Source organism: Jaculus jaculus, chromosome 5 (genome assembly GCF_020740685.1).
Source record: "Jaculus jaculus isolate mJacJac1 chromosome 5, mJacJac1.mat.Y.cur, whole genome shotgun sequence".
NCBI lineage: Eukaryota > Metazoa > Chordata > Mammalia > Rodentia > Dipodidae > Jaculus > Jaculus jaculus.
Window position 1 is genome coordinate 82,565,285 of NC_059106.1, and position 140,824 is coordinate 82,706,108.

Here is a 140,824-nt window from a genome sequence, read left to right on the forward strand (position 1 = left end):
CTAATAAAACACTGAATATATTGGGGGCCATATATTCAAGCTACCACATGTTTTGTTTTTTTTTTTTTTTCTCAATGCTAGGAAGCAAACCCAGAGCCTCACACATGCTAAGTGGTTTTACCTCTGAACTATGTACGTCATCCTCTTTTTCACTTATTTTGAGACTAGAAGGGTCTCACTAATTTTTTCAGGCTGGCCTTGAACTCATTCTGTAGCTCAGTAGGGCTATGAACTCCTGCCTTAGCCTTCCACTTAGCTGGGATTATAGGTCTGTGCCAGACCTAACCATGCATGCATTATTAAGAGAAAATAGACATTAGTGAATTCTTGTTGGTATGAAGGCTTAGACCAAACCACTAGACTCCTTGCACATATTTATTCTTTTGGGGGACATTAAATTTTCTTGTAAAGATTTTAAAAATAGCTCACATTTTCTGCATAGGCAAGAAAGATTCTTTGATCTAGCCCCCTGATTTCTACATTGTCTTGACACCCACTTAATTCCAGAGCGATGCAAACAAACTCTTCAGTTTCTTTAGTGCAATAAATACTCTGAAGCCTTCATCAGTCCTCTACTCTTTCTTTATTTTACTCTTCTGTCTGACAGTCATCTCTCTCCCTCTCTCTCTCTCTCTCTCTCTCTCTCTTATCTGTCTATCTTTTTTATTTATTTATTTATTTATTTTTTTTTTTTTATGAGGTAGGGTCTCACTCTAGCTCAGGCTGACCTGGAATTCACTATGTAGTTTTGGGTGGCCTTGAGCTCATGGCAATCCTCCTACCTCTGCCTCCCAAGTGCTGGGATTAAAGGAGTGCACCACCACACCTAGCTATTTATTTTATTTATTTACTTATGACAGAGAGAGAGAGAGAGAGAGATAGAGAATGGGAACATCAGGGCCTCTAGCCACTACAAAGGTACTCCAGATGCATGTGCAACCACATCTGGTTTATGTGGGTATTGGGGAATCAAACCTGGATCCTTAGGCTTTGTAGGCAAGTGTCCTTAATGGCTAAGCCATTTCTTCAGCCCACTTTCCCTCTCCTCCCTCCCCCTTCCCTCTCCCTTTCTCTTTGTTTTTTCTTCCCTTCTTCCTTCCCTCCCTCCCTTCTCTCTGTCTGTGAGAAGGGGTTGAGGCAGGGTCTAATTCTTAGCCCAGCCCAGACTAGCTTGGAACTCTCTCTGTAGCCCACCCAGGCTGATTTGGAACTCATGATGATTCCTCTGCCATGGCCTCCTGAGTACTGGAGTATATACCTGGCTTCCAATCATCTTGTAAACTTCAGCTCTCTACCACCCCTCTGTGAGGCCTTCCAATACAGTAGCCTGTCCACAATTCAGTGTTGCTTCCACCAAAAAAGTCAGTTCTCTTCTCTTTCAGGCCTCACACCTTACCTTATACAAATGCCTTTTAGCTCCCGCTGCACCTTACTGTCCTTCAGGTTCAGGCATCTTGAATTGTCAGAGTGTCTGGTACACTATATATAGCATCTGACCCATCATAAACAGACCTAACAACAGTGCTATGGGGATTTCTATTATGGTTTGATTTTGGAAAGGTAGTATAAAATAATATTTTGTGCACAGCATGGTGACACATGCCAGTAATCACAGCACACGGGAGGTAAAGGCAGAAGTATTCATGTAAATTCAAGTTCAAGACCAGCCTGGTCTACTTAGTGAGTTCTAGTCCAGCCAGGGATGCCCAGTGAGGCCTTTCTCAAAAAATAAATAAAATAAACAGCAATAACAAGGCTAGAGAGATGGCTTGGTGGTTAAGGAGCTTGCTTACAAAGCCAAAGGACTCAGGATCAATTCCTTAGGACACACATACGCACACAAGGTGGCACATGCATCTGTAGTTCATTTGCAGTGGCTAGAGGCCCTGGCATGCCCATTCTCTATCTGTCTCTTTCTGTCTCAAATAAATAATAATAATAGTAAGAAAAAGTTAAAAAAAAAAAACTAACAGCAACAATAGTAATGATAAGGTTTTGGTTCAATGACTTCCCATGCTAACCCAGTCAGTTGTTTACTAGCTGTGTTGCCCTGGGATGTTAATTTACCTCTCTGAATCCTTATTTCCTTATTCCTGTGGATGGTAATAGTTAGATATCTGAGAGGGTTGCTGTGACATATAAGTGGGTTAATACATATAAAGTGCTGAGAGTAGCGTTTGGCGGTAGGCAAAACTCAATACACATTAGCTAACTCTAGCTAGAATTATGCTCCCTGTAGTTGTTTGAATAAATGATTGACCAAGGCCTCTAAAAGGCCATAAATTCCTTCCTTCTGCAGCTCCTCTGTGTTGGTGTCTCATGCTGCCCCCAGGAGACACCATTCTGTGGATTTCATTCTGTGGTATCTCCCTAGCAACTAGTGTAGAGCTGGCAGTGGAACACTTTTATGCTGGATTGTCTGATATGGTAAATTTGTATCTGACTTCTCCCATTCGCTGTTGCATATGTTCCTCTTACAAGCCCTAGTTTGGTCTGAAGTTATATCATTTTGATTTGAGCCCAAGTGACAAGCTCCCTTACCTGAGATATTCTTTTTTTTGTTGTTTCTAAATGGTGTTTCCTCTCTGTTGAGACCAAACATTCAGGTTTCCTATATTCTGTTCTTTTTAAAAAAAAAAAAAATTAATTAATTAATTAATTTTCTCAAGGTAGGGTTTCACTCTAGTCCAGGCTGACCTGGAATTCACTATGTAGTCACAGGGTGGCCTCGAACTCACAGTGATCTCCTACCTCTGCCTCCCAAGTGCTGGGATTAAAGGTGTGTGCCACCACACCTGGAATTTTTTTAAGAGAGAGAGAGATGGAGACAGAGAATTGGGCCACTGCAATTGAACTCCAGATGCTTGCACCACCTAGTGGGCATGTGCAACCTTGTGCTTGCCTCACCTTTGTGTGTCTGCCTTACACGGGATCTGGAGAGTCAAACATGGGTCTTTAGGCTTTGCAGGCAAGCACCTTAACTGCTAAGCCATCTCTCTACATTCTGTTCATAAAGGGACTTTCACTCAGATTTCTTTCTGCACAGTTACAGAGACTCCCTGCTTTGCTAGTCTGTGCTTGCTAGGCTGGGCTCAGAGCTTTGTAGTGACGCTGTATAATTCATTGGGTATCAGAACCAGAGCTATTTATTCCGCTCTTGTCTCCTCCTTATACTAGCCACTGGTCCTCCAGTCCTTGGTTCATGGCATCCTCCACCACTCTTGCCACTTACCTATAAGTGTTCTCAGGCATTGCATTAAGGACACTGAGGATGTGGGGGGCAGGAGTTGCCTTAGCTTTCCATGGCTTAACCTGCTCTACCCACTCAGGGAAAGAATGTCTTCTTTCCTGCTCCCACCCCCTTGTTCACCAGGTAGACAATTCATCCTTTCAGTTCAAATGTCAGCTACTCCTGTAGAAGTATTAATACCACCTGCCTATATACCTAACCATTTTTGTTTTTACTTCTTTTTGAAATTTTATTTTTTATGAGAGAGAGAATTGGTGTGCCAGGGCCTCTAGTCACTGCAGTCGAAATCCAGACACATGTGCCACCTGTGTGCATGCGTGACCTTGTATGTCTGGTTTATGTGGGTTCTGGGGAGACAAACCTAGGTCCTTAGGTTTCACATGCAAGTGCCTTAACTTCTAAGCCATTTCTCTAGCTTTCCCCTCCCCCCGGCCATTCTTAAACACTTCTCCTACACCATCTACACACTTCTAGTAGAGCATTCATTATTCTGAAGTTCAAATCAATCCTTGGTCTGGATACTTACCATTGTATGACTTTATGCAAGTTACTTCACTTTCAAGAACCTCAGTTGCCACCTCTATAAAATGGAATCTGAGGGCTGGAGAGATGGCTTAGCAGTTAAGGCCTTTGTTTGCAAAGCCAAGGACCCCGGTTCAATACCCCAAGACCCATGTAAGCCAGGTATGAACAAGGTGGCAAATGCATCTGAAGTTCATTTGCAGTGGCTGGAGGCCCTGGCACACCCATTCTCTGTCTCTTTCTCTCTCAAATAAATAAATTAATTAAAATTAAAGTCTTTTAAAATAGAACCTGAGCCAAATGAGGCATGTGCCTTTAATCCCAGCACTCAGGGGCAGAGGTAGGAGGATCACTGTGAGTTCAAGGCCACCCTGAGACCACATAGTGAATTCCAGGTCAGTCTGCGCCAGAGCGAGACCCTACCTCAAAAAATGAAAAAAAAAAATATATATATATATAAAATATAATGAAAACTGCCAGGCATGGTGGCACAAGCCTTCAATCCCAGTACTTGGGAGGCAGAGGTAGGAGGATCGCCATGAATTCAAGGTTACTGTGAGACTACATACTGAATTCCAGGTCAGCCTGGGCTACTGAGACCCTACCTTGAAAAACAAAACAAACAGAAAAGTGGAACCAATCTCAAAGGGTATCTTCTACCAGGTATATTTAAATTTAAATAAGTATCTATTAATATTCTACAGGATAAAGTTCAAGCTTCTTAAAAGAGCATACCAGGTCCTTCAGGCAAAACTCAGCATGCAAGTGATATTATTCTCTTATTCTCTCCTGAGAAATTATTTTTACCCAATGGTATATTAGACTGCTTTGATTGTAAGTTAATTAACTACAAAAAAAAAAAAAAAAGAACAAAAGGAGACCCAACTATACTTGCACTATGTGTGGGTTTTGGACTTGGGAGACTAAAGTCTGCCCTTTCTGTCTCTTCATTTCTCCATTGTACATCATTAGAACGCTTTGGGTTTGCTGGATTAAATACCATTATGTGCTTGGATTGAGGGAAATATGGAGAGGATACCAGGATTAGTAAAACACTGGAGTCAGGGAGGAATGAAAAAGGGGGTGGTAGAAAAATGTTTGAAGACAATCTCAAGTGCCACCAGAGTGAGCATTGTATGGGTTCTCCTCCTTACATAGAACTCTCAGAATGTTCTCCCTCAAGCTCTTGTCTTTTCTCCTGAATTTACAGTGGTAGGGGTTTTTTGTTTGTTTGTGTGCTTGTTTTTTGAGGTTGGGTCTTGCTCTAGTCCAGGCTGAGCTGGAATTCACTATGTAGTCTCAGAGTGGCCTCAAACTCATAGTGATCCTCCTACCTCTGTCTCCCCAGTGCTGGGATTAAAGGCGTGTGCCACCACGCCCAGCAATACTAGGTTTTGGATGACCTGAGGAACGTTCCATCTCACCTCAAACATAAGATGTCCTGGATGGCACTCATGTTCTCCACTTACTCCATCTGAGTTATCTAGCATGCCAACTTTGCATCAGTTTCAGGTTCTTGCTGCTCTACTTGCCTCTTCCTTCTATCCACCATTGCGTGGGTCCAGCCCATGTTATATCTGTGCCTTTGAGTGGGCCTCCAGCAATTCTGCTTTCCTCTTGATAATACAGCTACTGTAGCAAGCTTGTCAACCTTCTACTCAAAAATCTTTAGTGATAAACCTAGGCAAACAGTTCTTCAGTTTTTATTTATGTATTTATTTATTTATTTATGAGAAAGAGGCAGAGAGAGAGAGAATATGGACATACCAGGACCTTCAGCCTCTGCAAATAAACTCCAGGTGCATGTGCTACCTTGTGCATCTAGTTTATGTGGGTACTGGGGAACTGAACCTCAGTCCTTTGGCTTTGCAGGCAAACACCTTAACCACTAAGCCATCTCTCCAGCACCCCAGTTCTTCATTTTAATTAATTAATTAATTTATTTGAGAGCGACAGACAGAGAGAGAAAGAGGCAGATAGATAGAGAGAGAATGGGCATGACAGGGCCTCCAGCCACTGCAAATGAACTCTAGATGCATGCGCCACCTTGCACATCTGGCTTACGTGGGTCCTGGGGAATCAAGCCTTGAACTGAGGTCCTTATGCTTCACAGGCAAGTGCTTAACCACTAAGCCATCTCTCCAGCCCCAGTTCTTCATTTTTTAAAATCCAAAACACACTTCATGGTTTCAGTCCAATCTACATTAAAAAAAAAAAAATACCTTTAGAGCCAGGCATGGTGGTACATACCTTTAATCCCAGCACTCAGAAGGCAGAGGTAGGAGGATCGCCATGAGTTCGAGGCCACCCTGAGACTACATAGTGAATTACAGGTCAGCCTGGGCCGGAGTAAGACCCTACTTTGAAAAACCAAAACAAAACAAAAAAAACCCCCCAAAACCTTTTATTTATTTGAGAGGGAGAATAGGCATGCTAATGCCTCCTTCAACTGCTAACAAACTTCAGAAGCATGCACTACTTTGTGCTTCTGGCTTTATGTGGATACTGGGGAACTGAACCCTGACTGGCAAGATTTGCAAAGCAAGCACCTTTAACCACTGAGCCATCTCTCCAGCCCCCAATATACTTTTTTTTGTTAAATTTTTTTGGTTTTGCATTTATTTATTTATTTATTAGAGACACAAAGAGAGAGAGACAGAGAGACAGAGAGTATGGGCATGCCAGAGCCTTTAGCCACTGCAAACAAACTCCAGACGCATGTGCCACCATGTGCATCTGGCTTACATGGGACCTAGAGAATCGAACTGGGGTTCTTAGGCTTTGCAGGCATGTGCCTTAACTTCTAAGCCATCTCTCCAGCCCCCTTCTTTTTTTCTCATTTTTTTTTTTTATTTGAGAGCGACAGACACAGAGAGAGAAAGACAGATAGAGGGAGAGAGAGAGAATGGGCGCGCCAGGGCTTCCAGCCTCTGCAAACAAACTCCAGACACGTGCACCCCCTTGTGCATCTGGCTAACGTGGGACCTGGGGAACCGAGCCTCGAACCGGGGTCCTTAGGCTTCACAGGCAAGCGCTTAACCGCTAAGCCATCTCTCCAGCCCTCATTTTTGATTTTTCAAGGTAGGGTGTCACTCTAGTCTCAGGGTGGCCTCTAACTCACGGCAGTCCACCTACGTCTGCCCCCCAAGTGCTGGGATTTAAGGTGTGTGCCACCACGCCCGGCTGCTTTTTTTTTAACTTTATTTTTATATTTTTATTTATTTATTTGAGAGAGAGAAACAGGCAGAGAGAAAATGGGCATGCCAGAGTCTCCAGCCACTGCAAATGAACTCCAGACGCATGTGCCCCCTTGTGCATCTGGTTTACATGGGTTCTGGGGAATCAAACCAAGGTCCTTTTACTTTGCTTGCTATATTACCTTAAGCTAACTCTTCAACCTCTCTGATTCTACTTTTCTGTCTATTGAAAGGTGATAACAGTACTGACCTTACAGGATTCAAACACAAGAGCACAGAAAAAGCATCTGGCCTCAAGCTTGCCAGAGGAAATACAGAATAAACAGTAAACTGCTCTAGCCCCCTTTTGGCTCTTCTCACCTATAAGTCTTTCCTCTGTTCTGGTATTCCACTCTGTTCCTTGACAAAATTTCTCCCCCTTTCCCTCTGTAGAGCTCTCCTCCTCATTCCTGAGTTTCTGTAGTTCACTGAGAACTAGTTGGTAGCCACAGTGTATGGCACTGGCCACCCACTGATGGAGCAGATCATGTCTCTGACCTTTCAGGAGTCCAAGCACACCTTCAAATTCTAGGTGATGGATATATGTGTATGTATGCAGTCTCTCCCTTCTGCTAACCCCTTCAGCCATGGTTTAACCTCCTTCGGAAGTACATCAACCAGCTGGGCTAAAGTCCAGGGATGTGCAGAACAATTAACTGGCAAACCCTTCACCCTCATTTTTGCTTCCCTGTCCTCACAGGTGCAACCCTCCTCTCAGCTCTTCTGTGTGGGTGCTGTGTAGGAAGTGCCCTTTGCCTTTTACAGGAGGGGCCAGGAAGACGCTTGACACAGCTCCCAGGAGGCTGTTTCTGTCTCTACATCCAGGACCCTCAGTTTCTGTTGCTGAGTTGGGTGCCCTGTGCGTCCCCTACACTATTCCCTCCACTGTCCCATTTCTTTTTCCCTCCCATTTAAGCCTCTGTGATATCCCTCCCATTTTATTTTTGTGCTAAGACACAAAGCTTCAGTCGGGTAGTAGAGTTGGGAAACTTCATACAGGTGTGGTTTTCAAGTTGAATCCTAGGAAAACCAACATGACTGTGTCTTCTAGGGAAAGAAGATAGAGAAGGGCTCCTTCTAAAGCAGTGAGTGAGGAGTGAGTCAGGCAGGGTGGGACTCAGGGGAAGTTGTCTCCTCACTTCCAGTGAGTCAGGAGGGCTCCATGAAGGAGGAGGAATTTTAGCTGTTGGACTGGGTGTTTTTCCCCACTCAACCGGGCCTTCATACTTATCAAGCTTGTGGGTTCAGTTTCTCCAGTTTGTCAGCCTGGTTTGGTTTTCCTTCTGACCAGCCTTTCCCAAGTCCTTTTACCCCTAAAGCCTCCCACATGGCTTCTCTGCAGATCCCAGCCCATTCCATTTGGGATGGTCTCCCTCCTGCTTCCTAAGCTCTGCTGGGAGCCAGGGGTGGTGGCACACATCTATGCTCTGGAGGCTGAAGCAGGAGGATAGAGAATTCCAGACTAGCCTGGGTTATAAAGCAAGACCCTTTCTTGAAGGAAAAGATACTCCTTTCCTTAAAAAACTAAATACAGACCTCTAAGTTCTGAAGAATAGCATTCTGCATGATCCCCTCATGGTGAAGCCATTATCTCTGCCCACCACCAACCCTGCCCAATGCCCATCATTGGTTGTACCAGACTGTTACCACTCCTCATCCAATCACCATCCTGCTCAGTAAATGCCTTACCTTCTGACTGAAGGAAAATAGACTCGTTTATGAAAAATCCCTTAGTTTCTCCTAACTCCCAGCAGACTTACTATTTTCACATAATGCATTCTACAAGGTGTTCTCTTTATCAAAAAGCCTTCCCCTTCTCCTCCCCCTACTTCTCTCTGTATCTGGTAGATCCCCACTGTCTACTTCCAAACAGCATATAAACAAGCTCCAGTCTCTTCCTGTTAAAAACAACCATTAGAAGCAATTTAGAAGTGAGAGCTAGGAACCAATATTTTAAAAGCTCCCAGGTGACTCCTGTGTGCAGCCAAGGTTGAAAATTATAAACAAGAGTCTGGATGTGGTGGCACATGCTTGTAATCTCAGTACTCAGAAGGCTGAAGCAGGAAGATCTGGAGTTTCAGACCAGCCTAGGATATATAGTGAGACACACACAACAGAGAGAGGGGGGGGGAGGGAGGGAGGGAGAGAGAGAGGGAAAGAAAGAGAGAGAGAGAGGAAGAGTAGGGGGAGGAGGAAGAAGAGAAAGAACAGAGGGACGAGGAAGGAAGAGAGGGAGAAAAAAGGAGAGGGAAAAGAGAGGAGAAGAGAGAGGAGAATAGAATTCAAATTTCGGGGGCTGAGGAAATGGTTCCATGGGTAGGAATGCTTGTTATACCTGAGAGGGCCTGAGTTTGATCCCCGGTACCCATGTTAAAAGCTGGACAAGGCCACACATGCCTACAATCCCAGTCCTGTGGGGAGTGAAAATAGGAGACTTGCTGGGGCTCACTGGTTAGCCTGTCTGACCAAAAATGATGCCATGGTTTCAGTGAAAGGCTCATTTCAAGGAAACAAACAGAAGTGCAAGTGAAAGAGAAGGACACCCTATACATCTGCACACACATGTGCATACACCACACACAGACACAGCATACCACATATACTGCACACATACAAACCAAATTCCAAATTTCTAGCTGGGTGTGGTGTCTCACGCCTTTAATCCCAGCACTTGGGAGGCAGAGGTAGGAGGATCCTCTTGAGTTTGAGGCCACCCTGAGGACTACATAGTGAATTCTAGGTCAGCTTGGACTACAGTGAGACCCTACCTCAAAAAATCAAAACAAAACATCCAAATTTCTTACTGTGGCTACAAGGCTCTTTATCAACTGACTCCTGCCTATCCTTCCCCCTTTCCTGTTTTCACCCATATGCTCTCTGAGCTTCACGCATATGCCCTTCACTTAAGGATTCCCCAAACACATTTCTTGTTTCTGTGTATATACATATATATACTTCTCTGTCTGGAAGGCCTTTCTGTGCCTTTTAAAAACTGTCCTTTAATGCTCAACTGAGGTAGAGTTTCTGAGATACCTTTAAGAGCCAAACCCTGGGCAGGAGAGATGGTTTAGTGGTTAAGATGTTTGCCTGCAAAGCATAATGACCTGGGTTCAATTACCAAGTACCCACATAAAGCTAGATACATAAAGTGGTGCATGCATCTGGAGTTTGTTTGCATTGGCTTGAGGCCCTGGTGTACCCATTCTCTCCCTACCGCACCCTGTCTCTGCTTGGAAATAAATAAAATATATATTAAAAAGAAATAAGCCACTGGGCAGGGTGGCACATGCCTTTAATCTCAGCAGAGGTAGGAGGATATGTTCGAGGCCACCCTGAGCCTACAGAGTGAATTCCAGGTCAGCCTGGACTAGAGTGAGACTCTACCTCAAAAAAACAAAAACAAAAAAGAACTAAGCCTGGCATGCCCAGCACTTGAGAGGCAGAGGTAGGAGGATCACAATGAGTTTGAAACCAGCCTGAGACTACATAGTGAATTCCAGGCCAGCTTGGGCTAGAGCAAGACCCTAACTCAAAAAAAAAAAAAAAAAATCTGGGCTAGAGAGATGGCTTAGTGGTTAAGGGTGTTTGTCTGTGAAGCCTAAGGACCCAGGTTCGATTCCTTAGATCCCACATAAGCCAGATGCACATGGTGGTGCATGTATCTGGAGTTTGTTTGCAGTGGCTAGAGGCCCTGGTGCACCCATCACCTCCCTCCCTCCCTCTCTCAAAGAAATAAAAATAAAAAATATTGGGCTGGAGAGATGGCTTAGCAGTTAAGCACTTGCCTGTGAAGCCTAAGGACCCAGGTTCGAGGCAAGATTCCCCAGGAACCGTTTAGCCAGATGCACAAGGGGGCACATGCGTCTGTAGTTCATTTGCAGTGGCTGGAGGCCCTGGCATGCCCATTCTCTCTCTCTCTCTCTCTCTCTCTCTGCCTTTGTCTCTCAAATAAATAAGTAAAAATAGAAACAAATATTTTAAGAATATGTTAAAAAAAAAAAAAAAGAAAAGAAAAGCTGGTCATGGTGGCACACACCTTTAATCCTAGACACTAGGGAGGCAGAGGTAGGTGGATTGCTGTAAGTTCAAGGCTACCCTGAGACTACATAGTGAATTCCAGGTCAGCCTGGGCTAGAGAGTGAGACACTACCTTGAAAAAACAGAAAAACCAGAACAACAAAAAGAACTAAACCCCACCCTGGGTTAGGCTCCCTGCTCCCAGTACTTTTGTAACTTTCTGGGTTTATCTCTGGGAATCTTTACCACAATCTGCTAGAATTGTTCATTTATTTCTATATCAGCTTCCCTGACTGTTTTGCAAGAACACCACAGTCAATGGAGATGCCACTTGTTAAACTCAGGTTTATGTCAGATATTAGAAGATGCTTTCTGTCAGGACCAGGATCAAAACTGAAAAAGAATTGATAGTTGAGTTTGTTCATTCATACAGTCAGCTTGCCATGGTCATTTATCAATGTAATCCTGGTGTATAAGTGTATAGTTGAAGTTTCATGTTAATATGTTTGGACTTCAGAGAGTTTCATCTTCTATAATAACCTTTGCATTGGGCTATCATGTTCAACACTTATCCAAAACCTCTCACTAAAGTGAGGCATGGTGGCACTTGGAAGGCAGAGGTAGGATCGCCATGAGTTCGAGGCCATTCTGAGACTATATAGTGAATTTCAGGTTATCCTGGGATAGAGCAAGACTGTACTCCAAAAAACTAAAAAAGAAAAGAAAAAATGGGAACAATAGCTGGGCATGGTGGTACACACCTTTAATCCCAGCACTTGGGAGGCAGAGGTATGAGGATTGCTGTGAGTTTGAGGCCAATCTGAAACTACATAGTGAATTCTAGGTCAGCTTGGGCTAGAGCAAGACCCTACCTCAAAAAAAGGGGGGGGGACTTTTAAAATACTACCTACTTTATAGAATCATCATGAGAATTAAAGGAAAATCCCCTGACCCTATGTAAAATACTTATCATTCTCTGTCTCAACTTTCATTGGGAAAGTGGGGAAGCAGCTCACTCTATCAGCAAAGAACATGCTTGTATGAAGATTATTTATGAGCATTCACTTAACAGATCTTTCCTAAACTCCATGTGCAAAGATTTTTTTGTTTTTTTGTTTTTTTTTTGCAAGGTAGAAATTCATTCTAGCTCAGGCTGACCTGGAATTCACTATGTAGTCTCAGGGTGGCCTCGAACTCACGGTGATCCTCCAACCTCTGCCTCCTGAGTGCTAGGATTAAAGGTGTGTGCCACCATGCCCAGCTTGTTCCCATTTTTAAGAGGTTCCAACATATATATAGCAACACACAGGTACTAATAGGAACATTAAAACTCTAGACTTTGGAGTCAGGTGTGACCTCAAAGTCATTAGAGTATACCTGGAAGACATTAGAACTTCAATAAATTGATTGACTCAATGAATACTGCTCCCAGGGAAGTGGAAAGATGAATTCCTACTGTCTTCCCCACTTGACTCTGAGTTCCTTGAGCTCTCTTTTCTTCCTCATATTGTCCCATCCATTCTGACATCCTCCCAACAAACATTATATATAGGGTTAACTGAATGACAGACAATCGGCCAATGACAGAGATACATAGATGACTAAAATATGAGCTCATTTGTTGAAAGACGCTTATAGTGGTGGTGGCAGGGTTGGGGGAGTGCAGGCAATTACATTGCAGTAAGCAAGGAGTGACTTACTGCCTAGAGATCTGACTATACCTTTTGCTGAGCCTAGGGGGCAAGGCTTGAGAGTTGGAGGTGTGGTATGAAAGATGCTGACATTATTGGGGGATGATTAAAGTCATAAGATGTGGCTCAGGAGAGTGACACAGGTAGAATGAAAAGATCAAGTAGGGAGTAGATGCGGGGGTTAGTGTACAATGCTGAAGAGATTGAGCTTTTGGAGTAATTGGATTATTTTTGCTTTGTTTTTTTGCGGGCTTACTCTAGCCTAGGCTGACCTGGAGTTCACTATGTAGTCCCAGGATGGCCAGAAACTCACAGTGCTCCTCCTACCTCTGTCTGGAGTGCTGGGCCTAAAGGTGTGTGCCTTTACCATTTCCTGTCCAGGGAAAGCTCAGAGCTATACTTAGGCTTCCTACGTCCCACTGGCTATGAATATATTACTCCCTTGCAACCAGCCCTTCTGAATTCCCTAATTGTCTCCACATTTATACTATTTGTCCACGTGGTAATTGGATCATTATATGCAAAGGAGATAGACGTTTCATTTCATTGAAGTCTCCCTTCCCTACCTATTCACCAACTAGACTGAAGGGAGGTTGGTCAGGTAATGTAGAAGTGACAACTAAATAGACATCCTCACGTATCTGTCTTCTCCATTCCTATCAGTTTTCTTCCTTAGGTCTGGCTGTTGTCTCATCCCATCTCTCTGTATATAGTACCCTTGGACCTGGCCTGTAAATAAATTCTATGAGTGCAGGCATCAGAGCTTAGCATAGTCTTGCGCATTGTAGGTGGCCAATAAATATTTGATGAATGAATAAGTCTGACTATAGCCTCCTCAAAAATACTCTTTATTTTTTTTTTTTTATCTTGCTTCTAGAATAAAAATCAGAGTACTCCATTTAGTTTCCAAGGTCTACATTTAACCACTGCCAATTTCTCTGGCCTTTTTTTCCCCTTTCACTACCTTGAAGGCCAGCATAGGCAGTGATTCAATGTTCTTGCCTGGGGCCACTTGTATTCTCCCACCTCCGTTCCAGGAAATCCTCTCCGCGGCTCCTAATGCTAGGGCTCATCCAAGTTTATAGGATCCAAGAAAGACGCAGAGTGACCAGTTGCTCCCTGCCGCTAAGCCTTCCCGCCGTCCCAATCAGCCCTTAGCGCGCACAGCTGGCCCCACTCAGTCCCTCTGGGATCGCCCTGCGAGCTGAACCCTGGAACTTTCCCTGGAGTCCTAAGCTGGGCATGTGACAGACAGCAGATGTATGGGTCTTGTTGCTGGACTGGTCCAGAGAGTCGAGAATGGGACCACGATGGGGAGGAGGGGATGACTGGACGTCTAGAAGCCGGGCGCGGGCCAGGCCCCAGCCATCAGCGAGGAAGGCTGAGAGATGCGAGGAAGGGGTGGGGAACCCGGGCTGGGTGTGCTTCCTGCCCCGGGATCTCGCGGCCCGCCCCTGCCCCCGCCCTTGCCGGCCGAGCGGGCACTGGACGGCCCCTCCTGCCTCGGCCTGCCGCCCAATCAGCAGGCGCCCCCCGACCGGCCCGCCCCCTCCCCCTCTGGTGACAGAAAGTCGGCCCAGCAGATGAGGAAGTGGCCGGCAGGCTGGCCGTGGGGACTTCTCTCTGGCCCTGTTCCCTCCGAGCCCTCCACTGCTGTCCATCTGGCCTCCACTGGTGAGTGTGGATCTTCCACAGCTCCCCACGTGCCAGCGCCCCCTACCTGGCTGGCCCAGCTAGCCCTGTCCTCCCTGCCCTGCCCAGGCTGTGGGCGAGGCTGTTCCTGGGGCGAGTGGGTGGGAGGTCCCAGCTTCTGGGGCTGGGCCTGACCAGCACCCTCCCTCTCCTGGCACCTTGGCCCCTGACCCCCATTTGCTCACACCTAGGCCTTTCTCCACCACTTCTTGGTCTTTCCCCTCTCCCTCCCATCTCTATCCCTACCCTTTGCCGCTGCGTTTTCTCTTTCATCCATCTTAAAGGAAGGAAGCAACTGGCTGAGTTTCCCCGTGGGAGGCATACCAGGGTTTCCCTCAAGTTTGGGGAGAGGTCCTTCCCAGAAGTCTGAGGCCCTCCTGTCCTTCAGAGTTCCTGTGGGGGGGGGGGCGGTGTGAACAAGGAAGGTGGTTGAGGGAGATAAGGAGCTGGCAAGTGCACATGTGTCAGAGAGGAACTGTGTGACAACACATGCCAAAATGCTAGGTCCTACTCTATAGCACAGGCCACCAACAAAAGTGTGACCATGGGTGAGGAAATGAGAAGTGTCACTCAAGAGATCCTTGTGGAGGCGGGTAGGGTACATGTCTGCATGTGGTGTGAGTGATGGGATGTTCCCTCACCACTCCAAGTGGCCTGTTCTGTGGTCCCTGTGCCTGGTGATTGTGTGAGTGCCACTGTGAATGTAGTCCCTGGCAGGTGTGATGCTTGAGACCCAGGCATGTCATAGTCCAATGGAGGCCTGTGGGAATGGTCTGTCAGGCAGGGCAGTGCTAGCCCTTGTTTTGTTGTGTGTCTTGGGGGTGATGGAGAGCTGTGTGAGAGTGTAGATGTGGATAGCCTGACCATGACGGGTCTCTGGATATAGAGCACCTGGAGCACGTCCATTGTTAGGCAATTGCCTGGTTCCTCTGGCATCCTCTCCTGGGTCTAGGCTGAGGCATTTGTCAGTGTGAGCCCTCCTCTGACATTCCAGCCATCTTTGAGGAGGAGGGGGCCTAGCCCATGAGGATCCCTCCCAGAGGGAGGGAAGGATTCCTGAGATCTCCCCTACTTCCCCACCTCCTCACATACCACTGGCTTCCCTGCTCCTCCCTAGAAGGGAAGGGTGATTATGCCCATTCTGAAGTAGGACAAACTGAGAATTCATGGTTGGTTTGGGAGAACATATTGGGTGTGGATTTTTAGTATTTTTTCCAGCCAAACCCAGGGCTGGGGTCAGGAAAGGTTTCTGGAAAACCTAGAATCTTAACTCCTCTGGCTGGTCCAGGGTGGTGGTAGATGGTGAGTCTGGGGCTTTATTTAGTTTTCCCAATCCTGGTGGGTCCTGCTCCCCTAGGCACTGACCTGTGGCCTAGACCCACCCTCCACCCCATGCCCAATGCCGCGGGGGCGGGCAGAGGGCGGGGCTGCTGCCAGATCTAGTCAGACAGGTGGAGCCGCCAGGGCAGGAGTCTCAAAGAGCCTGGCTCCTGGAGGGGAGAGCACGCCTGCAAGAAGAGGGGAGGAGAGGAGAGAGGAGAAGCTGGAGGTGAGAGCCCTGGAAGGCAGATGGGCAGATGTGTCTAACCGGGGAGGAAGAACCTCTTGTAGGCCTGCTCAGGTTCTGGAAGGGGCAGAAAGGACCGTGGGGGTGAAAGCTCTGGCAAGGGACAGGAGAAGAGATGGGAGTCCTGGGAAGGACTGAGGGACTTTACCTGGGGCAGGAGGGAGCAGGAAAGAGAGATTGAATGGGAGAATCCCCAGAGACAATGATGACCTGCCAGAACTGGAGTGATGAGAATCTTTGTTGAGGAAGGATAAGAATGTTCACTGTGGAGATGAGCTTTGTCAGTGAGGATAAAGACTCTGGAAGGAGACCTGGAATTGAGAGTTCTCTACCAGAGGGGAGTCCAAGAAGTAAAACTTTCTGGAGAGGAGCAGAGAGGAGAGTAAGGTGTGGAGAGGAAGGGTGGAACAGTGCTCCATAGGCCAGACAGGATGCTTGGGGGAACACATGCCCCCAGACTTCTTTTCTTCTACTCACCCAGCAATTCCTTCCTTTAAATGTGCTGCTGCTGCTTCTCCTACTCTTTCTTTCTTTCTTTTGCCATGCTGAGGATTAAACTGAGCTATATCTACATCCTTGTCCTTTCTTAGTAAGGCATGTGTTCTGGCTGTGTCTTGCCTCTGTGGGCCATGACTGACATCTGTTCTCCATCCCTTCTCAGAATCCTTAATCAGGATGGAGGCTGTTGTGAATTTGTACCATGAGTTGATGAAGCATGCAGGTAAGATTCTATTCACCAGCTTTCCCCTCCCTTCCCCCTGGGATCCCAGGATGTAGGGTTGTGTTCCAGTAGAGTCCTTATGAATCACTTGGCTTTTTGTGACCAGACCTCCTGTCTAGGATTTGGTGATGCCCTTTTGAACTCTGTGACCCTTTCTGACTCCTTTGACCCCTATTCACAGATCCCCGGATCCAGAACTATCCTCTGATGGGGTCCCCCTTGCTAGTGACCTCCATCCTCCTGACCTACGTGTACTTTGTCCTCTCACTTGGGCCTCGTATCATGGCCAATCGGAAGCCCTTCCAACTCCGTGGCTTCATGATTGTCTACAACTTCTCACTGGTGGCACTCTCCCTCTACATTGTCTATGAGGTGCGCTGGGATGCATAGACTTCAGTTCCTGCCAGCAGGATAAGGCGGGTGGGCCTTAGGGCCAGAGCATGGCATCTCTCTTTTCTGAGGCTCTGATCTATTTCTTCAGCTAGTGAAAGGGAGGGATTGCAGGGAGGGAGGGAACTTTGGTGTCTAACCCACACCTGTTCCTTAGTTCCTTATGTCTGGCTGGCTGAGTACCTATACCTGGCGCTGTGACCCCGTGGATTTTTCCAATAGCCCAGAGGCACTTAGGGTAAGTAGGGCCTTAGGATAATCATAATCAACTTTGGGGAAGGGTAAGACCTCTGCTCGTGGCCTAGTTTGCAGAGGCTGAGTATTGTGTAGTGTATTAAGAGATGGCCCTGACTTCTTACAGATGGTTCGAGTGGCCTGGCTCTTTCTATTCTCCAAATTCATTGAGCTGATGGACACAGTGAGTAGTTATAGATATTAGAATGTGGAGGGAAAGAGGAGGGGGGAAGATCTTGGCACTGAATCCTTTCCTCGCTCTTCTCTCAGGTGATCTTTATTCTCCGAAAGAAGGATGGACAGGTGACCTTCCTACATGTCTTCCATCACTCAGTGCTTCCCTGGAGCTGGTGGTGGGGGATAAAGATTGCTCCAGGTATCTGGCAAAGGCCACTGGGGAAGAGAAGTGGCCACTGGGAACACAGGCTCAACTCTGACCTTGTTTTCTTTCCCCTTAGGAGGAATGGGCTCTTTCCATGCCATGATAAACTCTTCTGTACATGTTGTAATGTACCTGTACTATGGACTGTCTGCCCTTGGCCCTGTGGCTCAGCCCTACCTTTGGTGGAAAAAACACATGACAGCCATTCAACTGGTAAGGGGCCCATAACCAAACCCCCAGCATTCTGTCTGTATCCTTTATCCAACCTAACTCACCTTTGACCCCTTCCCTCCCACTCAGCCTTTATCTTTCCTACTCCCGGTCCTCAGTTCCTGACTCTTGTCTTTCTCCATCCTAGATCCAGTTTGTCCTGGTCTCCCTGCACATTACCCAGTACTACTTCATGCCCAACTGCAACTACCAGTACCCAGTCATCATCCACCTCATCTGGATGTATGGCACCATCTTCTTTGTGCTGTTCTCCAATTTCTGGTATCACTCTTATACCAAGGGCAAGCGGCTTCCTCGTGCACCTCAGCAAAATGGAGCTCCAGGTATTGCCAAGGTCAAGGCCAACTGAGAAGCATGGCCTAGATAGGCGCCCACCTAAGTGCCTCAGGACTGCACCTTGGGCAGCATCCATGTGTTCTCTCCACCTACACCGGTGACCAGGGCTCATGTGGTCAGGACTGAGTAGGGAGGGGGACTGGCCCTGCCTTCCCCACATCTGGTCTAGAGAGACCATCTCTTCCGTTCCTCACCCACTTCTCCCAGCCAGCTCCAGGGATGTGGCCTCACTGCCCTCTGCCACCTGAGCTGGGGGCTGAAAGGGCTGGACACTTGCTTCTCCCTCCCTGCCTTAAACTTGGGAGAGGAACACTCAGGGCTGGCCCCTACCAGGGTCTTGTGGCCTTTTTCCTCACACAGGAGAGGTCAGCAATAATCTGTCACTATGGACTCAGGCTCCCTCCTCCATCCCACACTGAAGCAGGAGCTTCTGGGCCAAAGGTCAGGGTGGGCAGTGGGCCTGGCAATACAGCCTGTGGACACTGTGTATTCACTGTCTTATTAAAGTGACAGAAGAAAACAGGCTGTGTGTACATGTGTAAAATGGAAGTGGGGTACATAGCTACCTTTCCCCTTGGGCTATCTACAAATGATAAAGGCTGCTGGGCAGGCCTGTAAGCTCCTAGAGGCTGAGATAGAGGGTTCAAGTCCTGCCTAGGCTAGAATGAAGAACTCAAGGCCAACTTCATGAGACCCTATCTCAAAAGATATCTCAGTGATAAAGCACTTGCCTACAAAACATTTCTCTAAATGAGACAGCCCACAGGAAGACTACTGTTATATATATATAACACATATATAGATCACACATAGAGAAGGGAAACATAACTTTATTAGAAAAATAAAAAAAAAACAAAAAAAAAACAACTGAGCTAAGTCTGTTCAACGGATGCCTTGGTGGATGAGGCTACTTTTAGCTGTACTGGCTTTCTCCCGCTCTCGTCGCCGAGCAGGGTCCAACTCAAAGCAGCGCCATAACCGCAGGGTCTCATCCGCTGCTGCTGATGCTACTGTAGCCCCATCTGGGCTCATGGTCAAACTCAGGACCCGGGCTGTGTGACCTAGAACAAGATCAGTGTATGTGAATATATACATCCTCCAATTGTGCTAGTCATCTTTATTTGAAACAGACAAGGAGAGACAATGAGAATGGGTGCATCAGTCTAATGTGGGACCTGGAGAATTGAACCAAGGTCCTTAGGCTTCACAGGCATGCACCTTAACCACTAAGCCATCTCTCCAGCCCACACATACCTTTAGTATGACAACATAACATTTTCAAGCTTTAACCTTTAACTGCTGAGCCACCTTCCCAGCCCTAAAATGGTATTTTCATTATTCTCTCTAAAGCCCTTAGCAACCATTCATCTGTTTTGTCTCTACATTTACCACTTTGGACATTCCATACAAATGGAATAATATGTGGCCTTTCTGTCTGGTAGAATCCTTTCACTTAGCTACTTACCTTTGAGCTCAGCCACCTTGGCCATAGTTGGATATTTCCAAATAACCAGTTGGTTCTGGGCAAAGCCATGGCCTGAGATAAGCTCTTTGTAGTGGGGAGACCAGAGGATGGAACACACCTGTGGAGAAAGGTTGGTTTGGGTAAGACACATACCCAGGGCTACTCCAATTAGGACTGAGTCCATTCTAGTGTTAAGCAGCCTGACAGGTGCTATGGATTGAATAATCACAGGCCTTGAGAATTGTCTATTTTACAGATGATGAATGAGAAGGACTATTACACATGCAAACTAGACCACTTAGACGTCAGTGCAGAGTATAGAATGGAAGAGATAAAGAATGCTTGAGAGGCTGGGTATTTGGGTATGGTCAGTGCACATCTGTAATGCCATTCTCAAGCAGCAGAATCACTTCAAGTTGAGGTCTGCCTCATCTATATGGTGAGTTTCAGACTAGCCATCACTATTAGTGAGATACTGTCTTAAAAGAAGAAAATGTGCTTGGAGACCAGGTGATGAAGTGGGTGGGTGTGTGTGTGGGGGAGCAGAATGACAGTAAGGAAAAGCTAAAACATCCTAGAGAGAAGATGAAGGACTCTAGGAGGCTTCAGATGTCTGAGCTGGCCTTGCCATTCTGAAGCAGCACCAAGGAAGAACAATACATTTCAGGGAGACAAAAGAAGTGACAAGTTTGACTTGGGATGTATGGAGGTGATAGCATCTAGAGGACCTAGGACTGGAGATTATATATATATGTATATATTATATATATGTACATGTGGTAAAGAATACCTGGGAATGGGCATCCACAGCATTCAGACAGGCTCCAGAGCAGACATTCCAGATGCGAATGTGTCGGTCACTGGTGCCTCCTCCAGTTGCTAGGATACTGGACTGCCAGGGACACCATGCAACAGCCTACATGGGATAAAGGTAGGGTAAGCAGATAGAGCTCTAGTCAAGGAAACACAAATATACCCAGACCAATCCCACCATCCTCTTTCCCCTTAATAGTTTCTAGCTTATAGCTGAGGGTGTGAAACCCCTTTTCTAACCTTGACAGCGCCTTGATGCTGAGTGAATGTTTGCAGGGGAACCCAACCACCTTCTCCAGGAGCACTAGGCCACACATTGACCAAGTTATCGTTCCCACCGCTGGCCAGATGTCGTCCATCTGGGGCCCAGCGCAGTCCACATACTTCTTGGCTATGGCCACTTAGAGTGGCCACATGGTGTTCTGCTACCCGAACATCATGGTGGTGGATATGGCCAGAACGTGAGCCACTGAACAAGAGAGGAAAAAAAAAAAATATTTAGGTTCTTAAGCAGTCCAAAGCACAAACCAGAGTTTCAGCTTGGAGGTATGCACAGAGGATAGAGGTAGGCAAAATCTGACTGATATGGTACAGACTAGTAAAAGCCACTGACCTGGACAGGATATAGCTGTTCCAACTTAGGGAGCTCACTCTGGCAGAGTGACTGGTCATATTTCGAAGCCGTTTTTGCTGTTGCACATCCCATAGCTGCAAAGACAAGGACACTAGTCAGATTGGGCTTGGCATTAACATCTTTCTGTGTAGATGGGCAAGCTAGCTCCTCCCTAGGTCTGGTGACAAGAGTTACAAGATAGGAGTCAGTCTCACCTGCACCTCAGCATTGCTGGTACCCACAGCCAGGTAGTTGCCCTCTTTGATCCAGGCCACAGATGACACATAATCACCAGGCTGCTCCATTTGTAACAGCTGCAGGATGTCACCAGAGCTTGCATTCCACAAGTACACACTGTTGTCCAGTGCCACAGCCAGTACATTACCAGAGCTCCAATCCACAAGGTTGAGGTCTGTCAGAGGCAGAACGGAAAGAGCTGAGCACATGCTTGCCTGTTCCATGCCCAACCATCTCTCCATTGGCCAGCAGGGATAAGGCTGCACTTACAGTAGTCATTTCGGATTTCAGGGGCATCCAGTATCCTATCAGGCAGAGATGGAATGTAACGGCAAGTCTTGCGGCTGGAACCAGGTGTGGCCTTCTGGCTGTAGAGTACTTTCAGTCTGTTCTGGTAGCCTGTGGTAAAAGGGTCTAGACTCTGAGAACGCGGACATCACCTCCCTCGACCTTAGGTGGAGGTGGGAAAGTATCTCCCCCCTCAGCCCCTGGGGGTGGATTGACCTCCAAAAACTTACCTTCTGGGGCATTCTGTGGTTTTCCACTGAGCCGGAGGATCTTGGCTTCCTCCACATCAAAACCGTTCAGGTTCAAAGCCCAGGCTTTCTGATGCTCCTGACATAAAACAGCGCTGGTGAGGCAGGGAGAATGCGGGAGCGCAACGGGCACTATTGCCTGTGCGCCTTGGGGAAGTCATTACCTTCTTTGTGGGCGTCTCGCCGCTTTCAGGCTGATTCTCTTTGCTCAGGAGGAAGCTGGCCACCTCCATCTGGGAAGCGCTGCGATGGGGGATGTAACGGTCTCCGCCAGGTTTGCTAGGGGTCGTCTGAGCCTTGGAACTAGATTTGCCTGGCGGGGGGAGGGGCGGAGAGAAATCAGACAGGCAGACGAGACCCGCGGACCAGGAAGCTCGGAAGGCTCTCAGTCGCGGTGACCCGCCAAGTCCCACTCACCAGGAGTTCGGCCCGGTGTCCTACCCGCGCTGTGGGATCGATTGGCGGCCCGCATGGGCGAGGGGGCCGGCCCCGTCCCTTCCTTGCCTTTACGCTGCCAGCGTGCGAGGGGTGCATTGGGGATGGGCGCGTCCAGCTGAAGAAGGGAGTGCAGGTCGTTCTCGAACACGAACTGAGCCATGGGGAACGTCTGCAGGGGCGAAGGGGTGTTTGGAGTCGGTGCCCGCCGGGCTCTGGAGGAAGAGACGAGTGCTTGAGTCGGGGACCTCGCGGGGCTGTTCAGTTCCCGGCCGGCCTCACGACCGGGGACCCTCGGCGACAGCCCCTATCCCACAAGGGCGTAGCTGTCCTCTGCTCCGCTCCGCGGCTTCTCAGCGTGCGCACTCCGAGAGCAACCAGCTTCTGACTGGATTCCGGCACGTCTGGCCGAGCGTCTTAAATTCACCGCTCCGAGCACTGATTGGCTCCTTCAAAACCCAACCGTCGCAACCGTCGCCCTCTCTCATTGGTCCCGACAGCGCGGGCAGGCGGGTCTTCCGGGGGGAAGTCCCAGATATCACGAGAGTACCGCTGTGGAGCGTGCTTGGAAAGGTGGAAACCGGTCGCCCGGAGACGGAGTCTTGACAGCGTTAGGGGCGTGTCCAGCGCGTCTGGGGCGGGGCCTGCGTCCACTACTCGCTTCCATTCATTCTTAGGAGTCGCTTCACGAGTCTCAAGCTAGCAATGTTAGGCGCGGAGGTGGGGATGTCTACAGCCTGAAGTTCATACTCAAAGCCTAGCTGTACTATAGGCGTACGTAGGTGGGGTGACCCAAGGAACTTGAGCCCTTAGTGACGGTGGGCAACCGGCCAGCCAGGGGTGGAGAGAGGGCCCCGAGTGCATTTAAGAAAAGAAGGGTTAGGGTGCACCAGGAACCCAGCTAGGAAGGAAGTAACACTTGGGTGTTTTGTTTTAATGAGAAAGTGAAGCTGAAAGAGGGGAAGTGAGTTCCTTAATGTCAAAAAAAAAAAAAAAAAAAAAGTGGGGTCGGAAGGGGGAGAGGAGGGAGTAGGAAGAAGGTTAATCAAAATATAAGACGTAGGGCTAGAGAGATGGCTTAGCGGTTAAGCGCTTTCCTGTGAAGTCTAAGGACCCCGTTTCGAGGCTTGATTCCCCAGGAGTCACAAGCCAGATACACAAGGTGATTACACATCTGGAGTTCATTTGCAGCGGCTGGAGACCCTGACGCGCGCTCTCTCTCTCTCTCTCTCTCTCTCTCTCTCTCTCTCTGTCTCTCTCTGTCGTTCTCAAATAAGTAAATAAAAATAAACAAAAAAACTAAAAAAATATGTAAAATGTACACCGTGGGCGTGGTGGCACACGCCTTTAATCCCCGCACTCAGGAGGCAGAGGTTAGGATCACTTTGAGTTTCAGGCCAGCCTGGGACTGCAGAGTGAGTTCACAGTAAGACCTTACCTCAAAAAAAAAAAAAAAAAAAATGTTTGGAGTATCCCATAATAATAATGTACCTAAAAGCTATAGATTGTTAATAGGGGCAGGGTTACTCCCAGGCTATTGCTCTTGGTTGCCCACCAGAACTTTTGAGGTAGGGTTTCAATCTAGTCCAAGCTCTGACCCACCAAGAATCAGCGTCCAGGCTTTGGAAAAGAATCCCCTGGTGTAAAAATAAACTGATTCTTCACTCAGTCTCTGGTTCTGTGAGCCTTAGTTTCCTATATCACTTTTATCACAGCCTTCCAAGTGATAAGATTGAAAGTGTGCACCATCACCACTGACAAGAATTGAACATCTACTTAATTTTAAATTTTTGTTTGTTTTTTCAATGTAGCACAGGCTGACCTGGAATTCCCTCTGTGCTGAGATTAAAGGCTTGTGCCACCACACCCAGCAATTTAAAATATTTTTGTATTTTTTTCTTTGTTTCTTTCTTTCTTTCTTTTTTTTTTTTTGAGGTAGGGCCTCACTCTAGGCTGACCTGACCTGGAATAATTCCCTATGTAGTCTCAGGGTAGCCTAGAACTCACAGCGATCCTCCTACCTCTGCCTCCCAAGTGCTGGGATTAAAGGTGTGCATCACCACACCCAGCTTATTTTTTGTTTTGGTTTTTTTTTTTTGAGGTAGGGTCTCACTTTAGCCCAGACTGACCTGGAATTCACTGTGTATTCTCAGGGTGTCCTTGAACTCACAGAAATCCTCCTGCCTCTGCCTCCCAAGTGCTGGGATTAAAGGTGTGTGCCACCACACCCGGCATGCATTTATTTTTTAGTAGAGGAGAAAGATTGAGAATGAATATAAACGTTGTGCATCACATCTGGCTTTACATGGGTACTGGGAAGTTCTTCCTGGCCCAACGGGCTTTGCAAGCAAGTGCCTTTAACCACTGACCAATCTCCACAGTTCCAAGAATTGAGCTTTTTTTTGGTTTATCAATTTTTTGAAATAGGGGCTGACTCTTGAAAATTCACTATGCAGTCTCAGGTTGGCCTCAAAGTCACAGCAATCCTCCTACCTGAGCCTCCCAAGTGCTGGGATTAAAGGTGTGAACAACCAGGCCCTGCTAGAAATGGAACTTTTGAGTAGTATGTCTGGTGGGTTTGGAATGTAGGTTAGTTGGTACAGGGCTTGCCTAGCATGCATAAAGCCCTAGGTTTGATCCCCAGCACTGCATAAAACCAGGTATCATGGCACCGGCCTGTAATCCCAGTACTTAGGGGGTGGAGGCAGAATGATCAGAAAGTCATCCTTGGCAGCATGAAGTTCAAAGTTAGCCTGGGTCACATAGGAGCCTGTTTCCTAAAAACAAAAACAAGCAAAAAGTCTATAAACTGTTTTGCACAGTAATTAACGGATGGTCAATAAATGGTACCCATTATTATTATTTTACTGCTGTCTCGCCCCTGAGCATATTCCCATAACTCATTCAAGTCACTATTAGAGCTTTGGATTTAATGGGAGTCATATCTGAATTCTTCTCAACCTCCTTGCATGATCTGGGGCAAATTCTTTCCTTAGGCCTTGGTTTCTCCATCTATAAAATATGGATCTAGCCGGGAGCGGTGGCACACGCCTTTAATCCCAGCACTTGGGAGGCAGAGATAGGAGGGTTGCCGTGAGTCTGAGGCCACCTTGAGATTACATAGTCAATTACAGGTCAGTCTGGGCTAGAGTGAGACCCTATCTTGAAAAACCAAATTTTAAAAAAAAGGACCTAGAGCCAGATGTGGTGGCACATGCCTTCAATCCCGGCACTCAAGAGGCAGCGTTAGGAGTAGTGCTGTGAGTTCAAGACTGCCTGAGAGTATATAATAAACTCCAGGTCAGCCTGGGCTAGAGGAAGACCCTATTTTGGAAAGAAGGCTGGCTGTGCAAGACAACATCTCTAAAATTTTTAAGAATCTAAAGGCCCCATGAGAGTAAACCATAGTGTCTCTCATTGGTCAGTATAACCTTCCTTGTCTCCCAGATAGACAGAGTTGAATCCTGGCTTCTCTTTTGTTTACTTATTTTTTTAGGTTTTTTGAGGTAGAGCCTCATACAAGCCCAGACTGACCTAGAACTCACCCTGTAGTCCCAGGCTGGAGTCAAACTCACAGCAATTCTCCTACTTCTGCTTCTGGAATGCTGGGACTGAAGGCATGTATCACAATGCCTGATGTTTTTTTACACTTAAAAAAAATCTTATTTTATTTTTTCTCAATTTTTAAAAACATTTTCCATGATTATAAAAAATATCTCATGGTAATACCCTCCCTCCCCCCTTCCCCCCTTGAAATTCCATTCTCCCTCATATCCCCTCCCCATCTCAATAAGTCTCTCTTTTATTTTGATGTCGTGATCTTTCCCTCCTCTTATGATGGTCTTGTATAGGTAGAGGTAGGGTGACCTGGAATTCACTCAGTAGTCTCAGAGTAGCCCTAAACTCACAGGGATCCTCATACCTCTGCCTTCCAAGTGTTGGGATTAAAGGCATGTGCCACCATGCCCAGCTCGTTTTTACACTTTTATTGACAACTTCTACACCTATAGACATGATCATAATCCCCTCCCATCACCCTTTCTTTTTGTCCCTCCCAAATCCCTTCTCCTATTTTGATGTCATAATTTTTTCCTCCTATTATGCAGGCCTTGTGTAGATAGCATCAGCCATTATGAGTCATAAATACTATCTATGACTGCTTTGTGTCTGGAGGACAGTATTGTAAGCACTCCTCTTCCTTTAGCTCTTATATTCTTTTTGCCAGCTCTTAGCAATGGTCTTGGGCTTTGAAGGGTGTGCTAGAGATGTCTCAGGGCTGAATACTCTACTGTCACTTCTCAGCACTTTTGTGAGTTTTGAATCACTCCAATGGTCATTGCCATCTACAAAGAGAATCTTCTCTAACCAAAAGTGAGAGCAGTATTGATATATGGGCATAAGCATAAGCATTTAGAGGGCAGGTTAGTGGGCATAATATATCTATTTAGGCAGACAACAGTAGTAGTTTCTCCTCCCCCTTATGACCTCCCTAGCCATAGGCTTTTGATTAGGTTGTCAGTGCCAGGTAGATGCAGGGTTTCCCTCAAATCAAAGAGCAGTTGGTTTTCCCATACCAGACATGCCACCATTGTACCAGTTGGTACATTTGGCCTGGCTGCCCAGGATAGAATGTTCAGGGTCCACTGCTGGTTAGGTGGTGTTGGTGACTTTTCTCCCCCTCCAGGTTGCATAGCTTTTTCCAGCGTCTTGGCAGCTAGTCAACTGGGAAGAGGTGCCAGGTATGGTGATATACACCTTTAACCCAAGCTCTCTGGAAGCTGAAGTAGGAGGACTGCTATAAATTTGAGGCCTGAGACTAGATAGTGACTTCCAGGCCAACCTGGGATAGAGCAAGACTTTACTTCAAACAACAAAACAACAGAAAAAGCCGGGCGTGGTGGCATATGCCTTTAATCCCAGCACTTGGGTGGATCACCATGAGTTCAAGGTCACCCTGAAACTACATAGTGAATTCCAGGTCAACCTGGTAAGGGAGCCTGGTATGGTGGTGCATGCCTTTATTTGTAGCACTTGGGAGGCAGAGGGAGGAGGATTGTTGTGAGTTTGAGACCAGCCTGAAACTACATAGTGAATTCCTGGTCAGCCTGGGCTCCCAATCTCCAAAAACCAAAATAAGGGGCTGGAGAGATGGGTTAGTGATAAGGCACTTGCCTGCAAAGCCAATGGACCTGGGTTCGATTCCCCAAGACCCATATAAGCCATCGCACAAAGTGATGCATGCATCAGGAATTCATTTGCAGTGGCTGGAGGCCCTGGTATACCCATTCTCTCTCTCTCTCTCCGCTCCTCCTCCTCCTTTCTCTCTCTCTCTCAAATGAATAAATAAAAAATTACAAATATTTAAAAATCAAAAAAATTAAATAAACTGGGTGTGGTAGTGCACGCCTTTAATCCCAGCACTTGGAAGGCAGAGATCACCATGAGTTGAAGGCCACCCTGAAACTACATAGTGAAATCCAGGACAGCCTGGGCTAGAGCAAGACCCTACTTCAAAATATAAATAAATAAATAAATAATAGCCAAAGGAAAGGTAGGACTCCTTACAATGTGCTTCCCCAGACACAAAATGGCCTGGATATCCATGACCTCACAATGCCTGACACTACTACATAAGACCATTATAATAGGAGGAAAACATGATGACATCAAAATGAAAGAGAGATTGATTGAGAGGGGGAGGGGATATAATAGAGAGTGGAGTTTCAGAGGGGAAAGTGGAGGGAGAGAGGGAATTACCATGGGATATTGTTTACAATCATGGAATATGTCAATAAAGAATAAATTTTTTAAAAAGCAGCTGGATCAACTCAGAAGTTGTGGGGAGGGTCATTAGACACCCATCTTAGATTCACGTGCCCCCTGCACCAGCTATATACAATAGCAAACAAGATCTTGTAACCTCTGGGGGAGATAGAGTATGTAGAGAATAAAAGATCTAGGAACAGGGACCTTCATTGAGGTGGTGTTTCTGGAGTCTCCATGTAAGTAAGCCCACACACTGGGACTGAGCGAGGATCATCCATGGGGAAAGCCCACACACAGTGAGGCCCACTACAGGGCTGCTCTGTGGTCTCATACTCCTGGACAGGGACAAGGAGCTTCTAGAAGTGGCCGCAGGGAAGTTGTCATTCAGAGTGGTCCCCATGCTCTGTAAGTAAGCCCTCATCCTGAGGCAGAGGGAGGAACATCCAAGGAATTTTTTTTTTTTTTTTTTGAGGTAGGGTGTCACTATAGCCTAGCCTGACCAGGAATTCACTGTGTAGTCTCAGGGTGGCCTTGAACTCAAGTGATCCTCCTACCTCTGCCTCCAAGTGATGAAATTAAAGGTATATCCTACCACACCTGACCAAGGAGTAATTTTGACAGGAATCTCCTTCAAGCTGCTGTTTTGGGGGCCCTATGTTCCTATATGCTCTGTAAGTGACACCCCCAATAAACTTATTGATTCATCAAAAAAAAAATTTATTTGAGAGAGAGAGAAAGATGGAGAGAGAGAGAATGGGTGGGTGCACAAGGGCCTCTAGCCACTGCAAGCAAACTCCAGAAGAATGCACCGCCTTGTGCATTTGGCTTATGTGGGTCCTGGGGAATTGAACCTGGGTCCTTAATTTTCACAGGCAAGTGCCTTAACTGGTAAACCATTTTCCAGCCCTAATTTCATGTTTAATATCTGCTTGACAACTTGACAGGATTTAGAGCCACCATAAAAAGAAATTTCTGGTCAGGGGAAGAGATTGAGTAAAGGAAAGGCAGAAGGAGGGCTAATCAAAAAAAGAGGAAGAGCTGGGCGTGGTGGCACACGCCTTTAATCCCAGCACTTGGGAGGCAGAGGTAGGAGGATTGCTGTGAGTTCAAGGCCACACTGAGACTACATGTGAATCCCAGGTCAGCCTGGGCCAGAGAAAGACCCTACCTCGAAAAACAAAAGCAAAACAAAATCTAAGAGGATATATGTAAGTCGTATGGAAATCTATCTATCTATCTATCTATCTATCTATCTATCTATCTATCTATCTATCTATCTATCTTTTGTTTTTCGAGGTAGAGTCTCACTCTAGCCCAGGCTGACCTGAATTCACTATGGAGTCTCAGGGTGGCCTTGAACTCATGGCAGTCCTCCTACCTCTACCTCCCGAGTGCTGGGATTAAAGACAATGGAACACTCAGGAGCCATAGATTGTTATTAGAAAATTTTCAATGCCAGGGATGGGATACCTTCCAGTGAGTTGTTGGCCAGGGAGGTTCCTGATTCCCCCAAAACATTACAGGCCATTGTAGAGGCCCTTGGTTTCCCACCAGGAATAGATGATAAGACCCTATTGCTGAAGACTCCACATACTTGGGCTGCAAGGTCACTGAGAAATCCTGCTGGAAAACCTCCTCCATGTAGACCAGCTGACAGAAAGTTGGAAGAAGCCACACTGCATGCAGTTCAATGGGAAGAGAGAGAAATCACCAGTGAAGATACTTAACAGTGAACACTGCAAGCCTTATATTTGGTCAGCCAGGCCAAATGAGCCAACAGGTGCAATAGTGGCATGTCTATCACAGAGGAAACCAACTGCCCTCTAATTTGACTGGAGGACTGCTCCATGGGAGGGAATACTGAAAACTTACAACAGGGGTGGTCATGAGCCCTAGGGTTGTACTGTCTACTGCTGTTTGGCTAAATGTATATACTATGCTCACCAAACTGCCCAGTAAGCATTTTTTTTTTTTTTTTTTTTGGTTTTTCAAGGTAGGGTCTCATTCTGGCTTAGGCTGACCTGGAATTCACTATGTAGTCTCAGGGTGGCCTCGAACTCACGGCAATCCTCCTACCTCTGCCTCCCGCGTGCTGGGATTAAAGGCATGCACCACCACACCCGGCACATTTTTCTTTTTTAAAAATATTTTTATTTATATATTTGCAAGCAGACAGAAGACACAGAGAAAGAATGGGTGCACCAGGGCCTCCAGCCACTGAAAATGAACTCCTGACACATGTACCATCTTGTGCATCTGGCTTTACATGGGTGCTTGGGAATCAAACAAGGTTGTTAGGTTTTGCAAGCAAGTGCCTTAACCACTGAACCATCTCTCCAGCTCCTCCAGACTTTTTTGAAACAATAAATTTACTGATATGGTTTTAAAAAATTATGTACTTTCAAGGAGAAATAGAAGGAGAGAGAGAGAATGGGTGCGCCAGGGCCTCTTGCCACCACCCACAAACTCCAGACGCATGCGCCACCTTGTGCATCTGGCTTTACACGGGTACTGAGGAATCAAACCTGGGTCCTTTGGCTTTGCTGGCAAATGCCTTAACTGGTCAGCACTTTTCTTAACCTTCATATCCATATATTAATGTTACTCTCACTTTTGGTTAGAGAACCTTCTCTTTTCAGATGGCAGTGACCTTGGGATGACTTCAGAAGGCACCATGGTGCTGAGAAGTGACAGAGGAGTGCTCAGCACTCAAACATCTCTATCACACCTTCCAAGCCTCAGGGTCTATTGTGGAAGAGGTGGAGGAAAGGATGAACAAGCCAAAGGAAGAGTAGGACTCCTTACAACGTGCTCCTCCAGACACAAAATGGCCTGGATATCCATGACCTCACAGTGCCTGACACTACCTACACATTATAATAGGAGGAAAACATGATGACATCAAAATAAAAGAGACTGATTGAGAAGGGGAGGGGATATAATGGAGAATGGAATTTCAAAGGGGAAAATGGGAGGGAGAGAGGGAATTACCATAGGATATTGTTTACAGTCATGGAAGTTGTCAATTAAATAAAGAAAAGAAATTTCTGCAAATGTCTGTGAGGGATTTTTTTTCAAATGTATTTGTTTAAAATTTTATTTATTTATTTATTTGAGAGCAACAGACACAGAAAGACAGATAGAGGGGGAGAGAGAGAATGGGGCGCCAGGGTTTCCAGCCTCTGCAAATGAACTCCAGACGCATGTGCCCCCTTGTGCATCTGGCTTACGTGGGACCTGGGGAACCGAGCCTCGAACTGGGGTCCTTAGGCTTCACAGGCAAGTGCTTAACCGCTAAGCCATCTCTCCAGCCCCTGTGAGGGATTTTTTAGAATCGAATTAATTGATGTGGGAAGACCCACCCTAACTGTGGGCAGCACCACTCTATGGGCATGAAAAGGAGAAAAATGGCTGAGCAGCAAGCAGTCACTTCCTGCTTCCTCACTGTGGTCTGAACGTGAGCAGCTGCCTGGAACTCTACTGCCATGTCTTCCCTGCCATCATGGGCTGTAACCAGGAACTATGAGCTGAATAAACCCTTCCTTGCTTAAACTGCTTTCTGTCAAGTATTTTGTCCTAGAAAAGAATCTAATACAGTCAGGTTTGATAACTTGAGAAGCAAATTATTGGTGGCTGGAGAGAGGAGGACGAGGAAAGCGGATGCTTGGGATTCATTTCAAAGAGCTTACAAGGAGCCTGGGCTGGCATGGTGGTGCAAACCTTTAAGCACTCAGGAGGCAGAGGTAGAAGGACTGCTGTGAGTTCGAGGCCAGCCTGAGACTACATAGTAAATTCCAGACCAGAATGAGTTAGAGTGAGACCCTACCTCAAAAATACAACAAAAAAATAAGTTTTTTTTTTTTTTTTCAAGGTAAGGTCTCACTCTAGCCCAGGCTGACCTGGAATTCACTATGGAGTCTCAGGGTGGCTTTGAACTCACGGTGATTCTCCTACCTCTGCCTCCCGAGTGCTGGGATTAAAGGCGTGTACCACCATGCCCGGCTAATAAAAAAATAATTAAAAAATAAAATAAAGAGTTTACAGGAGCCCAGGAGGGTGTGGTGGTACATATATTTAATTGCAGCTGAGGTAGGAGAATCACTGTGAGTACAAGGCCAACTTGGAGCTACAGACTGAGGTGCAGATTACAGTGAGACCTTACCTCAAAAATAAATAAATAAATAGATAAGTAGGTAAATTAAAAGTGCTTACAGAAAGAATGGGCCAGGGAGACTGTGAAGCCTATGAGCTCAGCTGTGTAGCTGGCTATGAAACTCCTTTATTAGTTTGCTAGGGCTGCCACAATGAAGTACCAAAAACCAGGTGGTTTAAATGACAAAAACTTACTGTCTCACACTTCTAGAGGTTAGATGAAAATGCCAGCAGGGTTGTTTCCTTGGCAAGCTCTGAGAAAGGATCTGTTCCAGGCTTCTCCCCTTGCTTTTGATGGTTTGAGGTCATCTCTGGTGTTCCTTGGGTTGCAGTGGTATCGCTCCAGCCTCTGCCTTCCTCTTCACTTGGCTTTCTCCTTCTGCAGTCTCTGTCCAAAATTCCCTCTTTATAAGGGAACTAGTCATATTGGATCAGGAGCCATAACCTCATTTTAATTAATTATATATGTAATAACCTTATTTCCAAATTAAGGTTTCATTGAGGGTACTGGGGCTTGAGACTTCAAACTCTGAATTTTGCGGACAACAGACACAATTCAATATACAGTATCCTGCCATTCATGGAATCCACACAGAAACCAGAACCCAAGGAATCCACTGAGGCAGTCCATGTACATCAGACGTGCAGGCCACAGAGTGAGGAAGAGGTGAAGGGAGTGGGGCCACTTGCGGCAAATAGAATAGAGGGTACACACTATCCCATAATTAGTCCCCAAGTCATGTTTATATTAGAAAATTCTATTCCTAGGGTCGCAGGGCTAGCACAGGAGGAGCATGAGCTTGGGCTATTTATTCCCCTGCTCCCTCTAACCAAAGGCCACAAAACTCCTGCCAGGCAGTCGCCCTTCATGTCTCTAGCTGGTGCCAGCTCCTTGCTGTTAGTCCTGTGGCCTTGCATTTTCCCTTGATAGTTTCCCCAAATCTCACCATCACCTTTGCAAATATGTCCTATATTAAGCCTGTCAGATTACCCAATTTGAGTGTACCATCTTTCTCTGCCAAGATCCTGACTAATACAGTGAGTATTTTTGAAGCTAGCAAAACCTCAACCTGAGTTGTTTCTACTTACATTTGCCATTATGTATGATGGTTTAGAGGACGAGACAAGGGAAGTTAGTGTGGGGTTAAGTCAAGACCAACCAGAAAGATTTTGCACACTTAGAAAACATTTATTGAAGGTCCACAACCTATTATGCACAAGATAGTATTCAAGGTTCTGGGGGGAAGGACAAACCATAGCTCTGGCCCTCAGGAAACTCACAGCCTAATAGCCAGAGACAGACACTCAAACAGCTGCTTGCATTACTTGCACAAAGCCTCACAGGCGCTATAGTAGAAGTCTGAGCTGGAGCCAAGAACTTGCTAATGGCTCACATATGGTAAAGGGAGTGAGACCAGGTGGGATTAGAGAAACTGTTCAGGATGAAGTTTTAGCCAGGCATAGTGGTGCATGCCTTTATTCCCAGACAGAGGTAGGAGAATCACTGAGAGTTTGAGACCACCCTGAGACTACATAGAGAATCCCAAGTCAGCCTGAGCTAGAGTGAGACCCTACCTCAAAAGAGAAAACAAAACAAACAAAAATGAATGAAGTTTTAAATGGGGTGTGGTGGTGCTGGTGCACACCTTTAGTCCCAGCACTTGGGAGGCAGGGTTAGGAGGATTTCTGTGAGTGCCAGGCCAGCCTGGGACTATAGAGTAAGTTCCAGGTTACCCTGAAATAGAGTGAGACTACACCTTGAGAAAAACAAAAAATAGATATATAATAAAAGAATGAAGTCTTAGCCAGGGCTGAGGTAGGAGAATCACTGTGAGTTCAAGGCCAGCCTGGGGCTACAGAGTTCCAGGTCAGCCTAGGATAGACAGAAACCCTGCCTCAAAACAAAACAAGAATGAAGAATGAAATTGTGCTGGACATGGTGGCAAATGCCTTTAATCCTGGTACTCTGGAGGCTGAGGTAAGGGAATCCCTGTGTGAACTCCAGCCTGTCCTCAGAGTGAAATCCAGGTCAGCCAGTTAACTTGGGCTAGAGTAAGATTCTGTTAAAAAAAAAAAACACAAAACAAACAAACAAACAAACAAAAAAAACAATGGAGTCTTCCCAGGTATGGTGGCACATCCCTGTGATTTCTCTATTTGGGAGGCTAAGGTAGGAGGACAGTGAGTTTGAGGGCACCCTGGGCCTCCAGTTTTGAAGCTGGGGATGCAGTTCTGTAGTCAAATGTGTACCTAGCATGTACAAGGTAGGTTCTGGGTTTGACCCTAGCTCTGTGGAAGAAAGAAAGAAAGAAAGAAAGAAAGAAAGAAAGAAAGAAAGAAAGAAAGAAAGAAAGAAAGAAAGAAAGAGGGAGGGAGGGAGGGAGAGAAAGAAAAAGAATAGGCTATTTCTTTGGCACTGTGCTTTAGATTATCTTGAGGTGTTTTATTTTTTTCCCCAAGGTAGGGTCTTATTCTAGCCCAGGCTGACCTGGAATTCATTATGTAATATCAGGGTGGCCTTGAACTCACAGCAGTCCTCTTACCTCTGCCTCCCGAGTGCTGGGATTAAAGATGTCACACAGCTAGCAAGTATGGAAGACAGTAATGGAACCCAGATATGGCTCCTGAGTTCATCTCCTTAACTGCTGGTGGCCTCCCAGAGGCAGGAGCAGAACCAACACAGACGGTGATGCTGTGGGAGCCAAGGTAGAAGAGAATTCAAGGAGAGATGAGCAGTCAACTGTGACAAATGCTGAGAGATCAAATCAACTGATGATTAACAAGATCCCATTGGATATTGCGATTAGAACACTGGAAGTGAACTCTACCAAGCAGTTTCATTTGCAAGGTTGGAGAAGGCTCCTGCTACCACACCCAGGGAACCACTGAAGCACTCTGAAGAGTCAGTGAGGGTGGAAGTGGAAACTTCTTTTCTAGGAATTTGGCTCTTAGGAGGAGAGAGAAGTAAAGGTCAAGGGAGCTTAGTCAAGCGAACCTGGCTGTGGAGAGAGGGCCCTGGATTTCTCAGCGTAGTGGTGTGGAAAGATCTGTGCTGTGAAGCCTAATGAGCCAGGTGGACAGAGAGGGATGGAGGTAAGGTCTCAGGTGCTGACGTTGGGGGTAGAGGTCTAGGTCTATGGGAGAGAGGGGCCTGCTTTCAGGGCTGCTGCCAATAGCTTAGTGGTAGGTAGGAGTGGTTGGCAATGTGGGTAGTGCAGCAGGACCCTGACTCAGCCCTGGGTGGGCACACAGACAAGGGCATGGTCCCCAGGCAAGAAGGTTGCAATCCCCGGTAGTCCATCTGAGGCTGGGCGGAACACAAGGGCAAGGGAGTCTTCTCTGAGGACTTAGGTAGGATTTCAAGGAGGCTGGGTTCCACTTCTTCATAGGGATCGGTGACTGTGGCCTTGGGCTAGGAGAGATGGGCAAAAGGAGCTGGATTACAGCAGATCCTGAGGCATGAGGAGGAGAATTGGGCTCGGGGTAATATCTGGGGGTGGGGCATTGCTAGGCAAAGACATTGAACAAGTTGTATTGTAGGGACAAGGGTGGTGGTGGTGGATAGAGTGGGATAGGGGTGTACTCACTGGACTGAGGGCTGCAGTATCCCTAAGGTACTGGCCTAGGACCCGGTGCAGGTCTGGAAGTGAGGGCCACAGGGCATGCCTCAGGCTCCTAGGAGAGAAGGGGGGGTCAGAGTTATGGGAATGAGTTGGGAAGGAGGAGGAGTGCACTGAAGTGGCTCAGTGGAAGAGGCAATGAGGAGTGGAAGAGGAATGAGGCTTGGAGAGACAGGACCATACTCAAGGTTGTAAGGTCAAGTAGAAGAGTACAGGTAAGGAAGGAAGGAAGTTTCCAGTGGGCAGCTTACAAAGGGTAGTGCAAGGCTTTCTCAAGCATCCTGCTTTAGAGCCTTTACACTTGCTTCCTGTCTGTCTAGAATGCTCCACTGACTTCTTCTTCTTTTATTTATTTATTTATTTATTTATTTATTTATTTGACAGAGAGAGAGAGAGAGAGAGAGAGAGAGAAAGAGAGAATGGGCGCACCAGGGCCTCCAGCCACTGTAAATCATCTCCAGACGCATGTGCACCCTTGTGCATTTGGCTAACGTGGGTCCTGGAGATTTGAACCTGGGTCCTTTGGCTTTGCAGGCAAATGCCTTAACCACTAAGCCATCCTCCAGCCCTCCACTGACTTCTCACTTCATTTAGGTCTCTGCTCACATGCTATCCGGACAGAGATGCTTCCATGACCACCCTGCCTAGAGCAGTAGCATCTCCCTTCCCCATACCTCTCTGCTCCATGGTACATATATTTTGTTTTTCTCTAAAGATATTTTGTAATTTTAAATTTATTATTGTTTATTTGTTTGAGAGAGAGAAATAGGGAGAGAGAGAGAGAGAGAGAGAGAGAGAGAGAGAGAGAGAGAGAGAGAATGGGCGGGGGGCCAGGGCCTCCAGCCACTGCAAACGAACTCCAGATGCATGTGTCTCCTTGTGCATCTGATTTATGTAGGTCCTGGAGAATTGAACCGGGATCTTTTGGCTTTGCAGGCAAATGCCTTAACTGCTAAGCCATCTCTCCAGCCCAATTTTGTTTTTCTCTTAACCCACTGCAGCACAAGCTCTGTGAGAACTTGAGGGTTTGTCAATTTTTTCATTTCTGGAGCTCCATTACTGGGCCTTTAGTAAGTGCTTAAGAAACTGAGTGAATGAAGAAAACCAGTGAAGTTTCTTACTAAGTTACTGTAGAGGGTCACTGTCTAGGCAGAGACAGATAAAAGTGTATTGGGGGGGCTGGAGAAATGGCTTAGTGTTTAAGGTGCTTGCGAAGCCAAAGGACCCAGGTTTGATTCCCCAGGATCCACATAAGCCCGATGCACAGGGGCGTATGCAGCTGGAGCTCATTTGTAGCAGCTGGAGGCTCTGGTGCACCCTGGTGCAACCATTCTCTCACTCTCTTCCTGCCTATTTCTCTTTCTTTCAAATAAATGAAATTTGAAAAAAAAAAAGTGCATGAGAGGGAGGGGCCACTGGAGAGATGGCTTAGTGGTTAAGGCACTTGCCTCCAAAGCCAAAGGACCCAGATTTGAGTCCTTTGGACCCATGAAAGGTGGCACATGCGTGTGGAGTTCATTTGCAGCTGCTACATGCCCTGGTGTGCCCATTCTCTCTCTCTCTCTCTCTACCTGCCTCTTTCTGTCAAATATACAAAGCTAATTAAAAAGTATATTGGGGAGACCTTCAATTCTATTTATTTTTAAATATTTATTTATTTACAAGCAGAGGGGGGGGGTAATGAGAGAACTCCAATTCTTTAACCTCACATTTCCATGTTAGAGGACTTCAGCCAAACATGTCTGCCCCTTCCATGACCTTCACCCCTATCTTCCTAGGAAAGGAGGATTGACTTTCTGGTTGGAGAAAAGAACCCAACATGCCTGATTCAGCAGCACCACCTACTTCTTCTCCCCCAATTTAAAAAAAAAAAAATTAATGCCGGGCGTGGTGGCACATGCAACTTTAATCCCAGCACTTGGGAGACAGAGGTAGGAGGATTGCTGTGAGTTCAAGGCCACCCTGAGACTACATAGTTAATTCCAGGACAGCCTGGACCAGAGTGAGACCCTTCCTCGAAAAACCAAAAAAAAAAAAAAAAAATCCCAAAATTTTATTTTTTATTTCTTTGAGAAAGAGAGCGAATGGGTGCACCAGGGCCTCTAGCTGCTGCAAACGAACTCCACATGCATGCTTACCCTTGTGCATCTGGTTTCCATGGGTCCTGGGAACTGAATCTGGTCATTTGGCCTTGCAGGCAAGCACCTTAACTGCTAACCCATCTCTCCATCCCCTCCCTCAATTTTTGTTTGTCAGATGTGGCTACTTTACACAGAAGCCATGAGCGGACTTCAGATTAAAAATTCAGAGCAGTGTGGTGTTGCACACCTGTAGCCCAGCACTTGTTCCAGGCCAGCCTGGATTACAGATTAAGACCCTGTTTCAAAAAGAAAACAAATTTGACCAATTGTAATACTTGGGAAGCTGAGGTTAGGAGGATCACTGTGAGTTCAAGGCCAGCCTGGGGCTACAGAGTTGAGTTCCAGGTTAGCTTGGGCTAGAGTGAGACCCTGCCTTGAAAAAAACACAGCCTCCCACACAAAAACAAAAGGGCTAGGGATGTAGTTTAGGTGGTTAGAGTACTTGTCTAGCATGCTCTACTTTGACCCTCAGCACTCCCATAAAATCAAGCATGGTGGTACAGGACTGTGATTCCAGAACCTGGGAAGTGGAGGTAGAAGGACTGGAAGTTCAAGGTCATCCTCAGCTACCTAGTGAATTCAAGGCCAGTCTGGCCTACAAGAGACTGTACTTCAAATTTTTTTCTAAGAGAAGTATGTTCAAAAATTGGCCAGAATTAGGCACTGACCCAGCCTAGGACCATCAGAACACATTATGTGGAGGAGCAGACTTCTGAGCTAGGTCTTTCTAGTCAGCAGATATTGCCAATTGGAGTGGATTTTTTTTGGGGGGGGTAGGATGGATTTTTTTCAACTTTTTTTTTGTTACTTATTTATTTATTTATTTGAGAGCGACAGAGAAAGAGGCAGACAGAGAGAGAGAGAGAGAGAGAGAGGGAATGGGCGCGCCAGGGCCTCCAGCCACTGCAAATGAACTCCAGATGCATGCACCCCCTTGTGCATCTGGCTAATGTGGGTCCTGGGGAACTGAGCCTTGAACCGGGGTCCTTAGGCTTCACAGGCAAGCGCTTAACCGTTAAGCCATCTCTCCAGCCCTAGGATGGATTTTTATTCTTCATGTTTATAACGTTTCTCCTCAGCCACCACATACCAGTCATTCATTACTAGCATTTGTTGAAGGGCTTGCTACTTGGCAGACTCTGTACCGAGGATTTAAAGATGGCCAAGTAAGGTATAATAGGAAAGACATGTAAAGAAATAAATGCAGGGCTGGGGTGTAGCTCAGCCATAGAGTGTGTACTTAGCACATGTGAACTCTGGGTTCCATCCCCAGCACCAAATAAATTAAATCAGAAAAACAGCATTGAAGCACAAAGCAGCCAATGAGGGAATGTTTCTTTAGAGTGAGTAGAGAAAAGTTATTTAAAGATGAATGGGCATTAGTCAGTCAGCCAGAGAGGATATTTCAGGCAGAGGGAACATTGTGTGCAAAGGCGCTGAGAAGTCAAACAGCCCAACCTGTGCAGTAAGACAGCAAGTTTGGCAAATCACACAGAACTGAAGAGGGTGTGTCTGCCAAGGACAGACTTTGCAAACTCCCGTTTGCTGTTCTCTATTCCGGGGGCAGGTGACAGGCTCATGTGTGTAGTTTAAAGAAACGGTGGAAGGCAACGTGAGGCTAGGTTGGAGGAAAAGAGGCTCAGCTTCAACAGGTAGTGTGTGGGGGCAGAAGGGAGGTCTTTGAGCTAGGTTTTCTGAGTAGGAGCACCTGATCTGACAGCTGATTGGATGGGGTGGATGGGGAGGGAGGTGCTAGAGTGGCCTGATTTGGGTCAAAGGGTGGACAGTAGCCTTGTCACCAAGAGGAGCAGCCAGGACGATGAGACCATTTGAGATGCCCGATGGAGAGGGCAAGTTAGTGAAAGACGGTGCCACTTCCAGAGGAGGAATACAGTAAGTAGCTGAAGCTAAAGTTGCAGATGATCCGTCCAGACAGCGGTGTCAACGAGTGACCCTAGGATGGATGCTTGCAGAAAGGCCACTGGCTCCGCCTGGTCCACACCCTGTCTCCCTCTTGGCAGGGGCGTTACCTGTAATGCGCAGGAAACTGCCACCTCAGCAACAGCAGGCTCAGGAGGACACTGAGGCCCAACACCAGGAGCAGAGCGGTCACCAAGGAGATCCATGCTAGGGGACGAAAACGGCTTGACGTCGGCTGACCCTCGGCCCCGCCGAAAAGCCCGCCAGACCCAGCTGTCCCGCGCCGCGCCCCCTGCACTCCCCGCGCGTGCCCAGCGGCCCCGCCCCGCCCCGCCCCGCCCCGCCCCGCCCCTCGCGCCCTCGCCCTCGGGCTTTGGCCGGCTCTTCCTCACCGGTCTCGGATGCTGTCTCCACCCTGGCCGCCTGAGACCAGGCGCTCCAGGGGCCTTGATACGTGGGGCCGTTCAGCCTGGAGCGCAGCTGTAAGCGGTAGCGAGACCTGGGCCGCAGCTCCAGGGTCCCTCCCTGAGCCCCGAGAGGTGGTTCCAGCACCTGTGCAGGGTAGAAGCGTGCGTGCGGCCGGTGGGCGGGTGGGCGGGAGGGGCTCCTGACTCGACTGCCCTGGATCTTTTTGCCCTAAATCCTACCATTTGGCCGGAGTAGTGTGAGATCCCCAAGACAATCGCTGGCATGAGCATGCAGGATGGAGAACTCTGAAGGGGCCCCATTCTTCTGCCTTGAGAAATACGCCAAAGCACACACCCTGGCGCTTAGACCCCCATCTCACAGAGCTTTGCATCCTGGCACAAGACCCCGTGGAGCGCTCTCCATAGACTCAGAGCCACACAACACAGACTGTGCCGCTAGTGTCTGTACCGCGGAGGCTGCCGGAGTTGTGCTAGGTGCCACGGGGCACAAGCATCATTTGCGCAAGCAAGTAGGGAGGCTATTACGCACTTAGCATTTCATGAATTGCTTAGGAGGACATGCCAAACATTGGGCTAGGTTCTGGAGACAAAGCGAAACACGATTTCACATATCTAACGAGGCTGGCAAACAATCACAATTGATTCATGCAAGCCACAATGAGAGCACAAGTAAGCATCTTACTGTGTTCAGTGTGTTCAAGGCACAGATGGTCAAGGAGAAGGCTAAGGTTGCCCAGCCGGCACAAACCAAACACCAGAGTGTTTAGCATTGCTCAACTTAATGATGGGGGAGGGGAAGAGAAAGGAAGGAGAGTCCAGGATGACTCCAGGCTTTGGTTTTGGGAGGTGTCACTATCAGAGATAGCGAGAGGAGTAAGTTTGAAGTAGAAAAAGTATATGGATCTATTTTTCTAAAGGTTACACTCAAGTGAATCAATGATAATGTCAAGACAGTGTTTAAGGGGCTGGAGAGATGGCCCAGAGGTTAAGGCACTTGCCTAAGAGGCTTAAGAACCCAGATTAGATTCCCCAGGACCTACATAAGCCAGAGGTCGTCCGCAGTGGCTACAGATCCTTGGTGTGCCCATTCCCTCTTTCTCTCTCTATATATATCTGCCTCTTTCTCTCTCTCAAATAAATAAATAAAATATTTTTTTAAAATATTTTTTTTAAAAGACAGTGGTTAACCTTTGGTAAGGTGACTGTAGGGGTCTAAGGAGCTTCTGGGCTACTGGAGATACTTTATATGTAGATTTTGGTAATGAATGTATGGACGGTATATACATTAAAATTAATTTTATATTTAAAGTGTGTGCATATTACTGTATGTAAGCTACACCTAGGTCAAAACAAAATAAACGGGATAGGAAATTTAGCTTAGTTTTGGATACACTGAATCTGAACTGTCCAGTGGTAAGCTTGTTTAGGTAAAAAATTGGTATATACATTTGTTAAATGACAATAAGCAGATGAACTGGAGTAATGGCTCAGTGGTTAAGGCGCTTGTCTGAAAAGCCTAAGGACTGAGGTTCAATTCCCCAGTACCCATATGAACCAGATGCACAAGGTGGCATATGCATCTGGAGTTCGTTTGCAGTGGCTGGAGGCCCTGGTATACCCATTTGCTCTCTCTCTCTCTCTCTCTCTGTCTCTACCTCTTTTTCTTTCTCTCAAAGAAAGAAAGAATAGGCAGAATATTTAATGTGTATTAGGCACCTTTGTATATGCTAGGCATTATGTTGTGTGTTTAAATATTTGTTACTTGGGCTGGCGAGATGGCTTAGCAATTACAGTGTTTGCCTGCAAAGCCAAAGGACCTAGGTTTGATTCCCCAGGATCCACATAAACCAGATGCACAAGATGGCGCATGTGTCTGGAGTTCATTTGCAGTGGCTGGATGCTCTGGCATGCCTATTCTCTTTCTCTCTCTCAAATACATAAATAAAATATATTAAGTAAATTAATTAATATAATAAAATATATAGTCTTTCTCTCCTCTCTCCCTCTGTCTGATTCTGTTTCTCTCAAATAAATAAATAAAAATATTTTTAAAAAGAAAATAAGAAACGTGCTGGAGAGCGGTTATAGCGTTTGCCTGCAAAGCCGAAGGATCTGGATTTGATTCTACAGGACCCATGTAAGCCAGATGTACAAGGTGGCACATGTGTCTGGAATTCATTTGCAGTAGCTGGAAGCCCTGGTTTGCCCATTCTCTCTCTCTCTGTCTCTTTCTCTCAAATACATAAATAAAATATATTAAGAAGGACTTCCGGCTAAGATGGCGGTGTAGGAACCACGCCAAAGCAGCTTATGGGAGAAAAAGTGAAAAAAAAATATGTGTGTGTGTGTGTGGCAGCTTTATCCATTTCGCCAACCAATCTGCCTGTGGTTCTTTACCACCACCCCAGGTGGGGTCTCATTATAGCCCAGGCTGACCTGGAATTTACCCTGTAGTTCCAGGTTAGTCTTGAACTCACAGTGATCCTCCTACCTCTGCCTCCTGAGTTCTGAGACTAAAGGTGTGTGCAACCACATCTGGCTTTGCCTGTGGTTCTTTTCCACATTGTGGTTGGAATTATAAAATTGGGATTGTTAATGCATAGTCATTGAAGCACTAACCTAGGGAAAACATGTATAGCTCTCCAGAGCCTAGGATGGGGCACAGAAAGAGCAGCCTATTATTAAGGAATGAAAATGGAAGAGCCAGGAAAAGAGAAAGTTCAGCAGAGAGGTAGGGAAAAATGAGGGGAGGCTGCACAAGGGATGAAACCCAGGGCCTCCTGCATGCTAGGCAAGTGCTGTACCACTAAATATGGAAAGAGAGCATTTTTTTTTTTTTCTGAGGTAGGGTCTCACTGTAGCCCAGGTTAGCCTCAAACTCACAGTGATCCTCCTAAGCTTTGCTTCCTGAGTGCTGGGAAGAGAGCATTTCAAGTGGAGTAGCCAGTAGTATCTGTGCCAAGAGGGATTTAGATGCCAGTGGAATAACATAAACACATCTGTACAAGCCCAGATATGGCTACATGGACACAGTCCCATTAAGAGACACTGTCACCCTCAGGGACTCAATGTACAGTGGTTTGCTGGCATTCATTGCTGCACTGTACCTTCCAGTCCTGATGACCTTCTCCTGTGTATCGGAGTTGATAGCAGGTTTCTTGGGCTGCCCAGGATGAGGGGTGCTGCCACTCCAATTCCAGCTGCCCACTGGAGACCTCCCTCCAGTGCAGGCTTGGGGTGGGGAGGAGCACTGCGGGATTTCAGCAAGGGCTGGTTTAAGCCTCTGTGCCCGAGGCATTGTGCCACCAGAGCCCTGAGTCAGAAGCTATCGTTGTGGGCATATGATATTGGTCAGATTTGGTGAGGATAGGGACAGTGTGGCAGGACTAGGAAAGAAGGTTCTTACCAGCCTGGTGGATCCAGAAAGGAGAGCCCAGATAGCTGTGCACAGCACCTTGGGCTGTGGTCACCTCTACAAGGATGTGAATAACACTGTCGTTATGTGACTTGAAGTGGCAGCGGGAATGAGGGAGGTGCTCTCCTTGGTTTGTTTCTTCCTCCTCTTCACATTTCTCCCAGATGGGATCCCTAAGAGCAGCCCAAGAGGATCATTGAATCAGGCCTGCCCCAGAGGCTCCTCCCCATTCTCCTCACACACAAACCATGGCCTCCAGGGCTTTCCCGGACATGTCGTGACCTTCAGAGGGAGCTAATATGATATGTGAAAATAGCATGGTGACATGATGAAGCCACTGCTTTGTATGCTGACCTAAAAATTAATTTCAAGAGACACAAAAACTAAGAAAAAAAAAAAAAAAGGAATATGGTCTATTGAGTTCAGGTCTTGGCCTAGCAACATATAACGTTGGGCAAATTGATTTTTCCCTGGTCTGGTTTCCTTCCATTTATAAAATGGGTTTATACCTACCTTACAAGATGGCTTCAGAGATTAAGTAACTTTTGTCTTTCTAGAAAAAAACATCGTTATGTTTTTAAATTTGTTGTCATTCAGCAGCCTTCTTACATGACTACCAGAATTTGCTTCCCAAAATACTGAACTAGTAGTGCTGGAGAGATGGTTCAGTTGTTAAAGTCACTTGGTTGCAAAGCCCGCTGGCCTGGGTTCCATTACCCATGTAAAGCCAGATGTACAAAGTGTGCATGTATCTAGAGTACATTTGCAGAGACTAGAGGCCTTGGTGCTTCCATTCTCTCTCTCTCTCTCTCAAATAGATAAGTACATAAATAATTTTTTTTTGTGGTTTTTCAAGGTAGGGTCTCTAGCCCAGGCTGACCTGGAATTCACTCTGTATTCTCAGGCTGGCCTTGAACTCACGGCAATCCTCCTACCTCTGCCTCCTCCCAAGTGCTAGGATTAAAGGTGTGCGCCACCATGCCTGGCTCATAAATAAATTTTTTAAAACTTTTTTTTTTTTTTTTCTGAGGTAAGGTCTCACTCTAGCCCAGGCTGACTTGGAATTCACTATGTAGTCTCAGGGTGGCTGTGAACTCATGGTAATCTTCTTACCACTGCCTCCCAAGTGCTGGAATAAAAGAGGCATGTGCCACCATGCCAGGCTTTTTAAACTTTTTTTTTCTTTTTTTGTTTTTTGAGGTAGAGTTTTGCTCTAGCCCATACTGACTTGGAATTCACTATGTAGTCTCAGGCTGGCCTTGAACTCAAGACAATCCTCCTAGCTCTAAACTTTATTATTGACAACTTCCATAATTATAGACAATAAACTATGATAACTACCTCCTCTCCAACCCAAATAAATAAATATTAAGAATAGGGCTGGAGAGATGGCTTAATGATTAAGGCACTTGCTTGTGAACCCTCAGGATCCAAGTTCGATTCTCTGAGTCCCACGTTAGCCAGATGCACATCATGACACATGCATCTGGAGTTTATTTGCAGTGGCTAGAGGCCCTGGTATGCCCATTCTCTCTCACCTTCCCTCCGTCTGTCCCTCTGTCTCTAATAAATAAATAAATAAGTAAAATGATAAAAAATAAATAATTTTAAAAGGCTGGGTGTGGTGGTGTACTTGGGAGGCTAAAGTAGGAGGATCACTATGAATTCAAGGCCAGCCTAGAGCTATACAGTGAGTTCCAGGTCAGCCTAGGCAGAAGTGAGAACCTACCTGGAGAAGAAAAAAAAACAAACAAACAAACCACAGAATCCCCAAATACTTATCTGATAATGTTCAGAATATATCAAAAATTTATCTTGGCCTGGCATGGTGGTGCATGCCTTTAATCCCAGCACTTGGGAGGCAGAGGTAGGAGGATCACTATGAGTTCGAGGCCACCCTGAGACTGCATAGTGAATTCCAGATCACCCTGAGCTAGAGTGAAACCCTACCTCAAAAAAAAAAAAAAAAAAAATTATCTTGATGGTCTCCATTTCCACATAAGGTAAAACCACCATTACAACTTGCTTGGATTATGGCAGATTTCTAATTGGTTAACTTGTTTTTAGCTCTCATCTATGATTTCAAAAGAAATATATGTTATTTTCCTTTTAAAAATTAATTTATTTATTTGAGAGAGAGAGAGAGAGAGAGGGAGAAAGAGAGAGAGGAAGGGAGAGAGAGAGAGAGAGAGAGGGAGAGAGAGAGAGAGAGAGAGAGAGAGAGAGAGAGAGAGAGAGGCAGGTAAAGAGAGAGAGAATTGGTGCTCCAGGGCCTCCAGCTATTGCAAACAAACCTTCCAGACACATGTGCCACATTGTGCATCTGGCTTACGTGGGTACTGGGGAATTGAATCTGGGTCTTTAGGCTTCACAGCAAGCATCTTAACTGCTAAGCCATCTTTCCAGCCCAGAAATATAACTTTTTCTGAGTTACTTATTTTTCGAGTTCTGGGGATTGAACCACAGAGCTTTGTACTTGCTAGTCAAATACTTTACCACTAAGCTTTATCCTCAGCTTCAAAAAATACCTTTTAAAAATGTAAAACATGGCTGGAGGCTCTGGAGCATCTGTTCTTCCCTCACTCCTTCCTTGCAAATACATAATAAAATTTTTAAAAAAAATATAACACGTCACTTTTTTTTTTTTTTTTGAGGTCTCCAACATGTCATTCTTCTGCTTGAAATCTTTCAGTGGCTCCTCATCCCACTTGACATAAATCCCAAGCTTCATACCAGGGCCTGCAGGACTCTCTGGCTTAGTTTTTCCTCACTTCTGATTCTTACCTCATGCCAGTTTATCACCCAGATTCTCTGCATTTGCCTCACATCTTTGCTCTGGTTTGTTCTGACTCTCAAGCATCACATGACTCATTACTTCTTGCCACTTAGCTCTCAACTTACCTGTCACCATCCTGGTGATACTTTTCTATCATCTATCTGTCTTGTCATCTATCTGTTTGTAAGGATGGGAGAGAATGGGCACACCAGGGCCTTTCATCACTGCAAACAAACTATAGATGCATACACCATGGATATTGGGGAACAGAACCCTGGGCCAGCAGGATTTGCAAGCAAGAACCTTTAACTGCTGAGCCATCTCTTCAGCCCCCCTAGTGAGGTTTTCCTGAGCATAGCTGTTCCCAATCCTTATCATATAATCTTTCCTTTTATTTTTATTACTCACCCCTCCCCTAAACTACAAACCCCAACAGTGTTGTAATCTTTTCCTTATTTTATTTTATTTTATTTTATTTTTGTATTGAGGATTGAACCTAAGACCTCATGTATGCTAAGCAAGCATGATACCATGACACCATGGAGCTTTATCCCCAGCCCTAAGACCTTGTCCATTTTATTTTATTTATTTCATGAAGACAGTTTATTATATAGCTCAGGGTTTAGTCACTACTTTTTTTTTTCTTCAGGTTTTCAAGGTAGAGTCTATCTCTAGCCCAGGCTTACCTGGAATTCATTGTTTAGTCTCATTTAGTATCAGGCTGGCCTCGAACTCATGGCGACCTCCTACCTCAGCTTCTGGAGTGTTGGATTTTATTTTTAAAATTTATTTTTACTTATTTATTTGAGAGAGAGTGAGAGAAAAAGAGGCAGATAGAAGGAGGCACAGAGAGAATGGGTGTACCAGGGCCTCTAGCTGCTGCAAACGAACTCCAGATGCATGCACCACCTTGTGCATCTGACTTACATAGGTCTTGAGGAATTGAACTTGGGTCCTTTGACTTTGCAGACAAGTGCCTTAAGTGCTAAACCATCTCTCCAGCCCTATTTTATTTTATTGTATTTTTTGTTTTTTCGAGGTAGGGTCTCATTCTAGCTCAGGCTGACCTGGAATTCACTATGTAGTCTCAGGGAGGCTTCAAACTCATGGCCATCCTCCTACCTCTGCCTCCTGAGTGCTGGGGTTAAAGGTATGGATCATGACTCCCGGCTTATTTTATTTTAAAAATATTTTATTTATTTACTTACTTATTTGTGAGTAAGAGGGAGAGAATGGGCATACCAGGGCCTCTAGCCACCATGAATAAACTCCAGATGCATGTGTCACCATGTGCATCTGACTTACATGGGTTCTGGGGGCTCAAACCTGGGTCCTTAGGCTTTGCAGGCAAATGTCTTAACCATTAAGACAGAAATCCACCCTCATTATATAATTATTATTGTTATCATTTTGGTTTTTTTTTTTTTTTTTTTTTTTTTAATTTTTATTAACATTTTCCATGATTATAAAATATATCCCATGGTAATTCCCTCCCTTCCCACCCCCACACTTTCCCGTTTGAAATTCCATTCTCAATCATATTACCTCCCCATTACAATCATTGTAATTACATATATACAATATCAACCTATTAAGTATCCTCCTCCCTTCCTTTCTCCACCCTTTAGTTATCATTTTGGTTTTTTAAGGTAGGGTCTTCCTCTAGCCCAGGCTGACCTGTAATCCACTATGTAGTCTCAGGGTGGCCTCAAACTCAAAGCAATCCTCCTACCTCTACCTCCTGAGAGGATTGTGCCACCATGCCTGGCCTATTTTATTTTATTTTTAAATATTTTATCTATTTGTTTGCAAGGAGAGAGAGAAAGAAAGAGTATGAGCATGTCAGGGCCTTTTGCTACTGCAAGTGAACTCAAATGAAATGTACCTGACATGTACCACTTTGTGCATCTGGTTGCACCTGGGTACTGGGAATTGAACCCAAATTTTCAGGCTTTACAAGTAAGTGTCTGTAACCACTATGCAATCTTGCAGCCCCACCTTTTCCATTTCATTTGTCTCTCTAGCCTCAGTACTTAGCACAATGATAGTTGTTTATTGAGCCAATGAATCATCTCCTTCCTGATTATAATCCCTTAGTGACTTATCATCACTGAAATTACCATTATGTATTTGTATGTTGACTCACTTATTCAACAAACTATTGAGATGTGTGTGCCAGGATCTATGAGTGCATAGAGGAATAGTCTTCAAGGAGCGCTCATTTCAATGGGAGAGTCAGGAAAACAAACAGCCCCCTTTCTGTGATGTGCTCAGGCTGCCTTGGGAGCATCATGGAGGAGCAGCTAACCTAGACTGGGAATGCTTCTTGGCTAAGGCAGTGTTTAGACCGAGGCTCCGACTATAAATAGGTTAGGCAAGGGGACTATTGGGTATCATAGGCACATGCTACTCAGAGATAAGTGCTTTGGGGGAAATTCTAAGTGGTGCAGGATGGGGAATAATATTAGGACAGAGAGACTGGTGGTAACTGGTAAGTAAATGTGAGACTGTGGCATGGGGGATACATTGGAGGTGAATGGAACTGTCGGCTCTCTCAGTGGTCTCGGTGATGTGATTAAGGCATTCCCAGCAGGAATAGACAGAGGTTGAGAAGATAAAACCACTCATTGGGAGGATAAAAAATAGAACTTGGAGGCTGTTTGGTTTTAGGATAAAGGAGAGTGGAGAGGGCCCACAGCAGCGCTGACCTTCTGTAGGTTTGCTTGTGCCCGTCACACGGCAACACGCCCAAGCGGCCATCGCACGCTTACCCAGCTCTGGGGCAGCACCGTGTTCGGCTGTGGTGGAAGAAGCCTTGAGAGCTGGTGTGGTCCTGTTGCTGCCACTGGCAGATGACACTCTTTAGGTCCAAGGTAAAGCACTGCAGTCCAATTGCCACTGAGGTCAAAGGAGTATGTAAACCCCATCAGAGCCATGGGCTCCTGCTCTGCAAAGTCCCCAGGTCATTTCCATACACAGGATGGAACATGTGCTCCTATCCTGTCTCCTTTCTCTGAACATAGTTGTCTTGTGCAAGGGCAGGTCTGAGGTCATCAGGAAGGACCACATTTCTCAGCACCTACCTCTCCCACCCAAACCTGTATAGGCCTCTTTTTAACTTCCTCTTTACTTCCTTATCCCTTTACTGACTCACTTGCATCTCCCGGAAGGTCCACAGTCACGGGGAAGGACCAGGATCCCCAGGAGCCACGAAGGGAGACTCCATCGGGTTGACTACGTAGCTGGAGCCAGTAGGACTTGCCAGGCTGGAGCCCAGAGATGAGGCAGCTTCCACCTCTCACTGTCAGAGATGGAGCCTGGGGAGAGAAATCCTAGTACCAGAACCAAGGTCTGCCTCTGGGCCAAGACCATCCCTGACCCTAATATACGAAGCCCTACAACACCCCTGTGCAAAGCTGGGCTCCTTAGTGGACAGACACACAGAGACTTGGGGCTGGGTTGGTGGGTTTCAGGTGTCAGGGTTCGGGGTCATTTAGGGAGGTCTTCATCAATGTGGAGGCCTGAAAACTCTCAGCTATGTCCGGGTGAACAATCCAAAGTGGAATAAAAAATAGTGGAGGGCATGTGAGAAGACTAAGCAGTTAAAAGCACTTGCTTGCAAAGCCTCCTGACTCGAGTTTGATTTTCCCCGTACCTACATAATGCCAGACTCAAAGGGGAGCATGTGTTCTGGAGTTCATGTGCAGTGGCAAGAGGCCCTGGCATGCCCATATTCAATTCCCCTATCCCTCTCTATCTCCCTCAAATAAATAAGCAAAGCATTTAAAAATACTTAAAATAAAACAAAGTGGTTAGTGTTGGGTATGGTACACACCTTTAATCCCAGCACTTGCGAGGCAGAGGTAAGAGGATCGCTGTGACTTCGAGGCCACAGTGAATTTTTAGGTCACCCTGGGCTGGAACGAGACCCTACCTCAACAAAACAAAACAAACAAAAACAGTGGGAGATGAGATTTCTAAATAAATAGGGCTCCTGTGGCCTAGTCAGAGTCTATACTGACTCCTTCCAGAAATCTCAAAGTATGACTAGTCCTTTCTTGGGGAAATATTAGTTGAGGAGAGGAAGTGGGGCCTAAAAAAGTTGGAGTACTTCTCTAGTTGTGAAGGTCCTCGGTGGCTCGTGATGTTGGGGTGCTGCTGGCTGAGCGCATGGAGACCGGTCCAGAGCCGGGGCTGCGTCCAGTGCCCGCTGAGCAGGGCAGCAGGTTTCTGAGGAGAGCAGCTGCATGACTGAGGATCCAGTGGCGTTGCTGGGATCCACGGGACCGTAGCGGAGTTCATGCCTCAGGAAATCACTGATTTCAGGAGCGGGAGCCTTCCAGTGGATCTGAAGTTCCCCTGGCTGGCTCCCGCCCCCAGCTGTGATGTTGCTGGGGGGAGCTGGCAGGCCTGAGGGCAAGATAGAGCATGTCAGCATGTAAGTGCCACAGTCTGTGGGTCCACCCATGCACTGTAGAGAGGAGCGCTGGAGGCAGAACCAGGAGCAGCTCTGCATTCAACAAGGCCCAGGACCTCGCTCCACTGGAAGGGAGAGCAGGGTAGGAAGGCCCTTGGTGCTCATGACCACAGTGACTTTACTGTAGTGTGATGGTTTGTTAGACTTCATATTCCTTAAGGTGGGGACCTCTCCTCACCTCTGTCCTTGCCATTTGGCACCCATCGGCATTCTGTAACTGCTGAGTGGAGGAGTAAATGGCTACGTGAATGAGGGGAGAAGGGTGGCCCTGGTATGAAATGATTTGTGGGAGCATTCTAGCTCTGGATGCCAATACTGGGAGAGATGATGAGGGCGTGGAGATGCCTCTGGGGGTCTGCTAATGAAGGACATACAAATCATTCTGAAAGACCCCTGGCAAGTGTGATAGGAGCTTGCCTGTTGGCACCAAGTCAAAGGGCATTGTGACAGAGATACCCTTACCCACACTGTCCACAAACAGCACCCGCTGGGTCAGAGTCTGGTTCAGGAACACATTCTTCACCCAGAGGTGCAGCGGAAAAAAGAGACGTACTTCATCCTGGGCTGGAAACTGGCACACGTATCGGGTTCCCAAGGGGGGCACACTCTGAGAACTCAGGGGGCAGGCCCGAGGCTTCTCTCTGTTGACATAGGAGAAGTCCTACCTCCACAATCACCATGTTTAGCCCTGGGAATCCAAACTGAGCCCATGCCCAACTTCCGTTTCCATCCCCACTACTTTCTTCTGCTGCCCGGGGCAGGCGGGATTGGGGCTGTGTAGGGGCTTGGGCTGGACTGTTGGCACCGTAGTAGCTTAGGGCATGTACTTGGAGTAATAGAGTGGGACTCAACTGAGCCAAGCGCAGGGCCAGATATACAGGGAGTAGGGCACAGCCCAGAACCTACCCTGGGTAGGCATACAACAGCTGGTATACTTCATTGGGTGCTGTCTCTTCCTCATCCCAGAAGCAAGTGAGGTCTTCAAATGTTTGGGAGAAACAGTTCAGGGGTTCTGCATCTGAGGCCAGCCAGAAGACATCTGAGAGACAGTTGATGAGCCAGGCTCTGGGTCCTCCCAGCCATGCTTGTAGGCAACAGTAGGGGACCAGAGGAAGCCTCTTACCCTCTCTCCCCTCCAGGACTCCCTTTTCCTGGACACAGGTAATTTCCACCCTCTACACACCTCACCTTGGCTGATGACTTGTGCCAGGTTTGGAGGAGCCAGGAAGAGGCAGGAGGTTAGCATGCAGAGGGCCCAGGAGGGCATCTTCTCCAGTACTGTGTGCCTGCCCTAGCCCATCCTCCCTTCAGGAAGCCGGGCCCCAATCCCCTCCCAGGCCAGCCCCTCAGGTTCCTGTCAGATACAGCCCCACGTCCTGTCCTTGTCCCTGCCCCTCTGGGGCCCATCCAGACCACACTGGGGCCAGGGGCCAGGCAAGGGGGAGTGGGTGAGAGAGTAAAGGAATTTGAAAGAGAGGACACCAGCCTTTTGGTGGGAAGGAGATGGGAAGGTATATATTTGTGCACTAAAAGAACAAAAAAGCTGTGGCCGGGCATGGTGGCACATGCTTTTAATCTCAGAACTCAGGAGGAGGCAGCGGTAGGAGGATCACCATGAGTTCGAGGCCATCCAGAGATTACATTGTGAATTCCAGGTCAGCCTGGACTAGAGTGAGACCCTACCTTGAAAACCAAACAAATAAATAAATAAAAGAAGAATAAACCTGTGTGTGTGTGTGTACTATTGTAGACCTACATCACCAAGAACATCACTTAAGCAAGAAGTGTGTGTTATAAAAAAAAAAAAAAAAAAAGAAGTGTGTGTTAAGCACTTTGTACTCTTTGGCTCAGTCAGTCTAGATAGTCTTATTATTTGTATTATAAAAAGGAGGGAACTGAGATGCAGAGAAGTTAAAGCTTTGCTCAAGACCACATACCTACTAAGACATAAGGCTCAGGACATGAGCCTTCAGAACTTAAGCACTGGGCTGGAGAGACAGCTTAGCAATTAAGGTGCTGGCCTGCGAAGCCTAAGAACCCAGGTTCGATTCCCCAGGACCCACATAAGCCAGATATACAAAGTGGCACATGTGTCTAGAGTTCCTTTGCAGTGGCTAGAGTCCTTGGAGCACCCATTCTCTCACTCTTGCTATATAGCTGCTTCTTTCTTTCCATATATATATATATATATAGTTTTTTTTTTTTTTTATGAGGTAGGGACTCACTCTGGCCCAGGCTGTCCTGGAATTCACTGTGTAGTCTCAGGGTGACCTCGAACTCATGGCAATCCTCCTACCTCTGCCTCCTGAGTGCTGGGATTAAAGATGTGTGCCACCACGCCTGGCTTTTTTTTTTTTTTTTTTTTGAGGTAGGGTTTCACTCTAGCCCAGTTTGACCTGGAATTCACTAAGTAGTCTCAGGTTGGCCTCAAACTCACAAACGCAATTCTCCTACCACCATGCCTGGCTTCTAAATAATATTTATATCTATATGTATATTTTTTGGTTTTTCAAGGTAGGGTCTCACTCTAGTCCAGGCTGACCTGGAATTCACAATGTAATCTCTGGGTGGCCTCGAACCCATGGTGATCCTCCTACTGCTGCCTCCCGAGTGCCGGGATTAAAGGCGTGTGCCACCACACCCACTTTATCTTTTTTATTTTTATTTTTTGGTAGGTTCTCACTCTAGCTTAGGCCGAGTTAGAATTCACTCTGTAGTTTCAGGGTGGCCTTGAATTCTTGGTGATCCTCCTACCTCTGTTCCCTGAGTGCTGGGATTAAAGGTGTGTGCCACCACACCCAGCATAAATATATACATATATATATATTTTGAGGTGGGGTCTCATTCTAGCCCAAGCTGACCTGGAAATTCACTATGGTACACACCTTTGAGGGTGGCCTCAAACTCATGGTGATCTTTTTACCTCTGCCTCCCGAGATTAATCCCTCCTGGGATTAAAGGTGTATGCCACCACACTGGCAAAATACATATTTTTTGATTTGTTAAATATATTTTTATAAAAAGAACTCAAGCACTTAATAGATATGCCATGCTTCTAGAAGGTACAATCAGCCAGCCCAGCTGCCTCACAACATGGCACATGGTGGTAGTTTTCACTGTCACTTCCTCTCAGCACTATGGTGAGTTTAAGTCATCCTAATGGTCACCACCATCCGAAAAGAAGCTTCTCTAACCAAAAGTGAGGGTAGCATTAATATATGGGCATAAACGTAAGCATTTAGAGGGAAGTTTGGTGGGAATAATATAGCCATTTGACCAGACAGCCATAGTAGTTTCTTCCCTAGGGTTTATGACCTCCCCAGCTATAGGCTTTTGATTAGGTTTTCAGTACCAAGCAAGAATTCATCCCGTGTAGAAAGCCTCAAATCCAATCAGAGAGCAGTTGGTTTCTCCCATAATAGACATGCCACCATGGCACCAAATGTCACATTTGGCCTGGTTAGGCAGTCATGTAGCTTGTAGGGTCCACAGCTGTTAAGACTGTTAATGACTTTTCTCCCCTAACAGGAGGCATGGCTTTTTCCAGCACTGTGACAGCTAATCAACAGGGAGGAGGCTTCCAGCTCAGCTCCAGCTTGTTTTCTTCCAGGAGGACACACAATTTTAATGCTCATGCAGTCCCATGACTTTGGAAGCTATGTGAATGCTGTGACATCTCCCTTGGGCCCCAGATTTGGGTAGCCAACTGCCTACTTGGCTTTCGTGTGTGTGTGTGTGTGTGTGTGTGTGTGTGTGTGTGTGTTTGAGAGGCAGGAAGGATCTCACTCTAGCCCAGGCTGACTTGGAACTCACTATGTAACCCTGGCTGGACTTTAACTCATATGGTGATCTTCCTCCCTTAGCCTCATAAGTGTATTTTTTAATTTAAAAAACATTTTATTGGGCTGGAGAGATGGCTTAGTGGTTAAGGCACTCCCCTGCTAAGTCTAAGGACCCAGGTTTGATTCTCTAGGTTCTACGTAAGTCAGATGCACATGATGGCACATGCATCTAGCTAGAGTTCATTTGCAATAGCTAGAGACCCTGGTGCACCCATTCTCTCTCTCCCTCTCACTAATAAATAAAAAAATAAATTAAATTAAATAAAAAATATTTTATTTACTTATTTGAGAGTGAATGAGAGAAAGAGATTGAGAGAAAGAGAATGGGCATCCCAGGGCCTCTATCTATTACAAATGCACTCCAGACACATACATCACCTTGTGCATCTGGCTTTTATATGGATACTGGGGAATCAAACTCCAGTCCTTAGGCTTTGCAGACAAGAGCCTTAACCACTGAACCATCTCTCCAGCTCATGTCTATGTTTTTATTTTATTTTAGTTTGTGCATGTGTGTGTTGCTACTAACAAACGCCTGCCGGACTTTATATGGGTGACTGGGGTTTAGCCATTTTCCCAGCCCTTACTTGTGTACTTAATCAACTTCTTGTCTTTAAGATGGCCAAACTGTGGTGCATGCCTTTAATCCCAACACATGGGAGGTGGGGGCAGAAGACTTAATGAGGTTCAAAGTCAGCTGGGTTATATAGGGAGTTTCAGGTCCCTGTCAGCTACATAGAGAAATCCTGTCTCAATAAACAAACATAAAAAAAAAAAATGATAGCCAAGCCAGGGAAGGTGGTGCATGCCTTTAATGCCATCACTTGAGAGGCCAAAGTAGGAGATTGCTTTGAGCTCGAGGCCAGCCTGAGACTACATAGTGAATTCCAGGTCAGCCTGGGCTATATAGTAAGACCCTACCTTGAAAAATCAAAAACAAGGGTTGGAGAGATGGCTTAGTGGTTAAGCGCTTGCCTGTGAAGCCTAAGGACTCTGGTTCAAGGTTCAATTCTCCAGTACCCACGTAAGCCAGATGCACAAGGTGGCACATGCAACTGGAGTTCGTTTGCAGTGGCTGGAGGCCCTGATGTGCCCATTCTGTCTTGCTCTCCCCCTCTTTCCCTCTCTGTCTGTCACTTTCAAATAAATAAATAAAAATAAAAAAAATTAAGTTTTTAAAAATTTAATTTTATTTATTTGAGAGAGAGAGAGAAACAGGGAGAAAGAGAGAGAGAGAGAGAGAGAGAGAGAATGGGCACACCAGGGCCTTCAGACCACTGTAAACCAACTCCAGAGGCATGCACCTGGCTTATATGGGTCTTGGGGAATCAAACCTGGGTCCCTTGGCTTCTCAGGCAAACGCTTTAACCATCTTTCCAGCTAAGCCATCTCTCCAGTCCAGAACCAAGATTTTCTCTCTCTTATCTCTTCTCCGACATTGCCAAGAGCCCTTCTGAAATGTTGATGCCATTTCCACCCTAGAAGTGTATGCTTCCCGTGTTCCCTCCGTTTTGACCAGGTTGTTTCAAGTTTGCCATTCTGAGGCACATTTGCTTTTCTTCTCTCCCTTACTAAATTCCTGTCAGAGCCGGGTGGGAGTGTGGTGCTCGCCTTTACTCCCAGTACTGGGGAGGCAGAGATGGGAGTATCACCATGAGTTCAAGGCCAGCCTGAGACTACATAGTGAATTCCAGGTCAGCTTGGGCTAGAGTGAGACCCTACCTCAAAAACCAAAACAAAACAAAAATCCTGTCAGAGCTCTGTATGTTATTTAGACTAAAATTCATGCTTTCATGCTGGAACCCAGGGGCCTTCCCACCTTTGCCTGTTTTCATGCTTGGGATCTCTTCCTCCTGGTGGATCATTGTCTGTTTCTTAAACACAGCCCAGAGAGGGAGGGGTATTCCTTTCTTTTTTCTTTTTGCTCATAAGGGCCTCATTCCCATAGCTTACCCACTTCACAGACTGGAGGAATTTTTTTTCTTGGTCCAGACCTGTCCCCAAGTCCTACTTCTTGGATTTTTTTTTCTAGGCTAGGCTGACCTGAAACTCACTCTGTGTCCCCAGGCTGGCCTCAAATGCTTGGTGAACCTCCTACCTCAGCCTCTCCAGTGCTGAAACTAATGGTGTACACCACTACACCCAGCTCTTAAAAGTCTTTTTTTTTTTTCAAGGTAGGGTCTCACTCTGGTCCAGGCTGACCTGGAATTAACTCTGTCATCTCAGGGTGGCCTTGAACTCATGGCAATCCTCCTACCTCTGCCTCCCGAGTGCTGGGATTAAAGGCGTGCGCCACCACTCCCGGCTTTAAAAGTCATTTTTTATCTTCCAACTATATGCAATAGGAAAGTTTAATTTAAAAAAAGAGAAATGTGGGTCAGAGAGATGCCTTAGTGGTTAAGGCACTTGCCTGCAAAGTCATATGACCCAAGTTTGATTCCCCAGTACCCACGTAAGCCAGATGCACATGGTGGCACATAGGTTCTCTAGCCAAAAGGGAGAGTAGCACTAACATATGGGTATGAATGTTAAGAGAAGTGCTAACTGGGCAGTTTGGTGAGCATAGTATATACTTTTAGCCAGACAGCAGCAGATGTTACACCCCTAGGGCTCATGACTACCTCTGTTGTAGGTTTTCAGTGTCAGGGATGTATTCCCTCCCATGGAGCGGGCCTCCAGTCAAATTAGAGGGCAGTTGGTTCCCCCCATAGCAGATGTGCCACTATTGTACCCATTGGCTCATTTGTCTTGGCTGGCCAAATATAAGGCTTGCAGTGCCCACTGTTGGGTATCTTCACTGGTAATTTTTCTCTCTCCCATTGAATTGCATGCAGAATGGCTTCTTCTATTTTTTGGTCAGCTGGTCTGCATGGAAGAGGTTTTCAGCTCAGTTCCAGCAGGGTTTCTCAATGACCTTGCAGCCCAAGTATGTGGAGTCTTCAGCAACAGGGTCTTACCATCTATTTCTGGTGGGAAATCAAGGGCTTCATTCCCAACCAATTTTTAAAAAGGTTTTTATTGACAACCTGTTCATATAGACCATAGACCATTATCATAATTCCCTCCCACCATATTCCCTTTCCTCAATCCCATCTTTCCCTTCTTTCCAACTAATGTCTTTACTATTTTTTTAAATATTTTATTTTATTTTATTTATTTATTTGAGAGAGACAGACACAGAGAGAAATACAGGTAGAGGGAGAGAGAGAGAATGGGTGTGCCAGGGCTTCCAGCCTCTGCAAACGAACTCCAGACGCGTGCGCCCCCTTGTGCATCTGGCTAACGTGGGACCTGGGGAACCGAGCCTCGAACCGGGGTCATTAGGCTTCACAGGCAAGCGCTTAACCGCTAAGCCATCTCTCCAGCCCTCTACTATTTTTTTTAAATTTTTGTTTCATTTTTATTTATTTATTTGAGTGTGACAGAGAGAGAGAGAGAGAGAGAGGGAGGGAATGGGCGTGCCAGGGCTTCCAGCCACTGCTAACGAACTCCAGACGCGTGCGCCCCTTGTGCATCTGGCTAATGTGGGTCCTGAGCAATTCTCTGGTCTCCATCCCACCCCCACCCCCTAACAAGCCTGGAATTACAGATGTGCATAACCAAGCCCAGCTGTTTATATGGATGCTACACAATTGAACTCAGGCAGTCTCAGGCCCTCTTAGATCCTTGTGCTTGCACAGCAAGCTCTCTTAACCACTGAGCCATCTTCCTAGCCCCTTGTGGTATTTGGTAGTAGCCATACTGTGCCTTTACCCTAGCTGGAGATGTGATTCGCAAGAAGGGACTGTCAACTGGTTCCTCTTAGGGTAAGAGCTGGTAGGAGTGGGCTCTTCCTCCTCCCTCCCTCCCTGCCAGTTATCCTCCAGCTTCCAAAAATAAACATGCCCTCTCTCTGCCAGCACTCTGGTAATGTCAGCATCACACCAGGTCCTCACTTTCCAGAACAGAAAGCTCAGGCTTTGAAGGAGTAAACAAGTTGTTCAGAATCATTATTGAAGAGTAGGCTGAGATTTGAATTGAGGTCTGTTTTATTCCAAAGTCTGATTTTCCTTTTTCTTTTTTTAATCCCTAGACAGGCACCTTTGATGAGAATCACCCTCTCGTGTTTGCCTCTGTTTTGCTCATGTATCTAACGTGATGTGAGTGGCTCTGGGTCTGCTGGGAGCCTCTCTCCTGAAGAAGGCCGAGTGCAAATTAAGCCTCTTTGAACAACCTGACAATGTTAGCAGTGGGGAAAAGAGGCAGGAGTTGCTGAGCATAAGTCCAAGGGAGAAAGCTGTGGGGTGCCACCTGGACAGTCTTCTGCTGCCTGTCGTGTGCCCTCCACTGGGCATCCGGCTCCTGAGCTGCCCTGCTTGTGCTTGCTGGCCTCTCTCTGACTCCTGAATTCAAGGTGAATGAAGATAAACAGAATCCAAGGAAAGAGGGGAGCCCTTCTCCTTCCACCTCCCCCGCCAACAAACATAGCAGCTTTGGGTTGCTACAAGATAAGAGCCTACACAGCCCTCAGAAGGAGCCTGAGCTGCCCAGAAGGCTCTGCAGGAAATCACCCCTTCCTTGGGGGTCAGAAGGGAATGAATGACTCAGGGCTAACTGGGGAACTTCTGTATTTTGCAGCCAGGACTGCAGTGAACCACTTATATCAGGTGCCCACCAAGTTTGCTGCCTCATAAGGTTTTCCTCTCTCTCTCTCTCTCTCTCTCTCTTTTTTTCCATTGCTTCTCTCCAGAGAAGTTTGTGCCACTGGGTTGGTCTCTGGCTTCAACCCCTGCCCAGCCCAGCCGTTTCCTGTAAGAACAGGGCCTCGAGCAAAACAGTGGAAACTGAAGCTGGATCGGCTGTGAGGCTGAGAATTCAGCTCTGTGCCTGCAGTTCACACTTGGACACTGGGGCCTTTGGGAGTCCATGGTGGGAATATGGAACTTTCCTATGGGGGAGAGTGCTTTCAGGGTTGCCATCTTAGCGTGTATTGTGTTGAATTTAAAATGCACCATATTCAAATCTGGCCCCTTTGCACAGGGTCAGAGAGACAGCATGTGACTCAGAGAGGGACTGTGGAGCCAGGACAGTTAGGTCTGAATAGCAGCCCAGTCACATACTGTCAGGTTTTAGCCAGGTAACTTAATTGTTCCAAGTCTTTCTCTTTGAAAGTGAGGTAGATTAATAGTGCCTGCCTTGCTAAAGAGTGCATGAATTAATGTGTGCTATGTCTTAGGCACGGTACCAGACTCTAGAGGCCATGTAACTATGCTCTGTTCCTAGTCTTTTTGTGACAGACATCAGAGGAGCCACATAAACAGAAGCTTAGCAGTAGACCTAGACTCTGTAGCTTTCTATTCCAATGTCCCACTCCTGGCTGTTCTCTTTCCTAAGTAGCTCTAGCTCATTACTACCACGCACTAATGTCACCTGCACGGCTGGAGTTTGGAGTAGGTTTGTATTGACCTCCTTGCCTTCACTCTTTCTTTTTAAAAATTATTTATTTAGGGCTGGAGGGATGGCTTAACAGTTGAGGCGCTTGCCTGCAAAGCCAAAGGACCTCAGTTTGATGCCCCACTACCCACATAAACCAGATGCACAAGGTGGCACATGCATCTGGTATTCGTTTGCATGGCCCTGGCATGACTATTCTCTTTTCCTCTTCCCCTCTCTCATATAAATAAATAAAATGAAATATATATATATATATACACATACATACATTTGTTGTTGTTGTTGTTGTTTTGAGGTAGGGTCTTGCTTTACCTCAGGCTGACCTGGAATTCACTAGGTAGTCTCTGGGTAGCCTCGAACTCATGGCGATCCTCCTACCTCTGCCTCCCGAGTGCTGGGATTAAAGGCGTGTGCCACCAAGTCCAGCTAAAAATATTTTTTAAAAAATTATTTATTTAAGAGAAAGAGAGACAAAGAAGCAGACAGAGAAAGAAAGAGAGAGAGAGAGAGAATGGGTGTGTCAGGGCCTATTGCCACTGTAAATGAACTCCAGATGCATGAGCCACTTTGTGCATCTGGCTTTACTTAGGTACTAGGGAATCAAACCCAGGCCATCAGACTTTGCAAGTAAGTGCCTTTAACCACTGAGCAATTCCTCCAGCTTTTTTTTTTTTAAAAAAATATTTCATTAATTTATTTGAGAGGGAGAGAGAGAAAGGCAGGTATATAGAGAAAGAGAGAAAATGAACATGAGCATGCCAGGGTGTCCTGTCACTGCAAATGAACTCCAGATGCATGTACCACTTTGTAGGCTTTTCTTTTTGTGTTTTTTTTTTTTTTTTTTTTTTTTGAGGTATGGTCTCATTCTAGCCTAGGCTGACTTGGAACTCACTCTATAGTTCCAGGCTAACCTTGAACTCACAGCAATCCTCCTACCTCTGAGTGCTGGGATTAGAGACATGCGTCATCATGCCCAGCTCTCACTTAAAAAAATAAATAAATTAATTTGTAAGAAGAGAGAGTGATAGAGACACAGGGAGAATATGGTGCACCAGGGCCTCCTGCCACTGCAAACGGCCTCTAGATATATGAGTCACTTTGTGCATCTGGCTTTACCTGGGTACTGTTGAATTGAATCCAGGCCAGCAGACTTTATAGCAAGTGTCTTTAAATGCTGAGTCATTTCCTCAGCCCATAACCTTACTTCTCAGAAGAGAAAATGTAAGCTCAGAGAGGTTAGCAATTTGACCAAGGCCACATAGATAGTAAGTGGTATAGCAGGGACTTTAACTCAGGTGTGTTGATGGTAGGATCTGAACTTTTTTGTTTGTTTTATTGAGATATGATCTCGCTGTAGCCCAAGCTGACCTGGAATTCACTGTGTAGTCTCAGGGTGTCCTTGAACTCACAGCAGTCCTCCTACTTCTGCCTCTCAAGTGCTGGGGTTAAAGGCGTGCACCACCATGCCTAGCTCACTATCTGAACTTTTAGCCATGCCATGCCTTGATTTCATCTGATTTCCTGGAAAAAAAAAAAGTGTAAAAGCTGATCAGTTTTGTTTCCAAAAGCCTAGGCGGAAAGAAATCTAATTGCCATGTGTAATTCCAATAATAAGCAAGCCCAGAGGACATCCAGCTCAAGTGAGGTACTGTGGGACTGTCAGGGAGGGGAGCAAGACCCCAGGAGAGGAGCACCTTGTAGAATAGTCAATCCAAAGGAATTCCACTCTGGCTAGATGAAGTTAGGAGTGATTTGTCTCCCTCTTTGGCCAGCCAACTGGACAATAAGGTGGCTACCAGTCATGGAAGTTTGCTTAGAAGCAAAGGAGTGTAAGGAACCCAAGATGGGCCATTATCTGATTGGTGCTGAGTGTTGATTTGAGCATGTGGCTGGGCCTGAGCCAGTCCTGGCATGGACTGTATTTGAACAGAGCAAAGACTCCAAGGCTGGCAGCTACTCAGAAATACAGGGAAACATGCCAACGAGGAGTCTTGGGAGCAGGAGGTGACAAGGGGGTAGTTTTCCATGTGATTGGTACAGAGGCTGGGGCTTGGTGGTGTATGTGACCAGTGAGTCTTCCAGCACCTCTCCCACTCCCCCCCAGAAGGCTGGACCTCAGGAAGGGCACATAGGGACAAGGCTTTATTTCCTCCTATTATCTTTCTTGGCTTGAACTCCCCCAACCCCAGGTAGCCATCAATAAAAGGCAGACACTCAATGCAGCTGCTCAGAGCATTTATTTTTTCTGAGTTCAAGCAGGGAGTGGGGAGCAGCTGAACGGGACATGTTAGTGGCACACAGGCTGGCTTGGGTGGAGGAGCTAGAGCAGGGGCTTGGGTATTCGGAGCCACGAGACGGTGAGTGCATGAAGGAGCTGAGCTGGAGAGATGTGAAGGTGGCCATGAGAACAGCTGCCATGGATGGGGCCACTTCCCCTCAGTCCATACTTTCTTTCACCCCTTGAGCTAGAAGAATTTCTAGAGTAGACACCATGAGGGTCAGAAGTCACAGGTTGGCGTACAGTTTGCTCCGGCCAGCAGAGCCAGGTTCTGGCAGAGGGTACCTCAGGCCTCCTCAGCTGTGGCGTCGATTCCCGCGTAGGTGAAGTTCTCAAATAGTGACATGTTTACGTAGGCCTAGGGACAGAGTGAGCTTTAGTGGGTGCCAGGCATGGGGATGCACTGGACCTCAATGAGGATGCTTGATTTCACGTGGTTGGGGCATATGAGTAGGTGCTGATTTGTGCTAGAGACTCAAGATGGCCCCATGGCCAAGAGTGGTCCTTAATCAGTCCAGAGCAGCAAGGGCATCAGGCCACAGATGGGAATCTCAGTTGGTCTTAGATATAGTTGTTAGATGGAGGCTTTTCTATGCACTCATCCAGTGAGTGGTTGGCCCATTCATTCATTCATTCATTCACTCACTCATTCACTTTTTTTTCAACGTAGGTATCAATCTAGTCCAGGCTGACCTGAAATTTACTATGTAAACTCAAGGTGGCCTTGAACTCACAGCCATCCTCCTACCTCAGCCTCCTGAGTTCTGGGACTCAGGGTGTGCACCACCATACCACCATTCACTCACTTTTTCATTTATCCTTTTAAAAAAATATTTAAAAAAAATTATTTGCAAGGGGCCAGGTGTGGTGGCACACACCTTTAATCCCAGCATTTGGGAGGCAGAGGTTGGAGGATCACCATGGGTTCAAGGCCAGTCTGAGACTCCATAGTGAATTCCAGGTCAGGCTAGGCTACAGTGAGACCCTACCTCAAAAAGAAATTTAAAAAAATATTTGCAAGGAAAGAGAGTGTGTGTGAGTATAGGTGCTCCATTCTTTGTCAGTGGACCATTCACACCATCTGCTCTGGGTCCCAGGAGAGACTGTGTTCCTGGTCTCCGTGGACAAGGACCGGCAAGCAGCCTGCACCTTGGACTTGGGAGCAGTTTGATGTTGGGAGGAGGTGTACCTAGTGTCTAACAGCGCGGCGGCATCCCCGTCCCTGCCAGGCTGTGGGGGCTACTCCAGCTGCGGGAGCGTGGGCGGCAGTGTGGTGAGGACGGGGACACACGGTGGTCTCATCTCCGGCAACAAGGAAAGGGTGCTCCTGTGAGCTCCGAGAGCCGCGCCGCCGCCCACCCAGCGCTCACCTTCCTGGCCTCCAGCATGCGGCCCAGCTGCAGCGCGATCTGCGCGAAGGGCGGGCGCTCGTAGGGACGGTCGCGCCAGCACTGCCGCATCAGCTCGTACCTGTGAGTGGGGGTCGGGTGGGTTACGAGGCGAGGGGCTAGCTGGAGTGGCAGGGCCACAGGTCACTCCTCGCAGAGACGGGGCCACGGAGCTCTCGGGTGGGGGACTCACACTTCGTCGTCGCAGTTTCGAGGCTGTTCCATGCGATATCCCTGAGGCAGCTTCTCATAGAGCTCAGCGCAGGTCATGCCGCAGTAGGGTGTGCCTCCTGGAAGGGGGACAAGGATGCCTCAGTCCGGGGCGCCATGAGGAAGGTGGGACACTCTGGAGAACTGGGTGGGCACTCACCAAGGCTCACTATCTCCCAGAGAAGGACCCCAAAGGACCAGCTGAAATGAGAAAGATGCACTTAGCTAGGTGTGTCTCTAGTGACCCAGGAAGGGCAGCTCCTCCCACGCCCAGCCTCGGTCAGCTGCTGTGTATGTTCACTGAACTTCTTTCATGGCTCTTGATCCCTTGGATCAAAAAAGTAACACATTTTTGAGACAAGGCTTCACTCTAGCCTAGGCTCACTTGGAACTCACTCTGTAGCCCAGGCTGGCCTCAATCATGGTGATCCTCCTACCTCAGCCTCCAGAGTGCTGGGACTTAAAGGCATGCGTCATCACGCCTGGCTTATAGTTAACATTTTTATTGAGCATTTATTATTTAATATATATGTCAGTTCTTTAACTCTCACACTAGTCCTGCAATTCAGGCTTAATTGTTTTATAGATGAAGACACTGAGACTCGCAGGATTAACTAGCTTGCCCAAGGTCACACAGCTGATAAATGGCAGAGCAAGGAACTCCACTTCTCACTCCAGAGCTCTTAAGCTCATCTCACATGGTAACAGGCTCTGTGTATGTACAAGTCAGGGGTAAGGCTGAGGCAGGGAGTTCTGGTTTGGGAGGGGATCTGAGGAGTCTTGGGGCAGAAGCAGGAAGAAGGCAGGGGGCGGTCAGAGAGGCGGTCAGGGTGGTGTACAGTGGCCAGGTCAAAGGCCTCTAGACCAAAACAGCTCAGGAGATGGCTGAAAGGTTGGCAGGTCAGGCTCATACTGAGTTGGACAACCCAGAGATGGAGGAGGAGCGTGCTAAGGTAGGCCACAAAGGTATGTGGAACAGAGGAGGAGTCTGTGGGAGTCGTGTGCTGGTAAGAGCTGCAGGTGGCCATGACCTTGCCCTTCAGAGGAAGTGGGCAGGCTCCTTGAGTGTTCTCTCCAGCTACCCCAGGGACTGTGTGCACACAGTCATTCCCAAACCTCCTGCGAGGAATCTCTCTCACTCTTTTTTTTTGTTTTGTTTTTTTGAGGTAGGGTCTCACTCTAGCCCAGGCTGACCTGGAATTCACTATGGAGTTTCAGGGTGGCCTTGAACTTACGGCAATCCTCCTACCTCTGCCTCCCGAGTGCTGGGATTAAAGGCATGCGCCACCACGCCCGGCCTCTCACTCTCTTTTTAAAAATATTTTGTTTTTATTTATTTATAAAGTGAAAGAGAGAGAATGGACACACCAGGGCCTCTAGCCACTGCAAACAAACTCCAGACGCATGTGCCACCTTATGTATCTGGCTTACGTGGGTTCTGGGGAATCGAACCTGGGTCCTTAGGCTTCGCAGGCAAGTGCCTTAGCTGCTAAGCCATCTCTCCAGCCCCTGGAATCTCTCTTATACAGAGAACAATCCTAAACTTCCCTTAACCCACTCCTAACCCCTAAAATGACTTCCAACATAAAACTTCCTTGTAGGTAGCCCCTCCTCCCAATTTCCTCTAAAATGTTGGACACTTCTAAGGTAGTCTCAGGACCACTGTAGCACACCTGGACCCCACCCAGCCATCCCAAGTCATACCTTAGACTACCAGAGACATTGCTGAGAGGTTTCTGGGTTATGCCTGAGTGACCTTGGGATGTCGAGCCCTTCTGTCCCAGACCCTGTACTCACACATCACTCTTGGTGGTGTAGACACTGTAGTTGAGAGACTCAATGGCCATCCAACGCACAGGGAGACGGCCCTGTGAGAAAAAGGGCCTGAGGGTTGGGGTGAGGAAGGGCTTGTTTGGGGTTTTGAGGGGCAGGACCAGGCATGGGCAGTGAGAGGGAAAGGCCACGTGAGACTTGCCATTGTCTTCTTCACGTACACCTCTTCCCCACGGGAAAGGCCAAAGTCTGCAATCTTAGAGGCCAGGTTCTCTCCAACCAGCACGTTTCTGGCAGCCAGGTCCCTGTGGATGAACTGTAGGCGAGGGCACAAGTCAGGGAAGAGAGGACCGCGGGGCTCCGGATGGTGGAGCCAGTAGGAGCCCCTTCTTTAACCCCCCCACGTAGGCCTCCATTGTGTATCAGGTAGAGCTGGTTTGAGAAAGTCAGTGCTCGCTCTCATCCTTCTCGGGGCTCACAACATGGCCAAGTTCACGTTGTATGCCTCTCCTTGGGATAAGGGTGACCATCTGTACCTTCTTCTTTCCCTGTCCTTTCTCTTCCTTCCCCTCCACTCTTGTCTCTAGGGTTTTTCATGTGGCACTTGCAATGCAGCCTAGGTCACCATTTCTTCCTGCCTCTGCCTCCCAAGTGCTAGGATATAGCCCCAGCTATCATGGACCCATGCAGCCCAGGCTGGCCTTACATCTTGACCTTCCTGTCCCAGTCTCCCATGTGCGGGAGGCATGTGCCCATCTTGCATCGTCCTCTTTCAATGCTCCCAATCCTCCTTTCCCACCTTCTTGTCCTCACTTATTGATGAGGGTCTGAAGTGAGACTCCCTGAGTTCTAGGTTCTCCTCCTTGGTCCTCCACCATCCTCAGAGACCTCTGTCATTCAGTTCCCCCAATCTCCTGCAACTCTGCTTTGAAACCCAAAATGTGCCTGTTTGTAGAATGCCTTCCTTTAGGCTGGAGTTCCCTTCTGGCAGCTGCCACCTGCCTCTCATTCAGTCAGGAGTTCCAGGGCTCAGTGTCACCCTTCACTCTCTCCAGTGGATTTCCTCTGACCACTCGAATCACTATGTCAAGGTGACAGCTCCCAAATATTTCTTGAATGCTAGGTTGGCATCTAGAATGGCCCATTCAGTACTTCCAGCAAGATGTCCCTCAGGGACTTGAAACCCAATACCTTTTCCCTGTTCACTAAACTCACAGTTGCCCCATTACCAGGGCTAGGAATGTGGGGCTGTATCCTTCCTTCTCACTGTTTGTCAGTCTACACACCCACTGAGAGCCTGCGTATTTGGTCAACTTCAGTCTGTTCTCGCCCCACAGTCGCCCACCACACTGTCACACCTGCTTCTCGCTCAGGTACTGCATGCCATTGGCAGCATCACTGGCAAAACGCAGCAGCTGCCGGGAGCTGAGGGTGGAGGCCGTTCCATGCTCTCGGGCAAAAGCGGGGTCAGTCTCCAGAACACGGCTCTTCCTCAGGAAATCCAGCAGGTTCCCATAGGGGGCATATTCTATAGCAATATACAAGTAACCTGGGAGGTGAAGAGAAACAGGGATGTGGTTTAGATATAGGTCATGTGGGGTAGAAACCTGGTGGTAAAGACTCAGAAGGTATCATGGTGCTGGAAAGAAGTGACTGCAGTGCTCAGTACTGCAATATCTCTATCACACCTTCCAAGGCTCAGGGTCTAATGCGGAAGAGGTGGTGGAAAGAATGTAAGAGCCAAAGGAAGGGGAGCACTCCTTATAACGTGCTCCCTCCAGACATAAAATGGCCTGGATATCCATGACCTCACAGTGCCCGACACTACCTACACAAGACCATCATAAGAGGAGGAAAAGATCATCATATCAAAATAAAAGACAGACTGAACTGATTGAGATGGTGAGGGGATATGATGGAGAGTGGAGTTTCTAAGGGGAAGGTGGGGGAGGAGGGAGGGTATTACCATCAGATATTTTTTATAATCATGGAAGTTGTTAATAAAACTTTGACAAAAAAAGTAGGGATCCTGCAGCATGCAGGAGAATCAAGTGATGTACAGGGGACCTGAGGCTCCCAACAAGCCACTGATGTGGTAGAGGTGATGGCCAGTGATGATGGAAGAGAGTGATAAGCTGGAGGCTCACCTCGGTTCTCACAGGCCCCCAAGAGGTTGATGATGTTGGGATGATGCCCCAGTTTGCATAAAACTTCCAGTTCTCCCGCAAAGTCACGATGGTCATTTTCAGAGGCATATTCTGTGTAAAGAATTCAGCGTCACTCTTGCCAGAAATCATTACTCTGGAGAAAAGGTGTGGGCTGGTAAGGGCTGGGTTCAGTTTCTGGAGGGAGCCAGGTGGGTATGGCTTAGATAGGGTAAAGGAGGAGGGTCAGGGATCACACCCAGGGACCTTTCAGCATCTTGATGGCTGCGTTCATCTTGAGCCCATCCTTCTTGATCATGGCCCGGATGACTTGGCCAAAGTTCCCTTCCCCGATGAGGTCCTCAAAGGTGATATCCTCCCACTCCAGCACAGGGTAACTCAGGGGCTCAGGCTGTGGTTTTGGTCGCCGGGTCAAGGTCAAGGTGCCTGAGCTGAATTGCAGGATGGTCTCTTCACCCTTCACGGGAGGGGACAAATGAACACACGGTCCACACAAAAGATATGGGGGCAGAAGACACAGTTAGGTGTATGGAGAGAAGGTCCAGATAGGTGGACAGAACCAGACAAGGCACCCTGGTGGTCAGCTTGGGCCAGAACCCCAGAGACATATATTGGGCAGAACCAAAGGCGGTCATAGGTGGGTGGCTGGATGGTCAGGAGTTCAAGAAGACAAATGCAGAGACTATAGCCTGGGGGTCTAGTGTACGGAGCTCTGCAAGACAGAACCAGAGCTGTGGGTAATTTGTTAGGTTTTACATAAAGTTCTCTGTTTCTGCCTCTGTTTCTCTCTGTCTCTCAAATAAATAACTGAATAAAAATATTTTTAAAAAGAATAATGAATGTCCATCCAGTTCCCTCTACCAACTAGGAGATCCAACCTGGGCAAGGTTGACTACCATAAAAGGAAATAGTTAAACAGGACCAGGAAGCTGCAATATGAGAACCAGAAGCAGGATCCAGATGGTCCTTGTGTTAGGGCTCCCTAAGTGAACTGACACCCAGCTTGATGAACAAGGGCTGGGGACACAGGTCACATGGATTCACATGAAGTGTGGACACTGGAAGGCATACAGCAGAATGCACATGCATTTCTCTGGCCACATCATGCATAGGTGCATCCATGGAGAGACAGATAAGCACGTGGGCCTGGAAGTGCACAGGCGTAGGAAGACACACAGAAATACTTGGGTATGCATAGGGGATGCACGTGTGCACTGATGGGTAGTACATACATTCGTATGCACATACAGCTATGTGCAGGCACATGTACCAGTGATGCAACTTTATACACATAATGATCATATGTACATTAAGAGTTGCTTTCTTACTGACTTGCTTTAGCATTTGGCCCCACTGCCCTCCCCCTTGCCTCCCATGGCAGAGATGGCTTTCTGTGGGCACTGACCTCAGAGGCAAGGCCAACACGGCCCAGACAAAGAAACCATTTGAATCTCTGGATGGACTTTTTAAAGGGCCAGCAGAGTCACTGGTTTTGGACACTGGGCTTTCTATTACAAAAGTCAGCCCTTGAGAAAGAAAAGCCTTTTTTTTTTTTTTTTTAAATGCCAAAGCTTGGCTCTGAATATCAAGAGCTCATGCCTGGAGAGCCAACGCTAGAGTTCTGATTCAAAGTGATAACAGTGGCAAAGTTCTCAGAGGAGACAGGACCACTGGACTGGGTAGATGTGACAAGATGGAGTGATGCTGGGTCCCTCTTTAGGTGCCAGCACTCCACCCTCATCTCACATACATATAAGTCTGAGGGCCAGGGGGCCTGGAAGAGGGGAGAAGAATGCCTCTCTTATCTGGGAGTTCAAGTGAGGCTGCAGCCCAGACACACTTTACAGCCAGCTGTGTGAATGGTGCAGCCACACACTGCTGCCCTCCTCAGGGTGCAGAAAAGCACAGGGAATGGATTTTCCCAAAGGAGGCACTGGAAGTTGCAAGAATGGAGGCTGGGGTGAGAGTGCAAGCAGCTTGTCGTCAGGACATCAGCTGCAGATGTGGACAGACAGAGGCTGGCTTCCAAGTGGCGAGCACCTGCGAGACCAGAAGCCAGTAGGACCCTACTAGGATATCACAAAAGACCTAGACTGCCACCTCAGGGGGATGATCAAGAGTGAGGAGGTAATCCTAAATTGACTATCTCTAAGCCTATAATGGGACCTGGCACCTATGGATAGACAGTTCTTTTGAACTGAGACTGTTAAATTGTGTCACCACTAATATAAATGGGTTCATGATCTGTGTTCAGTTCCAGATAAAACTGTATTTTATTTGCTTATTTGAGAGAAAGAGAGAGAGAGAATATAGATGTTCCAGGGCTTCCAGTTGCTGCAAACAAACTCCAGATACATGTGTCACATTGTGCATCTGGGTAATGTGGGTACTGGAGAATTGAACCTGGGTCCTTTGGCTTTGCAGCCAAGCACCTTAGCTGGTAAGCCATCTCTCCATCCCTAAAATTTATTTTATATGGGTGTGGTGGTACATGCCCTTAATCCCAGCACTTGGGAGGCAGAGGTAGGAGGATCACCATGAGTTCAAGGCCACCTTGAGACTACCTAGTAGAGGTTAGTCTGGGCTAGAGTGAGACCCTACCTCGAAAAACAAAGAAAAAACAAAACAAAACAAAAAGCCCCTGTATTTTATACTCTTGAGTGTTGTTGAGTATAGTCTTATACTTGTGACATAAACAGGTGATGCTTACAGCATACAGTGTATATATACTCGTACATATAAGCCTGAGGTAAAAACACATATGCCCTGGGCTGGGGAGATGGCTCAGCAATTAAAGGCGTTTACCTGCAAAACCTGTAGGCCTCTCTCTCTGTCCTCCCAAGTGAATAAATGAAATGAAATAAAGCAATCTGCCCAAGAGGTGACACAGTGCACTTAGTGAGTACAGGGCACTGACCGATCCTGACTGGTAGGTGAAGGTGCGTCTCCGATGCAGGCAGCTTCTGCGGATGCACACCAGCGCTAAGAGGGCAGCCAGGATGGTGAGGCAGGTGGCAGACACAGAGCCCACCACGGCCAGGACCAGCTGCTGATCCAGGCCTTCCTCAGCGGCTCGGCTCTCTTGGACTGGGCCCTCGCTCTGCAGCCCTAGATGCAATGGGAGGAAGATGGTGGGGGGATCAAGAGAACCAGAGGCCACTCTAGGGTACACCAGGGAGAAAAGCTGGAGACCCCAGAACCAGGACATGGCGAGGTCATTTGAGTGACCAAGGGTCAAGAGTGACCGAGGGAATAACAAGCATTAGAATCTCAAGATAGTGGGGTGGGGGGCAGCATGCTGTTGCTCCGAGGTAAAGGGTGAGGTGGAGGGAACGAATGCTTAGTTCAGCCCCAGGACTGGCTTGGGGGTCCTGCAGGCCCAGCGCTCTCACCATTGCCCAGGGTGGCCTCTTCTACCGTGTTGCTCCAGTCCCCGAGTCCCTGCACACTGGCCCGCACACGGAAAAGGTAGCGTGTGCTGGCGTTGAGGCCGCGGACGATAGTGTTGGTCTCCTCGGGTCTGTCTACATCCATCCACAGTGGGTCTCCCGAGCCTCCGGCCACCTGAACCTCCACAATGTATTTGGATATGGGCCCTGATGAAGCCTCTGGACGCTGCCACGTCAGCTGGATCTCAGAGTCTGAGAGGGCCTGGGCATGGAGGTGCCGGGGGGCCGGAGGGCCTGGAGACGAGGGTGTGGGAAGGAAGGATAGACTAGACCAGGCTGTATAGCTGTGGGGACAGAGGCCCCTTGCTCTGGGGACTCTAGAATGGGAGCCACCCTGCTACCTTCATCCTTACTTCCAACCCCAGCTGAATTCTTCACCCCAAGGCCATGTGCCTCTTTAAGCTGCCTTTTCCCTTGTTCTCTTCATAACCCAAGCCCTCCTCCATGTTCTCCAGAGCCTGTGTGCCCAAACTCTCCGTGACCCTTGCTCTCTACATGAGCTGTGACCTCCTTATGCATTCCCATTGCACGTGCCCCATCCTCCTGAGATCTTCTATTTCCCCATGTCCTCCTGGTTCCTGAGATGTGCCCTGTGTTCATCCCATCCGTACCCCCCAGTCTCTTGGGTCTCATGTGTTTTCTGTGTCCGGTCTTCCCCTCATCCCAATCCCATCAACCTCACTCTGGGCTTACCGCTGGGAGGCAAAAGCACGTGTGCAGGGGGCGAGGCAGGGCCCAGGAGGGTGCAGTGGTACAGTCGTACATCCAGTTCATAATGGATGCCAGGCGTGAGTCCTGTCAGGAGGGCTGTGCGGGCCTGGGGGGATGAGATGTTCTCCCACCGCTCCTGCCCCCGGGCTCCATCCCACAGGTGCAGCAGGAAACCATCACCCGATAGTGGCACCGAAGGTAAGGACCAGCTCACTCGCAGCCTATCAGGCCCTTCCACGTGCCAGGCCTCTAGCCATGGCTGCAACGAGGGCTCTAGAGCCAGAGATCATGGGTCAGAACTGCCCAGTGGGCCTTTGGGGGCTGGAGGGGATAATCGTCCCCAGTGGACAGGGTTGGACAACTTCCAGTGGGAATGGCAGGGGTCCTTGGGGTGAACACATCATGTTCTCAGTGAACATGGTAGAAACTTTTGAGGGGGTAAGAAAAGACGGATTTTGGCCTCTTACCAGGACAGTCTGTGGTCATGAGAGTAGGAGGCCCCCAGACCCCCTCTCCTCCTTCTCCTGGCCGACTCAGCTGCACATGGACACTGTATCCTGTCTTTGGCTTCAGGTTCATTAATGTCACATTCTCACTGGGGTCCACTGCAGGTCCATACACATCATTTTAGTACCAACTACTTCCTAAAGTCATCATTTCCCCCAGCCTCCTCTTCTCTTTATGCCATCCCTTCCCTCCCTTTCCATTCCCACACTATCCCCTCACTGCTCCTCAACACTCCAGCCCTCGGCTCTGTCCTCGCTCACCTACAATGGCAGACCAGGCGTTCGTGCTGTCCTGGGGCTGGTAGTGCAGGCGGACAGAGGAGATGGGTCCATCCCCAGAGAAGGAAACCAGTGGGGAGACCACAAGCTGGCGGCTCTGCTTGGCCAGGAGTCGAGGAGCAGTCAGAGGCACTGGGGGCACTGCCAGGAGACTAAGGTGAGTCAGGGCTTAGAGCCCTCTGTTATCAGGAAGAGGGGAGTCCTCTGTGCTTGGGAAGTGGATATCGTTAGATCTTAGGTTGAAGCTGGAGAGCCTCTCAACTAGGTGGTTGGGGGAGATAGAGCTCTGGTTCCTGGGTAGCTTGGGCCACGAAGACTTGGATTTAAAGGCAAAGGTATCTCAAAAAATGTTAAGTGAGGCCGGGTGTGGTGGCACATACTTTCAATCCCAGCACTTGTAAGATTGAGCTAGGAGGAGTGCTGTGAGTTTGAGGCCAGCTTGAGACTACATAGTAAATTCCAGGTCAGCCTGGGCTACAGCGAAGTCTTATCTAGAAAAACCAAACCCTGGCCCTCCTGGACTCCCCCACAAAAGTTAAGTGAGAGTGGGAAAAACTACTCCCTCTGCAGTGTGGGGTGTGTGCACAAGGCTGGAGCACAAGGCAGATGAAAACCTGGGTATCATTAGTCATCACCCTGATAATTTTTTAATTATGTGTCTGTGCACCCACAAGTACACATGTGCCATGGTGCGTATGTGGAGGTCAGAAGATAGTTTTGTTTGAAGCAGTCTGTTGTTTGCTGTTATGTATGCCAGGTCAGATGGCCCACAAGCTTCTAGGGATTTTCCTCACCCTGCCTCCCATCTCATTGTAGAAGTCCTGGGATTACCGATGCTACTGATGCTATGTACTGCTTTACATGACTTCTAAGGGGTCCAAACTCAAGTTATCATGCTTGCACAGAAAGCACTTTTGCCAACCGAACTATCTTGCCAGTCCCATTTTTTAAAAAAAAATATTTATGGGAGAGAAAGACAGAGGAAGAGAATAGGCACACCAAGGCCTCTAGCCACTGCAAATGAACTTCAGACACATGTGCCACCTTGTGCATCTGGCTTTATGTGGGTACTGGGGAATTGAACCTGTGTCCTTAGACTTTACAGGCAAGCACCTTAACCATTGAGCCATCTCTCCAGTCCCCTAGGGAGCAGCATCTCAGAGTTAGAGTTTAAAGGTGATTGGAGCCAGATGTGGTGGTTCACGCCTTTAATCCCAGCACTTAGGAGGCAGAGGTAGGAAGATTGCTGTGAGTTTGAGACCACTCTGAGACTACATAGTGAATTCCAGGTCATCCTGGGCTAGAATGAGGCCCTATCTCAAAAAACCAAACCAAATCAACCAACCAACAAAACAAACAAACAACACCCCCCCCCCCAAAGAAAACCAAACCAACCAAATAAGGCAAATTGGGTGGGAACACATGCACAGGCAGGGGCACAGGACAAGCTGGAGGGTAACTTAGTTTCTGGGCCACAGAATGTCCTTCCTGGAAAGTGCTAGGCTGTGTTCCAGTCTTGATACTGCCCAGCCCAGATCTGTGGTTGGTCATTAGTCCTCTTTGTTTGGAACTGAGCTATGCCCTTTAAAACCCTTGTTCTTCCTGCTAGGATCCTCAATATGAGCCAAACCAATAAGTGCCAGCTTTGCCCACTGCTCAACCTCCAGGGCCCTAGGATTTCACTAACCTTTAACATTGACCTTGAAACGCCTGCTATCTTGACCACCTGATGTAGACACCCGACACTCCCAGAATCCACTGTCCCCAAGTGTCAAACGAGGTACCTCGAACTCAGCTGTGGTCCTGTCTGGTTCCACAATGGCCTTGGTAGACTAAGAGACATAAGAGGAGGAGACAGACCACAGGGAAGGCTGATGCATGTGTCAGTATGGACTGTTTCTGGGGCAAAGACCCAGAAGCACCCACCTCACCAATCAACATTTGAGCCATAGCCAGACCAGTGGGCAGAGCCTGAAGAAAGTTTAGAGTGGACAGGGGCCCAAAGAACCAACTGTGAAGCTGGTGGGATTGGGGTCCACAGGTCTGTGAACATGGGAGCTGACCAGGAGCATGGTGCCATCTGGCTTGCGGAGCTCCATGCTGCCCCGCACGGGGAAGGGGTTCCCTGCTGCTGCACAGGTGATCCGGGGCATTGTGCCTAAGTTAAACTCCAGCTCTGAGGCCATGTTGAGGATCTGGGGGATCCGGTCTGGAGAGAGAGAGAGAAGACATGCATTCTGAACTCGCTTGGGGCAGTCACAAGACCACCGAAGTGCCCCTTGCCCCAGGTTCCGCATCTCAGTAGAGGCTCTACCATCTGCCCATTCAAGCCTGAAAACAGCAAGTCCTGCATGGCTCCTCCTGGTCCTCACGCCCCACATCTGGTCAACTGCAGGGTCCATCTCCTCCCTTATCCCAAAAGGCTTCTAGGATACTATGAGCAACCGGCAGAACTCCAACCATCCTTCCCCACAAACAATTCAGGCCTCATTCTCTCTATCCTTTGTTCCTTCTCTCCCTCTCATTCTCCCTCCTTCTTCCCTTTCTTTCAGTCTTTAAATTTTTAAAAATTTATTTATTTTTGAGGTAGGGCTCCACTCTAGCCCAGGCTGACCTGGAACTCACTCTGTTGTCCCAGGATGGCCTCAAACTCATAGTGCTCCTCCTACCTCTGCCTCCTGAGTGCTAGGATTAAAGGCATGGGCCACCACAGCCAGCCATTTAAAAAAAATTTAAATATTTTTATTTGTGTTTGTGTGTATGCACATGCCACAGTCTCTTGCCACTGCAAATGAATGCTAGATTCTTGTACCAGTTTTTGCCATTGGCTTTACATAAATACTTTGGAATTGAACTCAGGTTTGTAGGCTTTGCAAGAAAGTGCCTTTAACTACTGTGCCATCACCGCAGCCCAGGCTGGCCTGAAGCTTGCTTTGTAACTTAGGCCAGCCTTGAACTCCTGGCAATTTTCTTGCTTCAGCCTCCCAAGTGGCTTTCTAAGATTATAGATTTCAAGTGTAAGCCACCATGCTTAGGACCTCAATCACTTTTGGTCCCTGACCATAGACTCTTGTTTCTACACTCCACTGTGAGAAGTTCTTTCCTTAGGCACAAGTTTGACCATCTCATGTCCTTCAACAATTCTCACTCTCCCCTATCACATTAAGCAGCAACGCTTTAGCCTGCATTCCAAAGCCCCATGACCTCATCCCTTCTGACCATTCTCCCAGCTTACGGCACCACTGTCCTGGTCCCCAAGGCGAGCTTCAACTCGTGGACTTTCCCCTAGGTTCCTGCCTAGCCATCAGTCTCTTGTCTTCTACATCCAATCTGAGAGCTCACCTCACCCTGGAAGCCTTCCCTAACTCTCACACTGGTCAGGGCCTCCTTTGGGTCCCATGAGCTCTGTACTGCCACCCTTCAGAGTGTGGGTGCCTGAGTGATAACAACTCCTGTCAAAGTGTCTGCTCCACAAGAGCTTGCCTTAGGCTGTCACCCGAGAAACAAGGGGCAAGGGTCTTCTGAGCCAGGGAGAATGTTTTGGTTGAGGCTGACCTGTCTTGAGGGGGTCTCAGAGTCCCAGAACACATACCTGACTTCTCACAGTGCACTCCATGCCACCCAGAAGGGCAAACACAGCCACTGAACCGGTCACAAGTACCACCATTCTGACATTGGCACTGGAGACGGCAGTCAGCCCCAAAATGACCCGGGGCGCAGGCTAGGAATAGAGGTGTGGTTAGAAGGGCTGGGCCAGGGGTGGGTGGGGAGGAGGACGCAGCTGAGGCACAAGTTGTACAACAGGCTGGTGTACAGGGGACACTAGTCTGGTGACTGGAGGGCTCGGTGTGTAGGTAGGGTCAGAATGAAGGAGCTGGCCCACCTTGTGTCTACCAAGGCGGGTTAGTCCATACCTTCCTGGCACTGGCTTCCTCTCCAGCCAGACCCACAAGAGCAGCCATAGGGGTCAGGGAGGCAGAAGGTGAGCCCCCGACAGCCTGCTGTTCCTGGGCACTGCTCCTGGCAGCTCTGCCCAAAACGGCCCTCTCTGCAGGCTGGAAAGAAGGTGTTGGGTGTATGGGCTTTCCTGGGTGCCATGGTCCAGGACTTAGCAGTCAGTCTCACCCTTCAAGTTCCATCCCAGTGATTCCTGGCTCTTCCCCCAGTTAGGCATCCCTTCCTGCCTGGGTCCTGACTCCCCTCCTCTTACCTTGTTCACAGCGGGTGCCTGTGAATCCCGGGGGGCACACACACTCGCCATCATGGTCATGACAGACACCTCCGTGCAGGCAGCCTGGGCATTCCTTGACACATCCTGGTCCCCAGCGTCCTGCCCCACAGCCTGGAGGAAAATACAGCGGATTGTCACCCACCTGCTCATAGCTGCTGAGGACTAGGTAGCTCTGGGGCGGGATCCTGAGACCCAAAGCAAGTACACATAGCCTCCCACATCACCCATGACCTCTGTCCTCAGATCCTGACCCCGGACAATTAGTCGAAAGAAGGCACTGCCCAGAGGGCTGGCTTCCAGGTAGGTGGCACTGTAGATGCCGCTTGATGGTGGCTGTACATTTTGGAGCTGCAGCAGGAACCGTCCATCCCGGGCTTCGTGCCAGTCCAGGGTATGGAAGTAGGATCCTGGGAGACACAATGAGATCAGGGGGTCTCAGCATCTCTTGAGGGCTGTGCTGTTACTTACCTTCCTCTGCCCAGGTCACACCATTGTGTCCCATGCATGGTGGTCAGAAAGAGATGCCAGGAACCAAGCCAGGAAGCTCTTCATGTTCCGTGAACTATTCAATAACTCACCAAGTCCTGCCCTTCACTCTACTTTCTCTTAATCTCCTCTTCAGACCAGCTCATTTCTCCTTATGTAGGCTGCCACCATCCTGACCCTGGATCCCAGTGGTCCCTTACATGGGCTCTCTGTTTTCATCCTAGCCTTTCCTACCCATCCTCCACTGGGCAGCTGGTGAGATTCTTCTGTACCTAGCCATACCACTCCACACCCTCAGACTCTCCGAGTGACCTCTGCCCCATACCTCTCCACACCCGGCCTGACCCCTCACATTCCTGAATTCCTGAATGCTAATTTTCCATCTACAGGCATTTATCTGGTATTTCAGAACCTCCTGCCTTTGCTCTCATCAGTGCTGCCTCCTGGAATGTCTTTCTTTGTCCTGCTCCTGTGTCTGCCCACCTTTCCTTCTGGGCATAGCTCAGGTCCATCTATCCCAGGGCTCTCCCCTGAGCCTCTCTCTTTAGAACTCACAATGTTGGTCAAGCATTAACCCCTGCCCTGGCTCCTCCTTGCCTCTGCTCGAGACTTCAGAGACTCTTGAGATGCTGGTATCACTGCCCACTTCCACATATCCTGCTGGTTCAGGGGTCCCTGGAGCTCAGAAAGCAAAGCCCTGGGCCAAAGAGAAGGTCTTTATCTTTCAGAAGCCCTGGGATGTAAGAGTCAGTCAGGGACCTTTGGGGCTGTACAGGAAAAGAGAGTCCTTCCCATGGAGTGGCCCAAGAGCCTCATAGGGGCAGGATGGAAGGCAAGCCTTGGAGCTGAGGTCCACAGTGTCTCTACCTTGGGCACCAAGGATCCGGGCTGGGCAAGTCTTTGGGAGAGATTAGACTTCTCCCAGCCTGTGCAGGACATATCACTATTATTCTTTTCTTTGACATGAGGACTACTGCTTGTCCCAGGTGGGCTGTGTGACACCATCTGCTAACTCCCAGGGGTCGGTAAAGATGAGGGTTTAGTAGACACTGAGGTGATTCCAAACTCATCAAAGCAGAAATTCAGAGGTTACTGAGAGCTCAACACTGAAGGAGATTTTCAACCCATCATCCAAGGGTCAGGGAACATTGTGGAACAGGGGATGGAAAGAATATAAGAGCCACAGGGAGGGAACTTGTACTAGGAAGCATTGTGCCCCCCCCCCCCGACATACACACAGAAACTGATTGGTGCATTTATGATCTCACAGTAAATTCTGATAGTGCCTCTGAGGAGGGATATTAGTGAAATTGAGGGTGGGGGAGTGGGGAACCTAAGAGTATACCCAAATGGGAACATGGCCAATTTGTAGCATGTTCATATATTAAAGTTAATAATAATAGTAATGAGGTGGCGGAAGGAAAGGAGGGCTTAACACAGTACTTAAGAAGTATTTGGGCCTGGAGGGATGGCTTAGCGGTTAAAGCTAAGGTTTGCCTGCAAAGCCAAAGTACCCAGATTCGATTCCCCAGGACCCACGTTAGACCAGGGGCGCACGCGTCTGGAGTTCGTTTGCAGTGGCTAAAGGCCCTGGAGCGCCCATTCTCCCTCTCTCTCCCTCTTCCTCTGTCAAATAAATAAATAAAATATTTAAAAAAAGAAGTATCTGGATCCAAATTCATGGACCTCTAAGTACAGTAGGATGCTCAGGACTAGAGATGAGGTAGATCCAGGCATGTTCCATGGGCCTGGCCCAGGACCGAGGAAAGACCCTGGAGAATGGCCAGGAAGATTTCTGATGTTTCAGGGTGATGGGGCCAAACCTGGGATACGGGGTGGGGGGGGGTGTAGGGGTGCTGGAGTGTCAGAACCATTGCTCTGTCTGTTCAACAAATGTCCCTCTCACCATTGTTCTTCCAGATCACGTCCGTCTGCTTCTCTTTGTGCACACGCGCAGAAAGCACAGCTGTGTCACCTTTGTTCACCGTGTGCGTGACCTTGTCTGGGAGCAGGTGGGCTGTGGGCGGAGGGCGAGGTCAGCGATCGGGGCGGCGCCCACCCCCCAACCCGCCACGCGTCGCTGCCCGCAGGCCAGACTCACCCCCGGGGCTGTTGTGCACGTAGAGGACCCGAGTGCGCCTGGTGCCCGCCCCGCCCACGCAGGAGAAGACGCCCACGAGGTCCGAGGGCTTGGAGAAGCCGCGCAGCGTGACCTGGTGGGAGCCGTTGCGCGCCAGGTGCAGAGGCTGCCCGGGCGGGAAGGTGCGCACGATGCGGTCGTCCTTCTCCAGCAGCAGCGGCGGGCCCCAGGCGTCCGCGCCCCTCCCGGCCCCGGCCTCCCCGGACACGCAGGTCAGGAAGAAACGCTGCGGGTCGGTGAGGCGCAGGTTGGCCAGCAGCGTCAGGTCCACCGCCGCCCCTGGGCAGGGGACAGCAATGACTCCGCGTGACCCCAGAAGTCCCCAGTCTCAGTTCTCTGGTTCCACCCTCCCCTCCCCCACGAAAAGGGTCTCGACCCCGGCAAGTGCATCACCCCCCCCCCCCCCCCCCGCGCACACACACACCCTCACACACAAACACAGGCGATTCACTATGAGGTATTTCCACCGCTTTCTCTCCCCTTCCACACAGGCTTGCCCTTTGCCCTCTAATCTCTTCATCCTAAAAACGCAAACAACCACACATCCTCCTGCCAGATGGCTTCCCTGTGCAGCCAGCCCAGCTTTCAGAGGGAATGATCTACGTCCCCTGACTCCTTTCCTTGCTTTGTTCCCTGTCAGGTCCCTGTCCTGGCCCCTCTGAAGTTGCTCACCCAAAGCTGCGCCCCCCACCTCGCCCCGGCCGCTGGTCCTTGTGCCACCATGGACTCAGGCTACATGAACCATGGGGACTACAGTCCTCTCCTTGTCGCTGCAGCAACTGAGAAATGCTTAGTTAGCTGGGCTTGAAAGGGGTTTAGGAGCAGAAATAAAGCTAGCTGTGACAGGGCAGGCCCACATGGATTCAGACATAGGCCAGCCCAGGCCTTTGTTTTCCAAAAAGAGCTCACTGCCTTGGGAAGTTGGAGGGCCACTCATGAATACAGCTGTGGAACAGAGAGGCGCACCTGACCCAGCCTTGGGGGAGATGCGGAGGTGCTTCCTCAGAGGGAAATCTGAAGAGCTTTATTCATTTATTTTATTCGTTGTTTTTCAAGATAGGGTCTTGCTCTACCCAGGCTGACCTGGAATTCACGGTGTAGTCTCAGGTGGCCTTGAACTCATGATGATCCTCCTACTTCTGCCTCCCGAGTGCTGGAATTAAAGGAGTGTGCCACCAAACCCCACCTGAAGAGTTTTAAAGCCTAGGCAGTATGTCGTAGGCGAGGAGGAGAGAGGTCAGCGGTACAAAGAAATTGTTCTAAGATGGGAACAGCCTATCTAACAATTTGGAATGAAAAAAATGTTATGATGTGGGGATAGGTCAAGTTTAGCGTGGCTAGAGAACAAAATTTGTGGCCAAGAGTGGGTGAGACAGGTTTTCAGACCCTGAGCAAGACAGGAGAGAGCCTGCTGCTAGCCTGCCCCAGCTTCATGACCCCACACCTTCCAGAGCCTCTCTTTCCCTGTCCCTTCCCGGTCCTGTTAACTGTCAGTTAATTAATTTAAATGCCATTTAGCTTATCAGTTAATATTCTTTGAAATCCTATTATAAGTAAATGAAGCTGGCATTTACTGACTGCCTACGAGGTACCAAACACCCTTTCTCCACAGTATCCTCATGGCTTTCATTGAGGCTGCTAATCTTTTCACTTACAAAGGAGACAGTAATAATTATTCTAAGGCTTTCTTGAGCAAGCTTTAACTGCCACCCCCTGAGTCAATAGCTCTGAGATAACCTTTCTGCTCCAGCTGCAATTCCACCAGCGTTTCCCAGACCTGCTCCTCTCCCATGTTCCCTGACTCAGAGGACAACGCCTGCCACCTAAGATGCTTCCTCCAGAGTCATCTCATGTTCCCACTGTCATCGTAATTAATGTTTATGGCATTGAACACTTTTCTGATGCTCTCTCACTTTAGTGTCCTCATGATCCTGGGAGGTGACTATTATCATTCCTATTTTACAGCCAGGAAATAAAGGCTCAGAGAGGTTAAGGAACTTGCTCAAGGTCATACAGTTAGTAACCAACCAACCAGTCTAAATTCCACACCATAAGCTTCATAAGTCTGTCCCCATCAGTCACACAATTCTACAGTTAGCTTCCCAAAGCCTTAAAAAAATTTTTTTTTGTTTTATTTTTATTCATTTATTTGAGAGCAACAGAGAGAGAAAGAGGCAGATAGAGAGAATGGGCGCGCCAGGGCCTCCAGCCACTGCAAACGAACTCCAGATGCATGCGCCACCTTGTGCATCTGGCTAACGTGAGTCCTGGGGATTCGAGCCTCAAACCGGGGTCCTTAGGCTTCACAGGCAAGCGTTTAGCCGCTAAGCCATCTCTCCAGCCCCCCCAAAGCCTTTTTTTTTTTTTTTTACTATAACCAGCTCGCATGTCATTCATTCATCCTTAGACCATCCCAGAGGCCTCATTCTCTTCTCCAACACAACCTCCAAAGTGATCCAGGCTCAAAACCACCTTGTAACTGTTGCCTGTCACCTTCCACGGCTCCTCACGGCCCTCAGGATAACGTGTGTGCTCCTGAGTCCTCGCTGGTCGCCTTCGCTCCTCCAGCTGTTCTCTCTATAAAAGCCTTTTCCTTTTTGCTTGTCTTTTCTTTTTTTTTTTTTCTAAGCAGGGTCTCCCACTCTAGCCCAGGCTAACCTAGAACTCACTCTGTAGCTCCAGGCTGGCCTTGAACTCACACATGACCCTTCTAGCTTTGCCTACTGAGTGAGTGCTGGGGTCAAAGGCATGGCCACCACACCAGGCAACGGAAACCTTTCCCTTCATGCACTTCCATGCCTCTGAGACTTGCAAGTGTTCTTCTGGCTGCCACATCTCTTAATAAAATCTGCCTTAACTCTTTTTTATTTATTTATATATTTACAAGGAAGAGGGAGGGAAAGGGGTGGTCGGGGAAGTCACACTAGGGCCTCTTGCCACTGCAAACAAATTCCAGATGCATGCACCACGTTGTGCATCTGGTTTTACATGGGTACTGGGAAATTGCACTCAGGCCATTACACTTTGCAACAAGTGCCTTTAACCACTGAGCCATCTCTCAATTCCCTAACTCTTCTTTCTATCACTGGTGGCACAGTAAGCTGGCTCCTCCACTGCAGTGCTCCTCTAGAGCTCTGCATGCCTGTCTCCGTTTGTCACTCATCCCGTGGCCTGTACTCCCCACTGTTTCCCCACAGAAAACTCTCAAAGGTAGTTCGGCTAGCAGCTTGAAGGAATCAGCTGCCACTTGTTCAGAAACCTTCACTGAGCCCTCTGACTACATGATTTAAACTCCATACCCACCATTGGAAGTCAACATCATTGAATCTTCACTGTACAGGTTGAGGGGTTGCCATTTTCTTGGCTAATGGAATATTGTTGGTGCTAAATAAATGTTTTCCCATGAATAATTGAATGAGCCCAACACAAGAGACCCTACGAGCACATGCTGAGGAAACGTCACAGAGATCCTGTTACTTCCACCAAACGTGTGATCCAAGTCAACAGCTGTGCCCTCCCCTCCCCTAGTCCAGTCTGCAGTGATTTCTAGCACCTGCCTGGTTTTTTTTTTCCTGCCCTGACCTCACTTTCTAGCGGATCCAAATCATGTTATGATCATTTCTTTTTTAATATTTTATTTACTTACTTATTTATTTAATTCGAGAGAGATATGGAGAGAGGCAGAGAGAGCACAAATAGGCACACCAGGGCCTCTAGCCACTGCAAACAAATTCATATGCATGTGCCACCTTGTGCATCTGGCTTTACATGGATACTGGAGAACTGACCTGGCTTCTTTGGCTTTGTAGGCAAGTGCCTTAACTGCTAAGCCATGTCTCCAGCCCATAATCATTTCTTTTTATTGTGTTAAAATACATACAGCCAATGGGCTGGAGAGATTCCATTGTGGTTAAAGGTACTTGCTTGCAAAGCCTGATGGCCTAGGTTCAATTCCCCAGTAACCACATAGAGCAAGATGCACAAAGTGGCACATGTGTCTGGAATTTGTTTGCAGTGGCCAGAGGCCCTGGCATGCCCATACTTTCTCTCTTTCTGTCTGCCTCTTTCTCTCTGTCTCTGTCTCAAGTAAATAAATAAAAATATTTAAAAATACACACAGCTTAGAATTTACCATTGTAACCATTTGTAAACACAAAGTTCAATATTAGTAAATACAATCATAATATTGTGCCATAATTGCCATCCATTTCTGAAACTCTTTTTGCTTTTTTTTTTTTTTTAGTCAGGGTTCACTATGTAGTCCTGACTAGCCTGGAACTCACTATGTAGCCCAGCCGGGCCTCAGACTGGAAGCAATCTTGCCACAGCCTCCCAGATTCTGATTAAAGGAGTGTACAACCACACTCAGCTCCACAGCTCCTTTCATCCTGTCAAATGGAAACTCTATACCTATTAAACAATAATAACTCCCCAGCCCCCCCCCCAACCCATGGCAACCGCCATCTGCTGTCCATCTCTGATAGGATATGGTTTCTTAGGGGGAAAATCAAGGCAGTGGGGCCTGAAAATGAGGTGGGGTACTCAAGGAAGACTTACCCACATGAGAGGCCAGGAAGAGAATGGGGAGCAGGAAAGGGAGCCCCAGCCAGACCATACTCCGGAGGCTGACCCAGGCCAGCCAGGGCCAGCTGGACCTGGGGTCAGTTATTATGGAACTGAGTGCTCGGCCTTTTCTGATCAGTGTGCCTCGCTGCTGGAGAGGAAGAGGAAATGAGGTGGCTTGGGTGGGAGGGATGGCAGGGAGGGGGTGGAAGACTTTATGGCTTCCCAGCCTGTGCCGCCCCCCCCCCCAGTCCAGTCCCCTTACAAGGCTGGGGTTGGGTGTGGCTTGGAAGACCCTGGAAAGGGGCCATTTAAGGTGGGGGAAGGATTAGGACAAGGACAGGCCTGGAGACAGTTGGAGTGGTTTTTCCCATCCCCTCTCTCTTCAGTCTTGTCTTGCTGGTGCTCTGGAGGCAGGAAAGGGAGGAAGCCAGTGGCTTCCGTCTATTGAGGAGATTTGGAGGCAGGACATTGTTCTGGGGTCTCCCCTCCTCCCGGCACATACACACCATGTGGCCCATGTGACTCCTGGCGCATGTGCTCCAGGACAAGGGCGGTGAACACAGGATCCTTAGAAAGCAGTTCACATGTAGCACAGGAACCATTTGTGCCCCAGCATGGACAGACACACTCATGGGAACTCAGGACTCAGAACCACAAAGAAACTTCTGGTCTATCTTGTGTGCCTTTCTTTTTCTTTTCTTTTCTTTTCTTTTTTTTTTTTTTGCAGATGGGAAAACCAAGGCCTTCAGTGGATAGGAACATTCTGAGGTTGTGACAAACCTGTGACTTGAACGTCAGGCTTGGCCGTTGGTTTCTTGGTGCTGGGTGTTCCACAAGAGACACATGTGGTGGATCTAGGGGCCATACAGGCATGAGCTGTGACATGGATGACCTTTGGCTGAAGCTGAGTTTGCTTAGCAGCTTCAGCTCGTTGTCTGCCTAGCACCATTCATATTAGCAAGTCTATGTCTATCCCTGGCCACTCTTCCCCAGGGAGATGAAGTCACTTTATTTATTTGCAAAGGAAAGAGGGGGCGGGGAGAGAGAATGAATGAATATGGGCATGGGGCTTCTTGCCACTGCACACAAACTCCAGACACATGTGCCACTTTGTGTATCTGGCTTCATGTGGGTACTGAGGGAATTGCACCCTGGCAAACACCTTTAACTACTGGGCCAGCTCCCCAACCCAAATACTTTTTCTTGTTGTCCCCCTGCCCAGGTAAAGTGTCACTTTAGCCCAAACTGACCTGAGACTCACTTTGTAGCCCCAGATTAGCCACAAACTCTCCTTGATCCTTTTACCTTAGCCTGCTGAGTTCTGGGATTAAAGATGTGTGTCACATTTGGCTTGAATCCACTTAAAAATATTTTTAAATTAAAAAAAACGTTTCCCTGGCTTGGCAACATGAGGTAGGAGGATTGCAATGAGTTCGAGGCCACCCTGAGACTACATGGTGAATTCCAGGTCAGCCTGGACTAGAGTGAAACCCTACCTCTAAAAAAACAGAAGAAAACAAAACAAACAAACAAAAACAAAAAAGAAAAAGAAATTTTATTGACAACTTCCATAATTATAGAAGAAAGAAAGAAAGAAAGAAAGAAAGATAGATCCAGAGCCTTCAGCCACTGCAAATGAGCTCCAGACACATGCCACCTTGTACATCTGACTTACATGGGTCCTGGGGAATCAAACCAAGGTCCTTTGGCTTTGCAGGCAAATGCCTTAAATGCTAAGCCATCTCTCCAGCCTTGGTAAATCTATTTTTAGCTGTCTCAGGAACCTCCACACTGATTTCCACAATGGCTGGACCAGATTGCATTCCCACCAACAGTATAGAAGGGTTCCTCTTCTTCCACATTCTCTCCAGCATTTATGGTCACTTGTTTTCATGATTGTTGCCAATCTGACAGGAGTGAGATGGAATCTCAACATAGTTTTAATCTGCATTTCCCTGATGGCTAGTGTAGTGGTTTGATTTCAGGTGTCCCCCATAAGTTTAGATGATCTGAATGCTAGGTTCCCAGTTGATGCAGATTTGGGAATTAATGCCTCCTGGAGGGGGTGGCTCATGGGTATTATAGACAGTTTCTCCAGGCTAGTGTTTGGGCACACTCTCCTGTTGTTATTGTCCACCTGTAATTGGCTAGGGGGTGATGTCCACCCTCTGCTCATGCCATCATTTTTTCTGCTATTATGGATCTTCACCCTTGAGCCTGTTAGCCAAAATAAGCCTCTTTTTTTCCACAAGCTGCTCTTGGTTGGGTGATTTCTACCAGCAATATGAACCTGACTGCAACAGCTAGGGATGTAGAACATTTTTTTAGATGTTTATATGCCACCTGTATTTCTTCTTTTGAGAACTCTCTATTTAGTTCTAGAGCCCATTTTTAATTCAGTTGTTTGATTTCTTATTACTTAGTTTTTTGAGTTCTTTGTATATCCTAGATATTAATTCTCTGTTAGATGTATAGCTGACAAAGATTTTTCACCCATTCTGTAGGTTGCCTCCTTGCTCTATTCAGTCTCCTTTGCTGTACAAAAGCTTTGTAATTTCATAAGGTCTCAGTGGTTGATCATTAGTTTTATTTCCTGAGCAACTGGGGTTATATTCAAAAAGTCTTTTCCAAGATCAATATGTTGAAGGGTTTCCCCTACTTTTTCCTCTAGCAGTTTCAGAGTTTTGGGTCTGATATTAAGGTCTTTGATCCATTTGGACTTCATTCTTGTGCATGCAGAGAGATGAGGATCTATTTCATCCTTTTGCAGATACATATCCAGTTTTCCCAGCATCATTTGCTGAAGAGGCTGTCTTTTCTCAGGTAGGTATTTTTGTCAAAGCTCACATGACTGTAGCTACCCGGACTTACATATGGGTCCTCTATTCTGTTCCATTGATCTACATGTCTGTCTTTGTGCCAGTACCATGTTGTTTTGTTACTATGACTCTGTAATATAGGTTAAAATCAGGTACCAGCCTTATTTTTGTTACTCGAAATTGTTTTAGATATTTGAGGATTTCTGTGGTTCCAAATGAATTTTTGGATTTTTTTTCTATTTCCATGAAGAATTCCATTGGAATTTTGATGGGGATTGCATTAAATGTGTAGCTTGCTTTTGGTAAGATTGACATTTTCCCACACTATTGATCCTTCCAATCCAAGAACATGGAATGTCTTTCCATTTCCTAGTTTATTCTGTAATTTCTCACTTGAGTGTTTTACAGTTCTCATTGTAGAGATCCTTCACTTCCTTGGTTAGATTTATTCTAAGGTACCTTATTTTATTTTTTTGAGGCAATTGTGAATGGGAGTGATTCACAAATTTCATCCTCCACATGTTTTTGTTAGTATAAGGAAAAACTACTTATTTCTGGGTATTTATTTTGTATTCTGATACATTGTAAAAATTGTTTATTAGCTCTAACAGTTTGCTGGTAGAGCCTTTAGGGCCCTTTATGTATAGAATTATATCTTCTGCAAGTAAGGATAATTAGATCTCTTCCTTTCCAATTTGTATCCCTTTTATGAGTATCTCTTGTCTTATTGCTATAGCTAAGTCTTCCAGTACTATATTAAATAAGAGTGGGGACAATGGACACCCTTGCCTTGTTCCTACTTTTGGTGGAAAAGCTTCAGGTTTTTCCCCATTTAGCATTATGTTGGCTGTAGGTTTATCATAAGTAGCCTTTGTTACATTGACATATGTTCCTTCTATTCCCAGTTTCTGTAAGACTTTTAACATGAAGGGAGGTTGGATTTTATCAAATGCCTTTTCTTTGTCTAATGAGATAATCATGTGACTATTTTGTCCTTCAGCCCATTTATGTAGTGTATTACATTTATCAATTTGTACATCTTGAACCATTCCTGCATTTCTGAAATGAAGCCTACTTGGTCAGGGTGAATGATCTTTTCGATATATTCTTGTATTCTGTTTGCCAATATCTTGTTCACAATTTTTGCATCTATGTTCATGAGGGAGACTGGTTTTTAATTTTCTTTTTTTTTTTCTTTGTCTGGTTTTGATATCAGGGTGATGCTGCCTTTGTAGAAGGAGTCTGATAGGATTCCTTCCTTTTAAAACTTTGAGAAGCAGTGGTATTAGTTCTTCCCTGAAGAACTGGTAAAATTTACCAGTGAATCCATCTGGGCCTGGATTTTTTTTGGTTGGGAGACTTTTTATAACTGCTTGGATCTCCATACTTGTTATAGGTCTATTTAAATGGTTCATCTCATCTTGATTTAATTTAGGTAGGTCATATAAATCAAGGAAATCATCCATTTCTTTCAGATTTTCAAACTTAGTTGCATATATATTCTTAAAGTATGTCCTTATGATTTTCTGAATTTCCTTGGTATCTGTTGTAATGATGCATTTTTCATCTCTAACTTAATTAAGTTTTGTCTCTTCTCTCTTTCTTTTGGTCAGATTTGCTAAGGATTTATCAATGTTGTTTATCCTTTCAAAGAACCACCTATTTGTTTAATTGATTCTTTGTTTTCTATTTCATTAATTTCTGCCCTAATCCTTATTATTTCTTCCTGTTTACTGATTTTTGGTTTGCCTTATTTTTCTTTTTCCAAGGCCTTAAGGTGAAGCAGTCAATTGTTTACTTGTGAACATTCAAATTTCTTTTAAAATTTTTTTTGTTTATTTTTATTTATTTATATAAGAGTGACAGACAGAGAGAAGGAAGGAAGGAGGAAGGGAGGGAGAGAGAGAGAGAGAGAGAGGGAGGGAGAGAGAAAGGGAGAGAATGGCTAACGTGGGCCCTGGGGAACTGAGCCTTGAACCAGGGTCCTTAGGCTTCACAGGCAAGCACTTAACCACTAAGCCATCTCCCCAGCCTCTCTAATTTCTTAATATAGGCACTTAAGCTATTCATTTCCCTCTTAGGACTGCCTTCATGTATCCCAAAGGTTTTTGTATGTTGTATTCTCATCATCATTTGATTCTAGAATTTATTGATTTCTTTTCTGAGTTCTTCAGTGACCCATTCATCATTCAATAGTGTACTGTTTAGTCTCCATGAATTTCTGTATGCTCTGTAGTTTTCCTTGTTGCTGATTTTTTGTTTAATCCCATTGTTGTCAGATAGAGAACAAGGGATTATTTCAATTTTCCTGACTTTGTTAAGATTTGCTTTGTGTCCTACTATATGGTCTATTTTAGAGACTGTTCCATGTGCTGCTGAGAAAAATGTATATTCTGTGGCATTTGGATGGATTGTTCTGTGCATCTCTGTTAGGTGCATTTGTTCCATGACATCACTTAATCCAGATGTCTCTCTGTTTACTTGTTGCCAGGATAACTTGTGAATTGATGAGAATGAGGTATTGAAGTCACCCACTACAATTGTGTTTGGTGTTATCTGTGACCTTAAGTCTAATAGCGTTTGCTTGATGAAACTGGGAACCCCCATGTTAGGTGCATATATGTTTAGGATTGTAATGTCCTGGAGTGTTCCTTTAATGAGTATAAAGTGATCTTTATCTTTCCTCACTAATGTTGGTTTGAAGTCTATCCTGTCCAATATTAGGATAGCAACCCCTGCTTGTTTTCTAGGCCCATTTGCTTGAAATACCATTTTCCATCTTTTCACCCTAAGACAGTATCTATCGTTTATTGAGAGATGAGTTTTCTGGAGGCAACAAGCAGCAGGATCCTGCCTTTTATTCCAGTCTGAAAGCCTTTGTCTTTTGGTTGGGGCATTGAGGCCATTGATATTAAGAGTTATTATTGAAAGGTATGAATTTATTCTCTCCATTCTTCTTGTTTTGTTGTGCTTCCTGTTTCCCTTTATTCACTTGTTTTAACTGTTATTTGAGTATGGCTTATTTTTCCTGTTTCCTCATTGTGTGTTTTGCTTTCACTTCAGTGTGAAAGATTCCTTCAAATATTTTCTGTAGAGCTGGCTTAGTTGTCATAAATTCCTTTAGCCTGTTTTTGTTGTGGAATGTGCTTATTTCTCCATCGATTTGGATATATAGCTTTGCAGGATAAAGTAGTCTTGCTTAACAGTTGTGATCTTTCAGAACTTGTAATACATCATTCCAAGCCCTTCTGGCTTTTAAAGTTTGTGTTGAATAATCTGCTGTTATTCTGATGGGCTTGCCTTTGTAGTTGACTTGCTTTTTCTCTCTAAAGGCTCTCAGTGTATTTTCTTTGATTTGCATATTTAGTTGTTTAATTATAACATGGTGAAGAGAGGTTCTTTCCAGGTTTTGTCTGTTTGGTGTTCTAAAAGCTTCCTGTATATGCATTGGCATTTCTTTCCCAATTTGGGGAAATTTTTCTTCTATGATTTTGTTGAAAATGCCTACTGTGCCTTTGGAGTGAAATTCTTCTACTATGCCCTGAATTCTTATGTTTGATCTTTTCATAGTGTACTGAATATCTTGAAATTCCCATTCATACCTTCCTATTAGCTTGTCTTTCTCTTTGTTGGACTGTATCATATGTGTCACCTGGTCTTCTAGTTTATATATTCTGTTCTCTCCTTCATCCATTCTACTGGTGAAACTTTCCACAGAGTTTTTTTTTTTTTTTTCCTGGTTTTCATGTTGCTTTATTTAGATAGAGTTCATCAACTATGCAATTCTCCTATTTAAAATATATAGTACTATAGAATTTTTTATTTTATTTTTTTTCATTTGGCACTCCTTTTATTTATGCATAACAATTCACAAATGTCATGTTAACCATGAGTTGCAGATAATATGTAGACATATACTTAAATATAAAAAGCCAAAGACTCAAGAATAATGACAAAATTCAGATGTGGCATTTTCATATGCAAAATATATATGTATAATATTACTAATAACATTTAGCATAACTCCTAATTTTTATAGATATAAGATATAAGAATAGAGACAGAAAAAATATTAAAGCTTAACTTAAAGATACCATTGACTTTAGTCTTGGGTTGATTGGTGATTGTCTGATACATTAATAAAACCCATAGCCCACTCAAGTAGTTTCACAATAAATATACTGACATTTTGATTTCAAGTTATAATTATCAATCATTAGTGCTTCATTATAATTAATTCTAACCTTTCAAATAGAGAGCAAATGATAACATTTCAATTAAAGGAGTCAATTCATAAAAATGAATAGCATTTTTTAAAAAAGTTCTACAGAGTTTTTTATTTGATTTACTGTGTTTTTCTGGTGCTAGTATTTCTGCCTGGTTTTTCTTCAGTATTTCTATTTCCTTACTCATGTCTAATAATGACCTCCTTATTTCATTAAGCTGGTTTCCTGTGTTCTCTTTCATGAGTTTGTTTTCTTATTTAATTCCTTTGTTTTCTTCCTTGATTCCTTTGATTTTGTCTTTGATTTCTTTGAGTATAGATAAAATCATATTTTTTTGAAATCTTTGTCAAGTATTTCATCTTTGTTTTGCTTTCAAGGTAGGGTCTCTCTCTGGTCCAGGCTGACCTGGAATTAACTATGTAGTTTCAGGGTGGCCTCAAACTCATGGAGACCCTCCTACCTCTGCCTCCTGAGTGCTAGGATTAAATGTGGAAATCACCATGCCCTGCACTGTCAGGCATTTCATCTTAAACGGTCTCATTGGCAATCATTTCCAATGGATTTATAATTTTTGGTGGGATTATATTGTCTTGATACTTTGTGTTTCTTGTATTATAATATAGTGACTTTTGCATCCTGAGTTGATTTGATGCTTGGGTTTTCTACTTATCTGGAGTGTTCTTAGATGTGGAGATCCAACTTTATGTACCTTCAGGATGTGAGTTTAAGGTACCATGTATTGCTCTTATACTCCAATCCAACTGCAGAAGCAATCCTAGGTATTGAGTTTGCCTGCTATTCAAGTATTCTAGTGGGCTGGGTGTAATAATTTACTGGCAAATTCTAAACTTCAACTGAGCAATATACACATTCACTAAAAACCAGCACAGAGTATGCAAGTGTGGGGATTAAACCAAACAGATAACCTTATAATGCCCAAATCCCTAAGGGTGTTTGTTGCCCTACACCCTTAATTCTGTCAGCCAGGAGGTTGAGAGTTATGTTCTGAAATGGGTTCCAGGTCAGCTTAGATCTGAATCAGACCCTGCCTCTAGTAATGACAGAAGCAAAAGACAAAGGCCCTATAAATCTGAAAGCATCAAGGGCAACAATATTCAACCCCCAAATACAGCTTAATTGAGAATGGTAAAGCTAACTAAGAATATGTAACCCATAACCTGCCCTGACATGGAAGGAGAGATTAGCACTTCCAATGCAAACCTATGTTCCTGCTTTTTTGTCAATCAGCCTGGTTACCTTTTGGGATGGCTTCCAATCTCATGAATGCTAAGTGCCCACCTCTATCCCTCCGTGTTGACCTGTGAAGCTGATGTTCTGATCAGCTGTGCTGGGTGCCCTGCTGCTGGGGGCTGAATGCATTCTCTAGGGGTTTGCAGTTCTGACAGTTGGGGGATGGGAGAGTGCAGAAAACCTGGAGTTGTACTGGAACTGCTCAGCTGGTCCCACCTGTATCCCTTTCAGCATCCCCTTAGCTGATGTCTGCTGTCTCCCTTTCATATTTCTTGACTTTGCAAGGAGGCTAATGAGGTTGGAGAATCCCCTTGTTTGGTCTCTGCTCCTGCAGCTTGGCACTGGGCCGAGTGGGCGGAGGTGCATGGATCCACACTGATCAGGGCTTCAAGGGATTCTGGCCATTCCTCTCCTTTCTGGTAGATCTTGGTCTCTCCTGCAGATAATAAAAACCTATACACCTTCACTTTTTGGAAGAGTGTATTTTGCTTTGGTTTTGCTTAAATCCCTCCTGTAGTGGTTTGATTCAGGTGTCCCCCATAAACTAAGGTGTTCCGAATGCTAGGTTTCCAGCTGATGGAGATTTGGGAATTAATGCCTCCTGGAGTGAGTGTATTGTTGGGGGCAGGCTTATGGGTGTTATAGGCAGTTTCTCCTTGCCAGTGTTTGGCATACTCTCCTGTTCCTATTGTCCACCTTATGTTGGCCAGGGGGTGATGTCCACCCTCTGCTCATGCCATCGTTTTCCCCTGCCATGGTGGAGCTTCCCCTTGAGCCTGTAAGCCAAAATAAACCTCTTTTTCCCAGAAGCCTGGTTTCTGGTTTTCCCAGAGCACTTGGTTGAGTGATTTCTACCAGCAATGCGAACCAGACTGCAACACCTCCCTAGTCTGGTTTGGCGTAACTCTTATGCTGCCTTTTACTCAGAAGTCTCCAATAAAAATATTTTTAAATGAAAAATATTTTTAAATGACATAGATATTAGCCCAGTTGTTTTCTCTGAATGAAGAAGTTTGAGACATTGTGACCTATGCAAAGACCATGAGTACCTATCATCCCCCTTCTTTTCTTTTCTTTTTTCTCCTTCTTTCCTTTCTCTCTCTTTCTCTTTTGTTTTCTTTTCTTTCTTTATTTCTTTGTTGGTTTTTTTTTTTTTTTTTTTTTTGAGGCAGGGTCTCACTCTAGCCTGGGCTGACCTGGAACTCACTCTGTAGCTCAGGCTGGTGTCAAACTCATGGTCATCATCTTACCTCATTCTTTTGAGTGCTTGGACTAAAGGCATGTATTACCAGGCCCAGCAAACTTTTATTTTATTTATTTTTATTTTTTGGTTTTCAAGGTATGGTCTCACTCTAGCTCAGGCTGACCTCGAACTCATAGAGACCTTCCTACCTCTGCCTCCCAAGTGCTGAGATTAAAGGCATGTGCCCCCATACCTGGATCTTTTTTTACTTTTTTTTTTTTTTCTGAGGTAGGGTCTCACTCTAACCCAGGCTGACCTGGAATTCACTATGGAGTCTCAGGGTGGCCTTGAACTCATGGCAATCCTCCTACCTCTGCCTCCCGAGTGCTGGGATTAAAGGCGTGTGCCACCGTGCCTGGCTTCTTTTAGTTTTTAAAAATATATTTATTTCTTTATTTGCAAGGAGAGAGGGAGAGAGAGTATGGAGCAGTATGCAGCAGGGCATCCTGACACTCCAAATTAACTCCAAATGCATGCACCACTTTGTGCATCTGGCTTTATGTGAGTACTGGGGAATTGAACAGGCTTTGCAAGCAAGCACTTTTAATTGCTGAGCCATCTCTTCAGCCCATTTCTTTTCTTTGTTCTTCTTTTAAATTTTTTTCTTTTATGTATTTGAGAGAGAGAGAGAAAAGAGGGAGAGGGAGAGGGAGAGAGAAAGAGAATGGGTGTGCCAGGGCCTTTTAGCCATTGCAAATGAACTCCACATACATGCACCCCCTCGTGCACATGTGCAACATTGTATGCTTGCATGCTGTGAATCTGGCTTACGTGGGACCTGGAGACTTGAACATGAGTTCTCAAGTTTTGCAGGCAAGTGCCTTAACCACTAAGCCATCTCTCCAGCCCCCTTTCTTATTTTTTGTTGTTTGTTTTTCAAGGTAGGCTCTCACTCTAGCCCAGGCTGGCCTGGAATTCACTATGTAGTCTCAGGGTGACCTTGAACTTGTAGCGATCCTCCACCTCTGCCTCCTGAGTGCTGGGATTAAAGGCATGCACCACCACACCTGGTTATTTTTATTTTTTTATCAGAGTCTCACTCTAGCTCAGCTTGATCTGAAACTCACTTTGTTGTCCAGGTTGGCCTTGAACTCATAGTGATTCTCCTACCTCAGCCTCCCAAGTGTGCCACCACATCCAGCTCATCCTCCTCATTTTCAGTCAGGAAGCAAAACTTGCAGCAATGGTCTGCGGATCAATAAAAGGCAAATTCTACAGAGTTTGTATAAAATTTGCATTATAAAACAATGTCCGATAAGTGCAATAGTATTTTTCACATATGTTGAAAGTAATTTAAATAGCATCAGTTTACAAACAGCATGTGCTAAATGAAATCTCACTGCACACAAACAAATGTTGAGTGGGTTGTGACTACATATGCTATTACAATAGGAATACTTAAATCACAATGCATAGAAGATTCAGCCACTAGACAAATTATGATCCAAAAATAATGCGAATGCAAATATGCAGCTCTACATATTATAAGGTTAATCCTACTGCCCAAACAACTAAATTGATAATGATAGAGGCAAATGAAAGATAATTAATGAAAAGCAAAGATAGCAGCATGAGCAACTCCACATGAGGCTTATACTTGTCTATTAACAAAGCTATCCTTTCCCAATTAATGGGCATTTAGCTGTGGGTACGTGGGCACATGCAGAAGCTTTTCTGGGTTGGCCAGGGGTCCAGAGAAGTTAGACTTCCTGGTAGAACACTGAAATGGAGCCATTAGTAAACTTTACATGGAGGGACTGGATCTTCCTTGAAGAAGAATTTGTTTCCATAACTGAAAGAGGATCCCCCTCTCCTCAGGAAGCCAGCAAGTTTTGGGAGCCTGAGTTGGAAGTGGAGGTCCAAACTGGAACGGTCATGAGACCAGAGGGGAGAGATGGAAGCCTAGACTTTGAAGTATTTTCTTTTTTTTAATTTTAATTTTAATTTATTTATTATTTTATAGAGGGTGAGTGAGTGAGAGAGAGAGAGAGAGAGAGACAGACAGACACACACACACACACACACATACACACACACACACACACAGAGTTGGCATGCCAGGGCCCCAGCCACTGTAATAGAACTCCAGACACTTGTGGACTGAGTGTAGCCTGCTACCTGCCACCATGCCTTCCCCACCTGATGGATGTAACCTCAAATTTGAATAAGCCTTCTTTAAGGTGTTCTTTGCTAGGTACTTGATCCCAGCAATGAAAAAGATAATTAATATGCTGCTGAAGATGTCACTGCTTCAGGTAATATATGTGTGCATGCTAACTCCTGCATATATACATCTCTATTAATATTTCTACATGTAAGCCAAACATGAATTCATAAAGATGTCTCTATGTAAAACAGGAGCTGGCTTTTTAAAAAATATTGTATTTTTATTTATTTATTTATTATTGTATAGAGAGGCAGATAGAGAGAGATGGAAAGAGAGAGAGAAGGGGTGCACCAGAGCCTCTAGCCACTGCAAACAAATTCCAGACACATGCACCACCATGTGCATCTGGCTTATGTGGGTTCTGGGGAATCAAACCTGTGTCCTCTGGCTTTGTAGGCCTACACCTGAACTGCTAAACCATCTCTCCAGCCCTAGGAGCTGGCTTTTGATTTGAAAATTCTCTCCTCCCCCACATACTCATACAGCATCCATGTCTACTGTTTGATGAAAAAAATACATTTTGGGGCTGGAAAGATGGCTCAACAGTTAAGGTGCTTGCCTCCAAAGCCTAAGGACCCAGGTTTGATTCCCCAGTACCCACGTAAAGCCAGATGAACAAGGTAGCACATGCATCTGGAGTTTGTATGCAGTGACTAGGCCTAGTGTGCCCATTCTCTCTCACTCTCTCTCTCAAATAGGTAACACACACACACACACACACACACACACATATATATATAAATTAATTGGGGTTAGGAAACATGGCTCAGTAGTTAAAGGTAGTTGCTTGTAACACCTGCTTGTCTGAGTTCAATTCCCAAGCCACCCATGTAAACTGGACACACATAGACGCAAAAAAGTGCTGCAAATGTCTGGTGTTCATTTGCAGTGACAAGAGACCCTGGCACACATTGATTTGTTGACACAGGTAAATAAATAAACACATAACTAAAAAATACAAATTGAGCCAAACGTGGTTGCTTATGCCTTTAATGCCAGCACTTGGGAGGCAGAGGTAGGAGGATCACCATGAGTTCAAGGCCACCCTGAGACTACATAGTGAGTTTCAGGTCAGACTGGGCTAAAGGTAGACCCTACCTTGAAAAACCAAATATATATATATAATCATATACATGGGCTGGTAGAGAGTGCCAATCAATGGTTGAGTGTATGTTTAGCATGCATGGACCTCAACCTCATCCCAGTGAAAGTAACACAAAATAAAATTTTGAGCTGGGCGTGGTGGTGCACGCCTTTAATCCCAGCACACAGGAAGCAGAGGTAGGAGGAACACCATGAGTTCAAGGCCACCCTGAGATTCCATAGTGAATTCCAGGTCAGCCTGGGCTAGAGAGAGACCCTACCCCAGAAAACCAAAAAAAAAAAATAAAAAAAAAATTCGCAGCCATAATTTGCACATAATAATTACACAAGTGTGCTACTTTGGCAAGGTTATAGTCACGTATTGCAGACTGGTCTGGCTCCCATAGAGAGCAATTGGGGAGTATCTGTCAAAATCATGGATGCATTTATTCTTTGCCTCACAATTACATTTTTGGAAATTCATCTTACCAGTATACTTGTGTAGTACAAAATTCCACAATTACTCGTTGTAGCACTGCATGTGGGTTAAAAACCATCCAACGTCAGCCAACAAGGGACAGGTTAAATACATTTTCATGAAGCGATACAATGAAATATGCAGTTGTGAAAATGGTTGAAGAAACTCTCTGTGTGTGATTTTCAAATGTTCTCTAAGATATACCAGTCACTAAGTGAGAAAAAAATACATGCAAAGTATATATAGTGTGTTAGATTTTGCCTAAGAAAGGAAAAAGTAAGAATAGATATTCATACTTCTTGCATTTGCATAGTGGGGAAAGATAACTCATGCTGAGTAAAGGTATTTTCCTGGGTTAGAAGTATAGGGCAAGCTGGGTGTGGTGGCGCACGCCTTTAATCCCAGCACTCAGGAAGCAGAGTTAGGAGGACCCCTGTGAGTTTGAGGCCAGCCTGGGACTACAGTGTGAGTTTCAGGTCAACCTGGGCAAGAGTGAGACCCTACCTGTGGGGGGTGGGGGGAAAGTACAGGGTAGATGGAAGCTGAGCATGAGAACTTTCACTATATATCATAGCTTTTTCTTTTTTTTTTTTTTAGGTAGGGTCTCTCTCTACACCAGACTGATCTGCAGTTCACTATGTAGTGTCAGGCTGGCCTCTAATCCACAGTGATTTCCTGCCTTTGAGTGTTGGGATTAAAGGCATGTACCACCATGCCTAGCTATCACTATATATCTTTTATACTTTTCTGTTCTGCTGCCTATATTACCGTGTGTTTATACATGTATGCATGTATATATGCATGCATATGGTGTATGCCTGTGTGTGTGCACATGTGTGCAGACTAGAGGAGGATGTTGTCTGTCCTCTTTCACTCTTGAGCCTTATTTCCTTAAGACAGAGTCTCTCACTGAACCTGGAGCTTGCACCATTTTTCAGGCAGATTGGCTGACCAGAGACCCCCCAGGAATTCTCCTGTCTCTATTCGCCTCAACTCTGGGGTTACAGGCATGTGCGGCCATGCCTGGCTATGTACGTGGGTTCTTGGATCAAACTCAGGTCCTCATGCTTGCTCCCAGTGAGCCATCTCCCCAGTCCTTTATATTGCCTTTTAAGAACAAAGTAAAATTAATGTAAAGATAACTCTGCTTTTCATATTTACTTCCTTAAACAGAGACAAGAAATCTTTGCCATACAAAAATTGGGAATGTTAGTTGGAGTGGGTTTTTTAATTAATAAATTTTGTTAAAAAATATATTGTTATTCAAACCGGGTGTGGTGGCACACGCTTTTAATCCCAGCACTTGGAAGGCAGAGGTAGGAGGATCACTGTGTGTTTGAGGTCACTCTGAGACTACATAGTGAATTCCAGGTCAGCCTGAGCTAGAGTGAGACCCTACCTCGAAAAACAAACAAATATTGTTATCTATTTGAGAGAGAGAGAGAGAAAGAGAGAAAGAAGGAAAGAAAGAAAGAAAGAAAGAAAGAAAGAGAAAAGAGAGGAAGGAAGGAAGAAAATGGGCACGCCAGGGCCTCCAGCCACTGCAAACAATCTCCAGACACATGCACCACCTTGTGCATACACGGGTCCTGGGGAGTCAAACCTGGGTCCTTTGGCTTTGCAGGCAAGCTTCTTAACTGCTAAGCCATTTCTCCAGCCCTCGGTTGGAGTATTAAGTTCCACTTTGTGAAATTATTTTCTTTTATTTTAGGACCTGGGCTGTGTCCACTGTTCTACAAGTGACTCCCAGGTCCCTAGGGACAGGAAAGCCCAGGTTCCACCAGTGTCTGTGGACAGGTGCTTCGGGCCGCTCACCCAGTTATACCCCAGGATTCATGTTGATCTTTTGTTCACTTGCATAAATTGCTCTGAGGGACTTAGGCAGCATGTAAATGTACCTGACAGACTGTTTTGAAAGTGTCCATGAATTTGACTTAATTGTCTGTGTAGACAAGGTCCACATTTTTCTTGCAGAAATGGTGGTGGAACTGAGATCCATTTGGGTGAAATTGTTAGGCAAATTATGTAGCAAAAGAGCTTGTGAAATTGTGGGCTGGTTCAGAGGTTGTCAGAGGAAAAGAATGGATCTCTCCAAATTGCTTCCAAACTGACATCTTGGGGGCTGGCTCAGCGGCTCAGTGGCAGAGTGCTTGCTTAGCATAGGGTGAGACCCTGAGTTCCATCCCCAGAATCATTAAAAACAAATTTGACATCAAGGCCATCTTAATTGGGGTCATTGGTTTTCCTCTAAGTAATGGAGACTCCTCCCAGGTAAATCTGCCAGGCTGGGATGGATTACCTAAGCTTCTGTGCAATTAGTTTTTAAAATAAACCGAGTCTCATCTTTACTTCTTGGTGAAGCTATTGTATGTGACTATGTGAAATCAGTCTGTGAGGTTGAATGCTGCTTTGTTCTGCTGGTGATTTTAAAGGAAATGGGTAGTTCCCCTGTGCCTTTTTTTTCTCTCCTAAATTACATTCTTATCTTCTCCTCAAGTATGCCCTTGTGTCTTGGCTTCTAGAATATTTTGAAAGTATTTAAGATATTTCTTTGTTATGTGCCACTCTAAAGCTTGTGTTTCTGAACATTTCATCGTTGCATTAACTCTCTCTCTACCGGTTGCCACAGTTGTGCTTTTGTGAGATATGTATGTGGCATGTATGCGTATGTGTGTGGGCACATGTGTAGGCCAGAGGTCTGTGCCAAGTGTCTCCTTTGTCACTGCTACCTTTTTGTTGTTTTTGAGGTAGGGTCTCACTCTAGCCCACGCTGATCTGGAACTCATTCTATGGTAGGCTAGCCTCAAACCCACAGCAATCCTCCTACTTCTGCCTCTCCAGTGCTGAGATTTAAGGCCTTACCACATCCAGAATTTTTTCTTTTAAATTCGGCAACAGGGTCTCTCACTGACGGGAGCATCACCAACTCAGTCAGATTAGCGAGCCAGCAAGCCCTAGGTGTCCTGCCTCCACCTTCCCTGCAGCTGGGACTACAAACACATGCCAGCACACCTGACATGTGACATGGGTTTGGGGATCAAAACTCAGGTCCTCGTGCTTGTGTGGCAGGCACTTTACCCACTGAGCCATTTCTCCAGCCCTACATTTTTTTAAAACCAAATGAATGTTGTCCAAACAACATTAGGGAGTTTACTTTAGGTTAAAATAAGCAAGATGTTAACCAGATTCCTGAATTATATCTTTGCCTGAAATCTGATGCTTTCTCTTTCCTCCCTCCCTCCCTCCCTTCTTTCTCTTTCCTTCTTTCTTTCTTTCCTTCTTTCTTTCTTTCCTTCTTTCTTTCTCTCTCTCTCTCTCTCTCTCTCTCTCTCTTTCTTTCTTTCTTTCTTTCTTTCTTTCTTTCTTTCTTTCTTTCTTTCTTCCTTTCTTCCTAGCCCAGGATGACCTGGAATTCACTATGTAGTCTCAGGCTGGCCTCAAACATAATGATCCTCCTCCCTCTGCCTCCTGAGTTCTGAAATCAAAGGCACGTGTCACCATGCTTGGCTCAGTTTTTCCTTTCTAAAAAAATTTATTTGTTTGAGAAAGGCGGGGAGAGGGGGAGAGAGAGAGAGAGAGAGAGAGAGAGAGGAGAGAGAAAGAAAGGAGAGAGGGAGAATGGGGATGTCAGGGTCTTTAGCTTCTACAAACGAACTCCAGTCACGTGTGCCTCCTTGTGCATCTGGCTTATGTGGGTCCTGAGGAGTCAAACCTGGGCTTTGCAGGCAAGTTCCTTAACCACTAAGCCATCTCTCCAGCCCTCGGTGTTTGTTTTTTTTTATATTGTATTTATTTATTTACAAGGAGAGAGAGAGAGAATGAGAATGGGTACACTAGGGCCTCTTGCTCCTACAAATGAACTTTAGATGCATGCACCATTTGTGCATCTGGCTTTACATGTGTACTGGGGAATTGAACCTGGGGCCAGCAAGTTTTGTTTGCAAGCGAGTGCTTTTAACCACTGAACTATCTCCCCAACCCAATAAATCATTTTTCATGTTGATCAGCAAAGAAAGGAAAAAAAATATTTTCTTGTCAAATGAAGCAAAAAGAAAAAAAAGAGAAAGTAATTGCAAAAAGCTTTTTTGGGGGGAGGGGGAGTTAACAGTTGTAACAATGGAGCTTTCACTTAAGTTCAGCAGCAACTACAGACAAATTGTCACTTGAAAAACAAATTTTGTTGTTTTTCCAGGAAATAACTTTAGTGAGAGGAAGTTTGTCAGCAAAAGCTTGTGGAACATCACACTGAGGCTGTATCCTGAAGACTGTCTCTGTGGGGTGTGTGTGTGTGTGTGTGTGTGTGTGTGTGTGTGTGTGTGTGTTTCGCTCTGGTCTGAAAGATGGGTCAGGTGTTTGTGACAAGCTGTGGTGAGGACTGTAGATTACTTGGAATCAATTGTGTTATTTTCCTTGTTGAAAAAAAAGAAAGCTTGCCAAAACACGCCTTTATTTAAAGGAAGTCCCAGTTAATTCAACAAGTCTTTGACTGAAGTCCCTTTTATGCAAACTGCTTGACAAAAACCATTTGGCTCCAGAATCTTGTGAGGCCATGAGCAGAAATCAACGCCCCGGGGCCAGAGAGTTTGGAGCCCAGGACTGATTTAAAGTTACTCCCCCTCCCCACCACAGCGATCAAACCCAGGGATTTGTACAGGTTGAACAAGTGCTGTCCCACAGAGCTAGCCATCTAGCCTTTGGCTTTTGAGACAGAACCTCGCTAAGTATGGTTGGGAAGATGGCTCAGCAGGTAAGAGCATTTGCCCCAAGCATAAGAACCTGAGAAGGCCCCAGACAATCTGAGTTCAGTTTCCCCAGCACCCAGAGAGATACTCCATCTTAAGGAAGTACGTGGACAAGTGACAGAAGGACACCAGACAGTCTCCATGTGCATATAACACACACCCATGCCTCACAAACTGCACATGCCAAAAAGAAAAAAAAAAAAGAAGGAAAAACAATTCTCACTATGTAGCTTTAAGCTTGAGATCCTTCTGCCTTAGCCAGCTGAATGCTGGGGTTAATATCAGCCCATCCTAAAGCATAACATATTTTTATTGACCTTGGTCAGAATGAAATGTACCCAGTAATGCAAATGGCCTAATGCTAGAACATAAAAGGCCTCGGTTACAATAGTAAGCAGTCACTGAACACTGACAGGTGCCATTGTACCCACTCTGTCAGGGGAGGAGATTGAAAGTTTCCCCAGGAACCCAATGTGGGGAGGGGGTTGGAGGGGGGGAGGCTGAAGCTACCGCCAGCCAGAGGAACCTGCCTCCCAGGAAGAGATTTCAGTTACTGGTTCACCTTGCAGGACAGACTGGAGCTGAGCTGAGACAATGATGGGTAAATGATTTTAGGAAAAGTGGGAAAGAGACAAGAAGGCTCAACAGCAGAAATAGGCTTTATTCAGGAAAAACCTGACAAGGGCTGTAGCCAGGCAATGTCAGAAGCCACATCCCTTAGAGACTGCCGGATACTTATGGGGCAGTAGGGTTGTTGGAATTCCTTGGTCACAGAGCTGTCCACTTTGTCTCAGGGCTCAGGGCATTTCAGGGAGGTGATAATGGGGTTGGTGGTTCTGATCACTCCAGGAAAGGGATAACTGGGATGGGTGGATGTGTCCACTTTTGGGAAATAGAGGGTTACAATGAGATGGCGGAGTTCAAAGATGGAGTCATTCTGGTTCTGACAAATGACAGGTAGGACCACACCTTGTCTAGGACGGCTTAGTTATACATACCCCTTGCCCTCTATTTAAACCTGCACCTTGTCAGGACCCTGAAGATGGACATGGGTGGGGTCACTGGATCTCCTTATTTGTTCCTCTTCCTAACATAGCCATGCTGAATATAGCTCCTTTCTCTGCATTCCTTTCCTTTTCTTTCTTTCCTTTTGGTTTTTTGAGGTAGTCTCGCTCTACGCCCCAAGGCTGACCTGGAATTTACCCTGTAGTCTCAGGCTGGCTTCAAACTCACAGCCATCCTCCTACCTCTGCCTCCCAAGTGTTGGAATTCAAGCCGTACTTGTCTTTATTTATTTATTTTTTATACTTGCCTTTTTAATTGGTGTTTTGGGGATGGGTGGCCAAGGCTATCTTGTTGGGGCTGCCAGGACTCACGCTTGTACCCTAAAACCTCTGGTGACACCAGGAAAATGTGTTGGCCATATCTTAGGGACTCTCAGTCATTTGAGATATGTTTCACTGATGACCCTATATCTTAGATAAAGAAATGGATGCTCGTAGGTTAGTTATGTGGGAAAGCTCAGTTTTGATGCCTGCTCTACCCCCGCCCCCCAGCAGTCGCTGGCAGCAGGCCTGAAGACGGGACTAACTAGAGAAGATGAAGGGTCAAAGTCTGCCGGCACCACCGGGCGGCTGCTGCCTTCTGTGCAGTCACACCTTCTCTCCCAGAAATGATTGCAGAAAACTAACCCTTATGTACTCAGAAGGCCCTGGAGGGTTCCTTCTGAAACAAACAAACAACAGCAAAACCCAATGAGCTCAGCTCTGAGCCGTCCCAATAGAATGGGACCCCTGAGCAGGCAGAAAGGGCAGACCAGGAGAGAGGGGCAGGCAAGAATTTTAAGAGCATCTTGCCTCTGAGTTACACTGGGTCACTCTGAAACCCTAGAACCAATAGCACACCCAATGGCACATGACACAAGTGACCTATTGTCCTTCGACCTCAAACAACAGCCGGCTTACTTAGCATGCAAAGCACGGTTGAGGATGAGGGAAAGCTGCCAACAGGGCCACAGCCACACGTGGCTTGCAGGAACCATCACTGGAGAGCTTTCAGGTCATTCAATCTTATTTTAAATGTTGGTTTGAGGCAAGAAGTGGTGACCAAGTCCACTAGTGCTTACTTTGGTGGTAGGAAGATGAATACAGGATTAAAGGCAGCTCCCCACCCCCTTTCCCTATAGGCATAGCGATGCTTTGCCAGCCCGGTCCTTGTCCCTACCCTGAGGAAGGATCACTTGTTCTGAGTGGGCACAGTAGCTTGTCTGCTATGGCCACCTTATACAACTTGGACTTTCTGCACCCATGGGGAGACTACATCCTTCCAAGTGTAAGGTTTGAGAAGTACTCCAATACCCCTGGGGCTTCAGGTCGGCATTCACTTTCCTACTTTCCCATCAGGGCCTCCATGAAGGCAAGAGGGAGGCAGGGCTGGGAGGGGCAGCCCAGCAGGCAGCTGCCTTGCCACTTGTAGCCACTTGTGGTGGACAAGGTTGCTCAGGAAAGGAAGTGGCAGTTCCTGCCAGGCCAGCTCAGCTCTGTTGTCCCTAGGATGGTTTCCCCAGAGGTAACCAACCATGGGGAAGGAGTCCATCAAAGGCTAGCTGGTTACACAGTGCATGTGTGATGTCTAATTATTTGAACATGTCCAGTAGGCAAGGTGGAGCTGGTGGATTTGGAGAAAATTGTCTCCTGAGCCTGGGTGGTGGATCTGATGTGGCAACTCTATGAGGTAATTTTATAGGAGTTTCAGGGTGGTGTAGTTGGGGACTTGTAAGGCTTAGTGAGCTCTCCCTCGGGGCTTCCTGGAATAACATGGCACTGGATAGGCTGGTCAGCTTTGAGGGAGGAAGAATACCCTGGAAGCTGTGGCCTTGAAATGTCCTGGTCTCAGGTCTCTTGAGAGTCTGGCTCCCTTGGCAAGGATCCTTTGATCCTCATGCATTGACTAAACTGGGTTTGAGGGCCCCTTACCTCCATTCTTCCCTTGTTCCTTCCTTCCTCCCCTCTCTTTATCTCTTCTTTTTCTTTCTTTTTAAAAAATATTTTATGTATTTGTTTATTTGAGACAGAGAAAGAGAGACAGGGGAGGAGGCAGATATATATAGAGAGAGAGCATGGGTGCACTGGGGCCTCCTGCCACTGCAAACGAACTCCAGACGTATGTGCCATCCTGTGCACCTGTCTTATGTGGGTACTGCAGAATTGAACCTGGGTCCTTAAGTTTCTCAGGCAAATGCTTTAATTGCTAAGCCATCTCTCCAGTCCTCTTTCTTCTTTTTATCTCTGATAGGGTCACACTATTTAGTCTGGGATGGTATTGAAACTCATGATCCTCCTACCTCAGCGTCCTCAGTGCTGGGACTATATGCTACCCCACTCAGCAAAGGGCTCGTTTTCACCAAACTTCAAGCCAGGCCCTCAGAGGAGCTTCAGGGAACTCTGAATGCTCAGCATATACAGCAGGTTGGCAATAGCATATCAGGGGTGGAGAAAGGCCAGCCTTCTAAGAAGGTGAAGGTTAAGAAAGGACCCTTATGTCCTTATTTTATTATGTGCATATGTGTGTATGTCTGTGTGTGTGAAGGTCTGAGGTCACTGTTAGGTGTCTTATTCCATTGCTCTCCACCTTACCTCCTTTTTTTCCCCCTCAAGGCAGTCCCTAGCCCAGACTGACCTGGAACTCACTCTGTGGCTCAGGCTGCTCTCCATCTCATGGCAATCCTCCAACCTCATCCTCCCAAGTGCACACTACTATGTCCAACTCTCTACCTTAACTTCTTTTATTTGTTTGCAAGCAGAGAGAGACAGAAAGAGAGCAAAGGAGCCTGCACCTTAACTTTTTGAGACAAGTTTCCTTTCTTTTTCTCTTTCTTTCTCCTTCTTTCCTTCCTCCTCCCTCTCTTCCTTCCTCTCTCTCTCCCTTCCTTCCTTCCTTTTAAAATATCTATCTATGTATTTATTTATTTATGAGAGAGAGAGGCAGATAGAGAATGGGCATGCCAGGGCCTCTAGCCATGGCAAATGAACTCCAGATGCCTGCACTACCTTGTGCATCTGGCTTTATATGTATTCTGGGAAACTGAACCTGGGTCACTAGGTTTTACAGACAAGTGCCTTAACTGGTGAGCCACCTCTCCAGCCCAGTAAAAAAGGGTTTTTTTTTTTTAACTTAAATTTTTTTTTATTCATTTGAGAGAAAGAGCGAATGTATGTGCCAGGGCCTCTAGCCACTGCAAATGAACTCCAGATGCATGTGCCACCTGGCTTACATGGTCCTAAAAAATGAAACTTGGGTCCTTTGGCTTTGCAAGCAAGTGCCTTAACTGCTAAGCCATCCCTCCAGCCCCCAAGAGCTCATTTTATTTTATTTTTGTTTATTTATTCATTTAAAAGAGAGAGAGGCAGATACATACATACATACATACATACATACATATACATATACATACATATATATATATATGGAGAGAGAGAGAGAGAGAGAGAGAGAGAGAGAGAGAGAGGGAGAGGGAGAAAATGGGCACACTAGAGCCTCCAGCCACTGCAAAAGAACTCCAGATGCATGTGCCACTCTGTGCATCTGGCTTACTTGGGTCCTGGGGAATCAAACTGTGGTCCTTTGGCTTTGCAGGCAAGCACCTTAACCACTAAGTCATTTTTCCAGCCCCCCAAAAACTTTTTTTATAAAGGAAGGAAGGGGGCTGGAGAGATGGCTTAGCAGTTAAGGCACTTGCCTACAAAGCCTAGCAACCCAGATTCAACATCCCAGTACTTACACAGGGCCAGATGTACAAAGTGCCACATGTATCTGGAGTTTGCAGTGGCTAGAGGCCATGGTGCACCCATTCTCTCTGTCTCTCTTCTCTCTATCTCTTTCTGCTTGCAAACAAACAAACAACAACAACAAAAAAAAGATTAGTAAAGACTTTTTATTGACAACTCCCAGAAATATAAACAATATACCATGACCATAATCTCCTACTACCAGCCTCCCTTTTCCCTCTCCCAAAGCCTCCCTTCACTGAATCCCTTCTTTCCAACTAGTTTCTCTTTTATTTTAATGTCATCATTTCCCTCCTCCTATTATACAAGTCTTGTGTAGGTAGTGCCAGCCACTGTGAGGTCATGGATACCAAAGCCACTTTGTGTCCCTTCCTTTCTCCCTTCTTTCTTCCCTTCTTCCCTCTCTTCCTTCCTTCCTTCCTTCCTTCCTTTTTCTTTCTTTTTCTTCTTGTAGAAATATTTTTAAAGCAGGTATTCATTCTAATCCAGGCTTACCTGGAACTCACTCTAAGCCTAGATAAGCTTTTTTTTCCTATTTATTGACAACTTCCATAATTATAGACAATAACCCATGGTAATTCCCTCCCTCCCCTGACTTTCCCCTTTTCAGCTCCACTCTCCATCATATCCCTTGCCCCTCTCAATCAGTGTCTATTTTATTTTGATGTCGTCATATTTTCCCCCTATTATGATGGTCTTGTGTAGGTAGTGTCAGGCATTGTAAGGTCATGGATATCCAGGCCATTTTGTGTCTGGGAGAATGCACTGTAAAGAGTCCTACCCTTCCTTTGGCTCTTAGATTCTTTTCCCTACCTCTTCTGCAATGGACCCTAAGCTGTGAAAGGTGTGATAGAGATGTTTCAGTGCTGAGCACTCCTCTGTCACTTCTCAGCACCATGGTGTGTTCTGAGTCATCCCAAGGTCAATGCCAAATGTAAAGTGGAATTCGCTAACCAAAAGTGAGAGTAGTATTAATATATGGATATGAACATTAAGAGAAGTGCTTACTGGGCAGTTTAGTGAGCATAGTATATACATTTAGCCAGATACCAGCAGATGTTATACCCTTAGGGCTCATGACTACCTCTGTCATAGGTTTTCAGTATCAGAGATGTATTCCCTCCCATGGAGCAGACCTCCAGTCCAATTATAGGGTAGTTGGTTTCCCCCATAACAGACATGCCACTATTGCAACTATTGGCTCATTTGGCCTGGCTGGCCAAATTTAAGGCTTGCAGTGTCCACTGCTGAGTATCTTCACTGGTGATTTCTCTCTCTTCCATTGAACTTCATGCAGTGTAGTTTTTTCCAGCTTTCTGTTAGCTGGTCTATATGGAGGAGACTTCAGCTCAGCTCCAGCAGTATTTCTCAGTGACCTTGCAGCCAAGTATGTAGAGACTTCAGCAATAGGAAACCAAGGGCCTAGGAAATGGCCTGTAATGATTTGGTGGCATCAGGGACCTCCCAGGCCAACAACTCACTGGAAGGTATCCCATCTCTGGCACTGAAAATTTTCTAGTAACAATCTATGGCTTCTGGGTGTTCCATTGTCTAAAAAACTAAGTTTCTACATTACTTATTCATACTCTCTTAGATTTTTATTAGCTCTACCTTTCCTTTACTCAGTCTCTTCCCCTGACCTCACTTGAGCCTTTCCATCCCCAGTAGTTGGTTCTTCTACTTGTATATATAAAATACCATCCTATTAAGTCCCCTACCCTCCCTTTCTGTTCCTTTATGTCTCTTTTCTAGCTTACTGGCCTCTGCTACTGAGTTTTATTCCTACTCACAAAGAAGTCTAATCATTTGTAGCTAGGATCCACAGATGAGAAAGAACATGTGATGTTTGGCTTTCTGGGCCTGGGTTACCTCACTAAGCATAATCCTTTCCAGATCCATCCATTTTCCTGCAAATTTCATTTTTCTATACTGCTCTGTAGAACTCCAATGTATAAATGTACCACATCTTCATTATCCACTCATCAGTTGAGAGGCATCTAGGGTGTTTCCATTTTCCAGCTATTGTGAATACAGCAGTAATAAGCATGGTTGAGCAAGTATCTCTAAGGTAGTGAGATGAATCCTTAGGATATATGCCTAGGAGCGCTATATCTGGGTCATATGGTAAATCTATTTTAGCTGTCTCAGGAACCTCCACACTGATTTCCACAATAGCTATACCAGATTGCATTCCCGTCAACAGTGTAGAAGGCTTCCTCTTTTTCCGCATCCTTGCCAGCATTTACTTTCAGTTGTTTTCATGATGGTAGCCATTCTGACAGGAATGAGATGGAATCTCAAAGTAGTTTTAATCTGCATTTGCCTGATGGCTAGGGATGTAGATATGCCATCTGTATTTCTGATTTTGAGACTTTTCCATTTAGTTCCATAGCCAATTTTTAATGTATAATTTTATTATTGACAACTATCCTTACAGACAATAAACCATGATAATTCCTCCCCTCCCCCACTTCCCTTTCACAACTCTACTCTCCATCATATCCCCATCCCTTTCTCTATTAGTCTCTCTTTTATTTTGATGTCATTGTCTTTTTATCCTATTTTGAGAGTCTTGTGAAGGTATTGCTAGGCATTGCAAGGTCATGAATATCAAAGACAATTTTTGTTTGGACAGTTGCATTGTAAGGAGTCATACCCTTCCTTTGGCACTTACATTCTTTCCACTATGACTTCTGCAATGGACCTTGAGTCTTGGAGGGTGTGATAGATATGCTTCAGTGCATAGCCCATTTTTTAATGGGGTTGTTTGATTTCTTATTGATTAGTTGTATGAGTTTTTGTATATCCTAGATATTAATCCACTGTCAGATGTATAGCTGGCAAAGATTTTTTTCTCCCATTCTATAGGCTGCTCTTTGCTATATTCACAGTGTCCTTTGCTGTACAAAAGCTTTGTTATTTCATGAGGTCCCAGCAGTTGATCTGTGGTTTTATTTCCTGAGCAACTGGGTTATATTTATTATGTTGAGATATGTTCCTTCTATTCCCAATCTCTGTAGGACTTTTATCATGAAGGGACATTGGATTTTTGTCAAATGCTTTTTCTGCATCTAATGAGGTGATCATGTGACTTTTGTCTTTCAGTCCACTTATATAGTGTATTACTTTTATCAATTTGTATATCTTGAACCATTCCTGCATCTCTAGGATAAAGTCTCCTTGGTCAGGGTGAATGATCTTTCTGATATATTCTGGTATTCTGTTTGCCAATATTTTGTTAAGAATTTTTGCATCTATATGTATGAGGGAGATTGGAGAAGGAGTTTGGTAGAATTTCTTCCTTTTCTGTTTTATGGAAAAGTTTGAGAAGTAATGGTGTTAGTTCTTCCATGAAGGTCTGGTAAAATTCACCAGTGAATCCATCTGGGCCTGTACTTTTTTTAGTTGGGAGATTTTTTTTTTTAATAACTTCTTGGATCTCCATACTTGTTATAGGCCTATTTAAGTCATTAATCTCATCTTAATTTAATTTTGGCAGGTCATATAAATCAAGGAAATCTTCCATTTTTTCCTAATTTTCAAACTTAGTGGAGTTTATGTTCTTATAGTGTGTCCCTATGATTTTTAAATTTTCTTTGGTATCTATTGTGATGGTGTCTTTTTCATCTTTAATTTTATTAATTTGTGTCTCTTCTCTCTTTCTTTTGGTCAGATTTGCTAAGGGTTTATTAATCTTGTTCATCCTTTCAAAAAACTGACTCTTTGTGTCATTGATTCTTTGGATTTTTTTCAGCTTTTTATTTCGATGATTTCTGCCCTAATCTTTATTATTTTTTCCCACCTACTGATTTTGTTTGTATTGTTCTTTTTCCAAAGCCTTAAGGTGAAGCATTAAGTTGTGTACTTGCAACCTTTCTAATTTCTTAATATAGGCACTTAAAGCTATAAATTTCCCTCTTAGGACTGCCTTCATTGTGTCCCAAAGGTTTTGGTATATTGTGTTCTCATTATCATTTGACTCTATGAATTTTTTGATTTTCTACTTGATTTCTTCATTGACCCATTCATCATTTAGTAGTATATAGTTTAGTTTCCATGCTTTTGTGTATGCTCTATAGATTTTCTTCCTATTGATTTGTAGTTTTAATCCCATTGTGATCAGATAGAGTGCAGTTTGCTTTGCGTTTTAGAGAATATTGCATGTGCTGCTGAAAAGAGTGTATATTCTGCAATATTTGGATGAAATGTCCTGTAGGTCTATTTCTTCTATGACCTCACTTATTCCAGATACCTCTGTTTATTTTTTGTCAGGATGACCTGTGAATTGATGAGAGGGGAGCGATGAACTTACCCACTACAACTGTGTTTGGTGTTATCTGTGGCCTTAGTTCTAATAGCATTTGTTTGATGAAGTTGGGAGCCTCCTTGTTAGGTGCATATATGTTTAGGATTGTCATGTCTTCCTGTTGGCATGATTCTTTAATCAATATAAAATGACCTTCGTTATCTTTCCTAACTAATGTTGGTCTGAAGTCTACCCTGTCAGATAATAGTATAGCAATACCTGTTTGTTTTCTAGGCCCATTTGCTTGAATTGCTGTTGGTTGCTGTTTTCCAACCTTTTGCCCTAAGATAGTGTCCATCTTTTGTGGAAAGGTGAGTTTCTTGGAGACAACAAATAGAAGGATCCTGCTTTGTAACCCAGTCTGCAAACCTATGTCTTTTGGTTGGGGCATTGAGGCTATTGATATTAAGAACTATTATTGAAAGGTGTGTATTTATTTTTGCCATTTTTCTTGTGTTGTAGTTCTTCTGTTTTTACCTTTGCTTTCTTATATTAAATAGTATTTGAGTATGTTTTCTTTTTTCCAGGTTCCTTATGTGAATGCTTTTCTTTCTCTTCAGCATGGAGGATCCTTTCAAGTATTTTCTGTAGAGCTGGTTTGACCTTCATATATTCCTTTAGCCTGCTTTGTGGAATGTCCTTGTTCCTCTGTGTATTTGAATGGATAGCTTTGCAGGATAAAATAACCTTGGTTGACAGTTATTATATTTCAGAACTTGGAATACATCATTCTAAGCCCTTCTGGCTTTGAAAGTTTGTGTTGAGTAATCTGATGTGATCCTGATGGGCTTGCCTTTGTATGTGACTTGATTTTTCTCTCTAACTGCTTTCAATATATTTTCTTTGGTTTCTTTGGTTTTGTGTTTTGTACTGTAAATATAATATGACTGTGAGAGATTCTTTGTTGATTTTATCTGTTTGGCATTCTATAGGCTTCCTGTATTTGTATTGGCATCACTTTACCTGCTTGGGGGAAGTTTTCTTCTATGATTTTGTTGAAAATACCTGTTACTCTTTTGGAGTGAAATTCTTCTCTTTCTACTATGCCCTGAATGCTTATGTTTTATCTCTCCGTAGTCTCCCAAATGTCTTGAAATTCCCATTTATGCCTTTCTACTAGTTTGTCTTTCTCTTCTCTTTGTTGGACTGTATTAGATCGGCCACCTGGTCTTCTAGTTTAGGTATTTTGTCCTCTCCTTGACTTTCTACAGAGTTTTCTATTTGACTTACTCTGTTTTTTATTTCTAGTATTTATGATTGGTATTTTTTCATTATTTCTATTTCTATTTTCTTACTCATGTCTTGTAATGACCTCCTTATTTCATTAAGTTAGTTCCCTGCAGGTGTTTGTTTTCTTCTTTGATTCCTTTGTTTGAACATAGATATAATTTTTTTTTTTGAAATCTTTGGCAAGCATTTCATCTCAAGCAGTGTCATTGGGAGGTCATTTCTGATGGTTTCATAATTTTTAGTGGGATTGCGTTGTCTTTATTTTTTTGTGTTCCTTATATTATAATGTGGAGATTTTTGTATCTTGAGTTAATTTGATGCTTAGGTTTCCAATTATCTTCAGTTCTCTCAGCCATGTAAATTTGACTTTATATATCTTTAGTGTAGGAGTTTAAGGTACCAGATGTAGCTCTTATACTCCAAAAGAAGCAGCAGAAGTGACCCTAGATGTTGTTTGTCTGTTATTGAAGTATTGTAGTAGACTGGGTGAAGAAAATTACTGGAAAATTCTAAAATTCAACCAAGCAATATAGATATTCAATCAAAACCAGCAGAGTAAGTGTGGAGTTTAAACTAAACAGATAATGTAGTAAAGCCAAAGTCCCTACAGGTGTGTTGCCCCGTACCCTTAATTTTGTAAAATACTTCAGATTTCTAGTCTGAAATGGGTTCCAAGTCAGCCTGGGGCCAATCACTTCCTGCCCCCAATAATGACAGAAGAAAAAGACAAAGGCCATAAAAAATCAGGAAATGTCAATGGCAACAATAGTTAACACCAAATACAGCTTATTTGAGAAGGGTAAAGTCAGCCAAGAATATATCATTCAATGTAATACATAACCTTTCCTGACATGGAAAGAGAGATTAGCACTTCCAGTGCAGGCCTATGTATCTAGCTTTGTACAAGAAGGCCCTGTTACCTTTTGGGATAGCTTCCAATCTCACCGATGCTGAGTGCCCACCTTGACCTGTCTTGGTGATGGGTGGCTGGGGGTGAACGAGTTCTCCAGATGTTCATGGCCCTGATGGTTGGGGGATGAGAGACTGTGCAGGCTGCCTGGAGTTGTACTGGAGCTGCTTAGCTGGTTCTGTTTGTATCTCCTTCAGCAGCTGCTCAGCTGGTCTCTGCTCTGTTCCCCTTCAGGTTTCTTGACTTTGCGGGGAGGCTGATGTGAGTGGAAAATCCCCTCACCTTGTTTCTATTCTTGCCTTTGTGTGCCACTGAGCAGGAGGGCTTGTGGATCAGGGCTGCCTTGGTGGGATTCTGGCCAGCTTCCTCTTTGCTGGAAGATTACCGTCTCTCCTGTTTCTCTGCTGTGGTTGATTATAACTTATACACCTTCACTTTTCAGCAGAAGAGTATATTTTGCTGTGTTTCTGGTTATTTCCCTCCCTAGGCTGCTTTGGTGTGGCTAGTATGCCACCATATTACCTGGAAGTCCTAGATTGTCTTTTTATTAAACTTATGGTGATCCTCCTATCTCAACTCTGCAGTGCTGAAATTACAAGCATGGGCCAACACCTCCAGCTCAAGAATCAGGTTTTCTTTCCTTTTTTCCCCCAAAATATTTTTATCTATTTATTTGAAAGAGTGGTCAATGAGAGAGAGAGAGAGAGAGAGAGAGACAGTGGACGTGCTAGGGCATCCAGCCACTGCAACACATAAGCCACCTTATGCATCCGGCTTACAAGGGTCCTGGAGAATTGAACCTAGGTCCTTTGGCTTGCAGGCAAGTGCCTTAACTTCTAAGCCATCTCTCCAGCCTGGTATTCTTTCTTTCTTTCTTTCTTTCTTTCTTTCTTTCTTTCTTTCTTTCTTTCTTTCTTTCTTTCTTTCTTTCTTTCTTCCTTCCTTCCTTCCTTCCTTCCTTCCTTCCTTCCTTCCTTCCTTCCTTTCTTTCTTTCTTTCTTTCTTTCTTTCTTTCTTTCTTTCTTTCTTTCTTTCTTTCTTTCTTTCTTTTGTGGTAGGGTCTCACTCTAGCCCAGGCTGACCTGGAATTCACTCTGTAGTCTCAGGGTGGCCTTGAACTCACGGTGATCTTCCTACCTCTGCCTCCCAAGTGCTGGGATTAAAGGCGTGTGCCACCATGTGGTTTTCTTTTTTAATCTTATTTTATTTATTTATTTGAGCACACACGTGCATGCACACATGAGAGAGAATGGGTTGTCAGGGCATCCAGCTGCTGCAAATGAACTCCAGATGCATGCACTGCTCTGTGCATCTGGCTCATGTGGGTCCTGGAGAATGGAAACTTTACAGGTAAGCCCCTTAACTATTAAGCCATCTCTTCAGCCCTTTATTTTTTTGTTTTTGTTTTTTAGAGTTAGGGTGATCCTCCTACTTCTGTCTCCAGAGTGGTGGGATTAAAGACTACCATGCCCAGCCTTTATTTAGTTTTTTAAAAAATAGTTATTTATTTATTTATTTGAGAGAGAGAAAGAGGCAGACACACACACACACACACACACACACAGAGAGAGAGAGAGGGAGGGAGAGAGAATGGGCATGCCAGGACGGCAAACAAACTCCAGATACATGTGCCACCTTGTGCATCTGGCTTATGTGGGTCCTGGGGAATCTAACTGAAGTCCTTTGGCTTTGCAGGCAAGCACCTTAACTGCTAAGCCATCTCTCCAGCCCCTGTTCTTGTTTTTTTGAGGTAGGGTCTCACTGTAGCCCAGGCTGACCTGGAATTTACTATGTAGTCTCAGGGTGGCCTCGAACTCATGGTGATCCTTCTACTTCTGTGCTGCAGTCAGGTTTGCATGGCTGGCAGTAATCACCCGGGGAAAAGAGGGTTTATTTTGGCTTACAGGCTTGAGGGGGAGCTCCATTATGGCAGAGAAAATGATGGCATGAGCAAAGAGCGGACAGCACCATCTGGCTAACATCAGGTGGACAACAGGAATAGCACAGTGTGCCAAACACTGGCAAGGGGAGACTGGCTATCACACCCATAAGCCTGTCCCCAACAATACACTCCCTCCAGGAGGCATTATTTCCCAAATCTCCATCAGCTGGGAACCTAGCTTCAGAACACCTAAGTTTATGGGGGACACCTGCATCAAACCACCACACTCTGCCTCCCGAGTGCTGGTATTAAGCCTTATTTAGTTTTTGGTTGCGTGTGTGCGGCGTGTGGTGTCTGCACATATTTGTGCCCTTGCAGTGCTCCATTTGTTCACATGGGGTGTGAGATCTTCACTGGCAGTGGCTAGAATGCAACCTGAGGCATCCAGCTTCATGGCTCTTCTGCCTGGTCTTGTTTTGGAGCCTGATTCTCTTTTCACTACTTAAAAAAAATATTTATTTATTTAGGGAATTGAGCCAGGGCCATCAGGCTTTACAACCAAGAACCTTTTGCCACTATGCCCTCTTTTTACTGTTGGCAGAGCTTGTGGGGCTCCCTGATACTTGGATCTCTGCTCCCCTGTGGGGTTATAGTTACAGGTGGGTGTATGGCCACATCCAGCAGTTTCACCTGGGATCTGGAGATCATTGCTTGCACAGGAAGTGCACTTACCTGCTAAGCCATCTCTCCAACCCAGCTTGCCTTCCTTCCTTCCTTCCTTTCTTCCTTCCTTCCTTTCTTCCTTCCTTCTTTAAAAAAAAAAAAAACTGTTTCCTTTTCCTTTTTCTTTCTTCTTTTTCTTTCTTTTTTTCTTTTTCCTCCTGTTTTGTTTTTTGATGTAGAGTCTCACTCTAGCCCAGGCTGACCTGAAATTCACTATGTAGTCTCAGGGTGGCCTCAAACTCATGGTAATCCTCCTACCTCTGTCTCCCAAGTGCTGGGATTAAAGGCATGCGCCACCACGCCCAGCTAATTGCTTTATTTTTTTCAAGGCAGGGCCTTACTCTAGCCCAGGCTGACCTGAAATTCACTACATAGTCTTGGGCTAGTCTCTAACTCACAACAATCCTCCTACTTCTGCCTTCTAATTGCTAAGATTAAAGATGTGCACCACCAGGCCGGGCAGCTTTTCTTTTGAAAAAACACTTTTTGTTTATTTTCATGTGCTTGTGTGCACATGCGCCAGTGTCTCCTGCCACTACAAATGATCACCAGATGTTTGCTTTAATTTTTAAAAATATTTTATTTATTTATTCATTTGAGAGAGAAAGAACTAGGCAGATAGAACAATAGAGAATGGTTGCACCAGGTCCTCTAGCCACTGCAAATGAACTCCAGATGCATGTGCCACCTTGTACATCTGCTGTTATGTGGGTACTGGGGAATCCGACTCAGGTTCTTAAGCTTTGCAGGCAAGCACCTTAACCTCTAAGCCATCTCTCCAGCCTTTGCTCAAATTTTTTATGCCTGGCTTTATGTGAGTGCTAGAGAATTGAATTCAGGCCAGCAGGCTTTGCATGCAACTGCTGAGCCATCTCCCCAGTTCAAGAGACAGGTTTTCTTTCTTTTTTTATTGATAGCTTCCATAATTGTAGACAATAATCCTTCCCCCTACTTTCCCTTTAGGTTTTATTTATTTATTAGAGAGAGAGAGAGGCAGATGGAGAGAGAAGAGAGAATGGGTACACCAGGTTCTCTAGCTACTATAAATGAACTCCAGATGTTTGTACCACCTTGTGCATCTGGCTTACGTGGGTACTGGTAATCGAAACTGGGTCCTTAGGCTTCTCAGGCAAGTGCCTTAACTGCTAAGCCATCTCTCCAGCCCAAAAGACAGGTTCTCTAACTGATCCTAGAGCTCACTGATTGGGCTAGAGAGGCTAGACAGTCTCAGGGATACTCCTGTCCCTGCCACCCCAGAGCTGTACACTGTCATACCCAGCATTATATGTGGGTGCTGGGGATTTGAACTCAGATCTTCATAAATTGCATGGCAAGTACTTTATTCACTGAGCCACCACCCTTGTCCTGAGCTGCAACTCCTCAAGGCTGTTCCTAAGTTCCAAAGAAGTTGGAAGTGGTCAGAAGCATGGACAATGTGAGGCTTCCTTCAAGAGGCTTGTGAAGGTTTCATCCACTTGTACAAAAGCAGCTTTTCAGGCTGGGGAGATGGCTCAGCAGTTAAAGGTGCTTGCTTGCAAAGCTGCCAGCCTGGGTTTGGCCCAGGTTCAATTTCCCAGTATCTATGTAAAGCCAGTTGTACAAAGTGGCACATATATTTTGAGTGTGTTTACAATGGCAAGAGACTTTGGCATGCACATTCTCTCTCTCTCTCTCTCTCTCTCTCTCTCTCTCTCTCTCGTTTGTTTTTTTGAGGCAGGGTCTTACTGTAGCTGAAGCAGACCTGGTACTCAATCTATAGTTCCAGGCTGGCCTTGAACTCACAGCAATCCCCCTACCTCTGCTCCCAAGTGCTAGGATTAAAGTGTGTGCCACCATGCCTGGCTGTTTGTCTCTTTCTCTCTCTCAAATAAATAAATATAAACACTTATTTATTTATTTGAGAGAGAAAGAGGGAGAGAGAGAGAGAATGGATATGCACATGGTGGCACATGTGTCTGCAGTTTGTTTGCAGTGCCTTGAGGACCTGGTGTACCCAATCTCTCTCTGTCTCTCAAATAAATAAGTAAAACATTTAAAAAAATAAATGTTTAGGCCAGGTGTGGTGGTGCACATCTTTAATCCCAGCATTTGGGAGCAGAGGTAGGAGGACCCCTGTGAGTCTGAGGCCTGCCTGGGACTACAGAGTGAGTTCCAGGTCAGCCTGGCCTAGAGTGAGATTCAACCTTGAATAAAAACAAACAACAAAAAGAAATGCATCCCCAAGCAGCCTCAGCTCCCATGTACTACCTATCTGCCCATCACCCCCAGCAACTGCTCCTAAAATCCCTGGATCTTGCCACCTGTTCCGTACCCCCCGCGCTCTCTCTTCTATCCCTGCCTCCCTTTGTATCCTGACCAGGTCCTGCCCATCATAACCACTCCCTTGCTACTGATCAGCGTCACTGCTCCCCTCTCACTTTATCACATTTGCCTGGCAAATCCCCAGTCCTAGCTTAGTCCCTCTCTCCATCTTCTCCCTGCCTGGACTTGGAGTGGCTGAAAAACAAAACAGTCACTCTGTGATGGTTAATCTTCCTTGTCAACTTGGCTTGATTTAGAATCACCTAGGAGACACGCTTCTAAGTGTATCTGTGAAGGTGTTTCTGGAAAGGTTAATCTGAGGAGGACAGACTCACCCTGAATGTGGATAATACAATTCCATGGGCTGGGTCACAGCCTGAAGAAGGGGGAAAAAAAAAAAAGAGAGAGAAAGCAAGCTAAACACCAGTGATCATCTCTTTTCCTGCTCCTTGACTGCAGATATGATGTGGCCAGGAAGCAATATGACCAGTGACATTATGAGACCCCTGCCATGCCTTCCTGCCCTGGTGGACTGCTTCCCTTCCTAATCTATAAACCAAAAATAAATCTCTCTTCCCCTAAGTTGCTTCTGTCAGATGTTTAGCCATAGCAATGAAAAATTAACCAATACATACCCTAACTGACCATGCCCTTTCAGCCTAGGGGAGCCCTAATGTAGGTCCACAGTGAGCCCATTTTCTCTCCCTCTGGAGTGCTCGGTGATGACAAATTCTCACCTGTCCTCCGGTCTCAGTCTCCCCTTTGCACTTTTCTTGCTAAAGACATTGCTTTCCAGCACTCTAGAAAAATAGAAGTCGTCAGGAGAAAATTTCCCAAGGCTCCCATCACAGAGCTGATGTAGTTTACCTATATAGGCCACCTTCACCCTGTAACTCAGAGGGACTCTGCTGTTCTTGTCCAAGGCCAATGATGTATACATGACCACACCTTCTCGTATGATTTCTCAAGGCCTTCACCCTTGCATCAAGCCCCACTCTCTTCTGTGCTGTTGTGATCAGCATGCACACATGATCTTAATAGCTGTTAGCCTTAAAAGAAAAAGTCTTTCCTTCAAATTTAACCCCTCTCCAGTGTCTGCTCTGTTTTTGTTCTTTCTGCTCCTCTTATAATAGAATTCCTTGGAGGAGTGGTCTCTACTTCCTACGTGTGCATATTCTTGTAACCCCACCAGTCAGGCAGTTTTCCCTCCAGTATACCAGAGAAGCTGTCCTTGTCAAGGTCATCATGACTTCCACTTGCTAATTTCAAAGGCTGATTCTCTGCCCCTACCTTAGTTGACTAATCTGCAGCATTTGACAGAGTTAGCCAAGCCTTCACCCTCAAATGCTTTTTTCTCTAGACAGGATGCCTCTGTCACATGTTTGCCTCTTACTTAGCACACTAGCCACTCCCTATTTTTGTCTACCAACTCCTAGTACATTCCAGAGTGCCGCGGACTGACTCTCGGGGAGATCAGGACCGAGGGAGAACAAGGGCGAAGGCTCAAGGAGAACTCGGGATTCGGCGAGGAAATGACAGACAGACACACTCTAGGTAGAATATGCTGCTGCAATTTACTGAAGGTTTTATGAAGATTTTATACAGATTGAACAGGGAAACTTAGCAGGCCAACAAGTGATCTCAGAAATCATTAATCTAAACAATCTTAAGTATTGTTCTATTGTAAGCATACATGTAATATTTATCAGGCAGGAATGTACCCATTTTCTGAGAAGCATGTCTTGCACCATTGACCACAACATTATACGAACAGAAACTAGGGTAAAAGGTGTAAGGTGAATAACAGGTTACTTATTTCTTATACCCCAAGGACTGTATAAACACCAAGGCTTACGCTTCCTTGCTAAGCATTTCATAAATGGAAGAGAATGCCATAGCCTCCTTATTCCTTCATAATTCATTCATCTATTACCGAATTCATCATATCCTCCCTCATAGGGGAGTGGATCTAGGTAGTTCCCAGCTCTGGGAGTCTACTATCAGCCCTTGATCAAGTACTGAACATATCCCCCAGGAAGTTTCCTGGTGGGAAAGCCTAAGTTTTACAACTCCCTATCTGTAGAACTGTCATACTTCTTATGAACACTACCGATCAACATTTCTACTTTCATATTCTCAGGCTCAGTATCGTTCTCAAACATCATAAGCTGTTTTTACTTTACACCATCTAAAAACTGTTTTAGAGTTAATTTTTTATTCCTAGTAGAGTTATACATTTCCTCCATTGCCCTAATCATAGGAGGGGCACATTCAATACTCAAATTGTTACTTTGATTGTGTGCATGATTAATAGTAAGCGTAGCGTAGAAACTAGCTGTTCTTTGACAAACAACTAGAAGGGAGCAGGAAAGAAACAGAGCGCAGAACACAGCTCATTGGCACTGGCAATTAGGTCGTCGTGACTTCATGGGCAGCAGGAACCTTTACAGTAACCAACTGCCAAGGGGTCACCGGGGGCATCCCTCCGAGGAGTGCTGGCCCTCTGTCTTTAGCTCTCATCCAGTACAGAAGCATCTCTGCTTGCTACACAGGCGAGGTCGCCGTGGATGTAGCACCAGAGTTCATTCTCTTTCTCTCTCCCTTCCCCCTCACTTCACTCTTAAGAGACTCACCCAGATACCTGACTTTAAACTCACCCACAATTTTTTTTTGGAGGTAGCATCTCACTTTAGCTGAGGCTGACCTGGAATTCACTATGTATTCTCAGGGTGGCCTCAAACTGTGATCCTCCTACCTCTGCCTCCCTGGGTGAGTGCTGGGATTAAAGGCGTGCACCACCACGCCCAGCTTCACCCACAAATCTTTAATTAAATCTTTTTTTATTTGTTTGTTTGTTGTTGCATGTGTATGTGTGTGAGTACATGTGTGTGTGTGGCAGGGTGCACGTGCATGTGTGTGTACAAGAGTGTTGGAGCTAAAGGACCACCTCGGATCTTATCTTTAAGTGTGCAATCCAGTCTTTTTGAGTCAGGACACTTGGGCTAGACTGGTGAGCGAACTTCAGAGATCTGCGAATGTCTACCTTTCCAGTGCTGGAATTCTAAATTTGCCACCATGCCTGGCTTTGACATGGGTACTGAGAATCAAACTCAGGTCTTCACACTTGTGAAGGAGCCGCTTTACCAACTGTGTTCTACATTCTCAATTAGAGATTAGAGATTAGAGATTTGAGGACTGCACACCCAGGCAACTTTAGGTTATGCTTATGTCATGTGCTGATTAGATGCCTCTTAGGCATCCAGTGTGCCTCAAACTGAGTCTCCCTCCTATCCTATTCCTACCAGACTCTTTCTGCTTTAGATAAATGGCAGCTCCAATGTTATAGCTGTTTAGGACAAAATTCTTTTTTTAAGAAACTTTTTATTGACAACATCCGTATATATAGACAATATATCATAATCATAATCTCTCACCAGACTCCCTTTTCCCCTTCCCAAATCCCCCCTCCACTGAATTCCTTGTTCTTTCCAAGTAGTATCTTTTATTTTGATGTCATTTTCCCTCCTATTATGCAGGTCTTATGTAGGTGTTATCAGACACTGTGAGGTCATAAATACTACGGTCACTTTGTCTGGAAGATAAAGCACTGCTTCCTTTCTTTTGCTCTTATATTCTTTCCACAGCCTCTTCTACAATGGTTCCTCACCCTGGAGCATATGATAGAGATGTAGGACAAAATGCTTAATTTCTTCTCATCAAACCCCACATCTAGTCAATAAAACTCATTGGTCTTGCCTTCAAAATATATCTTTTTTTTAAAAAAAAATATTTATTTATTTATTTGAGAGTGACAGAGAGAGAAAGAGGCAGATAGATAGAGAATGGACACACCAGGGCCTCCATACTCTGCAAATCAACTCCAGATGCATGTACCACCTTGTACATCTGGCTTATGTGGGTCCTGGGGAAATCGAGCCTCAAACTGGGGTCCTTAGGCTTCACAGGCAAGTGCTTAACTGCAAAGGCAACTCTCCAGCCCCCAAATAAGATTAAAATATTTAATCTGAGCATTTTCCCCTTCTTCCTGACTTCCCCACTCTCTCCCCCGTATGATTTGTAACAACATTGTAGCTGACTACTTCCTTCTACCTTGGCCTTCTCAGCTCAAGTCAGCAATGGATGGATTGTTTATGGGAGGGTGGGTTGATTTGCACCTGAGGCAGTGATATCCATCTGTCTAACTCCCCTTATAACATTCCATCCAGCAGCATGCTTCCCTGTGCTTGGGAGAACCAGCCACACTCCATCCCTTGACGTATATCCTGCCTATTTTCTCTGTCTGGAATGCTCCTCCCCCAACTATTGTTATGGTCACTGTCTCATTGTCCAGATCTTATTCTTCAATGGGTGTTCTGGTTTGAATCTGAAATGTTTTCTACAAGTCTTGTAGTTTTGAATTGGTCCCTAGCTGGTCATGCTCTTTGGGGAGGTTCTAGAAACTTTGGTGGGTATGGCCTAACTGGTTGCAGGTAAGTCACTGGGTCACTGGGATCTTGGGAGTATGTTATCCCTTCCCGCTTAGTGTCTTACTTTCTGCTTTCTGTTTGCCATGATAAAAGCCTCTGCCACAGGCTCCTGCTGCAAGGAGCTGAGATGTTCTGACACACCTTCCCTGCCATGACTGTCAGAAGCACTCAAACTGTGAGCCAAAATAAGTTGTTTTCTTGGGCATTTTTGTCACAGGACAGAAAAGCAACTAATACAGAAACTTGGTGCCAGGAGTGGGATTGTTACTGTGACTAAACATGATCACGTGTCTAATAGGCCGTGGTAACTGATTTATAGGAGGGATTTGAAGATTTTGGAGAAGCAGGCTACAGAAGTAGTAAAATGCTATAAGCAGAGCTTAATGTGTGATTCTGGTGGGAGCTTAGAAGACTAAAAATGTGGACCATAGAGACTAACCTTATAAGGTTTCAGATGAGAATAAGGATTCTTACTGGGAAGTGGATGAGAAACATTCTTTGTTACATTCTGGCAAACTATGTGTCTAAATTTTGCCCACATCTTGAAAAACTGAGGGAGAATTATAAAATAATGTATCAATTAATTTAGCAGAGGAAACTTCAAGAGAGTATAGCATTTAGGTTGGGGCATATTTATTGTTGGTTACTTTTAGCTAGGATTATAATGAGAATTGGGAGCAAATAAAAGGGCAACAAAGAAGAAGGAGAAGAATGAATAAGGAGGTCTGAAGAGATGGCCCAACAGCTAAGGTGTTTACTTGCAAAGCCTAATGAGTTAGGTTCAATTTCCCAGATGAACAGAGTGGTGCGTGCATTTGGAATTCATTTGTAGTGACAAGAGGCCCTGGCATGCTCATTCTCTCTCTCTCTCATCCTCTCCTGTCCCCTGCAAATAAGTTAGTAAAAATATTTTTAAAAAGAATAAAGAAGGTCCTGGAGATATTGCTTAGTGGTTAAGGCACTTGCCTGTGAAGCCTAAGAACTCATGTTGGAATCTCCAGGTTCCACATAAGCCAGATGCAGTGATGCAAGCATGCAATGTCACACATGCACACAAGGGGGCGCACGTGCCTGCAGTTCATTTGCAATGGCTGAAGGTTCTGGTATGTCCATTCTTGTGTGCCCCCCCCCACCCCCGGCCCTCAAAGAAATCTTTAAAAAAGGGATTGGAGAGATGGCTTAATGGTTAAGGCGCATGCATGCAAAGCCTAAGGACCCAGGTTTGATTCACCATGTCCCACCTAAGCCAGATGCACATGGTGGCACATGTGTCTGGAGTCATTTGTAGTGGCTAGAGGCCCTGGCATGCCCATTTTTTTTCTCTCTCTCTCCCTCTATCTCTAATAAATAAATAAAAATCTTTAAAAAAATTTTAAAAAAAGAATGAAGAAGAGAAAACAAAGTGAAAAACGTGGTTTGCCCAGCAAAAGAGCTCATTTAAAAAGAAACCACACTTAAAATTTTTTTTTCTTTCTTATTTATTTGAGAGAAAGAAAGAGAGAAAGAGAGGGAGAGAGAGAGAGAGGGAGAGAGAGAGAATGAGAATGGGCATGCCAGGGCTTCCAGCCACTGCAAACAAACTCCAGACACATGTGCACCCCTGGCTTATATGGGTCCTGGGGAATCAAATCTGGGTCCCTAGGCTTCACAAGCAAGTACCTTAACCACTAAGCCATCTTTCCAGCCCCTGAAGGAGATTAACACCATTAAAGAGAAGCTGTACACTTTCTTTGCACAGAGACAACAGGAAAAGTAATTTGAGGGCAATTAGGAATTAGGAAAGCTACACCTATTGTGTTGGTTTAAATTAGGTATCCTCTATAAACTCTTGTGTTTTGAATGCTTGAATCCCAGCTGATGGCAATTTGGAAGGTGGAGCCTTGGTGGAGGAGGTGTGTTGCTAGGGTTGGACCTTGAGGTTTATTAGTCCCTAGCTTTCCAGTGTTATTTGGCTCACTCTTCTGCTGCTGGTTTCCACCAGCTGTGGCAGAGGTGATGTCCAGCCTCTGCTCATGCCGTGCTTTCCCTCAAGACTGTAAGCCAAAGTAAAAACTATCCTCCATCAGCTGCTTTTGGTTGGGTGTGTTTTTTCCAGAAACGAGAAGGTAACTACAACACCTATTTAAGGTTCTAGAGGATAAACTACAGGCTAATTTGAAAGAAATTTCTTTGAAAAGAGGGTGTGGTGCTTAGGAGAGGGCTTAGTGATTACAGGTGCTTTCTTTTTTTTTATTTTTAACTTATTTATTTAATTAATTTTTAAATTTTTATTAACATTTTCCATGATTATAAAAAAATATCCCATGGTAATTCCCTCCCTCCCCACCCCCACACTTTCCCCTTTGAAATTCCATTCTCCATCATATTACCTCCCTATTACAATCATTGTACTTACATATATACAATATCAACCTATTAAGTATCCTCCTCCCTTCCTTTCTCTTCCCTTTATGTCTCCTTTTTAACTTACTGGCCTCTGCTACTAAGTATTTTCATTCTCACGCAAAAGCCCAGTCATCTGTAGCTAGGATCCACATATGAGAGAGAACATGTGGCGCTTGGCTTTCTGGGCCTGGGTTACCTCACTTAGTATAATCCTTTCCAGGTCCATCCATTTTTCTGCAAATTTCATAACTTCATTTTTCTTTAAAGGTGCTTTCTTGAAAAGAGGGTGATAGTGACTGTTCTACTCTCCCAGGGCTATCTAGGGAACTGTTTTATTTTCTTTCTTTCTGTTTCAACTACCCAGGTACTCCAAATCTGCTGTAGTCATGATCCAAGGAGACCTGTCTATTGCTCAAGCTGGCAGCAGAACTTGGTATAATACATATGATACTGGTTTTGCCAATAAGAATATAAGAGTTATGAAAACTTTTACCAAGATTCCAGAGAAAAGCCTGTGAGGCTAGGTAGGGCAAACAACATGTAGTAGGAATAATGATCAAGCTATGCATGAAGCTGTAAGTGTGAAGTCCAAGCTGTAGTGGAGACCTCAGAATGTCAGAGATGCCAGGAATATGGGAGGCCTGCTGAGGAAAGCTGCAGGTACCAAATAGAGCCAGCTCAAGAGAGAGGCCATTTGGGCTGGAGATATGGCTTAGCGGTTAAGTGCTTGCCTGTGATGCCTAAGGACCCCGATTCTAGGCTCAATTCCCCAGGACCCACGTAAGCCAGATGCATAAGGGGGCACATGCATCTGGAGTTCTTTTGCAGTGGCTGGAGGCCCTGGCGCGCCCATTCTCTCTCTCTGTCTCTCTTTCCCTATGTGCCTCTTTCTCTCTCTGTCACTCTCAAATAAATAACAATTAAAAAAAAAAAAGAGAGAGAGAGAGAGGCCATTTATGTTGGTGCTCACATCATGACACTATGTCCCTAGAGGCTGGACATGGAGCTTCAGGGTTTAATGTTTGCTCTGCTGGATTTGGTCTGGTCTTACATTGGTTTATTCTCTTTCTTTTTCTTTTTCTCTTTCTCTCTCTCTCTCTCTCTTTCTCTTCTTCTCCTTTCCTTTTTTATTTTTATTTTTTTGAAGTAGGGTCTCACTCTATCCCAGAATGATTTGGAGTTCACTATGTAGTCTTAGACTGGCCTGGAACTCACAGCAATCTTCCTATATTGGCCTTCCAAGTGCAAGTGATCTTCCTATCTTGGCCTCCCAAGTGCTGGGATCAAAGGCATGTGCCCATGCCTGGACTTTTCTCTTTTACTTTACAGGAACTCATAACTAAAAAAGTACTTTGAGTTTCAGTAGTATATACTAAAACTTTTGAACAATGTTGGAGTTGTTAAGACTATGGGGACACAAAGTTACACTAAATACATTTTGGGCTAGAGAGATGGCTTAGCAGTTAAGGCACTTGTCTGCAAAGCCAAAGGACCCAGATTCAATTCCCCAGGACCCACACAAGCCATATGCACAAGGTGGCACATGTATCTAGAGTTCATTTGCAGTGGCTGGAGGCCCTGGTGCACCCAAGCTCTCCCTCCTTCCCTCTCGCTTATATAAATAAGCAAATAAGTATATTTTAAATACATTTCATGTTATCAGATGGCCATGAGCCTTTTGGAGCTGGGGTGAAATGTTATGGTTTGAATATGAAATGTCTCCTATAGGCTCATATTTTGAATGTTTGGTTCCCAGCTGATGTTATTTTTTTGGGGGGGGGTCATTCTTAAAACATTGAGATGTCAGTTTAGCCAGAAATGGTAGGTTATTTGCAGATCCTTCAGAATGTTTCATTCCTACCCACTTCCCATCTTGCTCTCTGTGTCCTGGTCCACTATGATGTGAACAGCCTTTACCACACACTCCCACTGCCAGGAACGGAACTATTTGGCTGTGACTTCCCTGCCATGGACTAAAACTGGGGGCCACAACAAATCTTTCCTTCTTAAGTTGCTTCAGTCAGATGATGTGGTCACAGCAACAGAAAAATAATCAATACATTGAGTCTCCTCTTTTTCTGATCATCTAACATAGTTTCTTATCTATGTAACGCTATTTCACTTTCTTCACAGCATTCGCAGTTCTCAGAGGTAATCAGATTTCTTTGCTTGCATACTGTCTATCCTCCCCACTAGTATGAAAGCTGTATGGTGGCACAAACTCTCTCCCAGCACCTTGCACAAAGCCTGCCATGTGGTGTCCAGGGCTCGAAAGGTTGTGCTGTATCCAGAGTTGAAGGGTCAACAACTGTTGCTCTCCAGCCTGCTGTCTGCTTTGTGTTGAGTGTCGTGTGGACTGGTGGTGGCTCTATGGTGGCTTTCAATAAATCAGTATTCATGGAATGAAGGATTGATGGAGGTGTTAAACACTTGCTTATTTTCTTTAGGATTTTGTGCCAATTTTTTTCTCACAGTCTCATTTTTCTTCAGTGAGTATTGGGATAAATAATTATCCCATAGGATGATTATAAAGATCAAATATAATAGTTCATTCAAAAGCTGACACACATATGATTACATTTATGCAAAATACCCAGAATAGGATGAAGAGGAGCATGTAGGAGGAGGGTTGATCAAAATTAACGATGTTATGAATAAGCCATATGGAAACCTGCTTCTTTATTAGCTAATAATATACATGTTAAGAAAGAGAGTGTTTGGGCAGAAAGATCCTATGGAGGTGGACAATATGGTGCTCAAAAGCCATAGGCTATTACAAGAAAAATTCATGTCGGGGCAGGATACCTTCCAGTGAGTTTTTGGTCAGGGAGGCCCTTGATATCCCCCAAACACTACAGGCTATTGCCAATGCTCTTGGTTGCCCAACAGGACTAGACAGTAAGACCCTATTGCTGAAGATGTAGGAAAAAACCCCCACAGGGGGTCCCCACGCTCTGCCCGGATAAGGCGACACCCCAAATCACTCACTCACGAGAAGCGGTCTTGATGCAAACTGCAAGAGGATTTTATTCCAAGCGCGCTGGGGCCCACAGTCGTACACCGCACAGGGGTAGAGGACTGCAGAGCCCTGAATGCAGGAACAGGACAGTTTTTATAGGGTTTCTAACAAAGCCTGTGCCTTAGACCAATCATTTTCTAATATTAGGAGCCCCGCAGGGTGTTAGCCAGTCAGTTGGTGCCACCCCATAGTTTCTAAGCCAATTAGTTTATGACCTTGGTGGTCAGCGTTTGCGCAGGTCCTTGGGTGGGAGTAGCAGAGTGTGGTATCAGTCTCCTGTGACCTTGGAGGTCAGCACTTGTGCAATTCCTTAGGTGGGGGTAACAGAGTATGGTATCAGCCTCCTATGACCTTGGTGGTCTGAGGCAGGCTGCTACAGCCTATGGTGCGAGTTACTAAGGCTTACAGTGTAGGCTACTAAGGCTTACAGTGTGGGCTATTAAGGCTTATGGTGCAGGCTATTTACAGAAACCAAATAAGTGGTTCACTTCATTACTCATTTCCCATCCTTGAGGGCTATCTCATGCCCTTTTACCTAGTTTTATATTAGGAGTGGGCTCTGATACAATGAGAAGAGGGATTCTTTACTTGCTTCTGACAGAGAGTAAAACCTGGAGTTTGAGGTATGCAGGTGGCCCGCTTAAGCTCCCTTTGGAGCGTGATAGTATTTCTGAGCTTCTGAATTCTTGGGCCTTTCATTTCCCACTTTTTCTCTTGTCAATAGTTCTAATCCTAGAACTTAGAAAGACTAGACATAATCTTCCTCTCTGCTGCCTTGAAGGCCCTTATATTGTTGTCTAAGTACCATGATCTGGACCGCACTCACTCGTTCTCTAACAAAAGTAAAAATCTTATTAAGTATGCAAGGCCCAACTGAAAGCATCAGGAGCAAAACCATTAGGGGTCCCATCAGGGTGGAAAGCAGAGTAGTTATCCAGGAGGACTTGTTAAACCATCCCTCAAACCATCCTTGGTCAGTTTCCCTCTCCCTTTGACGCTTTTTTAGTCTTTCCCTGAGCTTGCTCATGGAGTCTCTGATAGCTCCTGAGTGATCTACATAAAAGTAATATTTTTTTTTTAAGGCTGCACATAATCCGCCTTCTTTTAGGAACAGTAAGTCTAATCCCCTCCAGTTTTGTAAGGCCACTTCAGATAAGGAGGTCAGGGACTCCTCTAGATTACTAACAGATTTCTCTAAAGCTTGGAGATCCTCATTTATGACAGCATGTAGTTCACCAAGCCCTCTTTCTAATTGTTGTGGTCCCGTGACCAGGGCTGTGGTCCCCGTCCCCACACCGGCAGCTATCCCTAAGCCAAGTATGACTGCTAGGGTAAGGGTTACAGGCTCCCTTTTGGATCGGGCGGGATGGTAGTCATATTCATCGATGACTACTTCCTCAGGATGGTAGTAAACCCGGGGGACAAGCTGGACCATAATACAGAAATTTTTGGATGGGTTAAAAACTGAAGTAGAAACACAGGGAGTCAGCCCAGTATCATATGCCCACCACCTGTTATACCCTGGCACTAAATATTGGTTGTCTGAAGTCTGTCTATAGGTCAGAGTAACATTACAAAGGTGTTGGTGGGATGGGGGGCCTTTTTTTTATATATGTCCCCCTTCCTGAGACCTCAGGGATAGTCAACTTGTTTTTGGTCCCCCATGAACACCGGCTATCATGTTCTTTAGTTATATTAAACTCTCCCATAGTCGCCATCCCCTCATAGTAGGGTGGTCCTGAGGATAAACAAAGCCAGCAAGTAGAGGTAATGTTGGGGTTGGTGGCGTTTATGGCGAGGAAGGCCCCTTGGATTAGGCTAAAGAGCCTCTGTCCTGTCCCATGTGGGGCTTCCGAGAGTGGGCTAGTCAAAGGGGTTCTAGCAGTTATTATGTGATGGGTCTTAGTTGCCACTGTGGGTGGGAGCTTGGGTAATGTCATTTTAGGGGATCCCTGTTTTACTAGAACTTTATTAGGTCTTACTGGTCTTGGGGTGGGAGGCTTTATCTTAAGTTGTATAGTAAAGGTTAGGCCCGTATCCCATCCTGTCATATAAAACCTGAGTCCCCAAGTTTTTTCTTTTATCCAGTCTCTGGACTCTCGACCTTGGGGGGTGAAAGAGATGCTGAGAGGAACTGCTTTTTTTCCCATATAATCCTTCCTGCACAGTAATCAGGTCCCAGGAGGAAGCTGGGTGCCAGTAGGTATTACCTGTAGTTTCACAACCCCAGTGTTTACAGTAGAACTCTTTTGTCCTTCCATAACTTCGTTTAGAAGTTCGGGGGCAGACATAAAATGGGGTATGCTGCATCTTACGTTGGGTTGGCCCAGAGCTGCACCCCGGGTTGTCTGCCATATATTGACCTTGGGAGATGACCCCTTGTGTGAGTGCCTGCTTTGCCACATGAGAGTGGACTTCTCTAGAGACCTTCTCTGGGGTGAGCTCTGGGATATCCCAAAATTTTATCCCGGCTACCAGGGCACAGATGTCTGGGGTCAGGACAGGCCATCAAGTTCAGGGGGGCACTTCCCTAGTTGTAGTCTATATTATATCCCCCATTTGAGAAAGCACTTGTCAAGTCAACTTTTGGGGGGCATGGGGATTGGAGGCATCACCTAGCTGGAGAAGGAGAAGCCACACGGCGAAGCCTGAGTTTAAGGGGATTGTCTGTCCTCTCGGCTTGACATTTGGGGCCCGGTGGCGGAGCAGGCTTGACGTGAGATGAATGGATCCAGGCGGGTATTCCTTCAACTTTTACGGCCGTTGGAGTAGTCAGTAGGACGAGGTAGGGGCCCTTCCACCGAGTCTCAAGGTTTCCTGCACGGTGACGTCTGACAAAGACCGAATCTCCCACCTGGAAGCGATGTGGGACCTGTAAGTCTCCTTCTCCTGAGTAAGCCTCCCGGAGTCGCTTCCACGCTCGTTGTCTCACCCACTCGAGCGCCTTGAGCCTAGAGAACAGAGGCTGGGAAAGCGGCACATCAATACTATGTATAGAGGTTATTTCTACCAGTGGAGGAGGCCCCCCATATAGCAATTCATAGGGGGTCAGTCCAAATTGTCCAGGTGTGTTTCTAACCCTAAAGAGCACAAAGGGTAGGAGAGCTATCCAATCATTAGCGCCAGTCTCTGCGGTCAATTTGGTGAGGGTCTCTTTAATGGTTCTATTTATCCTTTCTACCTGTCCTGAGCTTTGGGGTCTGTATGCACAATGTAATTTCCAATTAATCCCCAATACTTTGGCCAGTCCCTGACTTACCTGGGCAACAAAGGCTGGACCGTTGTCTGATCCTATTACCTTGGGTATCCCAAATGTTGGGAAAATTTCTTCCAGTATTTTCTTAGCCATCACGGTTGAGGTTTTTTTTCTTGGTAGGATAAGCCTCTACCCATCCTGAAAAAGTGTCTACAAAAACTAGTAAATACTTATTACCATACTTAGCCGGTTTTACCTCGGTGAAGTCCACTTCCCAGTGAGCACCTGGGCTGTCTCCCCTTAGCCTCTTCCCAGGAGGCATTCTTGAGGGATTAGTATTGACCATCTGGCAAGGTACACAATGCTTGACTACTAAGCCAGCTATCTCTGGCAACCTCAGAATATGGTAAGGAGACGTCTGTAGCAGTTTTTGTAGATGTTTGGCTCCCAGGTGGGTTAGGCGGTGTATTTGTTGAACGTACTGTAGTCCCTTTGCTTGAGGTAGAATCTCTTTTCCCTCTGAGGTAAAACAGGCCCCCTCTGGAGTTTTAGAGAATTGGCCCAACTTTCTGACTTCTTGCCAGTCACTTGGGGTATATCGTTGCTCACTTTTTTGGTTCTTTGGTTTCTCAATTATGGGCAGAAGGTTGACCCCCTGGGCAGCCTGCTTGGCCGCTTGGTCAGCCATCTGGTTTCCTTTTGAGATAAAATCTTTGGCTTTTTGGTGGCCAGGGCAATGCATAATGGCCAGTCTTTTGGGTAGATGTAGGGCTTCTAGCAAACTTAGAATTTTTTCTTTGTTTTTAATTTCTTTCCCTGCTGAGGTAAGTAGCCCTCTCTGTTTGTAGATGGCCCCGTGTATGTGTGCAGTAGCAAAAGCATACCTGCTGTCCGTGTAGATGTTTATAGACTTTCCTTCAGCTAGTCGTAAGGCCTGTGTGAGGGCCATGAGCTCAGCCTTTTGTGCTGAAGTTCCTTCTGGCAGACTGCTGGCCCAGACTGTTTGTGTTCCGTCTACTATCGCCGCCCCAGCCATCCTCTTACCTTCTACAATGTAATTGTTTCCATCTGTGAACCAGGTTAATGTTCCTCTGGTCAGTGGGACATCTGTAAGATTCTTTCGGATCCCAGTTTCCTCAATCAGCAGTTGATGACAGTCATGAGTCACTGTCTCATCAGTTTCTTCAGGCAGAAGGGTAGCGGGGTTGAGGATGGCAGGAGAGGCAAACGTTATCCTGTCGGTGAGGAGCAGGCTCTACCAGGGATGAGTATAATCGATACTCATCATCTAGCTGGAGGGTCAACACGGTGATGGGTCGACCTCCAGCAGACACTTCTGGTTTTTCTGATTTGAAAGAAATTTGAACACCCATCTTGGTTAATAAGTCCCTTCCAAGGAGGGGCGCTGGACATTCAGGAATGACTAAGAATGAGTGGGTTACCCGTCCCACTCCCAGGTCAACGGTTCTTCGGGTAGTCCATGAATATTGCCGTTGTCCAGTAGCACCCAGAGCCCAGGATTTTTTATCTTTTAGCCCTCCCATTGGTTCCAAAAGCACTGAATGTTCAGCGCCAGTGTCCACGAGAAATCTGACTGGCTTCCCCTCCACCTTTAGAGTTACCCTGGGCTCGGGGAGGGGCTCCGAGCCCTGTCCTCCCTAGATTGAATCTTCTCCAAGGGTTAGGACCCTAGGTCTTTTGCTGTTCTTCTTAGGGCAGTCTCTTGCCCAGTGTCCTTTCTCCTTGCAATAGGCACATTGATCTCTATCAAGTTGGGTCCTGTTGCCCAGGTTCCCTATCTGCCTAGGGCCTGTTCTAAACTTGTGAAAATTTCTCTTCCTTTTTCCTTTTTCTCTACCACTGTGGCCAGGATCCTGGTCAGATTTTTCTCTTGTCGTCTATTGCGCCTATCCTTTCTTTTTTGTCTTTCTCATGTCTCTCTTTACGTTCTTCTCTCTCTCTTTCTCTCCTTTGCTCCTTTTTCTCTTCTGTCTCCCTTTTGTAATATACCTTTTCTGCCTCTTTTACTAAATCACGTAGCTCAACTTCCTGTAATCCCTCCAATCTCTGAAGTTTCCTTCTGATATCAGGAGCTGACTGTCCTATGAAAGCTAATGTTACTGAGCCTTTTTGAATCTCAGAGGTGGGGTCAAAGGGTGTGAACCTCCTAAATGCTTTCATGAGCCTCTCAAGAAACATTGAGGGAGACTCCGTTGGCCCCTGCATCACCTCTCTTACCTTGGCCAAATTGGTGGGCCTTCTGGAGGCACCTCGGAGACCCGCCACCAGAGCCTGGCGATAGATTTTTAAGCTCTCCCTACCTTCAGCCGTATTGTGGTCCCAAACAGGGCGAGTCAGAGGGAACCCCATGTGTATCTCATGCTGCAGCTGCGTGGGCCACCCGTTGGCCCCAGGGACATTTTTTTTTTGGCCTCTATTAAAATTTTCTCTCGTTCCTCGGTTGTGAAGAGAGTCTGCAACAGCTGTTGGCAATCATCCCAGGTGGGCTGATGAGAAAACATAAGAGATTCTATCAGCCTCGTGAAGCGTTGGGGTTCCTCTGAAAAAAGGGGGATGGTTAGCTTTCCAGTTATAAAGATCTGCAGAGGAAAAAGGCCAATATTGGAGGGGTTGTAGTTGGCCCCCCAGCATGGGAGGATCTGCCTCGTGTAGCGGCAGTGTTACAATTCCATTTGCTCCCTCTGGGGTAGCATCTCTCCGGCTCTGCGTCCTTGCAGTTGGCCCTCCCATTTCTAGGAGCTCGGGAGGGGCAGGCTGAGTCTCCGGCTAAGCCCGGACAAGCTTGGGGGCGGAGGCTCTGGGAGGAAGGGGGGCGGAGGCTTGGGAAGGGTGGAGGGCGGAGTTTCAGGAGGGGCGAGGGGCGGAGCAGTCACGCCAGAGTGTGGAGCTTCGGGAGGGGCGAGAAGCCCTCTCTCAGCTCCCGGGACTAGATAAGGGGGGGGAGGGGCAGGCTGAGTCTCCGGCCAAACCGGAGGAGGTTCCTCGATCTCAGGGTAGATGCGAGGGGGAGGAGAGGGGTTTTTTTTTTTTTTTTTTTTCATTTTGCATTCTCAAGACTCAGGACTCTGGAGCTTGAGTTCCTGGGTTTATTCAGCCACGGCCTGACCCACGGCGGGGGGTTGTCCATCAAATCCTTCCAGGTGAGGATATAAGCCTCTTGGTTGGGACGGGAGCCTGGTCCACTCTGAAAAAAAATATCTTTAACGGCCAGAATAGTCTCAGAATTACAGGTTCCTTCTGGTGGCCATCCGACCTCATAAGTTGGCCACTCAGAGGCACAAAACGTTTGCCAGGGTCTCCTTCTAACCTCAACTGACAAATTATGGGCCCTAGTTTTAACTTCAGTCCAGTGGTCAAGAGTCAAGCTAAGGGGCGTCGTCACCGTCTGTCCCATCTTAGAACTATAGACAAAGACACAAAGAACAACAACAACAACACACACAACTGAGACCAACAAATCCAGATACCAGCGACCCGTCCGCGTCTTCCACAAGCAGGCAAAAGAATCGGACGGCCGCGGAGGAGGAAGCCTCCGCTCTAATAACAGCACCCGGTCTTCTGACTGGGTATAAGAGACTGCCAGACGTCCCTGGGTCTCCTCACCTCCAAGGGCGTCCCCCAGGGTGGCAGCCTGTGATCCTCCTAGCACGTCTGCTGATCACGGTCCTCTGGTCCTTTACGGCCCTAGAGGACGGCTGCAAATCAGACTGAGCCAAAAGCGCGCGTCCCAGAAACCAGAGGCTCAGAACACAAACACCGGCCGGCACACACTCACTCCAGAAGGGGCCCCCTTACCTCCAAGTCGGTTCTCGGGTGTGTGTGGGGGCCTTCACATCCCGGACGAGCCCCCAATGTAGGAAAAAACCCCCACAGGGGGTCCCCACGCTCTGCCCGGATAAGGCGACACCCCAAATCACTCACTCACGAGAAGCGGTCTTGATGCAAACTGCAAGAGGATTTTATTCCAAGCGCGCTGGGGCCCACAGTCGTACACCGCACAGGGGTAGAGGACTGCAGAGCCCTGAATGCAGGAACAGGACAGTTTTTAAAGGGTTCTAACAAAGCCTGTGCCTTAGACCAATCATTTTCTAATATTAGGAGCCCCGCAGGGTGTTAGCCAGTCAGTTGGTGCCACCCCATAGTTTCTAAGCCAATTAGTTTATGACCTTGGTGGTCAGCGTTTGCGCAGGTCCTTGGGTGGGAGTAGCAGAGTGTGGTATCAGTCTCCTGTGACCTTGGAGGTCAGCACTTGTGCAATTCCTTAGGTGGGGGTAACAGAGTATGGTATCAGCCTCCTATGACCTTGGTGGTCTGAGGCAGGCTGCTACAGCCTATGGTGCGAGTTACTAAGGCTTACAGTGTAGGCTACTAAGGCTTACAGTGTGGGCTATTAAGGCTTATGGTGCAGGCTATTTACAGAAACCAAATAAGTGGTTCACTTCATTACTCATTTCCCATCCTTGAGGGCTATCTCATGCCCTTTTACCTAGTTTTATATTAGGAGTGGGCTCTGATACAATGAGAAGAGGGATTCTTTACTTGCTTCTGACAGAGAGTAAAACCTGGAGTTTGAGGTATGCAGGTGGCCCGCTTAAGCTCCCTTTGGAGCGTGATAGTATTTCTGAGCTTCTGAATTCTTGGGCCTTTCAAAGACTCCACATGCTTGGGTTGTAGAACTCAAGCTGGAGCTGAGCTGGAAGCCTCCTCACTGTTGACTAGCTGTCAGAGTGCTGAAAATACCTATACATCCTGTTTGGGGAGAAAATCAATGGTCTTAGCCAGAAGAAGAAAAAAAGTGCTGCCATGAAAATAGGAGAATAGCTTACCGGGTGTAGTGGTGCATGTCTTTAATCCCGGCCCTTGGAAGGCAAGAGGTAGAAGGATCACCGTTGAGTTTGAGGCCAGCTTGACACTACATAGTGAATTTCAGGTCAGCCTGGACTAGAGTGAGTCCCTACCTCAAAAAAACAAAACACCTGGGCTAGAATAAGTCCCTACCTCAAACAAACAAATAACCCCCCCCAACAAACAAAACAAAATAAAATAAAACAAGAAGAGAAGAATAGTTGGAAAGAAGAAAGGATTCAGTGGAGGGGGATTTGGGAGGGGAAAGAGAGGGGGACCAGAAGCTCATAGTGCTGTGTATCAGCAAGAGGTGTGGTGCGGAGAGGAGTGTGGGGCAAGTCCGTCTTCAAATAAAGAGGCCCCTAAGCTGGGACCTGAGCATGAGGAGCCTGGGAAGAATAGTTTGCCAGGGGAAAGCTGGAGATGTAGGGCAGGGGCTGGAGGTGCAGGGTGGGGAAAAGCAGGGTCACAGCATGCAAACCCTGGAAGAAGAGAGCACCGTGGGGTCTAGGAGTAAAAATGTATGGCTGCGACAGCATGTGGAGTGGGAAAAGGCAGAGTGGCATGGGAAGGAGTAATGGTTGGTGAGGCAGGACTCCATCCAATACATTCCAGCCCCTTCATGAACTGACTTCCCCACTCCAGCACCGTTCCATCATGCCTCTGTTAAACAAAGCGCAGGAGACCAAGAGAACTTGGGAAGAAAGGTTTAGTGACCCATTATAGATGCTAGCCAAAAGCGACCTGTCATAGGTGGGGCATGGTAGCCCATGTCTTCAGTCCCAGAACTTGGGAGGCAGAGGTAGAGGAGGACAGCTGAGGGTGAGGCCAGCCTGGGGCTACCGAGGGAGTTCCAGCTCAGCCTGGGTTAGAGTGAGACCCTACCTTGGGGAAAAACAAAAGAAAAAAAAACCTTGTTTTGGGACAGCTGCCACAACCCCCCAACCAGGGAGCCCCTCCCACACCCAGCAAGGCTGAGTAGCAGTAGGGGAACCGTCCCATCCATCTAAAAAGTCAGGGTGCCTTTTTTGTTTGTTTGTTTTCAAAGTAGGGTCTCACTCTAGCCCAGGCTAAACTGGAACTCATTTTGTAGCCCCAGAATGGCCTCGACAAAGTTCTTTTTAAGGGGAAATTTAAGGGAGTCAGGGCTTTTTTTATTTATTTTATTTATTTACATCAAATGCACATTAACTATATAGGTAAGAGGGGCAGGATCACACCACGTGGGGAAGGCTTTGGGACAGGGACGCAATCTGGAAAAGAAGGTAAAACAGACTTTTGCACTTGTTGGCTTGGCTTTGTAGCTTGTAACTAATTAACCTCCCCCATCTCTCCTCCGTTTCCAGACTCAGAAAAGTTCTCAGATGTCTTCAATTTAATGTCCAGAAGACTAAAGCCCTGACCTGCTTTTGGAAACCTGGAACTACAGAATGGGGCCTACTTAGCAACCCCTCTGGGCAGCCCTCCCTCCAGTTATGCCCAGTTGATTCTCTAGCTGCCCTGAGCCAGGCGATCCTTCCTCCCAGACATAGTTATAAGCCTGCCCTGCCTCAGGCACTTTGCTGGATGTCTGGGGAGAGCCTGTGGGTGGAAGGTGGGGGGGGGGCTTATTCACAGGCAGGAATGAGCACTAGATCCCGAGGGTGCACGGGGCTTGGAACAAACAGGGCTGGCTTGTGTAGAGGACACTGGAAAGGTGACCCCTGAGCTGGATCTTGAAGGACAAGAAGCCAGGCCCAGCAATGAGAAGCAAAGCAAAAAGGAGGCAGAGAGGAGCGGGTCTAGGGCCTGGTTGGGAGTGGAGGACCCAGACGCAACGGGCACATCCCAAGGGATTCTGGAGCAGTGTTGGTCCCTCTGGCTTTCCTGGGAAGAATGTCGGCTTTCCTCTGCTGGTCCAGTTTGGATCACTGTCTTAACAGGCTTCTAAAACTCTAGCTTTGGACTTTGTACCCTTCACCAGGGATCTTGTTTATCAGGGCCACTAGGCGGAGGTCGGGGAGCGGGGGCTTGCTGGACCCCTCCGCATCCTGGCAGCACCAACCCTAATCCTCCAACATTGGGGTGGGGTAAGGCGACCCTGGTCCAGCCTTGGGGAGACGCAGGGGCGCCGCTGGCGCCGCCCTCCCGTCCCCTCCCCTTCCCGGCACTTCCGCCCCGCCCCGCCCCGCTGCCTCCCCAGGTGAGTCGGGTGGCTGCTCAGACCCGCCCACCTGTCCAGGTTCGGCCCGCCCAGCCGGAAGCTACCTCTACGGACTGTGCCCTGTGCTTGAAGGTGGGAGTAGACGGGGAAGGAATTTGGGGGTGTGGGAGAGGGTACCCCAGCTCTCCTCAGGCCCACAGGGTGCAGCGAAGAAACCAGACGCAGATGGGCGAGTGTGTGTGTGGAGCCTGCCGAGTGTTAGCGTGACGTGAGGGGGTGGGGGGGCGGGGGGCGGGCTCATGTGCCCTGTGAGTTCCGAGCATTTTGGGATATGGTTGTATTTCTTTGGGAGGTCAATGGGTAGGTGTCTTTGGACAGAACTTCCAGAGCATGGCTGGGGGCAAGGAAGCAGAGGAATGGGAGTAAAATCTTAGAAAAGTCCACTTGAGCTCCTTGCAGTGCAGCTCTTGACTTCGAGGACTTAGTGCCCAGAGAGAGGTCCACAGAAGGCCACGAAAGGAGTGCTTGCAAATGAATGAAGGAACAAGTGTCGCTGCTTGCTAAGGCATCCCTGCCCGCACATAGTCACTTTCCTCCCCTCCCCCACCATTCACCTGTCGCACTTGGGCTGGGCGTCTGAAAGCTGCATGCCTGCTAATGGCCGGATCAAACTGGATACTGATCCGATACTCGAGGCAAAGGTCACGTGCAACACAGCAGTGGACGTGGGTAGGGAGGAGGGCTTTCCTTCCAGCTGCTTCGAGGAAGAGCTAGTGGGCCTTGAGTGGTTTAACTGTACTGAGGACTGTGGCCGAGTACTCCCCTGTACTGGATACTTCAGGTCCTTCGCTCACCTGGCCGTCCTGCCAAGACGCTCCTCTGATTCAGGTCCTCGTCCTGCAGATGCCACCCAACCTAAACTGCCCCTTCCAGCTAGTCCCTGATTTTGATGCTGTTCCCTAGCTGTGCTCAGATCCAGGTGTTCCTCCTTACAGCTGACTCAGGAGCTCCTCCTTCCGGGATGCCCCAGCGCACGTGTGTGTGTGTGTGTGTGTGATTTCCTGCTACTCCTTGACTCACGAGCCGCTCCCCCATGGTTCCCAGCCCTGGGTGTTCCTGAGCAGGATCATTTCCTGACTTGGTGGTCCTTGGAATAGTTCCTGGTATGAGCCACCCTCTAGGTGGCAGAGTGTGGACCTTCTGTGAGTTGAGTGGACAAGAGATGCTGGAAACAGGGTGGCTGTGATAGCCTTGGCTCCTGACTAGGGAGGAGTAGAGTGCTGTCTGGGCTGCATCTGAGGTTCCTGCCCTGAGGATATTCTTCGGCTCATGTGGTCCTCTCTGTGGGGGGTGCAGTTGCTATTTCTCTTCCTTTGCCCTGTCTCCTGCCCTTAGGTTGCCAAGCAGTGTGGCAACCCGGGTTCTGGCATGAAAGACCTGAGTTCCAAGCCTGGCGTTTTGGTTGATCTGTGTACCTTCCAGGTCTCATCTGGGCACGCTCATCTATAAGTTGAGCATAGCGTTGATACCCGTAATGGGGTTTGTGAGCCCATTGCTGTTGCCCTAACCTTGCCCTAAGAGAAGTAGAATGTATTGCCCGACCAGCTCCTAGGGCTGAGCCCTGTATGTAAATGTCCTTTACACATCAGAGCAGTTTCTCTGCGCCCAGCTTGTTCTCTTCCGTGGACAAATGGTGTGGGCAGTGGCCCAGTCCCCGGATGTCTACAGTGCCCCAAAGTGGCTGTGAGTGTGAGCTGGGAAGTGTACCGTTTGGCTGAGCCTGATCACCAAACTTCTATATTTTTAGGACTTGTGGTGTAGGGCCGCCTGGAACCTGGGGTGTCCCTGGAGCCCAGGCTCACATGTCCGCAGGCCTGCCCATGAGTGAGGCAAACCCAAGTGAGTGATGAGCGTGGGTGGCTGAGGATGAATTGGGTCCCCTTAGTGGCTGGGTTTGGGGAAGGGCCCTGCCCACACTCTTTTTACTCTTTCCCAGAGAGCCCTATCTAGGGATCTCCTATAATGATGTGCCTTTCTCTGCAGCCCAGGTGGGGCCCTCG

At 46.2% G+C, this 140,824-nt stretch overlaps 5 protein-coding genes across 8 annotated transcripts in view; 2 read left to right on the forward strand and 3 right to left on the reverse strand.

The window, feature by feature from the left end:
• Window positions 1-14,259: 14,259 nt before the first annotated feature.
• Window positions 14,260-18,791, forward strand: Elovl1 (ELOVL fatty acid elongase 1). The gene is made up of 8 exons (XM_004672490.3): window positions 14,260-14,390; window positions 16,637-16,696; window positions 16,878-17,068; window positions 17,244-17,324; window positions 17,448-17,504; window positions 17,591-17,696; window positions 17,779-17,915; window positions 18,061-18,791. Exons 1-8 carry the CDS (start codon window positions 14,300-14,302, stop codon window positions 18,280-18,282), a joined length of 945 nt encoding a protein of 314 aa, XP_004672547.1. The 5' UTR covers window positions 14,260-14,299; the 3' UTR covers window positions 18,283-18,791.
• A 348-nt stretch (window positions 18,792-19,139) lies between these two features.
• Window positions 19,140-22,752, reverse strand: Cdc20 (cell division cycle 20). Of its 3 annotated transcripts, none has more exons than XM_045150459.1 (10): window positions 22,438-22,752; window positions 22,098-22,246; window positions 21,916-22,012; window positions 21,668-21,796; window positions 21,376-21,572; window positions 21,161-21,255; window positions 20,788-21,016; window positions 20,525-20,650; window positions 19,735-19,852; window positions 19,140-19,330 (listed from the first exon to the last, which is right to left on the reverse strand). In XM_045150459.1, the coding sequence occupies exons 1-10, from the start codon at window positions 22,529-22,531 to the stop codon at window positions 19,152-19,154; spliced, it is 1,413 nt and encodes a 470-aa protein (XP_045006394.1). In that variant the 5' UTR covers window positions 22,532-22,752; the 3' UTR covers window positions 19,140-19,151. The 3 variants fall into 3 exon arrangements, with proteins under 3 accessions (XP_045006394.1, XP_045006393.1, XP_004672546.1); XM_045150458.1 differs by having other exon boundaries at window positions 22,375-22,752; XM_004672489.3 differs by having other exon boundaries at window positions 22,351-22,752.
• Window positions 22,753-34,452: 11,700 nt separating this feature from the next.
• Window positions 34,453-52,330, reverse strand: Mpl (MPL proto-oncogene, thrombopoietin receptor). Its single transcript, XM_004672487.2, has 12 exons — window positions 52,252-52,330; window positions 51,970-52,102; window positions 51,526-51,704; window positions 50,698-50,996; window positions 49,741-49,903; window positions 49,358-49,484; window positions 43,802-43,983; window positions 43,503-43,645; window positions 40,360-40,519; window positions 40,078-40,174; window positions 35,874-35,961; window positions 34,453-35,698 (listed from the first exon to the last, which is right to left on the reverse strand). The coding sequence occupies exons 1-12, from the start codon at window positions 52,328-52,330 to the stop codon at window positions 35,444-35,446; spliced, it is 1,905 nt and encodes a 634-aa protein (XP_004672544.2). The 3' UTR covers window positions 34,453-35,443.
• Window positions 52,331-62,556: 10,226 nt separating this feature from the next.
• Tie1 (tyrosine kinase with immunoglobulin like and EGF like domains 1) lies at window positions 62,557-84,679 on the reverse strand. Its single transcript, XM_004672486.3, has 23 exons — window positions 84,512-84,679; window positions 79,916-80,233; window positions 79,721-79,831; window positions 77,580-77,735; window positions 77,308-77,439; window positions 77,012-77,152; window positions 76,690-76,818; window positions 75,161-75,306; window positions 74,785-74,929; window positions 73,080-73,238; window positions 72,780-72,917; window positions 72,295-72,585; window positions 71,545-71,835; window positions 71,070-71,260; window positions 68,399-68,609; window positions 68,135-68,245; window positions 67,346-67,536; window positions 66,190-66,303; window positions 66,012-66,082; window positions 64,375-64,415; window positions 64,198-64,294; window positions 63,987-64,086; window positions 62,557-62,974 (listed from the first exon to the last, which is right to left on the reverse strand). Exons 1-23 carry the CDS (start codon window positions 84,567-84,569, stop codon window positions 62,903-62,905), a joined length of 3,414 nt encoding a protein of 1,137 aa, XP_004672543.2. The 5' UTR covers window positions 84,570-84,679; the 3' UTR covers window positions 62,557-62,902.
• A 54,086-nt stretch (window positions 84,680-138,765) lies between these two features.
• C5H1orf210 (chromosome 5 C1orf210 homolog) overlaps window positions 138,766-140,824 on the forward strand; it is a 2,846-nt gene continuing 787 nt past the window's right edge. The window contains exons 1-3 of one of the 2 annotated variants that reach the window (XM_012952213.2): window positions 138,766-138,896; window positions 140,572-140,663; window positions 140,808-140,824. The exon at window positions 140,808-140,824 is cut by the window's right edge and continues 787 nt beyond it. In XM_012952213.2, the coding sequence (XP_012807667.1) occupies window positions 140,627-140,663; window positions 140,808-140,824 (54 nt within the window). In that variant the 5' untranslated portion in view covers window positions 138,766-138,896; window positions 140,572-140,626. Of the gene's footprint in view, window positions 138,897-139,167; window positions 139,653-140,571; window positions 140,664-140,807 lie in introns of those variants that run through there. The other variant, XM_045150840.1, reaches the window with a different exon arrangement.

Excerpts from the sequence above, each read along its gene's own strand:
- Elovl1 (XM_004672490.3), top strand. The coding sequence starts at position 14,300 with ATGAGGAAGTGGCCGGCAGGCTGGCCGTGGGGACTTCTCTCTGGCCCT. Across the intron at positions 17,069-17,243 it reads CCCTCTACATTGTCTATGAG|TTCCTTATGTCTGGCTGGCT; the intron begins GTGCGCTGGGAT and ends CCTGTTCCTTAG. Across the intron at positions 17,697-17,778 it reads GGGGATAAAGATTGCTCCAG|GAGGAATGGGCTCTTTCCAT; the intron begins GTATCTGGCAAA and ends CTTTCCCCTTAG.
- Cdc20 (XM_004672489.3), bottom strand. The coding sequence starts at position 22,531 with ATGGCTCAGTTCGTGTTCGAGAACGACCTGCACTCCCTTCTTCAGCTG. Across the intron at positions 21,797-21,915 it reads ACCACAGAATGCCCCAGAAG|GCTACCAGAACAGACTGAAA; the intron begins GTAAGTTTTTGG and ends CTTTTACCACAG. Across the intron at positions 21,573-21,667 it reads TGAAATCCGAAATGACTACT|ACCTCAACCTTGTGGATTGG; the intron begins GTAAGTGCAGCC and ends TGCCTCTGACAG.
- Mpl (XM_004672487.2), bottom strand. The coding sequence starts at position 52,330 with ATGCCCTCCTGGGCCCTCTGCATGCTAACCTCCTGCCTCTTCCTGGCT. Across the intron at positions 43,646-43,801 it reads TTTCTGGATCCACCAGGCTG|TGCTCCTCCCCACCCCAAGC; the intron begins GTAAGAACCTTC and ends GAAATCCCGCAG. Across the intron at positions 40,520-43,502 it reads AAGGTCATCAGGACTGGAAG|GTGCTGGAACCACCTCTCGG; the intron begins GTACAGTGCAGC and ends TACCCTGCACAG.
- Tie1 (XM_004672486.3), bottom strand. The coding sequence starts at position 84,569 with ATGGTCTGGCTGGGGCTCCCTTTCCTGCTCCCCATTCTCTTCCTGGCC. Across the intron at positions 68,246-68,398 it reads AGCCATCAAGATGCTGAAAG|AATATGCCTCTGAAAATGAC; the intron begins GTCCCTGGGTGT and ends TTCTTTACACAG. Across the intron at positions 64,416-66,011 it reads TACACCACCAAGAGTGATGT|CTGGTCCTTTGGGGTCCTTC; the intron begins GTGAGTACAGGG and ends TTCTCATTTCAG.